The following is a 121,292-nucleotide window of genomic DNA, read 5'->3' as shown; positions in this document are numbered from 1 at the left end:
GGACTTGATTCTGGGTGTTCACCCAAGCCCCAACCATCAGCGTGATTTTTTACTGCACCAATTTATGAAGTTTTGTGGTTTCATAAATACATTGTCAGAAATTCATGATCTTAGACGCTTTTTGGGGGAGGCAAACAAGATCTGGAATTGGCACCAACCTTTTTTAGGGATTTCAAAATGCTCAACAAAACCCAATTCATTCCTAGGAAAAGAAACAGATTTCCACATAAAGAAGCAAAAAAGGGCAAAAAAAAAAAAAAAAAAAAAGCGCAGCTGCGCAATGACTCGGAAGGCACAACCAACATGGCACAAATTTATTTGAAGGTAGGAAAACATGCACCTCACGTACCAGCGTAGAGTTATTGTGGAAAGAGAGACGTCTCTTTCCCCTGAATGGATGCAAATTGGTAGCATTCCAATTGCTTGGTTGCCAAATAAGACAGTTGGGGGAAGTGATGTTAGTGTTGCAGACAAAAAGAGATGGACACTTGTGGTGCTCGACCCACATCCATTAATTGGGTGTACAATTTGGACTTGGCCCAGTCCACATCAAGGTATATTCCGATCCCAATCACAATATTGCTCCTGCAATCTCAGATCTTTGTTGGGGATCCGAATTTCATCGATGTAGAACGCTTGAATCTGAGCAGCAATTTTGACGTGCATATTGCATGTGAAAGAATGATGAAGGGGGCCTGGATTGAATCCAATTCCAAAGCCTATGGCAACCTTTTGATGTGCACTCAGCGACTTTATGTAGCTTACAGCATTTGAGGCTTGCTCCATTTGATCCTTTGCATCTAAACGAGTGATGGGTAGGTGGATTTGCTTACCTTTTTTTTTGTATTTTTAGGACAGATATTTAATGTTCGATGAACAAACAAATATTCAACATTCGAAGAACACTGACGACGTGATTATGTTGTAAACATGGTGTTGCAAATTACATATTCTGAGAGCATGTGTTCCAAGAACATTGTTGTTTAATTGTTTCAAAATAGGACGCAACATGGTATGCTCGTTGCTTGGTGCAACAAGGTTTTTCTGAAGGAAAAGGATGGCAGACAGGGGCTTCTGTTCTTCATGTGATTGAGCAGGATTCCCAAATAATCTTCACTTCCTCTAGAAAAGTTCGAGTAAAGACAATGGCGGAGATGGAGAAACACATAATTGGTGGCTTGACTACTCGTTGCTTCAGTTTCCGAGGTGTTGAAGCATGAAGCCTAATTCTTTTTTGTATGTTCAAAGAACACCTGTGTCATTTACATTAGAAATTTTCCATTTTAAAAAGAAAACTGCCCGTATTCCTGCATCTGGTTTCATGAACAGAAAACTAAAATCTACTGCATCCGCGAACCTAATTAGAAGCATTTCTCTTAAGTTTTAACCACGAAAAATTCTGTGTTCTTGCTTCTTTGTTTCTCGACCTTCTTTGCTTGTTGATTTTTATATCGATGTTAGATCCGGGCTGTTTTCTTTTTGTATCCTACCCTTGTGAATCAATGTCAAAGCATCATATGGTTTTTGCCTGTGAAGTTAGCTCAGATGGGGCCGACCACTGCCACTGCCAGGCCAGTGGGGGGAAAGTTCATGAGATGCAGGAACTTGATATCAGTTAAAGGAAGTGTGTGATTGCCAATTGATTTCTTTTTTATGCATTTAAAACTTCAAAAGTCAGGCATGAGTTATAAGTTAGGTCGCTTAAATACTTTTTTTGAAGTAAATCCATTGATCGATTCAACTACATGTCATTATAAAGAAAAAAGCTTGCTTTTTCATGGAATCTGCAATATAAGGTGCAGCCACTAGCAAGTAGCAACAGTGACCTAGCTAGGGGAGAAGTGAATTGGCTGTCTTCAAGCAGTACTTCTAGTGCTAGATAATTAGGATGCACGTGCCTCTTCGGCCAGAAAGCTGTCTGAGATACTCCAGAAAAGGACTCCTTCACTCTCTGAAATTTTCCATCTAAAGGAGAATATGATTTATGAGAGGCAACTAAAGCATAAATTTGAGCGTCTTTCTCATGGTTAAGAAAAAAAACTGAACTGTTGCTTCTTGGTAGACAGAGGAGGTTTTACCCATGGTCACTCCTCGACCAGAAAAGAACAAAAGAACAAAATGAATGATAATGGATACATCTAAGGGGGCATATTAGCCAGATAAAGTTGCTACAATATGATCTTTAACTAGATAATATGGTACAGTAGACCGTACGTTACGTATAAAGCCACTAAAAATAAATAGCTCATAGACAACACATGGAGGGTGGGTGATGCAGACATGTGCTCAGGCACAATTACCCGTTCTTTTCATTCTGATGTAATGTTTCTGTGGGAGCTAGCCATGGCTGTTTTGCTAGTGCAATGGTGGAAAAAGCATATGATAAAAAAAAGTAGTGACTATATATATATATATATATATATATAACACATATTTTAATGACACCATGTTCTTATTTCAGGAAACATTTTGTAATTATCGATACTGTTATATCTAACAATCAAATGCTTGACATAATCACACTATAGTTTCTGGAACAGAACATAATACCCTTGAGCATGTGTTCCAAGAATACAATATTCTTCTTGTCAAATGCACTCTCAAGGTAACGTAGTTGTCCAGGGTTGCGAGGTAAATTTGTGTGGGCTTGGTACCATATCTTACATCAATTGACAGATTTACTGGCATCCAGACTCATGCTCAGATAAATGCATTAAAATTTAGGCAGCTGAACTTGCTAAAGTAATTTAACCTAAGTTACAGAGATGTTTCCGATAGTACAACCGAATTCAAGGCACCTGCAACAAAGTCCAGTTAAATTTAACATGCTGTGACCTAGCTCGTCCGGATATAGGACCGAGCCAGGAGCTCACCAGGTACGAAACAAGCTACATTTTAATAAGGCAAAGCCCTATCCACCTTACAACTAATATCTCATGCGTTTTTGTAGGTCACATGCAGGTTTTCAAAGAGGAACCAATGTAGAAATTACTGACAATAACAGATAGTAAAGGCTGTACCATGCAGTGCCAACCAATACATCTACTTGGTCGGTTTCATACCTTCAAGATGTCCAGTAAAAAACCTACAGGGCCTATCTGTTATTAAGAACACTGTGTGAGTGTTCCATAAATCTACCCAAAATTAGAGTAGATACATGCAACATGTGAACAAGTGTCAAATGAATCTACCATAATTTTGAGACACTTATGAAATAGTAACACACTGTTCCTAATGCCAAATAGCTTCAAAGGGTTCTCGAGACTTAGCTATGTGGGCTGCCTTATTGTCCCTAGGTTGAAGGAGGTTTAGAGTTTGATACTTGAAGCAAGCAGCTTGGTTTCAAGGCCAAAGCAGTAAAGGAAAGTAGGAAACTTTACTGGTTGAGCAAGGTGGGGAGCCAGCTCAAGACTCAGAGGAGATAGATGCCATGATCACGCTCACAATTTAGGAGTTCCACAGTTAGGCGATGGTGGTCCTTTACTTTCATCAAATCATCAGAATAGCTACTTGAAATAGGAAAAGCACCTAAATGAACTTGTGAGGCAAATCTATCTGTCAAATTGTCAATTGAGCAGTGGGTCACCAAAAGGCATCAACATGAGAGAGGGGAGATCAGAGAGAGATAGAGAAAGAGAGTACCCAATAGACTTCGCATTTGAAACAACGTTAAGACAAAAACAATACACTTTTTGAACTAATCAGGGCCGTATCCACATTGCATCGATAGCTGAAGCATGGTCAAAGCAAAATCGTTATTGTGAAAACAGATGGATTGGAATCCTCTCAAAAGGGATTTCCACCTTAGATAAATGTAGAGGACCAAAAAGTAAAGAAGAAAGTGAAGGTCCTCTCTCTTGCTTCTTTTATTGGATAACATGCAAGGGAAAGTGCTTTTTCTCCATATCCCCTTTAAGATGCCAATGGACCTTATGCTCTTTATGAATTCTTGGAGTTCTCGTTCATAAGGCCTCGGTGTTGCACACACCTAGTGCACATTGGTGTACCAACTGTATAATGGTAGTTATTCCTGAGGGGGTTGGTGTAATAGTCAGGGTAGGGTTGATAGGTGTTCAGTCTCTATTTCAAACTCTCAGATTTATATGCTGCGAAAGGGAGACGCGGATAAGTAAGTTGAAGCATAGCAGGGACATCAATCTGAAGCACTGAAAGCAGGATGGTACATTAGAAGAATGGAGGGAATGGTGAGGCTTTAGATCTCCAATTGAGCGGTATCACTCAACTGTATAATAGTAGATCAAATGTCACAAACATGAAGAATCAGGGAAACAATTGTAGGTAACAATTGCAACTGCATCAGGTTAAACTAATGCAGCCAGGTCTCTGGCCGGAGAGCAGTTGTCCGTTCTCAGAAAAAATAACACGAAAGAACATATAGAGTATAATCTTATTCTTATGTGGCCAATGCTTAAGCTAACTTCAACAAGTTGGTCTACCAAACACGAAACCAGGCTATTATTGGTTCAGTGAAATTTGGTCCCATAAGTATAGAAATCATAAGCAGCTGCAAGGACCAGCGACCTTTGTTTCCTTTATCTTCCTTTTTCCCATTATCCTTTTCCCCTTTCTGAATAATAATAGGAAAAAGGCGCCAGTTCACGCCAGGTTGTGATGGCCATGGACCACTGTTCTCTGCTTTTGATATTTTACCTTGCAGAGGAGTTGGCAAGCGTGAAGCCCAACCCATGTGCTTGGGATAGGAATAGATGATGATACCCAGCTTTATCCACATAGAGAAACTGGCGTCATAACAAGTTGGTTGTATGTGAAACTGAACAGCGATAGTTAAAAGAGCAGAAGGAGAAAAAGAATGTTGCAGGAACTCCAATTAGGGTCTTAAAGCCTTCAAGTTGGAAAGAGATTGAAGTTTGATTCGGCTGAATTTCTTTAACATAATTTACTGGGACTTTGTTCTAGGCACGATTTGGATTCTCTTCTTCCTCAAGTGGGCATCGAGAGGAAACAACAACATCTGGAATGAATCTTTAATCGGTGCAAAATTGTGGAGCTACTAGTAGATATATATGACATGGGGAGGACCATCATCTCTATGATAGCACATGCAAGCACAAAGATCGACCACACCAAGGCAAAGCTCAATCAGCAGAATAGAATTTCTCAAGTTGGCACCCTTCACATTCTGGCCCTCACGTCACGCACCTGCCCACCACCTGTGGTGGTACAGTAATCCAGGTACTTTACTACCTGTGACTTATAATGTCTGAAATACTTTAATAAGCTTAAATACTGTTATTGTTGCTAATAGAGTGTGTCTCACATGAAATATTCAAGTTGGTTTTTATTGATTAAAGAAAGCTTCAAAATCATGTCCTTTTGACTTGTTTACCCATGTAAATAATCGAGCTCATATTACGCGTGCAGTAACCCGCATTGTCCCCATTCGCCTCTTGCTTTAAATGTTATTCCATGGGGAAAGAATCCTTTGGGAAGTGGCCAAACGACTCGAACCACATCTACCCAGGACGAGCAAATGCCCAACCTCAGTTATGGACACGAACATAGAAGATACATATTTAAATGCGAAGAGCGTCAACTAGGATCGTGAATAGGTCGGAGCTGGTATGAAGGTTTTGTCATTTGACAGTACAATTCTGACCTATCCTTCAATATGCTTGTCTACTTCGGATCAGATCCTTCTACAGGTTACTTTTAGCCGCTTTGTACTCTATTTCCTGGAGTGCATACGAGTAATAACCTATTGCCCAGAAATGATGCGACCCTCTCATTCTCCATGATTCTGGGATGCTGGGCTGTATCGGTATTAGTGTCAACAACAGTGCACCCTTTAACTTGAGTACCAATTACTTATAGAGGTATAGAGTCTATGAGAATCAAACTAGATACCTATCACTTGACCAGTTAAGCTATATCCCTTGAGGTTGAGTTCATACTCTCTTTCACTACCTTTGTTCTTTTTTTATGCTTGTAATTGTATTTGAACTTATCTGTTACTGACCACCATTCCGTCGCTCAAGCCTGGATAAACACAGTTTCCGCTTCCATTCTAATCTCAGTTTATATGTGAAGCAGGGTTTGAAGCCCAGTTAAGTGTCTCTGCCAGATCGGCCTCCTAAAGTCCACCATGGAGCTAAAATCACCTGCTTGGGATGCTAGACAAGAATAGATGGGAAAAACTTTTCGAAGTTGGTTGAAGCTAACAATGACGGAAAGGGCTGTCGTTTATCATGCCATTGGCTAAGGGGGTCCGATAACTCAAACAATTCGTGTGATAAGAGGGCCAAGCATCTGGCTCACAGTCACCACGCTTTCTGATTCTACGCTTCTTTGTTACAACTTTTTCTAAGATGAGGGCAGATAACGAGATGAGATGATTATATCCATGATCAGGTGTGCCCTGTTTAGTCCATTCAACAAACTGAAAGTGAAACATGCATTTAGACAATTGGAATCAGCTTGTCGAATTTGCTGAAAAAATAACAAATGTTTGATCGCTTTAGTTAAGGTGTTTGGCTCCCAAGTTGTGGCTAATCCGGCTGCAACTCGATTCGTGTTGCTTACTAGGTTATTCAGGGCAACTTGAAGCCTAATTCCAAGATGAGATTATGAAGAAGCTCATGTACCAAACCATCGAATCTCAATGTTCGTTCTTCCATGGAGTCATGCTTCAGGTTGTAACCGAATTTGACTCTTGGTCTTCAGGAGGGAAAGAAGATCATATATTAAAAAATAAGATTCCCATTTTGAGACTAGCCAATTCAATCTCCGCTCATTTACCGCAGGCTTGTTGCGGCTGAACCTCAGGCCAGCACTTATTCATGTTTTTTATCAATGCCAGGTTTACACCTTTTCCTTTTCTTGTCTGGGGCAAAACATGTATATTTTACAGCAACTTTTCGCTAATAAGATTGGAAGCAGATCTTGACGTCCTGATGAAGTCCTTTCAATCTGAAATGATAAACCCATTCACGCACGATTAAGACCTTTCAATATGAAATGATAAATCCATTCAAAGATCAGAAAATAAACGTCTCACGAAATCATCCATGTTAAAGGCACTCATTAAACTTAACAGTTCTCTCAAAGTCTAGGGTCATAGGCTGCATCAGTCATCGTAGCAGTACAACCCAACTTAAGCACCACACTACACTGCTTAAGATACAAAGGTATAACGGCTACCAAAATCCTTTCCACAGGCCCTAACCAACCAGTTACACTATGCCCACTAAGGCTTGCAGTCATGCATTTGATTTGCAAATGTTTTACAAGTCGTTAAAAGAGTTGACAGTAACTGGCAGAAGTAATCAGTCACCGTTTCAGTTCGGCCGCCATCTCAAACAAGATATCTGGAACAGTTGTGGCAATCCAAGAAACTCCTGGCCACGATAAGCCTTTTAAAGGCCGACCTCAATCAGCTACAAAAGCGGGTTTCCGAAGTCCATTTGAGGGGTCAACAGAATATGATTTCATAAAAAAACATTACTTTTATTCGGTTTAGCGGCAGCCACCTTCAATCACAGAGATTTGCAGCTGTCCGAAAGGCCTATCTCCAAGATGCAAAACATGGTGAGGCAGTAGTAGCACGAGTTAAAACCAAGACTGACTCTTAAACATAGCTTTCCAGATTATGTTACACCCTCAAATAAAAAATTACAGGACCAGATCTACATTTTCAACGGGTAATAATAAAGGTTTGAAGACGATAGTACATTTTGCAAAGTTTTGATGGAACTCAATGCAACCTTCCTGACCAAACTTCTCGCGCTTTTCTTTCAAGTACGATTTAAGAAAAAAATCAAGACAGCAAAGAGACAAAGCTTTTTTCAGTGATTTAATTACACGATATATTCCCAAGGTGCTGTGTCCATGTAGCATTCCACTACATATTTCACTGGCGTCAGAAGCTGATTGCATATTTTGAAAGCTCAGATACATACTATGATGAAGTCAAGTACACATAGGTTCAAGTACTCATTTACCAAATATACCTATGTACATAGTTGCAATAACAGCCCTTCCAAAGATCTGGTGGGTCACCTGGCCAGAGCCTCATTTTGTAGCAGCGAAGATGCAATATTATGTGCAGTCACCTAAAAGAATTGATTAATGGTACAAAAAATAAGGCGTCACCTCTCCAGAATATTAGGGCCCTTGCATGGTGGATTCCTTTCAGGCATTCAGTAATTTGCAACCCTCCTTTCTGACTTAATGGCTTCATAAGACACCATTACCTGCTTAAACTTTGTTTCAGCAGCCTCTGCAAAAAAAACAAACCTTATTGATTCATGTAAGTGACTTAATTGAACATTAAAAATTATACATTGAACATTAATTTCAAAACACCACCAGGTCAGGCATTTGTTCTTTACAGAGAGCATCCATATTAAAACGAAGATATCAGCCACCATTTTACCAAAATTTCTCACTTGAACAGAATCAATTATATTTGATGGTACCTGGTCAGACAAAAGTGTCATCTTAAAATAACATGCAAATCTATGATTTATCACATTAAATGCAGATCTGGAACAAAATGATACATTACACCAAAATTCTCATGTTTCAAGTTTCAACTAACCTTTATCACCCTGATTTTGATCAGGGTGGTACTCCTTTGCTTTCTCTCTAAATGCAGTCTGCAAATAATTACAGAAAGAATCAACCAACAAAGGAAAGCATCAAAGTAACAAAGAAAGTCTTGAAATCAGAAACACACTTTGTTAAAAGTCACTCAAAACGCAAAAAACGTCATCTAAAACCTGAACTACGTCTTCCAAAGTGCTCAATTTTAGTAAAAAAACTTCAACAGCAGCAGCACAACATCAATAAAGTAGCACAACCATAAAGGAAAAGTTCTTGCCCAGAAGTAACATAAGCATCACCGAGGATTTTAAAACAGGGAGAATACCACCAGATAATATTAGAGTAATTTAAAAGATATACCTAAAAAAAAAGAAGGAAAATGGAAAAGAGGGAAAGAAAATGGAACTGACATCTAAAGGGTACTCACCCCTTCATATTCCTATGAAGTATGAACTAAACAGACATGTAGTAGATAGGATCTCATTTTCCCTATCTGTTTGTTTGGTTGTCCAAGTATTAAACCATTAAGCACTTATGACTTATCTTCTCTCGCCAACCCTGACCACATCGACATACATTAACTATCTTTGAGAACTTGAGAGTTGAGACTATCAAAAAGTTACCTGTATAACAATGTCATGGAAAGAATTCTGGTCCTTTGTCTAAGGGATAAAATGTAACATGGAGCATGTGTCAAACAGGATGACAGGAGGAAATCTGTGTCAAATGGGCGCAGGTGTGAGTGCAGGCACAGACTTAAAGCAATTTTTAAGATCTTGTTCTAATTTAAAGAAAGAGCTCTATCTCCTTTTCGTTCAAAGGGAACACCAGGCAAGAACCCTCCTGGAAGCAGTGATAGACCCTCTCAATATACCACCTTGATGCTAAGTTGCACATCAATAGCATTGGCTTGTGCAAGGAGCAGTGACATGGGACTCAAACCAACCACCCTGACAACAACTAGGCTTGAGCCCCTGACAATGACTAGGCTTGACCCACTACACCAATTCCTTTGGATCTAAACATCTGTTCCTTGTCATTGCTGAATCTACATACAAATAAAATAACATGGATGTTCAATGACCCAGAGCCTTGAGAAAATAGCACATTTTTCATTATTGACAGTGTAACCAATTGCAATGTACTATGAAGAGAGAAAAATATAATAGAGAAACAGCTAAAAAACCTTCACCATCTAAAAATACTGATTACAGAAAAATTTTGAGCATGTAGCCACATTAAAAAGAATTCTTGGCTCCAGAAATGCAGTAAGCAATGAAGAAATAGAAAGACTATATACATAAGCTCATTTCATCAAAGAATAACCTTAGAGAACAGAGAACTAAACATTTATTTATAAGCAAAGATAAGCATGGAGCACCTTAATCTCAGCATCTGTGTATGGAGTTGCTCTAAACCTAAGGAGAAAGAAAATCATTATTAGCATCTACTACACCAGTCCAAAACAGCATGCTGTATATCAAATTTATCATCCTCCTGCACTAATTACTTTTTCCATTTTCTGTAATACAAAGCAAATAATTTTATAGCATAACATTTTAAACAAATACAAACTAACATATAGAGTGTCGAGAGAACTTGTTATAAATACATGTAAACTAACATGTACAAAAAAAGAGGTGGAAATTCAAAGAGAGAGAGAACGGTAAATATATTGACAGTGAAAATTGTAAGCAACAATATCGACAAACAATTAATTATCCTGCAAAGTAAAACTAAAATGCTAGTCCTAAGACCATGTTTATGACAGAATTTTACATGTTTATGACTAAAATGCTAATATCTCCTTTGGTAAAGCCCTTTGGAAGGTCTCATGATTGCCCTCAATATGGTAATCTAGACAGGAAGTAAATCTATCAGAACAAGAAAAATGCTCTGGGTTCATTAGAGAAAGAAACAATATAGAGTAGTTTTCCTTGACAAACAAAGACAATTCAGCTATCCTTGACAAATTTTATCCCATTTCGACTATTTTCCCCAACAAGTGTAGCTTTCCTAGCTATGAAGAGTTCTGACACAACATGCTGGTTTAGTTTAACACCCATTCTAGGACGACTTGGAACAGGAACTCCCGATTCTTCCACTTTCGATGTCAGATGACTCCTAGCAAGCTGCAATAATATTTTGTTCGCTTTAGCATGTTGGTCCATTAGTGATAAACTAACAATTTTCAGGAAGAGAAAGGCCAAAAGATGACCTGAGCCAGAATCCACTAACAAACAATGTCCTTCAAAGTTAAGGATTAGTGTTGCAGCTAATGCAGAGGAGATACAAAAAAGAAAAGGTAAGAGATCACTTGGATAATTCACTTGCTACAAGATTCCCTTTAGAAGATCCCTTTATTAATGTTTTTCCATTGAGGACCAGTGAATCAAGGAACTTGAGGTAATGTGAATCTTGGAATAGAGATCAGGTTGCCCCCTGCATGAGTTGCCCAGCAATCTCGGCCATTCACTTGGCTGTCAGTGGACCCAGTGTAGCAATCTACTGCTGAATGAATGGTTGTGATGTCTGGGCGACCTGATCTTTATTATGAATCTTGCATCGGTCACCCCATGCCAAGATCAGCTTTCTGGAAATTTTCATCCTTGATCAGCCACAATCGCACAAAGACTTTATAGTCTAGACAGACTCCTATGCAACTAAACAAATAGAACGTGGTTACAGGAATAAAGTCTGTAACTTGGTAAACGAACTGCATATATGTGATGTAGTTCGGAATATGCATCAGTGAGAACACATGCCTGATTACATTACATATGCAAATATTACACAAAGTTGCCACCACAACCTAGTCCTGGCTGCCATTTCCAGGCCCTGGCACTGAGCACTATGCAATATGTAGAAACTAGAAATTATGCAAATATATATAAGTACTCGATATTCACATGGTTCTCCATTTTACTTGCACCCACAAATGTACACAGACAGAACAACCAGACCATGTAGCAATTACACAGACAACTTGACCAAATTTCAAGAATAAATAAAAATAGTTCAATAACATATGCCACAGTCCTCAGATAAGCTTCAAAGTCAAGCCAAAAGAAAAAGGCCTCACACAGTTAATATCATAATCATACACTGATGCACCATTTGCAGTTCAACAAAGTACAGAGACCAGAATACGACTATGGTTTCATAAGTCACACCCTCAATAACAAATTGTAACCATAAAAAAAATGTAAGAAGAAAATAAAACACAAAGAGAAATGCTTCAATAAAGTACCTGTCAAGGCCCAGAACAGCATAGTGATGTGACATGGGCTGAATTCCACTTCCTGTACGAGCTGCTCCTGAATTAGTTCTTTGGTCCTTATATGATGTCTCTGTCTTCCAATACCAATCATCCTGCTGAAAATGTTGGTACGCACCAGGACCATTTTCTCTCCATTTCTCATAGCTCTTTTGGTACTTAATTCTTTCTTGATTAAAGATACTCTGCATTCGCCTTATTCTTTCCTATGGAATTACCAGAAACAGCCAATATGGGGAACATATTTCAGTTAATTTTCAACAAAACAACGTATTCCATGCTATTTTATGGAGTTGTCTTTTTATATTTTCTCTGAAAATATTATGCATGAATAGAGAAATGTACTGTAAAAACAATCAATGACAATCAAGTCCTTAACCCAATATAGCCTGGAGAAATTTTGCCAGTTTTGACTATTGGAGGTAACTCAATTTGTAAAATGATAGAGAAGGTCACAATATGTCGGCCATATTGAATCTGAGCAAAGTGGCTTGCTTTACTTTATAAATAGAATAAATAAATAAAGGTTATTTAGAATAATTAAGGAATAAGAAAATAACAAGAGACAAAAATCTGGCTTGCCAGTTCACTATCAGCCGTTACAGGCCAATATGGACCCATTGTGACAACACAGGCTCGAGGCACCCCATCATTTGCAACATTATAGCCTTAAGAAATCAGAATATGCATCAGATACGTTCGTCATTGCTGCACAATTCCTATGGTAATCTTGTTTTATCATTTTTACCTTTTCATTTGTACACATAGACATGCATACTATAGTGAACCCACCTAGATTACTCTATAAGGAAAATAATGAAATGTTACTGACCACTCTTTCAATTTCCTCTTGATATTTTTCCTGCATTCGGCGATTGTATCTCTTCCAAACTTCATCTGTAAAACTTGTTCGACCTGAATTGCTAGAAGAACTCCATGATGTATTCGAAGATGGCCTGCTCAGCTTTTCCATTAACAAATGAAAAATCAAATGTCAGCCCTAGAGCTAATGTCTTTGTCAAAATCAAATCATCAGCCCTCCTAACATCTTTATATAGTCCACCAGAGGATTAGAAAACTCTCAGAAGCACAGATTAGAAACTAAGAAACTAATAACTGTATCCCTTTTTCAATAAGGAAAAATTATCATATTATCTTCCATTTACACAAATAATCTACAATACTGGTAATAACACGTTTCTGCTAGGTTCATGGTGTTCCAATGAACAGAAAGAGGAGAAGATAGCCAGTGAAAAGAATTTAAATGCAAAAGCAAAATGACACGTGTATGGCATATGCAGTTAAATATACCACCAAAAGTTTTACATGAAGCTGTGATGATCATACTGCATAACAACCAAAAACAAGAATCGTCCACAATCAAAATTTACAGGAAAACTAGGTATTATCAATTAGACCAAACTTTCAGTTCCAAGTGAACAAAATACAGGAAAATGACATGGCAATCAGCTCAGGTCCAGCCATTAACAGATTACAAATAAACATTTAGGCTTCTTAAGTTCAATAGCAAGACCAGAAGTCAAGATTTAACTTAAATCTTGACTTCTGGTCTTGCTATTGAACTTAAGAAGCCTAAATGTTTATCTGTAATCTGTTAATGGCTGGAGTGTCACAGATATCACGATATTTTCAAAAATATCGCGATATTAACGTCAAAAGACCAGAAAAACGAAAAAAGGGAAAAAATCGCGATATGTTGAAAGAATCGGGAAAAATATTTATCGCATTATTATCACAATTTTTTCGCGATTTTTTCATTTTTTAATTTCTTTAGCATGGATATTATCATGGATTTAACTATAAACTTAAACTAAATTATCTTCACCATTTTTATTATAATTAAAACAATCATTTCATCACTTTTATATAGTTTTATTATGTTTTCCTACTAGCTTCTCATTTATTTCATTCATACCTTTTTTTAAAAAAAAAAAATCTGAGTTTTTCCCCAAAAAAACAATTTTGCCGTTAAAAACCCGAGAAAACTCTTGCCGATAAAAACCTGAGAACGATATTTGTGACACTAGATTTAACCTCATTTGCTAAACGAGTCGAAGAAAAACATGGCTTGAAAGTTGAAAGTTGAAACTACTCATCTATGTCACATGGGTGCGGGTACGGTACGGGTACGGCGATTTTGAAAATTGTCGGTACACGGGTATGGCAAATTTTTAAATTCTCAAAATGATAAAATGAAAAAAAAAAAATTAATAGTCTTATAATCAACAAAAAATCTCAAAATTAAAGAAAAATGGGAGGAAACCTTTCCTGTTAGGTACTGCTAAATTAAAGAAAAATCTCAAAATCTCAAAAATATCAAATCAAAACCCAGCCATACCCCGTACCCATGTGTCGACACAGGTACGTGGGCAAAACTGGAGTACCCTACCCGTATCACATAATTACTCATGTACATGCAAAGTAGGTCTCTCTCATGGCATCTACATCTCTTTCATTTCTTTTGGCTCTTAATGAGAAGCCACTTTGTTTCTCAAGGTTCCACTGCAAGTTGTCAGACAAAGGGAGCCAGACAGAGGTTGTTCAAGTCCCTAAACGGCTAAAACAGACTAGAGACTAGTCGGGACCAGTTGGCCAGACCCAGTATGAGTCCATTGGTTATAGACTTATAGATAAATAAGTATACAAATACAATATTTGTATGGAATAAATACAAAAACATATATACCAACACAAGAAAATACACATGCATATGTATGTACATGTCAAGGATTAGTTAGCTGACTAACAACTAGGTTGAGCAATTGACTGTCTGATCAAATAGTTGCCTGTTTGAAACACCAAGTCAGTCAATAACCGACTAGTCGCACTAGTAATCGACTACTCAGGATTTTGACAAATAAGACTCCACTGTTGAAGTTCACAAGATATGTTATTACTCTTCAAACCATTTCGATATTTTTCTAAGAAAGAAATTGGCTTCTACCTCTTTCAAACTTTAACATTAGAGGTCTGTTTCACCTGTAACGTGCTATTAACCATCAATGCATAAAGATAAGAACAACTAATTAACTGGACACACGTAATTCCAGTGATTTGCCAGCAAATGAAATTAAGAGACAACACATGTTCTGGATGGACATGGTACCTGAGTGTAGAACCAACCAATCGTTCGTCGAAGTTGTGTGACCTGCAGAATGAATCAAAGTTAAGACAAGATCTAACAAAAATGCTTTGAAATAAGCCACCGAAATGGTTAACATCTAATAAACTGTTTTGAAATAAGACGTCTGAAATGGTTCTTGCTTATGCACTAAAATATTTGATCAGCATGGTTCTTTACCAAGACCAAAGCACCAAGCCTGATCACCACGTTGCAAAAGAAAACGAAGATCACCGGATCCAAGATTCAACCAAGCTCGCAAACATCATTGTTCAGTATCTTATTCACGACCCCATATATGCACGCTCCAAACTATGGAAATCTACTTTTGCCATTTTTTCTAGAAGGCGGGGCAACCATTTCGCTGACACGGAATGATGACCTGAAGTCCCATTCCTGACTTATTTTGATGAACATTTGAATTATGATCAACTGTAATCCAGAAGGAGCGAAGGGCGAGTTTCTTCTTTTACGGGAAAAAAGAGGATTATTTCTCTCTTTCAATCAAATGACAAGTAAAATCACAGATTCCTAACTCTATCACAACAAAAAAAATGTATTTGCTCCCGTTGAGCTGAAGACTTGAAATACTTCTCATTTGTGCTCAATGCCAACTCTAAAACGAAAAATAATAATATAAAATGCTAACTTTCTCCTAGTTTTACAATTCCCGTAGATTCGCCCGGGAAACCATTGAGCCTTCATGAAAATCCAAGAATTCTTTTGAACGATTAATATTTCAATTATCCGGCGATTCCCTGAGAAAAATGCACTTTGAAACCCTAATCCCCACCGGGGCTTACGCATATTCACACAAAACAAAAACCAAAAAAACAAAAGATCTCTAAGTCCCACAGCTTCAGTTATGGAAACCCTTGTACCTCCATGAGACCCTAAGAGCTCTTCCCGATGACGATTAACGAATCATTCAGCTACCCGGCAGGGAAACTCGTCTCCTGAAATAAATTCAATTTGAAAAGCCCCAAAGGTCCGCTACTGTTGTAAATTCACCCAGAAAAGAAAGAAAGGAAATGACCATCAAAGAATAATTCCCAAGAGAAGAATTTTCGAGAGCGACCGAGAAAGAGAGAAAGTTAGAGAGAGAGAGGGAGAGAGAGACCGCATAGGTGGTGGCCGTCGCTCCAATGACGCCGAAGATGAGGATCCCCCACAGCCTCATCTTTCTTTCCCTCTCCGCACTGACACCGCTCCATGGCTGATGAGGAGCGGCCTCTCCTGCTCTCTCCCGCGCCGCCATCTCCTCCTCCACGCTCTCATCCGACGACGTCGACGCCATTGTCCCTCTCTCTCTCTCTCGCTCTCTCTCGCTCAAGGAGGGGCGATGACAGAAAGGCAGATGCGCCGCCGCCAGCACGCACTCATTCGGACGAGTAATTCCAAAAATGAAGGCGCAGAAATATAATACAAGCAAAAATTTCTCTAAACTCCATTGTTTTACCTTATTTCCAGTAATAGTCTCGGTTTCTGCTTCCCTGAAAGTTTTGTTCTTATGCGCCGCATATCATAACTACCAATGGGTTAACTAGAGTCTGATTGTCCCTTAGCTTAACAACGCCATCAATCCTCACATAAAACAAATAACTGACTCTCACCATGGAATAATTTTTAAAACTTCACATTTTCAAAAGCTTGAGTGGAACAAATTTTGTTTTAATACAAAAATCAGACTTCCAACATGTTTTTGATATCATATAGACGGGTTCCCAACTCTTTCTGAACGAAATGCTGTTCCTGTTAGAAGTCAAAAGTATAGCATTGTGCAAATTATTCTGTTAATATTTTACGACTATCATCCTTCAGTGCAATAACAAAAGCACAATTTGAGTTTTCTAGTTTTCCAATTAGCCAAAGCAATCGTGAATAAAAAATTCTAAAAGTTTGAGCCCTCTTTTGATGTTCTATTAAAGGTTGATCACGTTTCGATAACTTTTAGTTCTGTTGGCAAGTTGTCAAGGAGATAGAGATAACGCCTGAAGTGGGCCCACTAAAGCAGGCGAAACGATCAAAATATTCAAAGGGAGGATGGTCGAGCCGCTGAGCTCACTACGTTATTTGAATAGTGAAAACTCATGAGCTCGTTCTTGTCGCAGATTCAGGTTGGCTTAATTAGTTATAAAAATTGCTCGTTCTTGCTCGGCTCGTGTTCATCGCGAGCACAGCTTGGTTCACTTAATCGACCCACCATCGAAATCAGTTTGGTTTAAGTAATAGGTTTGGACCTTAGAGATGTCAACATGTTTTCATTCGGGTTTTTCATTTAAATATAAATAAGAAAAAGTCATATCTGAATTTTGAATACTAATTTTCAAAATGTAAGGGCAGTGGATATATCATTCTCGTATAAAACAAAATTTGATCTGAGTTTGAATTTGAATCCAATCAGATATATTTGAATCCGAATTCGACCGGATATCACTTCTTAAATCTAAATCCGATCTGGTTTCCTAATCAAATATTAATTTTTTTTATATCCCAATTTTTTAAAACGATTCAATAGATATTCAATTTAAATCAGATATCCTTGAAAAATGAATTGTTGGTTCAATATAACAAGTGACGGCTAAACTCGGTTGGAATAGTTTTGCCTTTTATGGATGTTTAACAATCGGGTGCTTGGAATTTCCACTTCGAAAGACTTTCATTTTTGGAACCTTTTGACCATAATTCTGAAGAAAGCTAAATATTTTTGTAGATAAGAGCCATGATTTTCATGAAGATTGTCAAATAAAGGCCAGGAGAGAATTTTCATTAATTTCAAAAATATTGGCTATCTTTTTCAATATTACCATCTGAGTTCTTGCTTTTGCTTCTCAGATTAGCAAAAGCTTACTCCAAGCCTTTTTTCATAATTGTCACAAAATATTGGCTCTCTCTAGGAAAATCACGAAAGGTGATCTCTCCTCGGAACTATGGGCGAAGGGCATGAACATGAAAATTTTCCTGAACTTTGTACCAGTTCATTCGGTGTAAGTGGAGAGATCAAATCCACAAGAGCAATGAAATATTTATCGTACAAGAATAATGAGTAAACTTATCTAACACTCGTTTTTACCGTTATTATGGATGAGACTTCTCGAGAGCAATTTCATAGCTGTAGACCCAGCTCGAGCTAGAAACTTTTGGTTAAGGGGCATTAATAGTTTAAATTTTAAAAAAAGTTTATATACAAATAAGTAAAAGTTAAAGAATTTTGAAATGAATTTATAAGTTATAGAGATATCTACCAGTGGCTGCTGTGGGCAATTACTCACACCAACTCATAATATTTGCTTTGTTTACACATGGATACTTCATTAGTTTTTAAGTTTTTACACATAAATGTCCTGTAAATTTGAAATTTAAAATAAAAATGCCCCTTAATAAAAAAAAAATTGGCTCCACCACTGACGTCAACATGTAAACAAAACAAATTTTATGGGCAGCCAATTGCCATGCCCACGGTGCTTACTCGGCTCGCAGTTATAGTTTATACACAATTCATAAAACATATGAACTGACTACATATGAAAACCACATTAACGGATTATGACTTAATAATTATCTTAACTGATAATCACAAGGTATTATTTATGACGTTATTTTCTTAAGAAAAAGTGAATGACAACTTCTTGTTAATTTTGAAATAACAACTTTACATGTTCTACATCGTTAAACTTATAAATCTGTTTACGTAATTTTCATATTCATTTAGTTGACACACACACACACACACACACACACACACACACACACACACACATATATATATATATATATATATATATATATATATATATATATATAGAGAGAGAGAGAGAGAGAGAGAGGCGCCGAGGGAGGGGGGTTTATTTTTCAAGTCATACTTTCTCTTTTTTTCTACGGATTTTTTTCAACATACAAGTATCACATCTGGGCCTGTACAAGTTTCAGTAACTCCGTTTCATATCCACCGTCTGTACAATATCCATTCCGAGAGATACCACTTCCATGCATACAACACCGACAAAAAAGTCGTCAGTATAACAAATACTGGAAAAAAAAAGGGTTACTGTAAGTCACCCAGACCAAGCAGGCGTCACGAATCATCACGACAATCCGTCTCATCAAAGATCTCCTCCTGCACATAACCATGGAAAGAAAAGAGTTAAAAAGAAGACAAGTATGCTTTCTATTTTACGATGTTACATCCGTTCTAGGCAATTACCAACAGTTTGAGTTCACCTGTCCAGGAAATCAAAGGTTCAGACGTGATGCCAAATATTTTTGCAATAACGGGCGCCATTCAAAGTCCGATACGAACTCTGATGGCAACCTGTTACGAGTTTTTTTTGTGCCATCATCTAGATCGACCACCGTGGACACAATACTGTAACGCTAACGCCAACTAATTGACGCACAACATTTAAAAGGACCGCGGTCCTGAATAGCTAATAGAATGGACATTCTAGATGGCTGAATAGCGTATGGAATAGACATAATCCTTCGATAAGCTTTACTGCTCCCATGCAGATGGATTGCATCTGAAGAGCCCAAAGGGTGACAGGTATGGACCAAGAAGTGAGCATCTCACAATGATCTGTCAATCCGCATTCCTAAAGTGATCTCAGATCTTCACCATACATTTTAATTACGAACAGTGACAATAACGAGCATTTTGATGGGCTTCATCACTAGCAGGAGATGGTTTAGGATTAAGACCACTTTAATATTGGTGATTTGACAGACTAGCATATATGCTATCATAGCTATTCCTGTTTCTTCTGCGATAGAAGTCCACTGATTCCAGGAACATGTAAATCTGCAATGAATAAGATCCATAACAAGTACCTGCAGGAGCTCTTCAATGACATCTTCCATTGTAATTATGCCCACAGCTTCTTCTTCTTCGCTGACCTTTGGCAGAGGATTATCTTCAATATGAAGAACATCTGCAAAGACATCTCTCGTCCATTTTTTGCCTCTTGGGGTGCCTCGGTGGGAAAAGGAAGGCAGACTCTTTATCTTTTGCAGCTGTCTTGGGGTTTTGACATTCTTTTCTTGGCTAGGAGCAGCAGTATCACCGTCAATATTCACATGTAGGTCCCTTACTGGATCTACAATGCAAGGGAAGTATCAGAATATTGGAATGGTTCCATAAATTAGAGAAAAACGGGTGCATCAATCAACCAGTATAGCAAACATAAGGAATTAGAAAAATAGCAAACATCTATAAGAGGGAGAAATTTTCCTACCATCAGCTTGTTCACATGATTCGCGTGGTCTTACAACAACAGCCATGTGACTGTGACCTTTCTGAAACTCGTTCAAAATGTCATACAAGGGCATGTTTTCAGGAACCCTGCCACAGCAAAAGCAAGAAAATTAGTTTATGGGCCAGCAAGTCTGCATATGAACATGGGCACACTGTGCAAGGTCTGAACTCTGTTGTTCCCATGTCATCAATAAATCAGATTTATTTCCAGAAAAGAGAACAAAAGAACATTCACTTCATGTGCCTTATCCATCATTCAATGTGCTCTTGAGTCTTTGAGTGTTTCATTACTGACCGGAAAAGTTACCCTAAGAATCCCAAGGACTGATCAAACTATATGGGTACATATTGACAAGTTTACTGGAACCACAAACGACCAGAAGTTACACAATCGATTTGTTTCCAGATCATTTACTAACCCAGTTTTACCTTTCTCATTACTTTTTCATTTACTAGACCAATTTTACCTCTTCCATTAGGTTACCTTTTCATGCTAGACTTGCGTTGGATTAGATAGAGGATGTGTCTGACACATATAAGTATGCCTGCTTCACTGGGCTAGGTTGCAGAAATTACCAGCCCTTCCTGCACATGCTGTTCACATTAGGACACAGCACAAAAGCTCATGACACCTTCAACATACTTGACTTGAGTCTTGTGATCATATCAAAGGTAACCAAGCATAAGCAATCAGTTCATTTGACTTGTTCGGCTCATTTGCCAGCCTTGCTTTAGATAAGAGGCTGCTTGGTGCTTGCAAAAACACAAGAAACTTTTTTCTTTTGAGCCAAAAGAACATACCGAGGAATTTTGCGGATAGTAACGTTCTTAACCGGCACCTCATCTGCTGGATGTATAGATAATAAATTCTTCACCTGCAATTTGATGCATGGCCACAACAAGGTTCTAAACAACCGAAAATTAAATTATGAGACATGCATGAATGGCATACAAGCATGTATGTAGAGGAACGGCATAAGAAGTTACACACATATATAACAACTTGACCAGCTTCAAGAACAGTAGTATACTATGGATAAACAAGCGTAAAATTGTGTAGAGGAATGGCATAAGAAGTTCATACATATATAACAACTTGGCAACTCGACCAGCTTCAAGAACCGTAGTATGGATAAACAAGATATGGGGTAGACAAATTCAGTATGTGCGTTCCTCTTACATTCCTATTATCAAGTCAGCACTCAAGAGTAATAACTAATAAACTTAAGAGAGTACATTCAAAGTCATAAAAAACAAGAGAGAGAGGGGGAGAGAGAGAGAGAGAGAGATGACTAATAGATAGAAATTCATTACAATATCATAAAAGTGCTATTTGACATATTATGCATTACTCATTGAAATAACTAATTTCTTTTTCTTAACTTTGGCCTATTTTAATCCCGTGCATCAGTCTGGTTTTACCATATCAACTTAATTCGTTACTACACAAATGTCACTGGGCACCAAGAGTTTGAGAATTAAACCAACCCGTGACACTAATTTGCATGAACTTTCCTCTACACTCTGCAGACATCTAAACTCACCAACACATAAATCACATCATTCTCACATAAATATATCATAAATTATAATAACTATATTAATTCCATAGTCACAAATACCGTTAATGGGTTTTAAATGGTAAGGTTTTCTTAGGTATTTTTCAGCAAAGCTGAAATTCTCGAAAAAAAATTGGCAATTTTTTTAGAAAAGAAAAAAAATCCTAAAAATCAGGAAAAAGTAAAATAAATGAAAAGGTAATAAGAAAACATAAAAAAGAAACTTGATAAAATGATAAAAATGATGTTTTAGTAATGACAAAAATGAAGATAAATAATTTAACTTAAGTTTTAAACTTTAAAAAATAATGAGAAAAAAAGAAAAAACACGACAGAAAACATGAAAAATTCATGTTGGAGTTTTTTTCAAAAAAGGAAAAAGACGGGCTTTTTTTTGTTTACGTTGTGTTTAACGTTTTTATCGGATCTTTTTCGAAAAAGATGGGTTTTTTGTGACTACTTCACACAATCAACCAGAACATATCACCTATACATCAGGACTAAGATTAACAAACTGAACAAGTCTTACTGATATTTACAAAATGAACAACCTTTTGAACATGAGAGAAGGCAATATCTGAAGAGTTAAATGGCTGCAGAGATTTGTAAGAGAATCTAGTTATAGTAGAACAAACAACTGAAGGAATCCTGAGCCTACCAGAATCAGTCCGATTATATTTGTTGGTTGCTCATAGTATACTGGGACTCTGCTATGCCCTTTGTCCAATATTAACTGCATTAGAGAACTTGAAAACACATGAATCTTTGTCAGACACATTGTTCACAAAAACAATCCAAACAGCTTCATATAAAAGGCACCAATAGATAAAATCAAGAACAGTTTACCTATCGAGTTTCGCATTGATATCAATGGTAAAAGTTTCAGAAATAGGAGTCATAGAATCTTTTGCAGTTTTCTCTGTTAGCTCAAGTGCTCCAGCTATGATTGTTGTCTCATCATGAGTAAGCTCGCCACCTTTCCCTGCCTGCAAACAAATCTTACAACCTTAGTTTCACTGGTTCAGGCAGGGATATCCAACCAGGCAGATCTTCATGTGGCAAATATTCATGTAAAAAATAAGAACACATGAAGAAGGTTCACTGATGAGGATATCCAATGGCTGAAACATGATCTGGAGCACCCAAAGAAGCCTGAATGCATTGACCACCCATATCAACTGCTGAATTACATAACTACAAAGAAAAGCTAGTGCAAAAATGTGAAGAAAAGCAGGTGAACTACCTCATTCCCATGTAAGTTGACAAGTGTCTTCAGCTCAGCTCTACGAAAAAGAGCTACATGTCCCTTACCCAGTAGGTAGTCCAATAGCTGTGCATGGAAAAGTAAGACTTCATGAGAATATTCGATCATATTAAGAAAAAAGGAATGCAACAGGAAAAAGGATAATCAGGTTACATATCAAAAGAAGCAAAAAAATAACAATATCACCTTGCTTATTGGATATGCTACAGGAAAGCAGATCCAAACAAGCAACCGAACCACTGGTGTTACTGCTGCCCCGACGGCTAAACCATACCTTGAGCAGACAGACTGTGGTAATATCTGTCAAAAGAGAAAGGAAAATGATTAAATTTGCATTAGTTAACAAAATTAACCAGCAACAAAATAGTAAACCATCCCTTTAAGAGAAGGAGAGAAAGAGTATTCCTAGATATCTGTTGATCTCACCTCTCCAAACATAAGTATCAAGGTTACTGAAATCAAAATAGCACCCCATGCTGAAACTAGTCCATCCAAAAATATAGGAAGTGCCTGAAATAAAAAAAAATATATAAATATATTAGCGCAGCAGACAGTGATGTAACACTTCATGTCTTAAATCTAGGTTTGTCTTTAAATTTACCTCCATTGCAGCAGCATTGCAGATAAGAAGGGTGCATAGCAACAAATGCTGGTTCTTGACAACAGGCAGTATTTTTTCTGCCAAAGCAAACAAATGATTATTTATTAGCAAGCACAGCCTTCCGGGTAAAAAGGAAAATGTAGAATTAGATGATTTTATCGACATATTTACAATTAATTCTAGTAGTTGGAAAAAGCTTTCATGGCTTCCTGATCAACAATCAACCGATACACATAGCCTTATCTCCAAGACGGCAGTTTAGCGAAACCTCAGTATCAAATATTTTTAAGCGGACATATTTCTAGAAGTTGGTACAGTCAATTCAAAACAACATGAATGTCCAAAATGATCATCGGTTCTTCCTCTATTCTGGAACTCATCATCAGTTAAACTGTGATAATTGTATATGAATTTTCCTGCCCAGTCTACATTGTATGGCATAAATGTATATTCAGTTTTTCTTCAGACCTCATGACTTATAAAACCCTAGCTTATCCACAGTTCCTTCCACATCATTATCCTGTATGAGCACATTGTCCTTTCTTGCATACCTCAAGCGTTATTCCTGGCTTTCAATATCTATCTGCTTCAGCACGAGAACAAATTTATATATAAATGTCTGCCACTCTTCCGCTCATTATATCTGTCCTCATGAAACGGTATGGACTTGAATTAGCACTTCAATAAGATGTACACCATAGGATAAGGTTACCTAACTGGGAAGGCCAGCATATACCTCCCACAGGATGTGACATATCTCATCTTCTAAGCAACAAATCTGCAGAAACAAATTGGTTCACCGCCCACAAACTTCACTCTCTCTATTGATCCCCTCTGCTTCAGGATTCTTTCGCGTTTGACCACACGGTTTTTATTCAGAGAATGTTTTTATAAGAGTTTTCCCACACCTGGAAATGTTCCGCGACCGCTCAGACAGCAAGCAAATAAAGCAGAATTCCATTCTCAGGGAATAAAGAGGCAATAGCACCTGTCTAAAGTTATGCAATCAAAACCCATATACAATCAGAAGGCTGGACCGAATTTCTCAACTGCAACGAGAAATCTACAAACAGATTTATACATGGAAGTACAAAACTTAGAGACATCATGCATTACCAATTCAATGTCATTCGGGAAAGGAACAGAAAAAGCGCATGTTGTAAATTTTCACGCTCTCGCACCAAATAAGCAATGTTAAAGGGAAGACAGAACAGAAAGACAATAAATCGGAGCCTAGTTAGAACGCGTAGGCCCTCCAAACTCCACAAATCCAAGAAACACCAAGCCCATGAAAAGCATCAAATTGCTAAGTAAAGCTTCTCCCGTTTTACCCATTAAGATCGGCATACACATATACTCGAGTTTCCAAACTCCGAAAAATAATTTCAACCATGTCAAGGCAACTAATCGTTGAACAATTCAACTGCAGAGAAAAGCGTCACTAATCGCTTCCCAACTGAAGGAAAACCAAAGCAGGCGTTCAGGACGTCAAGGCAGCGACGTCGCGGGAGAAAGTTTACCGGCATGCTTGCGGTCCTGCGGCGTGCCGGACTTGGAGAGGACCTCCAAATCGACCAGGCTGAGGGACATGAGGCCGAGGGTGAGGCCGGACATGAGGCCGGCGAACAAGACAAGCAGGATGATGATGACGATGTAGAGGAAGAACTCCGTCGAGCAACACTTGTGTTCCACCGCCATTTCCTCCTCACCCCCCACACAGAGAACGGAGAGAGAGAGAGGAGTCTTCTACGAAGGAATTCTTCGTTCTTTTTCACCTTTGAGAGGGAAAAAGAAGCAGAAAAACAAGGAGCAGCGCTGGGCTTGGGAAGGGAAAAGAAAGACAGCCTTGCCTTGAATGCCCCGTTCCAATAATTTCCTTTTTTACCCTTTTCCTTGATGGAATTTCATGGAGCCTCGTACTATTAGATATTTTCACATAGGCCTCTAAACTTGTCCAATTTTAGTGACCCGAGGGTGATCATATGGAACTTGCAAAATCTGCACCCACCCAAAGAACTTCTATAGAGATGATTTTTACCAACGTTTCTGATTGAAACTCTTAACTTGGAACTCACTTTTCCTGACTTGTGACATTATTTCCTTTTCAGAGTTTTCAAACTTAGAGATTACATGTAAATCTTTAGGTGGTGTTCAGATGATACTCAAAAACCGATTTTTAAAAGTAGAAAATGGTTTTGCTTTCAAAAAGCCGTTTCAAGTGAATTTGGGTTCAGCCATGGCAAAGCCCAACAGGTTTTTTAATACCATTTTTTTTTAATGTATTATCCAAATGCTACATGTTTTGTGTAAAGTTAGAAATTCGAATCTTTGGCTAAGGATGACTTCATCCCTGCAAAGTTTAATTGAGAAAACTGAAGAAATCAAAACTCAAGTAGGTAGCAGATACGTACTCGACAGTGCATGGTAGCTTCGCTTGCTTTTCAATTATATATTGGTTTACCTAATGTGCATATTCATTCTTTTTATTTTTTCTTTTTCAAGACGTATAAATCAATTTTTAAGAATAATTCAAAAACTATTTTTTTCACAAAACCAATTTTTTCAAAGCAACTTTTCATCATGGTGTCATCCAAACATGCTCTTTTTGGCGACACCAGTTACTTTTCCTTTCATCACATATCATCTTTAGTAGCTGCTTTTATATATTATATATTCAAAAGGGGCTCATAGTCTCATTTTCAGTTTGCCTACAGCATTAATAGTCGATATGGTAATAGTTGATCGCCAAAAAAGAACAGCGACCATTATACATAAAACTGTTGCAAATCTGCACGCTACGGAAACTACTTGCGTTTAAGAAAGCCAAACGCAATTAATTGCACTCAATCTTCGTTCTTAACAAAGGGAACAGAAAAAAGCATCTACTTTAGAACCAGCCATATAATTCGAATGGCTCGTACAAGCAGAAGCATCTGCTTTATTAACAACCAAGCATAAATACAGAGGTTCGCTGAAGCTAAATTAATGGAAACATGATCACCTAAATGAAATATGCATAACTTTGGGTGCCCTTATGAATTTTTTTTACTGCCGGAGTTGGGGTCAGGTAAATTTTTTGCGGGTCGGAGCGAGTGAAAAGCGGCCAATTGGAAGGACGTTGTCACGTGGAAGAGGGATGGACGGGCCTTCCCTCCACGTCCCAACCCCGCAACGTTGCCGGGATGCCACGCTGGCGCCAGCCTGCTGCCTACGTGTCAACTGGAGCGTGTGTAAATATTGGTAGGGCAGGCTGATCGCGATTTGGCATAAAGATCCTCCGTAGGATCACAATATAACGAAAGTAGCCCTCCATATAACCTTCGTCTCCACAAAGTTGGGTTCGAGTTGACCCGAAGTTTTTGATGGCAGGTTGACCTCTTTCATTATCGGGTTGAGTTCTTAGTCGGTTCGATGTTCATTTATATTTGAAACCCATAATATTTAATATTTCAAAAACTTTTAATAACTTTTTATGAGAGTCATTGGTAATACATAAAAAGTTTATAAAAATGTATAAGATTGCTACTGTAATATATATAGGGCCCTTAATACTCGACTCAGGGTCAGATCAACTCGGCCCTACAAATTTTTTTAATCTATCCAACCTCCATGTCAATAACCAATCCAAACCCAACCCATCACAGACCGGATACCCGACCTGTTGCCCACCCTTACCTGGACCAACTGGCACCATGGATGAGAATCAAATTGGATCACAGACTAGACCCGAATTGAAATCAAACGGGTGTGAGGGGGGAAATCCAAATCGGATGTTGTTTTCAGATCCAGATCTGAAGCTGGGGGGACCTGGTCTGGATTTGGAGGAGGTCCAGCGTGGTATCCTCGCTGAAACGGGGCAAAAAAAGAAAAAAGAAAAAAGAAAAAAGCATTCAGATTGGATATGGACATGGGTTTAGGCTGACTGCTTGAAATATTGATCCAAATTCGAATGGAAGTAAGAACTAAGAAGGGGACGGCTTTAGTGCGAGTCAGGCTTGTCAGGTGGTCTCAGCCTTCTTGGCGTATATTTACCTGCTTTCAATGAATGTAATTCAAATTTGCCTTATTTTGCTTTGTGTTTTTTGCTAGCTTTTTACATGTTTCAAAAACTTTTATTATTTTTACATATTTTTCCCTTCATATTTTTCAAAATTCAAGGCCAAGGTTTTTTTAATTTTTTCTCCACAGAAAGAGGCGGTAATTTGATAATTATAAAGAAAAGATGGACGGCCATTTATTACGCACAAAAGTTGAGCTGTTTTCGTACTTTTTCTTTTATGTTGTTATGGATGAACTCAAATAATATTCATGAGGCTTTTTTACATTTTGTGATGCTAAAAATTATTGTAAATGGTGTTTCACTATTATGGTTGATTTGTCATGACTTTAACTGTGAAGTGCACCATTTATGATGGTTTTTAACATTATAAAATAATAAAAAAAAACTCATCCAGCTAGGGGTATAGATAAATGGGAGCTTCTTGGAGCGCATGTCTAAAACTTTGAATTTAGATGTTGAATCTTAGTGAACTTTAGTTGAATCTTAGTGAACTTTAGTCCAGTTATATAAGGCAACCCCATGGAATCTAAATCACTATTACCAGGTTAATTGAAAATTTATTAATTATATATTTAGTACCTCATAAAAAAAAATGACTCAACCGTGTAAAACAATTCCATTGAACAAGTGGTGAAAGTCTCTGTGGCGATAAAATTAAACTGAAAAATGGAGGCAGCAGGTGTTCCATTTTAAGAGAAGAAAGTCTTGGAACCTTTTTGACGGTTTCATGACAACTTCTTCATAAAAAGTAAACAGTCAAGAATGCCCCTCAAAAGAAAGAAAAACCCGAATTTATTTCCTTATTATGGTGTATTATTACATGTTTTTAAAGAACAGAAAATAATCAATGAGATCTCCAAAAGCAAAGAGAGTAGAAAAAAAAAAGCTCATTGTTTAATAGGATCCACATCTTTAACAAAGTCCTCAACTAAAAATGGTTATATGTAGAATTATACAAATATGAAGGTACACATGCAAAAAGTAGAATTATACAAATATATATATATATAAAGAGAGAGAGAATTCCCCCTACCGGATAGGATACATTGGGCTGTGCGTATGAGTCGTACTTGACTGCCGAATAGTTATCGGATGGTCAAAATTTAAAAATTGATTATTAAAAGGACCATAAATAGCTTTTACAACTACCATAAATCATTGCAATCTGCCACACCATAAACTGTTGCGCCAATTTAGTGATTGTTTTTAAGGTATCTTCAAATTTTAGCCATTCAACAAGATTAAACTGTCATATATACGTATAATCCATCACATTCCCACATGTATTGGAAGTAAGATGGCTTTAGTATGGCTGTCCCCTTTCACCTCTTTGCTAAGTTCTTCCGTTATTCTCCCTCTCTCATCCTCACTCCGTTTGAGACATTCGAATATATCATATGTCGTCGGATGATAAAAATTTTAAATCTGTCTCTAAAAACACCATGAACATTCGGTAAAAGTAATATAAACATCACACATCAAATGTTATCAGATAATTCAAAATTAAAAAATAAAAATTTATCTCTAAAGCATTATAAATAGTTGCTAAATGTTCCTATAGCGACTGTTCCCAGGAACAATATTTTAAATTTTTAGCCATTAAACAACACCCGACTTAATAAATTTGAAAATACAAGAAGGTAAAATGAACGAGAACTTCATCTCTGATCCATGGAACAAATTCGTAAAACGTATCAAGAATTTTGTTGCTTTATTTATGTATTTTGTGGAGTGAGTTTTCAGAGGTCACCGCACAATTTCCTCTTAGGTAATAAACAGGAAAAAAAAAAAAAACATTGCACTCTTTAAAGTAACCTGATTTTAGCATCGCATTTCAGCAACCTAATACGATCAAGCATGAAATATCACATTCCGAATACATTAATTTTTTTTTTATCACGACAATATATAAGACTACGAATCCAGAGCAATTCAATAATTAAATGCACAACGATGATCGGCAATTTGTTACGTCAAAATATGAGAGGTTCCGGTTGAACAGAATGCACGACCACGCAGGCACTCACTCGGGGTTAGATAACGGTCACAATCTTGGTTTTATTCCTTAACAACATCTGCGCGTGCATGTGCATGCATGCATTAATCACCTTTCACATGAAATGCGCTCAACGTTGACGGCACTCCTACGACTTTTTTCATCACTTGTAACTAACCAGCATGCGGCCTGTCAGCCTTAACTTTACACAAGAAGATAATACAAAAATCTTGCCTTGATGGGTCAAGATTTTATGTTATTGACGAAGCCACTAAGTACAGAGCATAATAAGGTGGCGAGGCGGCTCATATTCAAGGAGGGGTATGAGGTTCGAATCCCATGATCATTGTCCGCATCAATATGTTATTTTTTTGAACTACAAATGGTAACAAGTGAAACATTCGAGTTCAATGATGTACCATGTGTCTATTCATACCCGAAGCAAGCCAAAAACCTTAAAGCATAAGGGTAGGTTTTACCTGAACGTGGTTTCTCCTAAATAATACATAAAAAAAAATCTGACTAAACTACACAATGTTGACTCCCTGATCATCAATATGGGGTCGCTCAAGCCATCTGGTGGCCCTCTTGCAGTCCTTTTAGGTAGCCCGTTGCATTCATGTTCCATTCAAACAAAGACTGTTTGCGCATAGGCTCCTTAACTTTATTCCACAAGAACATGTTCGTATTTAATTCATTGCCATCTCAACAAATATGCAAAGAAAGCTCCCCATGATATGCCTTTGTCGGTAGCGCTGCCGACGGAAATTTTGGTAATTGCGTGGAGATTGAAGAACACGAACTTTTAATGGTATTCCATTTTCGTTTACTTTCAATATCTTGATGACTCTAAATACAGGTGGTTTCATACTTACAAGAACAAAGTTGCAAGTTAAATGGAAAGCGGCTCAAGAGTTTTGGCACAGTTGGTAAAGCCTGTCACTGGTGTGAGGATGGTAATTAGTTTACTTTCATATCCCTAAAGGGGTTGCTGCAAATGGGGGCCCAGCTGGTAGGTGTCCAGTATCCATCGAATTCTCAGAGCATCAACTTTCTGTACTGCAAAAGGCCATTGATGAGAAAGTTGAAGTGCAGTTGAGCAGCACTTCGAGATATCGAAAGAAGGCCATGTACCCTACGAAGACGAGGGATTGGATGTGGGCTTCAGCCTGTTACTGAGATGTGGGAAGCCCTGCTTACCAGGAATTAGTTTATTTTCATGAGTGTCAGTTAACTTTCCATGCAAGCTAAACAGGTATAGGCTAGGTTTGCAAGGGTATTCACCTCAGGGTTCATTTTATGCCGTTGGCAACCAAGTCTCTCGGTCCAAGTGCAGTTTGCTTGAATCCTAAACTAAAAAGGAATTTAGATTGAAAGACATCATCCCAGAAGATATGTTTGACTTGCGTATTGATGTGGGGTACATAGAGTGTGTTCCACATAGAGACACAAACGAGGAACACGCTGAACATGTCCGGCATTCTGAGCCCACCTTATCCAGCATCTCATCTCCTTGACCTTAGATTATATACTTGGAGCTTTGGTTTGTGCAAGAAGTGATGCTCATAGGAGTTGTCATGTGTTTTGCTTGCTTCTTAGCTGCCACCGAATTACGCCAGTAATTTTCAGATGTTCTTTATTGAAAATTATTATAGAGGCCTACCTTGTTGCACCAAAAAGAAAAGGAAAAAAAAAAACCTACCCACAAAAAAGTACACAGAAATTCATGCATTTAATGAGCAATAGCGACTTGTTATAGGCTTTAATAATCCCCTTGGTGTGTAAAGGTCAGGAATGAAGCTGGATCATTTGTGACCGGACGCAGCAAGTGGCCCACTTAAAACTTAGGTGAAATTTTCCTAAACAAGAAAAAGATTTTGAAGCGTAAACACGTAGTGCTCAACAGAACCTAGCAAAGCTAAATCTTGCAGGACCAAGAATACCAAAAATATGAAACAGAAAGTTGCTTTTTGCAAAATTTTGGTGGGCATGAACTTTAGATTAGTTGGAAACCTTACCATAAACTAGAAAAGAAACAATACTTGAGGTATTTCTCTTGGTATGAATTTCAGGTTCTCAAGCTGAACGTGGAACTTGACACTGATGCCCAGACCATCCAGCAGTGTCACTTAGGTATAGATGATAAAGAAATGTAGTCTATAGTCTATAGTTCTGCAAGAGATTGCACCACGTTGGTTGGTTTTGAGAAAGGCAATCCTCAAGCTAACAATGAAACCGTGGTTTACAATTCGTTCAAAAGGGTTCAGTTTTGTCAGCTATTATAGGCTTAAACCTTACAGCATCACTAAGAGAACAGTTCCTCCGGTTATGGCCTGGTATAGGCAAATCGACATAGTCAATGCTGCCAAAAATCATTGAAATTCATAGAAAAAAACCTTTCTAGATGAGACCACAATCAGAGCTTGCGCTTTCTCATGCTGATGGCTTCACCCATAATTCAAAATCAGACCACCTAGTTGTTTTATCTGCATCATGTCAGCTGATTAAGCTCTTGCAGCTTTAAGCTTGACAGTGAAAGCCTCAACTGGAGAGCAGGTGATAAGGAGAAAGTATGTGAAGAACATGGGGGTCCAGACACTTGGACGATGTCCCAACCACATCCCCTTTTTTCTAAGATAGAATGAACCATTTGGAAAGTAGAAAACAGTTTCAAACGATAGGTTTCACAGACCATTATAGAGAAATCCAAGAACAAAATAGAATTGTTTAACAATTCCACCAATAATAATTACAAATGACAAGAATTACAGAATTGGGTGTTGGGGGGTGGGGGGGCGCCTCTCCCCTAGCAGCCGTTCATTGCAAGAATTACAAGTACGCTCGAGAATTCCTCTCAATTACACAACACAATTTCGTAGGTTTCTTCATACGTTCCATTCAAGTCAGATAACAAGAACCGCCAAGAATAATTCCGGGATGGAAAAGTGAGCCAGAGAACCAGTGAACTCATAGCCCAACTTGAGAGATTCCTCAAGACAGTTGGCCCACAAGTCTTACCTGCCTGATTAGTATACATTAATGCAAAATCCCTTCTACAAATTCCTCTGGGTTGGTCACCAGACACAAGCAGATTACTTGTGTGGAGGGCTTTGAATGGCTGTAATGTTAATGGAAAAAAACATCTACTGCAGGTACTGGCTTTCTTCCATTTGAGAATTTCCTTCTTTTGCGGGTGGCCTCCATTTGCGGTCAAAGCTTCTTTCTGGTGATGGATGAATTCTAAGCTTATCATCAATAAGCTTTAAAAGCTCTTGCAGCCCAACTCCAAGTATGGCAGATGTTTTCACACATTGAAGCAGAGGAGGCTGGTAATCAGTAGCTTGATGATCAGTAGTAGGTTTACATGGCGCCTCAGGCTCCAGATCACTCTCATCTGTATCTTCTTGAAGATCACATCTTGCTTCATCCTCATCACAATGATTTGTTGACCTCTCTAAGGCTAGGTTGTCCTTATTCTTTTCAGGAGACTCAGAATTCTCTCCAGCTCCACCAGGACCACCACTGTCTTCAAGTTCAGAAGCATCTTCTTTCTTTTCAAGCACATCTATCTGAAGAGATCCTAATATAGTTTGAGTGTATGTTCTATTTATTTTATCAGCATGATAAAAAGCAGTATAAACAAATTCTGTAGGCAGCAGTACAATGATGATTACCTTGTTCCAAACTTCAATCATATTTTGCAGTTTTTCCTCAGAAACCCCAATTTGCTGCAGTACTTGCAGAACTGTTGATCGTTGTTCTTCCAAGTTGAAGGCACTAGAGTCTAACACATGCTGCCAACAATTAAAATGAGAAGTATTACAAAATGAAGACAAACATATTTGTAATTGCCATTTGACCTAAAACTAAAGAACCACCACCAGAGAATACAAGAATGTGACCAGAACATATAAGGACAAATTCAAATCAAAATCTCACACTTTTTACAGATTCATGTGAACTATCATTCTCTTCTACAGAAACAGTTTTCACCTTAATCAAACCCTTGCAAAACTGGCACTAGGCATGATGACACTGAAAGAAAATCACCAGCAACTTTAGATATAACATGAAGCACAATTATCAGCCTCCACCAAGAGATATGAGATCAAACGAGAAAGCACATGAGACTCTGAACAGTAGTAAGCCACTTCCATCCTATTGTACACTGTGCTGTATAAATCTTACTCAGCACTTTAGCCAGTATGCCATTATAATCACTCATCTATAGCTCCCTCCAATTAGAGTCTTAACGAACTATTCTTTCTTCTACAACTATTCCTCCCAATAACAACCAATATTAAACAAGGCACAACTGCACAAGAGCACCCTAAAAGAAACCCTCCAAATTTAGGAATCTAATAAAACATGATCTTCATCCTCCACAGAGAGGTCAACGTTACAAGTGCAGTAATTGTGCAATGATTCAATAAAAACAGCATTAAATAAAAAAATAGACAGTCACATTTGCTAGGTCAACATTAACAACCCACTTATTCTGTACAGATTCAATGAAAAACAGATAGTCATATTTGCTTAAGCTCTAAAGGGAATAATGACAGGAACACAGCTTTCCAATTATTTGATGCCATAAGGAACCCAAAAAAAAAAAATGTTCACTGTTCTGAAGGATAGCCATGACAAGCAAAATAAGGATAGGCTTCTAATGCAAGACAGATATTAGCTGGATAATATTGTAAATACCAACTTAGCAAATATGAAATACAGAAATGTGCTTGTTATCACATGGATCTGATGCACATTAAAAATATGTTAACTGATAACCAAGCATGCATTGGACAACCACAAACAAATTTAACCAACTATACATTATATCCAACTTATATCACCACAGATAAACATGGAAGAGAATAGAAACAAACCAAGTTCTACAAGTTAGGTCATCATTGAAGCAAGCATACCACTAGAAGATCCGCTTCAACAACTTCTTCTAATGTCGCATGAAAAGCTTCAATTAGCTGCATATAATTTGATAAAGACTAAGGCAGGTTCTAGGGGAAGAATGTACCTTAAATAGAAAGTACTACAAGCACAAAAGAAAAGGCCCTTTACCTGAACTGGTAAATCAGAAATAAACCCAACAGTATCACTAAGAAGGACTTTTCTTCTGCATAATAAACCAAAGGTTCCATTAAACTGCAGATTTGATTGTCTAATCTATAAAAAGGTAGTTGAATGAATGTCCTCATGGCTCCTTATTGATCATAATTACCCTGAAGGCAAAATTACGCTTCTCAAATGTGGATCTACAGTTGCAAATAATCTGCACGGTTTAGATGTGCACAAAAAGTCAAACAAGGGCCTCACATTGTGGACAGAGAAACAGGTAGAAAAACTTTGCACAAAATTAATGCAAAAGAATCTACAGTTCAAGGATACCTATCATCCCTATATAGGTCAGTTTCTGATAAGGCACTAACCAGAGTTGATTTTCCCTGTGTAAAGATAACACATGAACAAGACAAGCAAGTGAGGTCATTTGATTAAGATAAAGACCAATAAAGAACCACCTATACATGCAGCATAATTTCAAAAACACTTCATCTATCAACTTACAAAATTTTCATCCATAAAATTTTGCAATTTTTATTGGTCAAGGCAGTGATAAAAAAAAATTCCCTATAGAGAGAGTGAAAAAGTGCACGAAAGCAGCAGTTAGTCCCCAAAATTCTGTAACCAGAACATTGAGGGTCGGAGTAGCAATATGTAACATGACAGAACAAGTAATGGCAAACGTTAACTGTGATGCAAAAGACATCAGGAAAAGAAAAGAAAACTCAGGAAAATAAAAAGGAAACACATTTAGGACAAAGGTTACATTCACTAAACTTAATGGCTAACCACCTTACCTTGTACACGTTTCTCATTCAAGTTATGTCATCTGGCTCTTTCAAATGAGTATGGAATCTGGTAGTTCAAATTCTTTAATGCGTCTCTTTACATTTGCCAGGCTAATATGTGACTAGAATCTTAGTGACTTATTGCATATAAAATGTCCAATTTGATGCTTCCTGACAGAAGATAAACTAATTCTACAAACACATTTAAAGATTTCTCCTTTATAGCCATTTTGGACATATTGATGCCAGTGCACTCAGATCTGTTAGATGAGGTAACAGAAATGTTTGGGAATTATAGATTTTTGCCCCTGGAATGTCCCAAATGGTTGGTTAAGTTCATGTCCAAACCAGTGATTTATTCCTTGTTCCAGTTCTCAGGACTTGTGCATGGCCATGTCTAATAACCGGGACCATGAGCACGTAAGGAATTTTAGCTTCTCATATCATCAAAACTTGGGTAACAAATATAGCTGTCTTTCATGTCCTTTGCGTTACAGCATGAACCCGCTAATTTTTAATTAAAATTCATTTTCTATGTGTTAAAAATTAAAATTATGAATTGAAATCAGTTTTCTAGTCTAAACAGTATTTATTGTACTGAGGCAAGGTTCAGATGACGAAACATATCAGTTTCAACAGCAGCTTGTTAAATTTATTATTTCAAGTTGATTTTATTGTTTGGTTAAGTTTACCTGCATTGGTTCCTGCCTCTGTATAGAGAGCTTTGAACCTTTGGATTAAATATGCACCACATTAACATAATGACCATGTAGTATACAAAATCAAGAGCAAAATTTTCTCCAATAATATCTCAAAATTCTGTGGAACAAGTAGAATCAAGTAGACTCTTTATTCCTCCATATCATCATGCATGTTTGGAGCATGGATTGGTTATATCATCCTCAAGGATCGGTGAATTCTTGGGCTGGATTCTGGAAACATCTATCGTAATTTTTTAACTAACATACCTGGACATTTTCTTTATTTTCTTAAGCAACAATGCAGCAACTGATCATGCACAAATAACTAAAGTAGACATACACAAGTTTAGCAACTAACCAACATCACTATAAATGTGAGTTAGCATGGTGAAACATACAGCATTAGTATACCCAACTACTGCAACTGTAGATAGACCTTGGCCTTGTGAACCACCACGCCTTTTGCGTGCAGCACGTTGCAAAGCCCTTGTGCGACGCACTTCTTCAATCTGAGACAAAAGATGATTCCTTCGCTCAAGGATTCTGCAATTATACCATATAAAATTGGATTAGCTTACAATCAATACAAAAGAAACCAAAAGCATCTGCACTGGAAGGCAAAGCTGCATCACCAAGCATGAGAAGCTGGGAAGATGGTCCATGGTTAGAGATTTCTTCAAGATCAAAACTAGAAGAGTAATGTAGCAAGCTTAAACCCTGACAAACAGAAATTTTATACTTTTCAAGAATTAGGTACACATCTACATAAATTTCCAATATGGAATAGAACAAATTTAACCCTATATAAATTGTTAAGCATTTACTTGATTATGAGTTCTCTATAAAATTAGTCAACTTCTTTCATATGTCCTCTTCTTAATTTATCATCAAAATATCGAATATGTAAATGTTTTACACATTAACGCGATAATACATCAAATCAGAATTTTTCTTTCACAAATTAGCAGGCAATTGACACCATTCATATTTTCAATTACGCCATCCAGGATGTTGGACTTTTTTCAATAAACTATTTACAATTTTTTATCTACATTTGTTGCATTTCTTTAAAGGAAAAAAAATTATATATATATTTAGGTAAACCTTCCTCTTCAAGCTTCTGTGCTACCAACTATGTTATGTTTAGACACACATATTGAAGATCTACAGTTCTACACACAAACTTAATTACCTATGGCATCCTTCAAAAACTTATCACTTCAGTGTCATTATTCCAATTGTTGATGGTAAAGGTCATTCTGAATAACCATGATGGTAAAGATCATTCTGAATAACCATGACTGATTCTTGAATTATGATCTGACGTTTTCTCTTTCCACAGGTTATTAAGATTTACTTGAAAATATAAATAATTTCAGGTGACATATCTCTTCTGCCTGAAGGTTGACAATTTTAATGCCTACATATGGCAATGCCAATCAGCAAGGTTAAGATGCAAGTTCTTATTTCCTTCCAAAGAGGAAAATAGAAAAACATATAATCACCAGGACAAGAAAGTGAAGTCTCTTAGTTCATATGAATTACTGATACTTATTTTCTACTACAGAATACTTTGTAAGCAAACAAAGCACAGGTATACTATGTGCAGAGAAGCCAAAACTTTTCTGTGGAAATCGATAGTAGAAAAACATAACATACACTACATGCAATTAAGAAAAGCAAGAGGGTTATAATATAGACTATAGTCCTCCCAGTCAGAATACAATTTGAATAGAAAGAAATGTGTAAACACCTCCTACGCTGAAGCTGCAGCTCTGTCTCACCAGCACCACTGATGAAGCCACGTCCACCACTTGCCCTCCTGTGAAGATGGTAGCCAAATCAACATGTTGGTTAGTAGAAGCAGGTCAAACAAAAAATTCTTACCATTAACATACATTAAGCATATGAAACCAAATACACAATAAATATTAAAAAAAATAGTCAACGAAAGTCCAAATCAAGGGAAAATCATCAAACAAGTACAGGAAACAGAATAGGAATGCGAGCAATTTTTTTTTAAAAAAAACAAGCCGAAGAAAATTTGTATCATGGACCTTTATATATGTACATTATATGCACACACGTGTGTGTGTGTGCCTGTGTAGATAGACAGAGAAGCTCTTTTATTACTAGCCATCTGAAAAGCAACTCAACAATAACATAATGGAAGTGGCTACAGTTTTCACATTAAAGAAAACAGTTTCTTTAGGGAGAGAGAGAAAGACAGCAGGAAACGTTAGTGTTGTCTTCCCATTTATCGTTTTCCCACCTGCTTTATTACCTAATAGTTATTTTTCCTGTAGTCATTTCTTAATCTTTTTGGTATTAACAATGCAAACTTTATGGCTGATCGACCTGCTGTTTGCATCAATTCTTCCATTTTCATGACATAGGTTCATTGTTGACTCATGTAACAACTAAGATGAGATATATCTTCATGGCAAGACCTTTAATGTATCATACCTTATGCGGAGATTGGGGAAAAATAAATACTTGGATTGTTAACATTTTGGAGAGTTTTGCTGTTAAATTTACTGCTTACTCCAAAATTTGATTCAACTGGAACAACTTACTTCTAAATACACATACTCTGGAAGTATGTTGCAATTTCATACTCACCCACGAGCACTAACAACCTCAGCTTCACCATCTGCTCCAAATGTTAAACGCCCTCCAGGACCCCTTACACGAACAAGCCTGGTTCTCTTGTACATTAGTGCTGCCAACTCTGACTGGCATTCAATGCAAGACTTAAAAAAGTAAGAACCAAAAAGATGACTATTTTGAACATCTACATAAAAAAACAGGCTTCCAGTTATGTAGTTCCTTGTCCAAAAAAAGAAAAGTTAAGAAAGACCATAGTCAAGAACAAATCGTTCATGAGAATTAAGAAGAGCACCTGAAGTTTTGCTTCTTTTGTCTGAGCATGAGCATTGAATATCTCTATTATAAGGCCCACACGATCCAAAACAGGCCTCCCCCATTCCCGCTGCCATATTTGCAGAGTAGAACAAGTATAAAGGTTTTGCAAAAACTTAAAAAAAATTACACTGAAGCATTCAACTTAATTGTCCCATTTTCTTGGATCAGGAAAAAAAAGGAACAGGACTTGCCTCCAAATTACGCTGCTGAACACCAGAAAGAATTGAGTTGACAAAAATTGCATCTAAATCTCCCTGTCAGAGTTATAACATTGATAGTTGATAAACGATAATTTCATTAATTGTAACATAGCAAACTGTACATTAGACAGCAAAAGCAACATAAAAGGTGGACCACCTGGCACCATGATTCAGACGATCACAAACAGCTTAATACATAGTATGGGTTGCAGAGTGGAGAGCGAGAAAAGGAAAGCGATCACTTTTGTAACATAGCAAACTGTACATTAGACAGCAAAAGCAACGTAAAAGGTAGACCACCTGGCACCATGATTCAGACGATCACAAACAGCTTAATACATAGTATGGGTTGCAAAGTGGAGAGCGAGAAAAGGAAAACGATCACTAACCAAAAGAAAATAAAGATGCCATTACACGTATTTTCAAACATCAGGTGTAGATGCAAACCAGTTGGAACTGTGAGCATGTTGACATATTCAAGCAAGTGAAAAATTAACACATCATTCAAGCAAACTGCTATTTAATAAAAATATGGAACTAGGTTCAGAAACCCCCTAATTGTTAAACTGAAACAAGAAGATGCAACCAAGTAGCATAATCGGAAAGAGGCATGAAAATGCCACACAGGTGCACAGAAAATATAAACAGATAAACTGAGGCCAAAGGGTACAGCCATTCACAATGAACGGATCAGAGGATGAGGAATAAACAACCAGATTTTAACATGACCCAGTCGATACATACAAGATAAACGGCACACCCATTGTTGAACACAATGACAGACAATATCTCATGAAGAAATATGGTAAACATTTCCCCTTTGTCAGATGATCAAAAGACTTAACCATCAGGCATGCTTATGTTGAAGTCAACCAACGCCGCTGAGCAAGGTTAGATAAACGAGATTATACCGCTAAAAAATTGAACCATCAGGTGAGATAAACGAAATTATACCACCAAAAGATTGAACCATGAGGCTCATAAACATGGCAAATCGACGAATAGAAACCATCAGACAATGCCAAGGAATAGAAGAAGTAACTTGCCTCCGAGTCAAGAGCATTGACGTGATATTTCACAGTTTCAACAGTGCCAGGTCCGAAATATGTATCTGAAGCAGCAGTAGCACCACGATTATCAGACACAAGTAAAACGATCACGACCCAACTCCTCACCAAAGAAAAGCAACAAACAAAGATAGACAGGAAGGCAACCATCAGTGCTCGTCACCCACAACAGAGAAAGACCATTCTCCAACTCCTTACAAAAGATAGAAAAAGGGAAAGAAACAAAACCCTTCAAACGTCACCCACAATTGGAAAGATTAATTCCCACCCTCCAGCAACGAAAGAAATAAATGAAACAAGAAAAATGATCAATGTTTATCACACGTTATATCAAAGAGCATTCCCCAACTTCTCAACGAAGAATGAAAGAAGGAAGAACCACCAACGCTGTCATCCAGACATGAAAGATCGTTTCACGCTTCCTCAGCAGAGTAAGACAGTAAGAAAGAACGGAAGCAAGAAAACCATTTTTCATCCAAAAGCTAAAAGGACCATTCACCAGCTACCCACAAAAAATAAACAAACAACGAAGAAACGGAAGAAAGAGAGCCGTCGAAAGCAGTATAGAACCTGCGTGTGCCTTGAGTGATCTAGCAGCAGGGTTCTGAACAACGAGATGAGGGGGCGCCTGCTTCTCGCCAAACTCGACAGAAAAGACGCCATCTCTCTGTTCTTCAAGGGAATTGGCGAGGTTTAACGCTTCATCTAGCTTGGCCTTGAATAGGGTGTCCGGCCTCAGACGAGGTTGAACCACAAAGAGCTTTGGCGGCCTCGTGGGATCCTTATGTACCGAATACCCTTCTTCGTCCTTGGAGGAGATGTGCCAGACACGGGAAGAATGGACGGCCCTGACATATGGGTCACTCGAGAATCTGCAATTTATGGCGTTTTTGATAAGCTTGGTTATGGTTTGCAATCCAAAGCTTGATCTGAACATTTGCTCTCTCTGCCAGGGGCTGCCGAAATCGAACTGTAACGGCTGTAAGGTTAACAATCCCGTAGAAAGAGAGGGAGAGGGAGGGAGAGCGGCAGACTAAGCATGGTGGCGATCATTGAGACGGCAGACTAACGTCACCCAGAAGGCCGAGATGAAATTTTCTTATTACCTATAAATTTAACAGCAAAAAGGTAATCATAGAAGACCGAGAGGATAGCCGCCACAACGAAATAGCCTGCGAGGAGATTGCCACAGACCTATAAAAAAGAAGCGAAAATTAGTCAATGCGTACAATGCATGTCAAATTTAATTTTCATATATTTTAGTATCCAAAGTTTCTGATAGTTTACATCATCACATTGTTTCTTTTCCGAAACTAGAGAGGGTACGATGAATCACTACTAGTCGTGAGTTCGAACTTATGAATCTATGATTAATATGATATTTAACGACCTCTAAATCTCAAAACTTTACAATGCTAAAAAGCAATTGTAGCATGATCATGTCTACCACCTGAAAAAGGGTTTCTTCATTATGAAGGGAAAACTTCTATCTCTACCGATTATAAGTCAAAGAGGTCGTTGATGTGTTTGAGCTGGAGGATGGAGGAGGTAAAAAATTTAACACTCCAGTTATCCGCATCGACTCATGAATTTGCCGATGAGAAAAAGCAAAATCCGAGTGAATGGCCCTGGCTAACACCTCGAAATCTTGTCCTCATGATTGCAATGAAGATATTTTTACGTTAACAAATAATTTGCTACCATCCGGATATTTGGAAAGGCCTGTATCGTTGCGAGGGGCCATTTGATACGCATCGACTGCATGTATATGCACTCGATAATGATATGCTGCATTCAAAATCTTTCTTGTTGATATTTTTATATATGCAGAAAAATGAATATTCAATCCAGTTTAGCCTTATAGTGGTGTTACACCTCAGCCTGGATCTGACCTGTTAGAAGGTGAAGTTCGAATAAACTTGTTGATATGGGAAGCACGGCCCAATTGTAACCTAGATCACCATCCCGACTTGGTTTCCAACTTTAACTAGAATAAGTTCTACATCCAACTTGAGAAGATCTGACAAGCACCCAACGCAGATGGAGTTTTGGTGATCAGTGTAGATGCCCGGCTTACATGCTTTATAGTCCCTCAGTTCTGGACTTGGACACAGAAAGTCCAATCTAAATCCAATTTATTGGCAGCACAAGGTACAAAAAAAGTTGAACGGGTAGACGCCCTGTGGACGACTAAAAGAAGAGACTAGTTCTTATTCATATGAAACGCCAACAGAATTATGGATTTCGTTACTAGTATGCAGGCTATAGGGTTGAAGAGAAATGGCCAGAGACAATTAGAACAGAGTATCATAAACTTGCCAGCCTCAAACACATGGCATCCAAATTCAATGGCTTTTTCGCCCAGGCTGACGAAAATGCTGAGCTCGAAGGAAAGTTTAAAAACTTTCTCGCCAAGAAGTCTTGAGCTGGAGGAGTCGGATCCACACCTTCTCTTCCTCCACCCGATTTTGAAGGCAAAATTCGACTTTCTGCTTCTCACCAGCGAATGGGGCAGGGCATGAAACCCAATGCAGAGAAACTGCGGCATTTTCTCGTCTTCTGAAACAAACGTGGCCTAAGGAGAAAAAGAAATCTCTCCCATGATGTGGGTGTTACCATCATCAAAGTAGTTGAGTCTATCCACTGAGGGAGAAGTTACCGCATGATTAGTATGACTCGCAGAGTATACTTATGGAAGATGCACAGACATGATTAAGGTGGTTCGTGATTATTTTTGTTCTCCTATATATTGGATGATTGGATACTTGCTCTTACGAAAATGAAACAAAGAGAACATTTTCCCTGTAAACAAAGGAATAGCCGGTGAGAACAGGAGGCCTCAGCATGGAGAAAGAAAAGCTCACCATGCAAGTCTTCCTGCTTCGCGTGGTGATCTGAAAATCCAAGACCATGATCCACATGGTCAATCCAATCCCTTGCGGTGGTGCTCATTGCCACAAAGAGAGAGGGAGAGAGAGGACACCATTTGCAAGGCTCATGATGCTTGCTTCACTTAATCAGTTTCAGCTACTACCCAAATCCGCAAGTACGCTAACAAAGATAATAGGAGTAGAGGAGCTCATTGTTAGAACACATTACAACCATGACGCAGATGCCGTGTATCATATCATACAATTACCAAGTTATGATGCACCATTAAGAGTTTCCTTGCATAAAATAATTCAGATCTTCGTCTGTCCACTATCCACAACCGGTACTATAAATTCAAATACTAAGCTTGATTCAATCCACTTCGTTGAGGTTCAATAATTACAGGTCGAATTTGATGGGCCACTACCTTTGTCATTGCAAGACTTCTGAGCATCAGAATCTGCTGCACCTAGTTCAAATCCCATCGCCTGAACCGGCGGCCTCTCGTTGAATTTCAAGAGATAAACAGTCTCATAAACAGGTCGGAGCTCCAAAATAAAGTGAGCATCTAGATATGCATCACAAAGATAGCACCAGACAGAAAGGTCACTGCAAAAAAAATATGAACAGATCATGTTACAGTAAGGCCAATGAAATAAAACAAACGGCATTTTTCGTACCTGTAACTAAGTGCAAGACAGTGACTCGTATTCTGAAAATGCTCAACCATGTGTTTGTTCACGAACCGACTACAGAAGACACCCTTGCAACCAAGGCACAACCAATTCTCAGACGGATTCTCACACCTGAAATAAGATTGACCCTATGACAACTCCTACTAACAACAAAGAAGTAAATCATAACGCCATTCACATAACAGAAGAGAAGGAAGAGAAAACAGGAGTAGATGTCGAACCTTATGGGTGTAACAGGAAACCTAAACAAACATAGAATATATACAAATCATCTGCAGTTATACAACCAATAGTTGACCCTGGTAACCGTCGCAGTTATAGAAAAATAGCTAATATCTGATAAGCATGCTGCATATGAATACAGTTCTGTCATTATTCGTGCAAACAATAAGGAAACTAATTACGTCTCTACATCAAGCCAACTCTGGAGATACAGAAATCCAAACTCTTGATCTGGAAAAAGAAGTTGCATTCCCTTTCCAATGTCGTACGATGAGATATTTCTCCGTACTTCAATCTAATCCAAGGTAAGATGTTGATGTTCCCCGTCCATCCAATAAGTTAAGAACAAGCTCCGTAAGGAAACTAAAAATTCTCGCATGGGTCGGGAAATAGCCTAACAGACAACCTCCGGTACATTTTCCCCTTATTTTGGCCGCCTCTATAGCATTTAGCAACAGGAACGAGAAACGTTCTTCCAACAGGGTTTATACCTTATTATCTGTTAGCACACATAAAAAGAAAATCGAGAGGACGGCTGATTTCTGGTATCTACTCCTGCTATCTACTCTAAAGGGAAAAGTATCGAAAAGAATGGGCAAAGAAAAAAGCAAAAAGCAAACGAAGAGTCGGAGAACGGAGGATACCTGGAGCAAGAAGACTGAGGGGGAGGGATGTGAAGAAGATCGGAGGACAAAGTGTTGAGGTGTTCGCAGAATCTGCGGGCCTCCACCCAACCAGCGTCGCCTCCGTATTCCTTGTTGTTTCCCTGAAATCAAAAGATTTAAGGGAGATTGATAAAAAAGAAGTTGTGGGTATCCTCAATTTTGAAGAAAAACGAAGAAAATTGATAAATAACCCGATACCCACCAGCATTGCGAAGTGTGAACACGAAGAGCCCTCTGCCATTGCCGATCGATGAAAACCCCAAATGGGCAACGGGAATGGTCGTGGAAGGGTAGGAGATTTACGCAGTTGAAGGGAATTTCATGGCTCGTATGTTTGCCGGAGATTGCCCCGTTAAGGATTCTCAGATCGTAGTTCCAATGACGCGTTCGATTTTTAGCTGCATATTATCCACGTCCTGATATAATGATTTTCACTTTCCACCTTGTAGAAGAAGCAATGCGTTCTGATTATTAACTTGCTCACGATTTTGAGTTAACCTAACCAGCTAACAAGCATTTGTGGGTCCAAATTTGCTGGTTTATTGAATTAAGTTTCAGAATCCCAATACTTCTCTGAGTTCAGGAGACACGGTCTGAGAAGCAAAGACACCACTTCTAAAATATGGTTGCTGCGTTTCATTCTATATCACCTTGGATACAAAACTTAAGAAATGTAGTACACATTTTCATCATATAGGTGGTTAGGGTCAAGCTCTGTAACTTAGCTTTTGGTGTATACAGGGTAGGTAAATGCATCGGGTGTACCCGATGACCAATCCGATGTGAAATTCATAGTAAACTGGGATCCGATACTTGATCCAACTTGTTTACATATGAAGGTCAGACCTTATACTTGCCGAATCCAAATTTGGTTTCATAAAAATGGTATCCGAATCTAAGTATACGTCTGAATCCAATTACATAGGCTTCAAGTTTAATCGAATATGGTAATGGGTTAGACCTGACCTTCGATCATTTTCAACTTAAGTATCTCAAGTCGATCCCTTTTTATCTAAGCAAACGAAATTCTTGCTCACAACCTTTTTCTCAATAATCGGGATATAAATAAGACATTACTTTTAAAATGAGGAGAAAATATACACCCTGAAGTTATTTGTACTCTTGATTCCTTGCAGCCAAGGAGATCACAATAAAACAAAGCTCAAGAATTACTGCTCCAAAAAAGTAATTTGAGTATCAAGGGAACATAACACGTGCAACTCACTAGCAACACCAAGAATCAAAACTCTTAGCCGCTAGCGGCGTATCTTCCCATCCCCCATCTTATACAAAAGCTTAAAACCAGTACTGAAGAAAAAGTCCCCAATTTTCCTTAGTTGATCTTCCTGCAGTTCTTCCTGATCTCACCATTGGAGCCAGTGAGAGGCTTAATATCTCCCATCTTGATCATGGCAGCGACAAAGTCTGCTTTGAAGGTTTTTGCATCCTGGCTGTAGGCTTTGACTTGAGCATCTGTGGAGCCGCCATTGAAGAGCTGCTGATCAGAATGGAGAAGGCCTCTCTGGTTGATAAGGTTCTTGAAGTAGTGGTTGTCGAAGGAAGTAGGGGTCTTCATGTCAAGGGGTGCTAAATTGTTATCTCCGGAGCCAGAAGTCCGGGGGCAATTGGCTTGCCATGTAGTTGCATAGAAAGTGTCTATATTTGTCTCGTTGTATATTCGGCTTCTAAAGCTGGTGCAACGTGCTTGACCGATGGTGTGCCCCCCTGCTTCGAAAGATTATGTTAAGAGAGAGTTTGGACTATAAACTGCTGAAGTCCATGCAATCCAAGCCTAGTTCATAGAGCTCATTTTCAGGGCTAGAGGAACTGGATTGAGTTTCATTAGAGAGAGTTTGAACCATGGACGACCCAAGTTCAAGTAATGCAAACTTAGTTCATAGAGCTAATTTTTAGGGCTAGAGCAACTGGATTGAGTTTCATTAGAGGGACCTTAAGTCCATGAGTGCAAATAGTTTTATACCTGATAATGCAACCAAGTCCTTAACAGAGAGTCCTTGAGCTTGGAAGCTGGAAATAAGCCTGCTAAGATTGAAAGTAGGTGCAGGGATGCTACTATTTGCAGCAGCCTGGCTCGCCGTCCTCGCATCTCTTCGACCAAGTTTCACATCCCAATTAGGTCCTCCAAACTAGTTCAATGTAGAAGTGAAACTCATGAGCTGGGCCTAAATTTCAGTTTACGCATTCCCATTAATTATATCCAGCAACTTGTTAGCCACGGAAGGAGAAAACTTACAGCCACAACAGAGTCCCTTGCAGCAATGGCCAGAACATCAGCACAAGACACAACTCCAGGACAGGCCTGCTCGACTGCAGTCTTGATGGCATCGATCACTTCAAATCCTCTAGCAGAATTCCTGTTAGCTGCTGCATTCTTCTCTCCTATGAAGTTTGGAGTGTCATCCAATAGAATGGATGCATCACATCCCTAATTCAATGGTGAAAAATTTCAGACACCAATACTTACCAACCGGAAAATTTGAAGATAAAGAAATGCATGTGTGTGTGTATATGTATGTATAGTGTTCATTACATATGGAACAGTATACTGCATACATTTACAAAGCAATCATGAAAGAACAGACGCAGAACTGATGCACCCATTCGCGCTTCCTTGGCCACAGCTGACCAAACCTGCGCTTGGATGGTCTTGAACACACTAGGACATGACTTGCAATAGAAACCAGTAGTCAGCTGTGCAGAGGAACTCCCGATAAGGAGCCCCAGAAACAGAGGGAACACGACAAACAATGTAGAAGCTGATGCCATGATTCTTGAAGGTTGAGAAGATGACTCAAGGTTTGTTGTTATTGACAATGGGAAGACAGTAAAGAGATTTATAGTGTAAAGATCTGAAAGGGGATGAGAGAAGGATTGTGGTTGGTGGTATTGGGAGGGTCCCATTAGAGGAGAACTAAGCCTGCCATTGATGTCTGTTTTTGATACCTCTTCCCCTTATTGTCATGTATATATGGACCCAGTAGGTGAGAGACAAGCTCATGGCAAGCCATTCCAAATTTACCAAAGCTACTAGAAGGAGCAGTAGGTTTTTGAAAAGTGTTGCATCTAGAACATTGCATGTTTTTCAAGGATTTGAACATTCACTTTGTGATTTCAGGTGGGACCAAGTAAAATAGCTCAGCAATTGCTTTAATGGACCGGTTACTGTAATGGTCTTGGAAGATTTTAAAGAAGAGAGGAGAAAAATGAATGGCAGAGTTTGTGTAGATTCAGATGCAAGTTGGTTCATCTCAAGCTGTCCGTATGCTTTAGCCAAGAGCAAATTAAAGTGGCCAATAAACGAAAAAGATACTGGGAATCGGCAACCGAAGCATGAGTTAGTTGAATGTTTTAAAAAATATCTCATTAGCATAGATCACCATAGTGAGTGGTGTAAAGTGGGAAGTATATTGAAAGTGCATGTTTCCTGCACACACACACACACACACATATATATATATATATGACAAACATTCAAAGTCCAAAAGCAAGGTAGGCAAGAGGTTGCACCTACCATCATCTTGTGGTTGTCAAACTTGGATGTGATGTAATTAGTTTATGATTGATGACTGATATAAAAGTCTAAAGGAAATCGATTAGAGAGAGTGGCAGTGGCAATTTTTTCCCCTTTTCGAGAGGAAAAGTGCGAACCATATTTGAACGAGTAACCACGTCAGCTGTGTTATTGTGGTTACTATTATTTTCATTGTTTTCTACTACTACTACTACTACTATTAATAATAATAATATAAAGTATTTTCTGATAACTGATATTCTTACAGTTCACCATGAAATGGGGATTTTGTTAGGTGCTAATGAATCGGATTTGGGTACTTCTTTCATATATAACCGTTTGCTTGAACTTAAATGTCTTGAAATTGGATTCAGGTTCGACAATGAAAAAACTAAACCATATCCAAGTTTTTACTATTTTATTGGATTCAGGTATTTATGAAAATCAAATTCGAACCCCATATCATATTTTTTTAAATAGATCGAATTCAATCACTTGACTTTGGACTCGAGTCATATAATCTAAACCGTTGATACCCAAGTTTTGGTGCAAGGTAGAGAGGCGAATGGCTTGCTGCCCCTGTATGGGCGAACCTGTTCTTCCCAATTTAGACTGCAAAGAGCTCATCAAACGTGCATACAAGCAGAGTTTGGTTCGTTGGTCATAATCTATTAGGCATCTTTGTGTGGAACTACAGTGCTTTGTCCTTCGTAACTGCATTCAATCAATACAACTCTCCGCAGTGACTGTCCTTTGACAAACTGGACATTTATAGAGGTAAGTGTGGTCGGAAGGAGGGGATGTCTGATCTTAAGAAAATGAGCTTACGAACATGGTGATTTGAAGTACAAGCTCTAGTGTATAAAGCGTAAGGCATGCCTAAAAGAATTAATGTTAGTTTATCATTCCTAAACCAGATAAATATTTTGATCTCCATATTTCAAAATTCTATTAATCCTCTAAAGTTATGTTTGATAATCTTGGATCAGAGATATGAGGCTGGCCCCTAATTAGGTGAAAGCTACTGCGGAAGCAAGTGGTGAATTTCAAAATTGCCTTATTGAGATCAGTGTTACATTATGCGAAAGAGTCGGTTGAACTATCGATATGGGCTTTTAAGATCCCCACAGATTTGTTGTAGTCTTGGATTTCAGATCCGAGTCTATCAAACATCACCTAAGAGGCTAGAGCACTGGTACTTTTGGATAGTGAGAGACCGAGATGGCCGTATAGGAGCGAACACATGCACGGTATGGCCACGAGGACAAAATGGAAAGATGACTTTTTATTTTCAGATTTTGTCCTTACCCGGGGTTATTCTTTATTACTTTTTTTTTTCAGAAATGACTGGGGTCTTTTTCTGTAAACTAGGACACCCGAACACATCACATGTGTTTGGGCCCAAACATATAACTAGATTGGTGTTGTTTTTTGGTGGTTGTAGAGTCTTTAGATTTGTCACCACCATGATTGACACAACGATCCGGGCGGGTGTTGGTAGGCTGCCAATTCCTGTTTCAAATCTTTGATGTGTCAACTCTCTGTGCTGCAACAAGAGAGAGTCATTGATGTACAAGCTGAAACACAGTAGAAGCGGCACTGTGAAATACTGAAAGTACATTTTATATCTTAGTGGGATGAAGGGTTGGGTAGAGTCTTTGGCTTTCCTCTAGATGGTAGGATGAAATACCCCTCCTACTTACACACAAATAAAATACTTTACGGTTTGAAAATAATCAAACAAACAAAGCACAAATGTAAACGTCTGAGTACCAGACGAGTCCAAGAAACATGATATGATATTTGTTTGGCCCTGGAAAGCACACTTCCCAAATAACCAAAGTTTGATTTTCTCCGTAAAATCAGGTTGTAAATTTGGTCAGATTCAGTATCAAAATCTTACATCGAATTTAAACTCGGTTACAAACCGGACAATTCATACTTTGTGGCCACATTCAGATCCAGATCGGATTTCATAGAGATGAAATAATTTAATTAACCACTACGGATCTCCAACATCCGTGCATTCATCAGGCAATAAACAAATGCAAAAGTGAATTAAATTACTGAAAATGCACCTAACCAAATAATTAATTGAAGGAAAGCCACTTTTCCTGCATCAAAAAGCTCAAAGCTTGAAGCATTCATCTGTAGCAACCCCAGATACCAGCTTTCCTCGCCATTAATGGAGTCAAACGCCCTCTGAGACAAAAGTTCCACAGTGTTTCTATCCCCTTGGTTTTTAGCTGGCAGCAAACTACCTGCTCGGAGAGTATCTCGACACTGTGCTTGAGGTTTTTGTCAGATCTAGGGTTTTGAAAATCATGCAACAGGGAGAATAGGTTTAAAAGGAATCCCAAGAAAGCGTGTAAGCAAAAGCATGTACTTCTAAGGATTGAAAGAAAGTAATAATATAAAAATGGATGGTAATATTCCTGGGCTTAAGATCCAAGGATTAAGGACAAAGTCACTAATTTTAAGGGCTGTTTGGATACGTTTGTGGACTTGTAGATCTTGGGGAATTTTGCAGAGATCAATGGCCTCTGTTCTCTGTGCATTTGAGCATGAAAATGAGAACAGGAGTGAGGATGTGAAGAAATTGGAATTATGTCCCTCTCTCCCAAGCCCATGTGCAGAGAATATTAAACAAGTAAAAATAAGTCCACATCGAAAGCATTGGGATTAACAACTGATACTGAGGAGGACAAGAGAAGAGCAACTGCCTTTGATCCAGAAGCGCTCCTCTTGTGCTTCAATTAAAAATATTAGCGGCCAACTGATGATTGTCTTCATGACAAGTTTAAATCCAGACATTCTCACGTGCAGACTCTCGCATTTACCACAGCCTATAATATATTTATATATATATCCTATCTTAATATGTCAAACTTGATGAAAATTGTCTGGGTCATTGATTTTAAAAAGATCATATAGTAGAAATTAAGTTGAAAAGGTAAAGCTTAGTTACATTTTTAAGAAATTGGAATAGCCTTTAAAGGAGGCAAGAAATCTCAGGAAACTCATCATTGAAGAGTATTTGATTTTCTTGAAAATATAACTGGATTTTCATTTTTTCAACTTAATCTTCATTAAACCAGAAGCTCAAATAATTCCCATCAAATCTGGTTCATTATGGTCTGATAGCTACTCACCCAGACACAAACACGCACCCATGTATATAATGGTTTCCATATAGTTCGTCTTGTCATTTTTTTTGTATATATATATACATATAGGATCAAAAGTACCACGTTTGATTCAATATTCTACTAGTAATATTTTAACCTATATGGTTAATTTGTCAATACCAATGTTGTCCTGTTTGGCCTAAACATGGACTTGAGGGCCAAGAGTTGGACACTTCAGATGCATTTCTGATGCAATTAATGGGCGAAAAGATGAGCATGTGCCAATGGCTGTGCAAATACAGCTAACTAAATAGTTACTTAAATATCCTATATATAACACGAATATCAAATGTCCTTGGCGATATAGGCTGCCCCTAGAAAGACTTAGCAAGAACCATAAACACAGCTTATATAATATATTTGTGGTCTCCATCCTACTGTTTTCTTAAATATGTTTGTCCAGTCGATCTGCCAGCATTTCTTATATATATATATATATATATATATATAAAAGAGAGAGAGAGAGAGAGAGAGACTTTTTATGGATATAACGGTGTAAATGATTTCTGTACAATATGCTAGCAAGATGTCCGAACTAAAAAATTAGAATTTCATATAGAAATTGCAGATTAAATTTATAGGAGTTTAAAAATCAACAGCCTTAGCATTATGGGTCTATAAAACCTAATCTGCATATTTTTCAAACATGAACTTTTTGTTCTTACAGTTTTTGATATTTTGGGACTCTGTATGCGGTCAATTAGATTAATCAAAACACAACTTAACACTCTAGCCGCCAAGATTGGCCATCACAAACGTGATGAATGTATACACACATATATATATGAGCATTTCTCCCGTGACGTTTTTTATACTTGGTGGTGTATACTTTTTCGGCTTGTGTTTCGTGGAGAATGACAATGGCAAGTAGTTGCTTGAGCAAAAGAAGAATTCCGGTCATCACACACAATGTGTATGATGTACCTGCAGCATGACTGCAGAAAGAAAGGAAAGTTCTGACTCGATAATTCTTGTAGCCAAAATGAATCAACTGCAGATGCGAAGCATTTGCTGCTATATTTGGTTGGTATGGCAGTCCATTCAAGATCAAGGTAGGGTCCATTGTGGTCAAAATCGGTAGGTGATTTTTTTTTTTCCAAAATAATACAGAAAATCCTGCCGTATCGGCTGTCTGTCTTATCTTTTATTAAAAGATAGTGGTTTTAAAAATGGTCAGAAAAATGAAAAATATCAACACTGCATTGTTTAAACTCTCCGAAAATAAATTAATGGGATCGTGCTTTGATTGAAATTTTCGTTTCTAAAGCCCATTGTCTAGATATAGTATTCCTTCGATATAGTCATGGAGAAAATTATAACCTAAAGTCTGATAATACATCGGCTTTAAATATGCTTTTGGATAGGTAATTAAGATCCAAGTCGATTGTAAATCCCCATTGTAGGGCCTACTCTGGATATCTGTTTCGCGCAAGATCCTCACCAGAATCGGACTAAGACTCTTTGTCTGACATCGAGTGTGCCAACTCCCCCTTTGACAATTCATAAAATATGTTGATTGTATAAATATAAAAACTGTATACATTAACTGATTATGAAATGCTCAATCAGTTTATTGGCAATTTATAAAGTTTAGTCTTAAAAAACAAATTGACAAGTTGTAAGTTAACTTTGAAAGAAGTAAATTAAACTACCAACCAAGTTGATCGACCAACATATGAATCGGTTCATATAATGTTCATATTGATTCAAAGTACATAATTCAGAAACTGTATATACATATGCACATGCACATGCTCACCATCAATTATCGCTTAGGAGCCATGCATGGATGATACAGATAGGCCAGCATAATGGAATCACTAACAAGCCAGAGGCCCAGAACTTAGCATGACCATGAATAAATAAGGCGTCCATGTCGATGCAAACAAGGGGTTGGTTACACAAGTACACAACCCCACAAGCTTTCCCCTTTCCCCATTTAGCTTAAACAAATCATCCATGGAATAAAAAAGACAAGATATTATCTGCTACTTTAAATGATTTTGTGATCATGTGATTTGATTTGCCTCCTACTCAACCTTTTTGGATCCGTTCCCATCCATTTGAGATCAAGCCAACGGCATGAACCCAGAGCTCGGTTTACTAGGTCTGGACATGGCTCAGTCAGCTAAGTGAGTTCCTGCTGAGTTGTGCAGCTTTTGACCTCTTGCCTGCTTTCACACATGCCAACCATATATAAAATAACAAATAAACAAGTCTCAAGAATGAGTAAAGTAATGTCCAGGCAACCAACCCCTTACAGCCTTTCTTCTTCTTCGTCACACTGTTCCCTTCTTCTGCTTCACCTCTTTATCCTGTCCTCCCTTCTACTGTTCTTCTTCATCAGCAGTTAGAAGGAAACGTCAGGGAAGATCTATCTCCTCCACTTCACAAAAGAAGCTGCAATCTTCTCATCATGCGTCTTCCCTTTCAAGAAGCAGACCAGGCAAGGGATGATCTCTTGAGTTAATTTTTCCCTTTCAGAGAAAGCCCATTTGCTTACTTGCCTTTCTGTTTATTGTTCTTTCGTGTCAAAGGAAGAAGACCTCCCATCTTGTGCTTTCTAGCTAATTATTTGGATGTAAAAGAGAAAACTCAGATTTGTATCACCTTTTTAACAAAAGAACAAAAACATCATCAGCTGGAATGATTATTGGTAACCACATCTGGAAAGATGGCAGTTCTTCTTCCTTTGATAACTACCGACACCATCATCAAGTGATTGTTGTTGCTATTGGTTATGAATTTTCTAGTTTCTGTTAAAACTTAAATATAGTTGCCTGCGCTTACTTGAAGAAATTGGAACCTGTAGATCTTCCCCTACAGTTATCTTCCTCCTCTCTTTCTTGCTGCCCCTGCCGTCACCGCAACCTCCATCACTGCGACGTTGCCATTATCAGAATCAGAAGGGAACTGCGTTATTCCCTTATGATATTGCCGTCTTAACCACCACCATCATTGCCATCTTCTTCAAAATCATCGTCACCCTCATCCTTTTCCGGCCAGAACTGCTATTGTTAATACCTGATCCTCTATCCCAACGGAAGCATAAATCCTTCATATTTCTTCCCAGTATTATGTTCATCAAAATCATGACTACTGCATCCACTAACCCTTATATTATGTTAGAATCCTGAACATCATTTCCGTCTTATAATCTTCCTCTCCTGTCATTTCATTTGTCATCATCTCTACTAAGAGGAGAAAAGGAAGGCCTCCTTTTAGCTTTTCTTTTCTTCATGTTTCTCGCTGCATCACTACAGCATCCATGGAGCTAGAGACTGCACTGCACCGTGCACCATCCGATAATGCTCTCCCTTTCTATATTCAACCTTCTTTGCCTAACAACGGATCAGCCAACACCATCCTCGTATCTCCTCTACCACGTTTAACTCTGCCGTTCGACTACCTCACTAATGGTGCCGACGGCGGCGGCGGCGGCGGCGGCGGCAGCGGCGGCAGCAGCAGTAGTGGATCCAGTTGCATGGAGCAGCTGCTGATCCATTGCGCCACGGCTCTTGAAACACATGACTCAACTTCAGCTCAGCAAATCCTCTGGGTCTTGAACAACATTGCTTCACCAGATGGTGACTCCACGCAGCGCCTCACTTCAGCATTCCTGCGAGCACTCATCACTCGTGCTGCTCAAAGTGGTGGAGCCGCTCCTCCTTGCTTCCTTCAGCACTTTCCCTGCCGCACCGAGCCGCCGACCCGTCGCCTCAGCGTGATCGAGCTTGCTGGATTCCTCGATCTCACTCCTTGGAACCGGTTTGGGTTCTCTGCTGCCAATGCAGCCATAGCCGAAGCTGTGGAGAGCTTCTCAGTTGTTCGGATTATTGATCTCAGCCTTTCACATTGCATGCAATGGCCTACTTTAATCGACTCCCTCTCAAACAGGCCGGAAGGTGCACCCTTTATACGGCTGCAAGTCTTCTCCGGTACAATTTCCAGCCACTTGCCGGAAATTGACATGACCTACGAAGAGCTTGGCATTAGGCTCACCAACTTCGCACGGTCGCGGAATGTGGGGTTGGAGTTCACACTCATTTCCGTTGATGGAATCCCATCCTTGATGAAAGAGTTGCAGAATCAAAGGCTAGAAATAATGAACCAAAGGCTTGATACCATGTTGGAAGAGGCACTTGTTGTCAATTGCCAGATGTTGTTGCATTATATTCCAGACGAAACACTGGATGCCAATTCGAGCTCTGGCTTTCATATCAGTTCTCCTGCTTCTGCTTCTAGTTCTCTTCGATTTGAACTTCTGAAAGAGATCAGAAGCATGGAACCCACCATTGTAACCCTTGTTGACGAAGATGCTGATCTGACATCTACCAATTTGGTGGCAAGGCTTAAATCAGCTTTCAATTACCTGTGGATTCCCTTTGATGCAGTGGAGACATTCCTTCCCAGAGAAAACAAGCAAAGGATCCTATATGAATCAGATATCTGCCATAAGATTGAGAACATTATTGCGTTTGAAGGAGAGAGGAGAATAGAAAGATTAGAGTCCAAGGCAAGATGGGTCCAACGGATGGAAAGAGTTTCTTTTAGAAATATTGGCTTCAGTGACGACACAGTTGCAGAGATGAAGAGCTTGTTGGAGGAGCATGCTGCTGGATGGGGGTTGAAGAAGGAGGATGATGATTTGGTGTTGACATGGAAGGGACACAATGTGGTGTTTGCTACCGCTTGGGTGCCCACATAAGTAAGAACAGATAGAAAATGGAAGACTGTAAATTACTGTTTTCTTTGTTTTTCCTTAGTTGTTTCTAACTCTTGTTTCTTTTTATTCTTCTCCCTTTTTATTTGTATGTGCTGATTTAGAAACATGGTAACGATTGTTCTTACTGCGAAACATGACAACGATTGTAGCTCAAAATATAGTTTTGATTTATGGTCATTTCCTTGAAAATTGTAGTCTAAAGTCGAATTATACTATTTTACTTTTGATCTCCACAAGCTAATAGCTGTCTGAGCCATTTATTTCTAAAGACTTTAACGTTGGCACGCATCATGATGTCAAATTGGATCAGAGTCTGTCGTTGGTGAAGAGAAATGAGAGCTTCGAGTACTGCTGAGGAGTTTCCAGAAGGCCACGTATATTTATTTGTAAAAAGGCAGTTTCAGTCTTCATTTTTAAGGCGAACCTGTCATCCATATCATCACGCAGAACGGATCGATCGGGTAATAAATTCCGCAAAGATTGTGCTTTTCTCGTTTAGAAATCAAAAATTTTAATATTGTCCACATAATCTTAACTGCCCAAATGTGATTCCAATTGTCCTACGAATCTACGTTTGCATCGATTTTTTTCCAAACACTTATATATATACTTTGAATAGTTAGAGGTCATTCATCTGATTTACATGAAAGGTTGAGAGAAAAACATAAACATAAAAAAAAGAATGAGAACTAATATTTGATGATGAAAATGGCCATCATTTTTTTTCTTTATTTTTCCATCATAATTGATCTAACGGCACTGGTTCCATAACTTGGTGACTCTAAAAAGTTAGAGTTACTAATCCAATTTGTTATATGTGTGTGTCATTTATCGTTATCTGATTAAGAGGGTTTCCCTAATTCAATTGTCATTGGAAGTCGGTGGAAGAAACCATATGTCAAAAAAACATGATTAGATTTTGTTGGGATTATAGCACATTATCCACCGGCCATCTAGCTGGTTTTCTTATCTCTCCATAACAAATGGATGCTAAATGAGAGATGGTTAAGTGTACTAGGTGCATTGTATAGAGCCTCAAGTGTATGATGGGAGATGATTATGTGTACCAAGGTGCATTACAAAGCCTCATGTGTATGACATATGGTCAGTTGACCCACTTTCACAATGTTTCTGACCTATACATGAGTACGAGTCATGCACATATGACTATGTACCTTTACATCATCGACAAGCACAGAAGGATTTCTTCATCCAAACACAGACTCAAAAATCCACAAATCTCATACATCATATTTTATTAGCTTCTAAAATTAACAGTCTTACTGTTTTTACCTTCCATCGATCTAGAATACATCAAATTTACAGCATTATTTCTTTACATACTTTCTAACGTTCTCCATTCGAGGGTTAGATTTTTGAAACAACATTACTAAGAAACGCCAGACAGCTGATAGTTGGACAGTCACCTCACGTCCGCGCGCACACGCACATATAAATATAAATAAATAAATAAATAAATAAATAAATAAATATATATATATATATATATATATGGTGATTGACAGCTTCCAGCTTTACATCAACGTCAATTCGGCGTTGGAAAGAAGTGCAAGCAACGCACTCATTCAATGACAAATGCACACATCCATGGGAAAGGTACTGGGAATGGTCTGGTTCACGGGCCGCTTTTTTTCTCTTCTGGAAAAAATTGCCATGCTTTTGTGCATGTAAGAATGAACCAAAATGAAAAATATTAGTGCCCTCATGTATAACGGTCGTGTTTCAATTGGAACAAGCGGTAGAGGTGGAACAACTTGAACAAGCCTTAGCAGCTAAACAAACCGGAGCTAGCAGATTAGATCTTGTTTGTCAAACAAATCCAATCTGATCCCCAACCATAATTTTTGAAAATTACTGAGCGTAAGTAAATTGACTCATCTTCAAACTTGGGAGAAATTAGAAAGGAGAGAAATTTTAGCTTCTTGGATATAATTCAATTGGTTTGATAAAAAAAAAGGAAAACGGAGAAACAAAGAACGGAAGCATCAACTTCGTCGAGAACTTGCATGATAGAAGGATCTTGTGAGGGTTGAGGATATCGAACAAGTTTAGCAAGACTACAAAGCTACGCTTTCTCTCGTTAAAAGATTACAAGAGCAGTAGGAAGCCAGACCGTCGCTCAAATATATATATTGTTGACGGTTCAAGACAGCGGCGGAGCCAGATGGTGGCTGTGTCCACATCAGCCTCACAAAGTATGCCTATTTTTACATTAATATTTTGATATATTTGATTGTTTACATATACATAAAGTGCCCCTAAAAGCACTAAATTATTGAATTAGTACTCATCTAGCTAAAATTTTTTGCTCCAGTAGTGGTTGATCAAAAACGTAAATAATCGACAATGATGTATATATATTGGATCCCCTGTAACATTATCACACTGGCATGAGCAACGGTGACGATCCTAGTAAGCGTCAGTAATTCATACTTATGTTTGCGCCAGAGCTTCCTACATATTTTGCTGTAGAGCACTTCTTTGATGCTACTGGAATTATGGGACGTAGGCAGAGCAACTAATCAATCTAAAGTTAGTTGGGTCGATGCATGGATGAAAGTGCTAAAAGCTTCGATTCAATATCAGTCTCTCCTTGTTGTTATGAATAATTGATGAAAGGCGCGCAAATGGAGAATAACCTGCAGTACTAGTGATTCAAAGACAATATTTTTTGGGTGAGCAGAAGAGACACACTGCTCGATTGAAAGCCGAAAGCTTCATCCACCCACCTGTTTTAGTGTCTTGGGGTGCTCTCTCACTTCAATGTTGGCTCCATTTTGCAGTACAAAAAGTTGACCTATCAGCTCACACCCCCGCCTATTGTGCCAACCTAGGAAAATGATTTAAAGGCAGTAATTTGAATTTTTATAGAAAGCGATGGATATGAATGGAAAGTTCCAAAAATGCCAAATGAGAAGCTCATATAGTTATAGATGAAAATCCGACAATAATTGAGAAAATCTCTTTGCAATTGGGCCTGTCGTTTTGTCGTAAAAAAAAAATAGCTAACTACTAAATGTAGCCAAATTAAGAACATGAGCTCCCAAGAGAAACACACAAATAAAGCAAGGGAAATTCTAATCACGGAATGTAGAGATATGCATGGCCATACATAATAATTGACACAATTATGCAACACACTAAGTTTGAAATATATACGCCACTGTCACGTTCATGATATATAGCGCACCACTCTGTGTCATTATCTGAATACACAAAAAGCCTGATATAAATATATATATATATATATAATAGAGTGACCCAACCATTTAATCAGCAGAATGGTTGAGAAAAAAGCAAAAAAGAAAGGTGTACAAGAATACTAAATGACAAAATGTTTTATCACTTTTTTTCTCTCTTTTGCTTTTATTTTAGTTGTCATCATGTTGGACCAGACGGCTTGAATAAATGGTTAGTTGACTTTAGAAAGCCAAAGTCATCATTCTCAAGCTTCTTTCTCTAAAAATGGATAGTTGGAAGAAAATTAAGAAGAAAAAAGTCATTAATTTGACTAAAACTCTCAAGCTCCTTTTCTTTTTCTTAGTTACCTGTGTTGAAATAATGAACGGCTAAAATGTAAAATGATTGCACATAAACACACGCACTCACACACATATACATAAAGTGTTTTATGTATATAAGACATTGTATATTCATCACTATTATATCTCAAATTGTCTGACACCTAATTATTATACAATTTTTTTTAGTATTCAATGACTAAGATTAATAGTGATGAAGCGGTGCTGATAATAAACGCGGGATTGGAGATTTTTGGAAGAGTTGAAATCTGCCGATCTCAAATCCGATGGAGGGCCAAATTTCTCGCACGGATCTGATGAAAGACAGAGAGGTAGGCTCAGTCCTGTTATCCTGCCATCGTGTGCCCCGTAAGGGTTTTGTTGCTTTTTGGTTGACAAGACCCATCGCTCTTAACAAAACCTATCAAAACCTTATTGAACATTTGAACGATTAAATATAAATACAGACACTAAAAATACCACACAACGAAACGAGCAACTGTTTATGATGTAACAATAGTTATACTGTTTTTAACGATGGTTTATGCGTGGTTTTAACTGGATATTGATTTCAACAAATATATATATATAGTATTGAATGCTGCCGGATGACAAAATATTTAACAATTATTACTAAAAACATCGTGGAAGCACTAGAAATGGTTTATGTTATAACGACAATATGGTGTTTTTAGCATTACTTATGATGCATTTTGCTATGGTTTAAAACATTTAGCCATTTGATAACATTCAAAAGTCGGTATATATATATATATATATATAATGTTATCAGATGCAAGATAGCCGGTAGATGCTTAGTTTGTCACAAACAGTGGCTGATGCTCTAGCTAGGTTTCGTACCCTCCCATGGTTGAGTCTAAATCTATAGGATACAGCATACAATGATCTATTCAATCCCAGGGCCGATTTAAGAGTGCCAAGTGTCATAATTAATCCATTTTTAATGTATTTTAAAAAATATTTATGTTATTTATCTATTTTAAAATATTTTTTTAATGTTTCTAGCCAAATGACAATTGATTAATAATTTCGATTTCCCATGCCTCATAAACTAAAAAAAAAAAGGAAACTATCTGACTATGTTTTAATTCCCCTGGAGCACCTTAAACACCTAGGCCGCACTGACATGTGAACAGAGCAGCATAGTGTTTCTTCTTTATTTCCTTTAGTTCTTGACAAAAATGCATGTATGGTCAACAAGATCATCGTAAAAGTATGACTCCGGTCGTATCCTGTTCCCTTCAAAAGGAATCAGAAACCAGAAATGCAATAAAAGCTCAGCCATCCTGGTCTGCGTTTTCGTTGTAAATAGCTCTGTTGGTCCAAGCACAACACTGACGTGCAAATGAGTAATGATGTGAAATCTTTAATGGGAGTTAAAGCCTGCCCACAATTCGAACCCCATAAACGCATAAAGAATGCAAGAGGTTATTTTGGGCGATTCTGTTTCAGAGGCAAAGGAACCATGAACTCAGAAACCAAGGTCTGTCGAGCAGTCATGAGGAGACGTGCTCTACGCCAATTTATCAAATCCCTGCACCGTAAAGTGGCGGTTCAAGTTCCACCATCCCTTCCCCTCCATTAATTACTCTCCTGCGGAGTTCCACCACCTTCTCCATTAATTTCTCTTCTTTGAAGTTTGAATACATAACACTAAAGAATGCATGATGATATATGCTTGTCTCTTCTTTTCTCCCTTGTTCTGTCTCCCATTTCTTGTTTTGTCAGGAGGCTTCTCAGGTGGGTGCTGCAGGATTTTGGTCAGTGTCGATCTCTTCTGTTTGTGCCATGAGCCAGCCCATGAGGTCTGTTTAAGGCGGTGAAGGTGGTAGAGGTATATATACATAGATGAGTTTTACGGTTTTTTAGGGTATCTGCATTTGTTGGTGATAGTTGTTTCTGAGCCATGAGGGCTTCCCGTCTGTGGGGCGTCCTGATTTTGGCGTTAGGAGCGTCTTCTCTGTTCCTCGCATTCACCAACACGAACAGAAGCTACCGTTCCCAAGGTTCTCTCTCTCTCTCTCTCTCTCTCTCTCTCTCTCTCTCTCTCGCTCTGTATGTGTGTGTGTGTGTGTGTACGTGTGTGTGTGTGAGAGAGAGAGAGAGAGAGAAGAGAGCTTCAGCATGGGATAGTGCACTTCTGCAATATGCTTCAACATTTGTAAAGTAGTGCCAACCGGGTGGAAAAGTAGAAGCTCCCATCGCTCTTGTCTTTTCTTGATTACCTAGTTGTTGATAGTAGAATAACATATGAGAATATTTTGTTTGTTTTTCTGAGATTGATTCTGCTACTGAAGCATCGAAATTGGTTTCTGTTGCCTTGGGATGTTTTTTTCTGTCATTAAACTCCCCACATTCTCGTTATTGAGATCTATATTAGATCTATGGTTTTGTCTTCTTCTCCAACCTGAGGTCCAGATTACACTTCTTTTGGATCATGATGTCATTTTGGGGGCATTTATTTCTTTCGAGACGCGTGTTTGTGATCGTTCACAGGCATAGGCGTTTTATTTCCTACTCTGCAACGATGCACTTGCTCATTTTCACACGCCCCAAAGGTCTGGGGTTCACTAACCCCCAAAATTGAAAAATCCTAAACTACAAGAGTCAACGAGTGATTCTGCATAATGCACGCTGCATGTGCTTTATGCTTGATTGGACAACTTATTCTGCTAAAACGAGTCTTTTTTCATTTTTTTAGTTCATTATTTATTCTGAAATGCTCAGGCATCATGGATCTGGAAAATTTCAACGGTGGTAATCTTATTGAGCTTTAAGCAGTTAATGTTTAGTGGTGATTATGATGTTCATCTTGGGCCATATAAAGTTCTTCTTGTACTGATTATTACTGCATATTGCTGCATTATTACAACTAGCTGCATAACTATTCTTTTCTGGATTATTTATATGACAGTATAATTTTGAGCATAAAGAAACTTTCATTGGTCAGAAATATTTCCGTACAGCAAATGTTTAATGTGCTTTGACAAGCAAAGATGACAAGAATTACACACGATTGCAGCTCCTAGTTTTGAAAGTTTAGCTGAGTTTAATTCTTAATGTTTGTAAGATTCTATAATCAATTTTAAAGGTTTTGTGCTGGCTTTGGTCAACGTTTGGTATTCATACAAATCCAACTCTTTAATGATGCTTTTTAATGCTAAGCAGCAAAAACGATTCTTAGTTAATATCTTTTTCTGTGCTGAACGTGCTTGGAAGAGCATGAAAAACAATTCAGAAAGCATTTTTTTCTTTCAGATACTGAAAATGATCAGTGAAACTACTAAGCTAGAATTTAGCCGACACTCATCCAATTCTTTATGGATACTAATCTCTCCAATGCGGATAACATCCAAGCAACATAGGCTTTCTGTTTCATGTGCCTCCAAATCATGATTAGTATGCTTGTAGATCTGATCTCTATGGTCTTTATCAGCCAAGGCTTTCAATGAATTAGGGGAAGTTTTGTTGGAATGCCATTAATCTCAAGTGTTTCTGACATCTTCTTCTTCACATATTGAAACGTTTTGCAGCAAGTTAAGGCATGTAAATTTTTTAGTACTGTGTAATGCTTGTGTAAGTGATATTTATGTTCCAACACTTTCATCTGAATGCACGTGTTACACATGAGTATTTGACTGTGATTTAAGGCTGCCAACATCCATTTTTTAGACTGCCAATAATTTTGTGTTACAGCACATGTTCTCTTTGGCGGTCACTTCCCTTTATGCTACCTGTCCAATAATAGCTAGATTACTTGGAAAGCCTGTGAAATTAATTCACTGTTAATTATTTGCAGTTGCCTTTGATTCTATAATTTTGCATCTCCCCTTTCCTACAGTCATCGTGGCCCCACTATTAGTTTCTGCCGACAACCTCTCCTATTATTGAATCCTTTTATTTCTCCCTGGATCTGTTACCATCTCCACTGCACCCCATTACGGAACTTTGAGATAGGCATCCAGACTGGTGCAATTTTGAGTCACAAGTCAGGAATTGAATGCAACAGAAAGTTATCTGTGACAGTCTAGCAGCACATCTAATTATACTCTTCCATTTCTGAAGGATCAGTGTTCAAACTATTGTTCTTGAAAAGCAGAATATATGACCTGAATGGTATGACTCATCCAATTTGTATGCAATTTCTCATTTTAGCACTTGGATTGGTTCATGTGGTCCATTTCATGTCGAGTTGATGTTAAATTTACTTAGTGGAATATAGGAATTGGATCTACTCTCTGTTTTTGACTCCTAAACGGATGGTTGGGGACTTTTCTTGAAGATTACTGCACCTTTGTATGACCACGTTTGCCATTAATCTTACTTATTGAATGGAATGTAGGAGCAGGATCCTCGAACTATGTTACAGAAGTGATTTTATCAACAAAGAACCGAAAGCTGAAGGTAAGATGTGTAGTTATTTATTGCAGTCTCGGTCTAGAAAAATATCCTGATATTAAGAACTTTGGTTTTTTCTGAAAAGTTCTCCAGAACTCAGCATGTCTGCTACCTGAGAAGTTTATATTGCTCTTTTATTAATCTCCAGTCGATATTAGACTCTAGATCATCTTGATCACGCCCAGACTAGTGTACTTTATGGTTAAATTACCATGATGACTAATGACTTCCACGTCGCTTCTCCTTGTTCAGGAGGATCTCAGTATGATAAGCATGGAAGATTATCACCCAATAGATCCTGTTCCAACTTCTAAAGCAACTGTAAAATCCGGTCCAATCGAGCATGGAACGCCACTGATCCCATACATTCCACAACCAGCACCACCCCGCGGCCAACCAACCCATCCAGGACCTCCATAGCTGCTTGCTGTGTGGGCAGGTCGTTGTTCAGGTGACTAGCAAGATTTAGAAACTGAGACCCCTGGACTGTTCATTGCCGTGTAGCCTTCTCTCAAGTATGAAACCACTGAAGAATCTTCTGACGCTTACTACTAGCGCGTTGTATTCTGAGTAGTGTAAATACGTTTGCTTTTGTATCTTAGTTAAACTGTCTGGTTCATGTGTTTGTAAATAAGCACACACATAGAGATTGCAGTCATGCCCATCTCAGTATGTGCTCGTTTCATGTAGACCTTGCGCGGTTGACTCGAACTCTGTTGGATCCCCTCTTAAGTTCAATTCCGATAACTTGGCTTCACATTTTCCTGTAAAAATTTTTGAAGGGACGTTAATAAGAAAGCTAGAAACGTAACTTCGTATGTATATATATATATGAAACTGTTTCTTCTGTAAAGCCATAAATATACCAGATCTTCAAAATAATAGTGTTGCATTATAAGATTGTTGCTGCCATTTGTTGTCAAAATATGATTCTGCTTCAAACTCGATTTTGCGCTCGGTAGTGCATTAAAAGTAGCAACTTCTCTGAGAACAGAGAAAAGAAGACTTTGATTGGTATTCTTGTCCTTTACCAATTTAAATTTTGAACGATGGTGGAAAATGGCCGATTATTTCGCTCATTTTGAGGTGAAGGACGGGCAGATGGGATGAGACATGGTTTCGAGACAGTAATTTAGAACGAGTATTGAGCTCTCCATGTTTTTGAAACCTTATGAATATTTGAGCATGACGCCCTTAAAACTTTAAAAAGAAACTTTAGAAAGAGAATTGATTTCTAAATATTTCTCTTCCATTACTTACTTTGGACCTTTGTCTGTACATTTTTTCTGCGTTTTCCCTCCTTTCGGGTGAATAGGGGACGGTCATATTTCATTAGAGTTGAAGTTTCCATCCAATTTTTTTTCTTTTTAAGAGAGGGTCTGCTTTTAGTGCACCTAGTGTTGTCGCTGCTATTTGAGTATTGATTACCCTTTTTTTCCAACACCCAAAATGAAGACTAACAACCTACCAGTCTTTTCCCCAAGCCGTTGCGCCAACTCCTTTTTGAATTGAGTTTTCACTTCTTACTATATTAAATTTTTAAGTATGAGACTAAGGCCACTTTAATTAGAAAAAAAATACAACCAAAGAGTTCTCATAAAAGCGATTCCTCGTCCGGATGAATGATGGTCACTCAATGGCCCAATTCCTTCTTTGTCTTACAAAGCAAGAAAAGTGCTTCTCTCATTTTGACTTGAAAGACAAGAAGGAGAATTGGATTCGCCGGTAAAAGAATCAACAAAGTGCAAAATTCCGGTCAATCATATCGTCAATCACGCTATCTCTCATATATATATATATATATATATATATATATATATATATATATATATATATATATATATATATATATATATATATATATATATAGAGAGAGAGAGAGAGAGAGAGAGAGAGAGAGAGAGAGAGTGCATGACATGCCACGAATACCTTAAAGAGCCTGTTCATTTTTCTGCACTTCTCAGCTATATAGATGTGTTCAACATTGATTTGTTTTGCAGAAACAAATTAGTCAATCTGTTTGTCGTTGAATTTATAAGATTGGATGACAGAATACCCAATTGCCCAAATTGTGTAGCGTTTCAAAGGCTTGAAAATCACCAGATGGATTAGAATAATGCAATGTTTCACCTTCTGTGGTTACGTGAATTAGATCAATCCGAATCCAAAGTACTTATATGCTCCTAAGTCCACATCTTTGCACTGCTGATTTGGTTTTGTATTGACTAATGCTCTCAGTCTAAGTAATGTAGTTTCCTGAGACTGAACAGAAACTTGCTTGAGCATGCCCCATCTTTCACCCCAAGAGAAAAGTGAAACTAAAGTGATCATTTGGTAGTAATGGGCACTTAGTGAGTGTCTTCTGAATTTGCTTCGAAGATCGAGGTAGATTCATGCAAGACTAGTTTTAGGATTTCATGAATATGACATCCTATATAAGATGGGATAGAGTGGGCGTCCGGCTTTAAATCCATGGATAACCACGGATCTGAGATCCACGGTGAAACAAACGCACCTTAAGTGCAGACTCATTTGAATCCAACAAGCAAGATCTAGTAAAGCCCAAACCTGAATCTTGGCACATCCAATCCAGAGTAAGATCCATGACAGCCCAAAGTGTTGGGGGTACAGCTAAAACCTGTAAAAATCATATCTAAAAATGAAAAGTAGTGCCCTAAAAGTTTCATTCATGTTTAAGTAAGGGTTATGATGAGAAGAAGGCACATTTTCCTTTAAAAAAAGTCTTGTGTAAGCATGAAGCTACCATCTATATTCTTATAAATGATGAAGCACACTATCTGTCATGATGGTTGTGGTGTGTTACTCAAAGGGAGAAGAGGGAAAGGTAGTCATTTTCATCAAGAGATTGCAGAGGTTCAACCTCTACACCTGCTTGGCTACTTCTCATTAATAATAATCTTCTTGTGCCTCTCCATTAGTGGGCTAAGGGTCCCAGTTGAGTTGCAAGCTCTCATTCATTAATTTCCGCTGCCATTTGCAAGTTATTTTAAATTGATGGGAAGCAGTGGCAGAGTAACCATATCTGTTTTTCGGATATTCATATACTCAGATTCAAATATAAATGAAGAAAAGTCATATCTGAATTCAAAAAATCTGATTTTTCAGTCAGAATCTGACTTTTACAATGATATCTGCATCCAAATTGGATCGAATCTTCAAAATGCAAGGGTATTAGATATAGGGTATTTATTTAAAACTTAATCCGGTCTGAATCCGAATCCGATCATATACTTATTATATCTGAATCAGAATATGATCAAATGTCATTTCTTAAATCCAAATCTGATCTGATTTTTTAAAAGCTAGATGTGTTAGGAGCAACTTGTTGAGACAAAGTACTCTTTGAACTGGAATTGGGACACTTTCTCTAATTCATTGCTTTAAGCAAGATCCTCTACAGTTGATGAAGACCAGATATCCATATCGTTGCCATTGGTTATATATACATTTTCACGAGCTTCCACACTATAATATAAGTTTTAGTTTTACGTTGGTATCGAGGGACCAAAGAAATGCATTTACTTTTGCTTTTAGCAACAGGTGGACAGGTGTTGATGTTAATCAATCGCTTATGGAGCAATCAAGGTGGAAGAAGTGAAATGTTGGTCTATCAAGTCACCTCACCTTGCTTCATGGAAAGAATACATTAACTTTTTTTTAATGAGTTTTCCATTATTCAATATAATACTCAATGGCTTGTTTTGTAGTCCATCATTGTTATAATGTCCTTGTAGCCAATAATGACATTTAAAATAACTGTATTTTTTTTTAAATAAAAAAGAAATTCGTATTGTTCTTTTAAAGAAAAAAGAAATTCTTGACAAAACCCTCCTACCGGATCCACCTCATTTGCAACTCTGATGTCAACAAGAGCACCACCCACCTGAATTGGGCGTTGAAACTTCATACTTTTAAGTTGAAAAAGAGTCGAAAGTTCGTTGCATGGGTCGCATCGCATGTCACAATGTAGGAAATTTATGTCCAATCCCAGCTACCTAGGAGAAAATGACAAAAATAAAACTGGATATTGATAAAAATCTAATCAATCTATTGTATGAGTTTGGGATAAAATCTAACCCAGTGAAAAAAATTAGATTTTTTTACTCTAATAGTCTAATTGCATGGGACCCAATATGGTTTTACATTGATTGCACGACCTATTAACCTTTTATGATTTTTCACTTTTTAAAATTATATACCGATGCAAGCTGCTGGGAGGAGGCCCCCCTTACTTTATGAATCACTTGTATATATATATATATATATTTCATAATCATAATTCCTCTCCAAACTGGAATGGAATGAAAATTCCAGGTTTTAGTTTTCCAATTCTGGAAATAAAGTACTCTGTTTGTTTAATAATTCTAATTTATTAAAAAATAAGCATTTTGATTCTAAAATTCAATGATTCTAAGTATATCAAACGACCCCTCAATAAAATTTTCCTCTTCTTGTTAGGCATGGGTTCGGACTTAAAGTTCCTTTTGAATGTTGTTTCCAGACTTTTTGTTAAATTGGGAAAAAAATTATGTTTATTTTCTGAAAATAATGGGAATTAATGGGATGGACAGAAAAATTTTGAGAAATCTATAAATTACCTCAAGGAAACTAAAGATTTTTAAAAAAATATGTTTAATAATATACAACAAAAAATTAAGAAGCTTAATATTTTTAAATGGGTGATGATGAATGGTTTGAGACGCCGTTAGCCATTAAGTTTGGCACCTTTCCAGCGGTTTGCTTATGGTGAAACCCATCGTGACAGCTAGAAAGCGAAGAAAAACCATCAAAAGTAACACGAGGAAATCAACGAACGTAAAGTAAATTAATGATCTAAGCATTAATTAGTGAGACAAAGAGTAATAATATCCCCGTGGATTATGGTCAAAACATATATATTCAGCCGACATTCATAACAGACTGCCCATTACTAAAATGAAAAGATCCACCACTTTTACGTCCTATATATATATACACATATATAATAATTCTTGAACATGAGACGATATAATCTATGCCAACTTCGAAATTTAACCGCAACTCTGATATCAAATATGATCATTTACAGCTTAGTTCAACTTGCTGCTAAAGCAACTAGAAAACATCCCGTAATGTGTGGTAATAAGAACCAAATATGTAGCCCTCAAATTTTATTAAAATCTTGTTTGAAGTTTTACTTCAGAGGCATTAAGAATTAAGATGTTGCATCACACAATTGAGAGAAGCTTCTCTCCTTTATTGAGAATATTAAAAAATGTGAAAACAATAGCGTTTTGCTTGATTTTTCATTTCCAAGAAGGTCAACTATACATACTTTTTTTAAAATGCCACCTTTCCGTTATTGCTGCACTTTCTTGTAAATGATGAGCTATAGGATAAGGAGTTCATAGGGGTCAAAAGCAGGGGCTATACATGACCTAAGTGGAGCTCGAGCTCATTCAGTTCGTCTCGACTCATATCTTGTTCCGCTTGAGCTCAGCTCAAGTTTGAGTTCAACTGTACAAGGTCAGCTTGAGCTCGACTCAATATACAGTGCCGCAACGCGAGCTCAACTCATTTACCAACCTCGCATTTAACGGGATGTCTTTCACTCGTTTCACGTTTGAAAATCACGAAAAGAAAAGTTAACTTAGATTAAAGAAGCTTACTCGAGTTTCAGCGAGTAGACTTCTCGTCTTATAAAATTGAGTGTTCAGTTACGATCGAGTTGTTAACCGAGTGAGTGAGTGAGTTCGAGTCGAGCTCAAGTTGGAATGACAACCCAAGTCAAAAGCGAAGATGGTATCGTTTGAGACAGGAAGTGGCACAATCAATTTGGTGGATTTTCGGTGAGCTGCCCATGACGACGGGTAGGGCCCATGGCATCCTATAAAGTTGGAAGTTTGGGGCCTAAAGCAAAGAGGCGATTATGAGTTTTTAATAGGGAAGAACCTCCCATTGAAAGCAAGGCAAAATTATAGAAAAATGCTTGGGGGGGATGCTTACCCTAAAAATAATCTCAAATAAGCACCTTTTTTTGTTCATGGATGTTTTTCTTTGGTATCTGATGGGATGAACATCGCAACCTCAGAAGCCTTTGAGCAGTTGGGTTGCTTGGCCTCTTATTTCCTTCTCAAAGGTAATCATCCTCCCTCTTCTTCTTCTGTAATTGCTTTTTTTTCATTGTTAGAATAACCATGTTCATGTATCTTATTTCTTGGGCATATTAATCTGTTAAGAGTTGTTGATTCTTTTTAAGTCTAAAGCAGTTTGACACATCCCATTAATTCATCTCGAGCACTTGAATTATATCTTTAAATATGAAATATTTTTAAGATTTGGATGCTTTTGGGTGTGCAGGCACATGTGCACATGCGCCTGCATGTTTTAGTTATTCCTCTTGATTCTTGTTTTTTTTTTTTGGAAAATTACATGATATTTTAATGGTGTGGCATTTTATATTTTTCCTTTTTACACCGAGAAATATACCTACTCGAGTTGAAAGACTTGGTCGCCCACCTAAGAACAAAAAAGTAATACCTCGCCTCAAGGTCTTATACTTGCTCCGGCTTGTGCAGAGAGCTGACACCTAAAAGACTTCGATTGGTTCTGAATATCTATATCTAAATCGACGCCTAACTCCAGTACTAATAAAACGCGTCCAGTGCTGCGGTTGAATAAGTTAAATCATAAAAAAATAAGAGGGGAAAGCCTGAGAGATGTAGCGGGTGGAAGTTAGTGGTTAGTAGCGGAGTTAGAAATTTTTGGTTGAGGGGACACCAGTATATAAATAGATAAATATTTGAAGGTACTTGAAGAAAAATTGTGGGGCTGGTGCATTCAACTACTACACCAGCCATAATGTAGCTCTGTTGCTGGGTAGTGCGACTTCCATGTCCAAGATTCTCATCTTTAGATAAAAAAGAGGTTCAAGGGAAGATGTCATGCACTGTTGGAGCATAGATTTTCACCAAATCTGAACATAGAAGATGAACACCCTACTTGCTTTATTTTATTTGATTTTTGTGTTTTTCAAGTTTAAATATATGGCCTAAGCATGTCTTATTACGATAATTAGGTGGAGTCTACCTATATATATATATATATATATATATATATATATATATATATATATATATATATATATATATATATATATATATATATATACACACATATATATCCAGTTAGTTCGACTTTTCTACTTGTTATACTGATCGTAGAACATATTAGTTGAGTTGATAAGCCATAAAATCAAGCCGGTAGTTAAGAAAAAAAAAATAAAGGAAAGGAAAATATACTTATTACTTCAAAATAATTGCAACCCCTTGGAAATATAAATCGTGTTTTCTATTGTTTTTTGTAATTAGATTTTAGGTGATGACCTTACATATTGTTTAAGGTAAGCCTAAATAAACTTGTGGCCGCATTCTTATGCAGACCATATGATACGATACAGGGTCGATATGGTCTATATCTTTTGCTCAATTTTATTTTTTTATTAATTCAAATATTTTACTTGTTTTCTTAAAATATAAAAAAGAGAAAATTTTCCGAAATTTTTAACAAGGTTTTGCATTCAAAAGTATTGGATTCAGCATTTTTTTATTTTTTTTATTTTCTGCAAAAAAAAGGAAAAAAAAACGTTGGCCTAATTGGGGTTAGTTACGAGCAGAGAACATGCGCTGTGAGTGAGTCACTCGAACGAGTCTATAAGGTGTACGGACACTGGAGGGCTAAAACGTCAATATTTTAATGACACATTAAGTCAAGCAATAAAATACAGAAAAAAATTAATCTGTTATTATGTGGCTTCTTTCTAGAGCCTGTTCTTCCTTGTCTTCTTGTATTAAGAATTTTTTATTTTAATGTCCGTGCTAAGTTATGGGTTATTTGCATATAAGGACGTAAATTAGTAAGATATATCCAATTACCAATCCAACCTCTAATATCCAACTGGGCCCCAATACAGATCTGACCCGATTATATAAGCATTAGGTCTCGTACCCGTTGGGTTCAAGTAAATGAAGTCCGCATTTAATCACTTGAAGTTAATGAAGTTGAATTCGATAGACATTATTACATTAGATCCGACCAACCCCCAGTCAATGTGAAAATTAATTCACATTGCTATTAAAATTCGACAAAAAACATCATTGCTAATAAAGTTGTATAACATACATGCAATTCTCGAATAATTTAAACCATCCTGTGAAGTCCATAACCATGGAAGGTTATTTAAATGTTTTGGTTCGGGTCCGACCCATTTGGATTCTTATTAAAATACTATCAAATCTGAAGCTGGATCCAACATTGGATAGTTTATAGTTTTTCCACAGAACCTACGCTCCAGGAATTTTTAATCAGCATGTCGTGGGACGTTCTTGTGGTCAAGTAATTTTTTTTTACAATTCCGGTGGCCGTGACATTATTCTCCCATAACCAAATTTATCGCCGATAAAATAAAGGGGAAATTGAAAAGTAGCTGAAACCAACTTTATGGGCAAGGTACTTTTTCTTTAAAATAACTTATCGGACCAACTTTGCGTTTAAGATTAATCAGGTTAAAGCCAAATTGGCCACTAGGGTTCGGGGCAGGTCGGAATTGGTGAGTGTTATCACATGGAGAGCACATCACAAGTCCAAATTACATGCATTTTTTTTTCTTTTAAGATGATGAGTTAAAGTTGGCTTTATATATTGTGCTCTTTAGTGAATTCTAGCGACGTAGGGGTTTAGATGAGCATTAAATTTTCATGGAGGGAGAGACCCGTGACCCGGTCCTAACTTTATTCTGAACCGGATATACAATAAAGTTTTATTTTGAAAAAAACAGAACGTGGGTCTGCTTGCAAAATTAAATCACAAATTTTACTTTTTAACTACGTTTGGCTCAGATTGAGTTTTTTTATTTCTGTTTAATAAAAAATGAAAAAGCTGTTTCTCTTTTGTTTTTTCAAAATTCAATCCTTTTTAGGTGAGTAGGATGGAGTTATCTTAAGAGAGTGGAAGTTTTCCATTTTCCTCCTTATTTAAATCTATGTTCGCACTAAATAGTGAGATTTTCTCGTTGGTTCAACTTGCATGCAATATTCGATAAATAAACATAACATCACATAAGTGGTGAAGCTTTTATAGTGGATTTTATAAATAAAATCTTAGTCATTTTTAGTTTACTAAAATGCCCATGTTGTCGTTTGAATAAAAGCTAATTTTTTAGTTTCAATGAAGAAAACATAATTACGTTTTTTTATATATCTAATATTTGTGATAAAAAATCAGTATTTTAAAGGGAGAGAAAAAAAAAAAAGATAACTTGGTAGCCGGTAAAAGTAAAAGCTTACTTACTATGTGCAGGTGACATGAGTGTGCAAATGCCGTACGTTTGTCCCTTTCAGCCATGTCGGTTGGTGGCAATTTTTTTATATCTGAAATTGATGCATTGGCTCTAAACGTTGGTTTTTTCGCTAGTGCACAAAAGAAAACATAGTGATTTTTATTTAAAAATTTACAAAATAAAATGTATCGCAAATCTAATCTAGACGTTTAATCGGTCGTTACTATCTCATCTACAACATAATTTTCTGGACATAGGTGATGATATAATTGAACTAATTAGCTTAAGCTAATTTCGAGTCGAACTCGACTTAGCCAGTGCTCAGCCCATTGTGGTCGTAGGTACCAGAAAACAGATCTAGACCTTGAGGGATGAACGAAAGAAGGCACTCTGGTGAAAGTTAGGCGTGGTTGTTGTTTTAATATTGAAACTTTATGGTTGTTTTTCTTATTTACACACAAATGCTTCTTAAAAAGTTAAAATTATATAAATAATGCTCCTTAAAAATAATTTTTTATCTTGATCCTGTCTGTAAACTAAAATCTAGTCACAAATGCATTAAATCCAACCCAAAACAAGTCAATTTTTATTAAATTTCATTGATCTAGTTCTATGCGAATCGAATTCAAATTCGAAATTGGATTCAGACTTAAAAAAATAAATAAATAAATTTCAGTCTGACTAAAATAACAAGTGATATTTATATAGAGTCGAGTCTTTTATTGGATCTCAGCTGAATATTCAATAACAATTGGATTCTAATGGAGCGGCTAAGAAGATACGTATTCAAATCGCTGACCGAGACTTCTCATCCAGCCACCCTGTTTGAAGTCGTTGCTTATACGTTCCAAACACCGGATTTGGTGGAAGGAAGGGAGAGAGCGCAGCACAGCACATGGAGTCGCACGGGCGACCGTAAAAAAACAATCCTCGCTTGCAAACGGTGGAATGTTTTCACGTGCACGAGACGCTCCTCCCTGCCAGGTCAACTCCGGTCACGTCCCCCCTGGGTTTCGAGCTTTTATCTTTCAACCCGACCCGGTAGCTTTCTTTTCAAGCTTTCGCCGATTGACCATACCGCCCCTACGCGTTCCGAGAGGCAGCCGCCGCAGTCCCGCTTCTTTTCGAGAAGCTTTCGGGGACCTTCTCGTCTTTTAGATTTGGAGCAAATTTCGGAGCCTTCGGAGATCTGTCTTCAGGGAAGATGACAGACTTCGTCATCGGGCCAAGGGGCGCTCCCGGTCAAGGACGGATTTGACCTCCGTCCCCTTTGCTTGTCATTTTCTGGAGGGACTTTGGGAACGTTGTTGCTTCCGCTTGAAGGAGGCCGGACCGGGTCTTCGTGAGTTATGGATATGGTAGTTCAGCTCGGATCAGGCCTAGTTTTTTAGTTATTAATAATATATATTCGATTTAGATACGAAATTTAATAAATATGCATAAATATACATGATCGCATTTAGTTTTAAATAAATATCATATGCCCAACGTCTTTACATTTAAAAAATTGGCTACATACTGTTCAAATATGAATGCAAAAATTGAGAACATATGGGGTTCTAATTATGAAATTGGATCTCGAATTCGTAATTCATGTGAGCATATGAAAGATTGGATTTTATTAAAAGTACACCGATCTGTTGACATCTCTACTAGTCATCGTTGAAGACCTAGTCGTTGGTTCGGTTGGCTGGTACACCAGCCAATTAAACCTGACCATATATGGCATAAAATTCCGAGGCAAGTGTTCCCAGTTCAAAGTCATGACTTATAACCTTCTTCTCCATGCAGATGACCTATGTATCTCTCTCTCTCTCTCTCTTGTGATTTTGAAACATGAGAATTGATTATACACATATAGTTCATTTTATCGATACACTTATATTGCAAAACTAACAACTCAATACCAATTAGGAGTCTTCCCGTGCTCATCGAGCTTGCGTGGGGAACTATACATATATATATATATATATATATATATTGGTGAGGCAAATATTTGGTTTTCTCTACAAGCGCGTTGCCTGTTGAGAATGAATTAATAAATCAAAGATCCATTCATTACAGCATAGAGACAAGCAAGTAGTCCATGTTTTGATATAAATGAGCGCATAATTAAGGCACTTTAAATGATAATAATAAATAAAGGTTTTGAATGCACGGTGGTCCTTTTGAAATTTTCATTTAGAGGGACAAACTGAGAGATCGCCAGCCTTGATTATAAGATGGTCAATATCATATAAAAAAAAACAGTTTTCCCCATGAAGAGCGACTCAGGAAACCGATTCACTATCCCGACTCGTTGCTTGAAGAGGAAGGCACCGAAGGACGGCCAGGTCGGGGGTTTTTTCGTTAATCGTAAGCAACAAAGAGGGACCCGGATGTCATTCTCCACTTTTCTTGCCCTTGCGGGGAACGTTTTCTTTTCCTTTCCCGGCTCGCTTTACAGGTCGCCGGTTCGAATCCGAACATGCCAAAATTACAAAGGGAGAGGGAAAAGGCATTTCCTTTTTCGTTTATTATTTAAAATTAATTATTTATCTGCTTTCTCCTTTTTTCAATTTTTCTATTTCCGAAAAAGGAGCAGGCTGAGGCCCTCTCTCAGTCTCTAGTCTAGCCTCTGCTGGAGAGACCTCTCTCACTCCCGCAGCGAAGGAGAAGTGCGCGCCTTCCGCACGTTAAGCTTCTCCAGTGCACATCCTCCCTTCTTCTGCTTCTTCTCCTTTCTTTCTTTTTCTTGATCTTCGCCCTCTACTATCTCATTCCTCTTCTCCTTTTCCGAAATTTGCAGAGTTGGTTTTTTTTTTTTTTTTTTTCTCTCCCTTTTCTTCGGTCTGCAATGGAGCTTGCTGGCTAGGGTTTTTCGATCTTCAAGCCCTAGATCGAAGAATTCTAGGGCCATGATTTGCTGATAATGGTGGCTGCGATCTCCGCCACCACGACCTCCACCGCGCGCCAGAAGACCCGCCCGACCGACGACTCGCAGCGGCCGCCACTTGCTCCCTCCGAGCGCGACAATGGCGTCGCGCGGAGGCCCAAGGGCCGCGAGATCAACTCCCGCTATCTCTCCTCTCTCACTCCGACCACGTCCTCGTCGTCGTCGTCCACCCCCCGCCGCTGCGCCTCGCCCTCTCGGCCTGTCACGCCTTCTCCGGATCGCGCCTGTGGGACGACCACCAAGAGAGCGCAGTCGGCCGAGCGTCGCCGACCCTCTACTGCCTCACGCCCGTCTACTCCCGTACCGGCAGCCGTCGACAATGTGAAGCGGGCGCCGGAGGTCCTCTGGCCGTCCACGCGGAGCTTGTCAGTGTCGTTTCAGGGGGAGTCGTTTTCGCTTCCGATCGGCCGCCGGGAGCGGACGTCGACGGCAGCCAGGGCCTCGTCGCCTGCCGTTTCTGGCACGCTAAGAAAGAGCGGCACGACGCCAGAGAGGAGGCGCAGCGTGAAGGGCGGGGAGCTGGCGGAGAATTCGAAGCCGGCTGAGAATTCCAGGATTAGGGTTGAGCAGCAGCACCGTTGGCCGGGGGTCTCCTCGGGGAGGAGCGTGCTGACGAGGAGCCTCGACTTCACGGAGAGGATTGGCCGGGATCCGCTGGCGAGGGTTTTGCAGCAGTCAGTGGACGAGAGCTCGGTGGTGAGGCGGGCGTCGTTCGACGGCAGGGTGAACTCCGACTCTGGCACGGCGGACACCTCGGATAACTCTGCCCTTTTGGATCTCGCTTCCGATACAGAGAGCGTCTCTTCCAGCAGCAACTCGGCCGGCCGGGAGCCCGGGGGGACCGTCCGCCGAGCAGTCTGCACGCCAGCGAGGTTCTTACAGGAGGGTGCGGGTGGGCGGCTGGGGCGGTCACATGGTTTGGGCTCGTCTCTGTTGGAGATCAATGCACCGAAGCCTAGGCTTACCCCTGCGAGGAAATCCACCGACAGTCCGTCGTCTTCTCCCCGGACGGTCTCCACGACGAGGTCTGCTTCTTCCCCAATTAGAGGGTCCAGCCGCCCCTCTTCTCCGAGCAAGTACGGGATCTCGTCTTGTCCGCCATCGAGAGGAATGCCGAGTCCCTTGCGGAATCGGGCGTCGTCGACCCCAGCCTTGTCATCGATGAGTTCTTCAATCAACAGTCGCTCAACTGATTCGTTCTCATCCGTCCTTAGCTTGGTCGATGTTCGGAAGGTGAAGAAGGGTGTAAACCTTATTGAGGACGCTCATTTGTTGAGGTTGCTCTACAACAGGCACCTGCAGTGGAGGTTTGTCAACGCAAGAGCAGATGTTGCGCTTGCCACACGGACATCGAAGGCTAAGGTACGGCGACATGCTTTTATCGTTACTATTTCTTCGTATGCGACGGTGATCCTTGTTGCACCTGGAATTATAGTGGCCTAAGATTGTTGAATTGCCGTATGGGAAAAAGTTAAGATGGTATCCCCTTCTATCTATCTGGTTACTAAGTAGTTGATTTAATTTGAAAATCGAGTGAAATTCTGACAGTAGGATTCCATTTTTGGTACGATAGCTCTTCATAAGTTTCTCTTTCCATTTTCTTTTCGGACAATCTGACAGACGTCTTATTTTTTGTCACTTCTTATGCTGCATCAGAGAATATTACATAATGCATGGATAACAACATCCAAATTGCGGGAATCTGTCACGTTTAGAAGGATCAAGCTACAGCAACTGAGGCAACATGCTAAACTAACTGCAGTACTCCAGGGACAAGTGAGTCTTCAAGAAAGATCATCTGATTTTTATTTGGGATAGATAAAATGTTCATCATGCATTTTTTTTTTCTTTTAAATGTTGGCGGCTCTTTATTGTGGCGTCCTTGAGTTTTAAAACAATTTTGCTTAGCAAAATATGCACACATTTGACTATTAAAGAGGCGCACGTCAAAGTAAATGAAATGTTGTAGCTTTCTGCCTGAACTGAAGTGATCTTGTTCTTGTAGAGGAAGGGATCTTATTTTTACTCTTATTTCTAGTAAGTGCAGTTTACTGTACAGAAGAATGATCATTCTCCTACTTAAATAATATTCTAACCATTCACATTTCATCTGGGAGACGGGCATTTCAAAATATCTCAATTATTCTCTTGGGCTCATTATCATTTTCTTACACAAGCAAGTTCCATCTTATGTCAAGTAAGAGAAGCTGCTTAACCTGCAAAGTTAGCTATCCGAACCAAAGGATGTGTTTAGGCACTTACCCTTTTCTAGTTTTCTGTCATGGATAATTCTTCATCTTTGTCTTTTTGCACACTGTTGGCAATTTGCAAGTATATGCAGAACCGCTTTCTTAGCATTCCACTGTAGAAGCTTTCATGGAAGAACAGTCTCTTAATGTGAAGTTTGTTGGTTTGATGTTTCTGGAATAGCACAAGAGAAAAGTCCTGCGTAATCAATATCTTATTGTCTGTTCTTGTTAAGGTAGTTGAAATTTCACAACCGTTGTCATGTTTGTGGACTGGTGCACACTTAATTATAGCGCATACTTTATAAAAGCAAAATAAAATAGATCCTTCCTAGGATAGCCAAGTCGGAAATATTCTGGTCCGGTTTGTTTTTATGGTGGCACTCTCAGGCATGGTATTGAATACATCGGTGCCTTCTGCCTGTTTGTGTACTTTAATTGTTTTCTTGTTACAGGTTGATAATTGTAGGTTCTGCCTAGGCTCTAGGCTGAACTCATCACCTAGGCTGCAGTTGGTGCTTTTAACAACTTAGGTAGGAACCAATCAGATTGGTTTTCTTGCTTTCTTCTACTTCTGAGTTTTTTTTTTCTTTTTTTTTTTAAATTCCATCTAATATCCACAATTATTGTAGGTTGCGGATTTGCTTTTCTTTGAAAAATACATAGTCCACGAATTTTTCTGTAACCTGCTGAATACATATGCCTGATGTAGCCAACCAAAAGTTAGAGTTGCACAATGTGGTTTTCATTTTTCAAGTTCTCTATATAGTATGCCCTTTGATGATTCAAAGCCCTTTTCATTCTTTGGATTGTAGAATAGTCACAAAAAAAAACCCTCTTTTTTGAAAAAGACCCAATAAAAATGTTTAAAAAAATGAAAGCAAAATAAACCTGTCTTTTTCAAAATAAATCTGTCTTTTTCCCCCTTTTCTTGACAAAAACTCCAAAATGAATTTTTCCCGTTTTTATTGTATTTTTTTTCTCATTATTTGTACATTATTTTTGCTTTAAAGTTTAAAACTTTAGTTAAGTTATTTATCTTCCTTCCCATCATTACTAAAACATCATTTTTATCATTTTATCGAGTCAATTTCATGTTTTTTTTTGTTAGTTTCATTTATTTATGATTTTTCCTTTTCTAAAAAAATTGCCGGTTTTTTCTGAGGTTTTCAACTTTACCAAAAAATACCCGAGAAAAACGTTGCTTTCTAATGTCCGTTAACGATATTTGTGATTATGGATTGTAGTGCTGTGTAACTCATATACACTTGGCCATGAATGTATGTCTGGCATTCTTTAAATTTTAAACATGCCAACTGCGCACATGAATTTTATACACCATCTCTATGCATATGTTTTAAATTTGTGGTTTTCTTGGTATGCATGTATTCGTTTGCCAGTCATTGGATTGAGAACATACTTAATGATTAATTGATTGCTCTGTAGTCTGTACTGATGTATGCTATCTACCATTGTTACGGATATCACATCCTTTTCGAAAAAGATCCACTATTAGTGTTAAAAATGCTTAAAACGAAAAAAATTTGGAAAGGTGCATTTTTTTTAAGAAATGCTAAGATAAATTTAACGTGCTTTTTTTCTGCTTTTTTTGTGTTATTTTTATATATATATTTTTTGTTTCAGTGTTTAAAACTCTAGTTAATTGTTTAAGATTCATTTCTATCATTACTAGAGTATCATTGTTATCATTTTATCTAGTTAGTTTTTATGTTTTCCTATTAGTTTCTGATTTATTTTATTTTTACCTATTTTTTAGGATTTTTCTTTTTTAACAAAATTGCCAAAATTTTCCCATGAAAAACAACTTTTCTGTTTAAATCCCGAAAATTATTTGTGACAATGCTGGCTACATTTTCTCTCTTCCATGTTTCCTCACATAAGATATAGGTCTATCTAGATGCCAAATAAAATATAGGTCTATCCACTGGTACCTGCAATTCATAGTTATACATGATAGTTACTTTTGATTCCGGGTCTCCTGCATACTGTCAATCAGTCAGGACAGTAATTCATGGAGGATCCTTACCTGTTATGAGCTTATTTAGGATGTGTAGTTCTTTTTTCTTCCTTTCTCCCCCCATGATGAAGTGATAGGAAAGAGAAGTTTTGATTGTCTAAACAATTTATGGGGCTTATCGTCATGTAAAATAAATCTTTAGTTGTTTATGCGAGTTTCTTCTGCCTTTTCATGTATTATTTTGCTTGATTGCCATCGTGGCCATTATTTTGTCAATGTAAGAAATCTTATGACAGTGCTCATGGATTGTTCAAGGGATGCTCTAGAAGACTTGAATATTGTTGTTCACTATAGCAATTGGAGTTGGTCTAAAATTCTCTCTTTAGGAGAATAATAGGATCCTCTGTGCTTCCTCATATTGTTTTGTTTATCTGTACTTCAATTTCTAGAATGTATCTTAGCCAATGTGTTTGTTTTCAATATGTTTGAAAACAATATCTTACGCTTACTCGATCATGATCCTTTGTGGAACATATTTGACGTATAATTTCTCATTATCTGGCTCTTGTCAGTGATCATTTTGGCACCGTTGAAACCTTATCCCAAAATGGAATCGACAATTCCAGAGCAGGGTAAAAGTGAGCTTGACTTCTTTCTTGCTTGGTTTACCTAAGTTTAAACGTATGGACATCCCTAATCTAAAATTGCTCTCTTATGGTCTTAGTTCATTTTGAAAAATGGTTGAGAGATTACCCACTATGCTTGGATGATTGATAATCTCGATAACCCTTCTGAATGAACACCTGTCTTTCCATAGAAAGGGCCAATGGAAGAAGGTCCTTGCAGTGCCTTCTTGTTCTGATCAACAAAAATTATTTTCCAAACAACTAACAGTTAAACATAATGTTTCCTTCGTCTTATGGAACATGCATTAGCAATATGTCATTCCCATAAGTGATCCCCCACGCAGCCTTCAAAGAGCTGCTATGTGAGGATCTCGGGATCAGATATAGAATGTTTCTTTTGATTTCCCATGAGCCACTTATTTCCCTGAAACTAGAGATGAAAGTGATTTTCCACCTTTCTTTCCCCATTGAGGGTGTTACACCATTGAGATGCTCCAAATAAACGATACACATAGGACATGCTAGCACTATATTCTTTATGTATTGTGCGCCAGGAAATGGTCCCTCTTATCAGATGGCTTCACAAGGTCAATAACCGATTAAAAGTATAGCCATAATTAGCTGTACAAGCAAAGAATAAGACTTAACTCCCGATAACACAAGTTAATAAATGGTTTGCAGATCTTTTGTGGTTTTTTCATCTGCAAATGGTTTCTGTTAAAAATTAACACTTATTGTTCGATTGATGCAGATGGCCTTGCTCGAAGAGTGGTCTGTTCTGGATAGAGACCACTCTTGCTCCCTATCTGGTGCTATTGAAGCACTGAAAGCAAGCACTCTCCGCCTTCCAGTTGTTGGTGCTGCAAAGGTTTGTCCTTCACTGCAGCTTATGGGCTTCATTATGCAACTACTGATAATATCAGAAGTTTTTTCTGAGTTTCCCCCACTACCTATGTCTTACAGGCAGATATCCAAGATGTTAAGGAAGCTGTTGGTTCAGCTGTTGATGTGATGCAAACCATGGGATCTTCCATTTGTCATTTGCTCTCTAAGGTAAAGTGCTAAATTCATCAGTTCAAAATTCACCTCTAGGGATCAATCTTATAGTTTCTTCAAGAGGCCTTCTGATGTTTATTTCTTTGTTCTTAAGCATGCAGCACATAAACTGCAAAACTCATTTTAGTTCTATAACAACATATGTGATGTTTGACAATATCACTTGCTTAGAGATCCTTTTTTTTAATTTCATTTTATTAAAATGACTAAGAATAATTGCTGAATTGCCTTGTGTGAAGCTTGTGTACCTTAAGTAGGATGACTGTAGATCGAATAAGGATCTTTGATGGGATTCTTGGCTCGGTTGGGATGATGGTGAGTGGTTGGCGAACTGGTCATTTGCACATCCTTAGTTCATCAATGAACTCTCATACTTAATGATGGAGGGCATACATGGCACATAAGAGATCTCCCTGTTCTTTGTCTAGTGGTAGGTGAGCACAACAGAAGCGTGATGGGGATTTTGCAACTTTCGTAAAATTTATTATCAGCTTGTGTAGGATGTGGAGTGTTGTAAGGGCCAATATGAAGCATTCATGTAAGACAGTAGGAGAATCCCTTCTTTCTCTTTCATGATTACTGTTGATGTATGCTTCATTAGGACAAGTAGCATTTTTGGATAATTTTTCCACCCTAAACATGATTAAGATGGAATATAAGTTCTTCACAGCAATGAGATCGGCCTTGTTATCCAATAACTGTTCAAAAAGTTAAAGAGAGAGTGGCAAGCTCACAAGCTCACTGAACGTGAGTGGTGACAGGCAAGAGTAAAATAGACGTACATTGTGTACAAATCCAGACTGTCAGTCTGTTCGTATGGTCAATTTCTGGAGCTTTTAGGTTTGCAGGTGCTGGCGCCACCCTTATGATGGTTCTAGAGAATAGTTACTGGAGTTTCTTATAGGTATGAATCTTGAAGTCACAGGCAGAACTCATGAAGAGTCCCGGTTGAATGTTAGCCTGATTCCAAATTTCATTTTACATTTTCGCAGCATCATTTGTATTGTTATTTCTTAAAAAAAAAAAAGAATGTACTCACTCTCTCTCTTTCACAGACTACACAAACACACACACACACACCCATATATAGCATATTCACCGTGCCACATGGCACTTATTTTTTGCTTCACCTTTGAAGATTTTTAAATGACTCTTCCTGATTGCTATTTTCTCATACTGCTTCCCCTTTAACTTGTAGCTGCTATCTTAAGTCACAATACTTTTACCAATCGTGAAAGGTATGAATCATGCATTTCAACCGTTTCTCACCACTGACCACTTCCCAATTCTGATTCCCCTAGCGTTTCCCATTTAACGTGTACCTTCGTTCTGCTCTATTACAACGTATAGCTACATTCTGACATTCCAACGACATTTCACTTCACATTTAACTTCTTTGATCACGATGCTGTTTCTTTTATGCTCGAGGCTTATCACCATCGCCGCTGTCTTTCAGGTAGAAGGGATGAATACCTTGGTATCTGAATTAGCTGATGTGGCTTCACAAGGCCAATCGTTGCTTGATGAATGTAGAGACCTTTTTTCATCAGTAGCTACTCTTCAAGTGAGTATTTTTTCTCTAGGTTCCTGATTTGACAGTATTTCCCGCGATACTTACGTATCTTCATGAACTAGGTGGAAGAGTGTAGCGTAAGGACGCATCTGTTACAACTAAAACGAGTTCACGGAGCCTCACACAACATGAGCTGAGATTTTTTTGTTTTTTGGTGACCTTTCTCTGAAAGCTAACATCAACCGTAAAGCTTCTTTTGATCCAAGAACATAGTGGAATGGGGGAGGACATTCGATTTCTTTGGAGTAAGGAGATGATGCTGTTCTTTGCTTGGATTTGGTGTGTCCGATTGCTTGCAACTCCTCCCTAGGGTTTCTAACTCACGGCGGTCCATGGATTCCTGTATCATTTCTTTTCTCAATTTTCTTCTTTTTTTTTTTCCTTCTTTTGGTGTATACACATACTTTGTAAGAAAATTCGATGTAAATATGTTCTCCTTGGGTTTATAATAGTGTTCGGCCATCTCATGATCTCTTCATTCGAGCTCCAGAAAGCCGGCAGTTTGCCTCTCAACGAACGTATGCCCATCAAACAGCCTGATATGTTTAATATTAGAAATGGAGTTTTGGAAAGAATCTCAGCAGTTTAATCATGGGGAATGAACTTTACGCTCGCTTCCATAAACAAAGTTGTCAATGGACAATATAGCCCAAGGGTGCTAGAATGGAATTGTCCTGTGATGGGGGCCCTAATTGCAGAATCTTTTTCTTAAAGATGCAACACGAAAGTTATAATTTCTTAATGGACACTTTTCTTTTTCCTTTCGTTTTGCATCGATAACAGTTCAAGGCTGTACTGCTAATGTTAAAATAAATAAAAATTAAACAAAATAGTGTTACACATCAAAGTTCCCTAAATTGTATATGCATCTGTGGTAGGGGCAAAGCTCCAAATGTGACGAATCGAGGCTGAAACCCCTTGATAGCTGTATTGTCGTCAATGGCAGTATTCAACTTTTTCAGTGGCAGCTGATCTCCCTTCAAATATTAGTTAAGCTGTTTGTTGGGGATGGCGAAGTTTTCCTTTGGCGTCCCAAACATGCCCAACCAATAGAGAAAGAGAAACAATGGCTGCAGATTGTGAATTTATCACCGTGAGATTCATACGCATTGGCAATCACTTCACGTATGAAACTATAGACCAGATTCCATTTAGAGGATCTAAATCGGTCCATCTAACCAGGTGGGCAGCATCCAATTGGAAAATATTTTCTGCCGGTAACATGAAAGTAGGAACGGAAATGGTTTTAAAGAGCTTAAAATTACTGCAGCACCATAACCAGTGCTGATGACAACAAACTGTAGTTCACTTTTCAACTTAAGCTTTTGAAGGCGAGTGCTTTCGAAACTGAAATATCCATAGAAGTTTTAGGACGCCCCTGATCTTCAAATTTTAGTCCAAGTGAAGACAAATTCCCTAAAAAACAATAACATAGTAAAATCATATCTTACTATTGCGAAAAATTTGAAAGTATAATGTCATAAATTTCGATTGGTACTTGTAACTGAACTATTATTTGTGCAGCTCTGGGCTGCTGACGTACCAAATTACCTTTCCAATAGATTGATGTGATATAAACTGTTGGTTTCAGAGAACCCAATTCGTCTTGTTTCTCCTAATCACCGTAAGCCCGTAGGCTTTCTAAACAATCTTTTGAAATATTTGAAGCTTCAAAATTGATGTGTTACTGTGAAAAATCGATCCAGCAATCGGGTTATAAGCGAAGAGACTTAAGTCAACCCATTTGAAGAGTTTGAATTTATGAAGAATTAATTAGAAATGCCTTGTCCAGACGTGGCAATTGACAAAGCGAAACAAACAAGAAGAAAAACAGGGAGAGAGAGCAGTCTTTGCCATCAGGGCATTGTATCTACAACTTACAAACTGTTTTTCCTTCAAGAATCGGAAAAATTGACAAGAAAGGGAAGGCCCGAATTGGCTTTACGTTGCAAATGTACCCTTTTATACAAAAAAGAAGTTCAAACAAAGAATGCTTTATCCAACTGCATCGTAGACGCCAGCAGAAATGGTCCGTGATATCTTTCTTAACTAAGGCGATACAGATTTCACCATGAGGTTTCATCATTTCTCATAATACTCGTTACGACTTTAAGCTGTTGTTCATGACTGCTTTCCAAAAACTTCAGAAGACAATCAATTTCCTATAGTGTAAGGAAGCGACAGAGTTGGATGTTAGCAATGGCAAGAAGAAAATCTCGCTTTTGCCTACCGGTGCTGTGCTTTGGATCACGGAATGTTGGCGCCAACTCAAGAACAAAAAGACATCGATCGCATATTGGCTATATAAATAAAGATGAAGCCACAGAAAGCCTGAAAGCGACGTCAGATCCATGGGCCTCAATCAATGCCACCAACAGTGCACCAGTTCCCTTTCCATCACAAGTGGTTGAATGCTCCAAAAAGAAGTCATGTCTTCTCTGACAATAAAATCTTGCGTTTTGTTATGTCCACACAGTGTCGAATATTGCGTCTTTACATTATCATAATGTACCCTCCCACTTGCTTGCACCTTTAACTTTCATCATACTTGGTGCTAAGAGAAGTGTCTATCAAGAGCTTTTAACCACTGTTTCTTCTCTCTCCCCGTCTCCCTCTCTCTCTCTCTCTCTCTCTCTGTAACATCTGTTTAGAGAAGCTTGATGAGCTACAACTACTTTTGAAAGCTGCATCTGCTGGAATGGTAGTCTACACAAATGGATTAAGCTTTGAACCCAAAATTATTAGCTCTGCATAATTGTATATGCTGTAACAGTGGCCTAGGCAGATGTACAAGTTTGGTAGATTAACCAATTATGAAGGCTTGTTGAAAAAGAAAGATGAATTTCTTTCATGCAAATAGCGGACGCTGCCTTCGTTTGCTTGTGTCATGGATTTGTTTATGATTTCTTCTTCCTTATCTGTATTACACAAAAAATCGAGTGATTGAAGTCCTCCAATGTACAAGTCTCACAACTTAGAGATCGCAACAGTTTGCTTTTGCATGGTGCGAGCCACGTTAGTCACTTCCTTTCTCATTCTACTTTTTCAAAAGGTTTCCGCGTTAAAGTTTTCCACTCTTGTCCTTTTTTGAGTACAAGTTAATCCAGAGCCAAAAAAGGACAAGGAATCTATATATATATATATATATATATATACATTCTTTTTACAACAGTATATTGGCCTTTGAAAATCTTACATACAAGAAAATTAACGCACACTGTGGGAAAAAGTAATATTGCATCCATCAAGGAATTCTTGCATTTTGCATTGGCTTCCCGCATGCCCTCCTTTAGTTTCATGTTGTACACCAACCTTATTCCACGAAATCTTGCAGCATTTATTTTTGAATCAGAATTTTCCTTCTCGTGGGGGACGTTTGATTTCATTATTTTGAAGAACAAGGCACGTGGTTTTTGGACCAAGTACAAAGTTGATGGAGTCTCACCCTCTCCATGATGTAGACAGGAAAGGAAGATGCGATCTTATTAAAGCAGACCTCTCTTTTTCTTCCCGCTTCTGGCAAATGAACACAAACCCCAACTAAGAACCATGACGCATAAAATCGTTTTCATGAAAGAAAATTATGCTCAAAATCTGTGGCAAGATGCTCATTTCATGAGACAGTGCATCCTAAAGTTGCTGTACTATTGAAACCATAAGAAGAGCATTTCTTCTTTACAAACATGGACCTAACTTGGAGAGAGAGAGAGAGAGAGAGAGAGAGAGAGAGAGAGAGAATCTTCAAAGTGTGGTCAGAGAAACAATAACCAGGAAGGAGAAGAACGTTGAATCTGGAATAAGCAGAAATACATGGGAGTGCGCTTAGACTTAAAAATTTGCAGGATCATCTTCAAGCCCATTTCAGTTTTCTAGGCTTCTTCTTCTTATGTAAATGAGATGGACACAAGGATTTCGTCCCTCTATGGTTCTGGTGCGATAGTTTTAAGTACAGAAGGTGTTACCATCCTGCTCCATGAATTTCACCTTCTCCTTCATGGCTGCATTTGAATAACATCACATTCTCCCTCTCCTGCTTCTGCTGCCAGTACAGAAACGCTTTGTGTTAGTTTCTACCAATTAATTCAAACGAATGAATCTAGCCGATTGAACAGAAGGATACCAGGTGTTCATCCTCTGTTCATTAATCTTGTGGCAGCTCGAGCTAAACAAACTGAGATTGAGCTACCTCATTTACGAAGTACTGTTAATAACGATGAAGATCTGGTTCCTGAACCCACTGAATCGAGATCAACGTGGTTTTCATTTCCCAAAAATAAAATCTGAACTTAAAAACCATTCTGCAAAACGAAAACTGCAACATGTAATCTGTATGCCGTAAAGAACTTAGTAAAGCATTTATTGAAGCATATGTTCCTGTTGGTTTCATGCAGTCTTGAGCAGCCATTTATACGAAGGTTAGACAAGTGCAGCAAGATCTGTCGCTCTGGAAATGCCTTCTCTGTTGTTGGCAAAAATAAAAGGAAATTAAGAACCTAGATTGGAAAGAAGCCTCTTCTTGCACACCATGATGAGTGCGATTCGCAGTTTTAGCAAATTCCTCATGAGCTGAACCACCAGCGCTTCATCCTGTTTTCCTTTTTGAACCACTGAGGCAATTAAAATCGATCTGAATCGGCTGACTTGGATAAAATCGATGGGAAAGTAGGTTGCGTTCGGCCTAAAAAAATGTATACAGTAATGGTCTTCGTCAACTCGTAGCCGGTTCAGCTGATTCGTTAAATTTGTTGATTCCCTGAAACACCAGCCTCGCCAATTCAATTCAATTTCCAATTTTCACAACAATGCTTAAAACTCGTTGGAAGAGCACGACGCCTGATTTCATGGGGAAAAAGAAGAATTTCTAAGTGTGCATAATCAAAGGAGACAAACAGAAATGCACCCACTTCAAAATTCGACAGATCAAATTTTGGCTTCTTCAGTTTTTTACAATAAAGATCATGCGGGATCAAGCACTGTTTTCTTTTCTCATGTTCCCATGAAGTTGCCAGTTGGTTATTTACACATCTGGACAGGTAGTCTTGTCAAAAACACAGAATCAGTGTGAGAACAAATGAGGGAACCCCATTTCCCTGCGTTCTTCCATTTACTCAACTCGGGAAAGGCTACATCCAGTGGCTGTCAAGGTATGGGAGAGCATTAATGGAGACTTTATATTTGTGCAGATCTGGAATCAACTCTTGAAGAGGCCCTCTGCTTTCCTGAAGAATGGTGCAAGAGCCTGTACTTGTGAGCTAGAGCCAGCTATATCATTTGGGTAGTCGGCAGAACTAGTAGTTGCAATCCACACAAATCCGTACCAGAAAGATTCAAAAGATCCAATTCAACATTGTTCATTACTGGTGACTGCACTGTGGCACCAAGTGAAATGAATGTTGGTGGAGCATTGGAAAGAAAAAAAAGGCTCAGTTAAAGAGCTCAGTTGATGAATGAAATTGGCAAGAAATTACGAAACTTATAGAAATCTAATCCATGCACCTTATACGATTGGTATCCCTAAGTGAATCTGTTTACTGAGCTTCCTATAGTGTACATCAGAGATTTTCCTTTTTTTCATTGAACTGGCGAAATTGTTTGATCTGCGTAGTTCTCATTTATTTTGGACTAATTTTGGAGCAACTCTCTTTTCTCTTCCATGATTTTGGCAACATTGCATGTACGACGGTGTCGAAACCAGCATTTCACACACTCTGCCAGAGACGAAACCTCACAAAGTTCAAAACTTCAGGCGATATCTGTACTTCGATCTCCAGCAGTCCCACCAAAAAATAAAAAAGCTCCAGTTTTTGGGTTCCAATTTTTGTTGGGAAGGACATGCATGATGCATCTTCACATATTCATTGGGTTGTGAAATTCATCTCTGGTGGTTTGCCTACATACTAGAGCTGCTGTAGTGTCCTGGTTTGCTCCCACATCGAGGCTCTTGATCTAGCATATCTCAATCCATCTCCTAACATGTCCTAACAGTTTCAGTTTCAGCCGCAACATAGTAGCTAAGAAGTAGGACAACCAACAATTAACACTCTATCTTATAAGTCCTCAAAGAATCTTTACCATCTTAGATATGAATCTAATACTAAACTTTTCAAACTAAGGCATCTATTATATTATTTTAAGATTTTGCTCCTTTCTCTCTCGTCAATAATTCAATATATATCATCAGATATTCTTTTTCTGATGTGAAGATTTGCTCAAGAGACTTACCGGTTTATGCATCAACTTTTGGGGACAGCCGGTACGAGCTAGAGTTGCTCGTCTTTGGCTATGAACAAGCTCCGTCTTAGGTGAACTTTAGTACGAACTCTTCAAGGGCAAAGGAAGGAGGAAAAAACTAAAAATCACCGCCATTATTGCTTCCTTTCCCACTGTTCGTTACAGTTTTAGTAAACCTTTTGTAAACACTGATGGCTATTGAATTTGGTCCACCTGCTGCTCATAGATTCTGTAAGTACAGGAACAAACACCATAAGCCTTTCATGGATCCCACCCAATAAACTAGTTTACGCTAGAGTTTAGTCCTCGGCTCTTGAATTTCAACATTTCAAAAGTCCAAACTGCAAAATTTTAACATTTTTCTTTCACAAGAATTATGAATCTAGTTAGAGTGCATATCTGGAGTTTCCTTCCAGGTTAAGGGGTCGATCTACCACCTAGTTAAAAGGCCAACCTGTCATTGAATCCCATGTCTTTTTAAGGTTTACTTTTAGAGTATAAGGCTTGCTTTCTTCTGTGCCTCGCAATGCTGCCCTCACCTTACAACTTGCTCTACTGTTTATGTGGCTAAGTTTCTCTGTCTTTGTCTTGATGCAGCTGCAAATACAAGTTCAAGTCGATCACGGGTCGCCGATAAGGGGCCACCCCACATGTCGACGGCATCAGACGCATGTAAACTTTGGATTATGAGATCAGGATTTGTATGTGTGAGAGAGAAAAAAAAAAGCTGGTTGTATTTTCGGAGATAGCAGAGGGCTGTCGCTGAAGTCCTGCCGTTTACACGATATATATAATATTTATATTGCTTCTGGAATCAAAAGGCTTGTGATTCTCACATGATACGGCCCATTTCCAAGAATCTTTAATGGGCCTCCCCTCCATGTGATGGCCACGTTGAACGGCTGCTAGTTACAATCTATGAGCTTCATCTTCCTTATAATTCATTCATTCTAATGGTTCCCCCACCCAGCAGACGTGGGTTTTTTAGTAACTGGAGTGACAGGGAGAGAGAGGTTTGGGGCAAGATTTCGGGGGAGCTAACATCTAAATAAATGGAGAAAGAACCAAGATCCTCAAATTATACATAAATAATGGAAGGTTCGATTGAACAGATTATATATACATATATATAAAACAAATGGATGAAGAGAAGGGTGAATTGAATAGGTGCCAAAATCCATCAACCCGGAACAGGTCGTGCGTGTGGACGGTATTCGAGGCCTTATATTTATGGGCCTAGACGAATACGTAGAGAGGAGAACGTAAAGACGTTGACGTGTAGGGCTAAGCCCCAGGGACAGCGACGGCGGGTTCGCAGGGGGTGGTGGGGGCCGCCGAAGTTGCACAGCGGCGCCGCCTGGAAGGCCTGCAACACCCTGCAGCCCGGGCGTGGGAAAGCGCACCCGGACTCGCCACCCGATGGCCGGACAAATGTCGGAGAACTGGCATCCCGGCGTTTATTTCCCGGCAGAGCTGGCCGCCCCGCTGGAATCTGCAGAGTGCGACTTCCACTGCCTTTGGAAGTGGAAATGACGCGGCAACCCGTTCTCTCTCTCCCTGATAGGGGTACCGGCTTTTGAGGGACTTGGACCATTGTAATGTTGACTATCATCGTCGGCGAACCAAGGCACGGTGGAAGTCACACACTCAACTCCACTACCTTCCTTCTTTTTCTTCTTCTTAATTCTTATCCAAATAATTTTTAGTCACCGGGTCGGATATGGATGTAGTTATCCCGTTGTGTCTTAAGAAATCTAAACCAAAACTTGTGGATTTAGATAATGGATATTCAGGGGCGAAACCAAGATTTTCTTCAGGGACGGGCCGATAGTCCAACCTCTGAATCTGGGTAGGACCAAATTAAATTTAAATCCATAAAATACATTGTGTAATTAAAAAATATTATTATTTTTTAATTGGCCAGAGTGGGGCCATAGCGGCCCCCCTTTAGATATTATTCCAAACCTGGATATGGCTTAAGTTTCGATATTTGCGTGTAAATGAGTTTGATCGTTGTTGGCTTTGGAAATGAGATTAGAGATCGCAATCAAATAAGTCCAATCAGTAAGTGAACCCTAGTTACTCTCTTTTATTGGACTTACGAAACAGATTTTGGTAATCCGACCCATTGGCATCCCCAACTTCTTTTCAAGTGGTTTTCTGTAATTTTCCCTTGTTTATAAGGCTTCTCCACGAAATATCGCTTCTTAATTTAGAGACTTGGGCATATAATTTTTTGGCCTATAAATGGGCGCAGCAAAATCGCAAAGTTGGCACTTGATTCCAGCTCTTTAATTTCACACTTTTTTTTTTTCATATTGTAGAACAAAAAGATGAGCCTCTCACTTTCACTTTCTTAGGGTATGTTTTTTTCACGAGATCGAGAATGATCTAAGATCACTAAGATTTCAAATTCATGGATTGAAGGTTGGACCCATTATTTTTTTGTTTATATATCAGGCGGATTTAAAATTCAAAAGATTGATGAATGCTTCTGCTACATTAAGATTGAGTTAAGATTGACCGAAAGTTTAGCAAACCTTCAGTGCCGTTTAGGCTAAATAAGGCTTGAAAAAATCAGCCCGTGACAATTGAAACCCTCAGTTTAAACACGCATCTAAGTTTTCCATATTTCGAGACTATCAAACCCTACCCTGTTATCTTCTTCTGCTTCATTGTTCCTTTTAGCTGTTGTTACTAGCGCTCACCATAGTCTATATTTCTAACTCTTCCACTTTTTCAAGTGGGTATTATCAGTGGCAAGTTGCGGGACTATTGAGACGTAAAGGTTATGTCAACTTGGACATGGTTATTAATTAGTGAAAGAGTTCCATTGACAGCCCCAGCTTATGTCTTTTACTGCGACAACAGCAAGCTTTTCAATCATAAAAGGGCTCATCTTTATCCTTTCATACATGTAGCGACAATTTTATCTGTATTCTTTTGGGTCAGTGAATTGCTTTCAGTTTCTCGTCATTCAAGGGACAGTATTATCTTCAAAAGTGTCATTATTTCTCGAAATAATAACACATTGACTTGTGTAACTTTTTTTTTCCCAACAATCTTAATGTTTTCACCTTTGTACTTTATTATTTATTCGCATTGTTATTGTGCATTTGCTTCTTATGACAGGTGTAGGCATGCGGTGGGCAATTGCCCACATAGGCCTACAAAAAGAGTGTCTTTAAATGCCTCTTAAAATTTTAAAATAATATAATTAAGGTCCTTTAGCCAAAATTTTCAAGCTCGGCCACTGAAGGCAAAACTCCACTTAATCATTGGGCGTCTATTGGGTGCTATTCTTTCTACCAAACAAATTACAGGAAATGATGTCGAGCGGCACAGCTAGGTGCGCGCATGTGGGGGCAGAAGCCCACTTACTTACTTTCAGTCATATGAAATGCTCTTTTAATGTTTTTATAATTGTTCCTTAGCTGAATTTTTTTGGCTCTACTGGTGACGGTGTTTGCACCAGTGAACCTTCCTCATGGGTGATCTTTTTAAAGTAACCAAGTGTAAGCTTTTGAAACTGAATCTTGTTTTTGCTTAGAGAGATGAACCCATGTCTTCATATGGACTGTATATTTTGAAAATTCTAGACTCACGTCATTTTGTTTACTGTGTATTAATACCCACCCTTGGGCTAAAAATTTCTAAGTTATTTAATAGGTTATATCTCGTTGTTTTTGTCATACTAGCAGCTCCAAGAGGCGTAAATAGCATGTCGGACTGCTTGGTTGATGAAAGTCTGATCATTAGTTTGATTCATGAGGGCGCTACTCTCTTGAACTGTAAACTGTGGATGTACGACACCATGGCTTAACATAAATACAATCAAACACATCTAAACGAAGAAGCAAATCATTGGAATTGGTAAATGATTGGAGACAAGTGGACCATATGCCACTTATCTAACACAGATGGTGCCCGCAATTTCCCTCTTAATTAATAAAATATTACTTTAAGTACTAGCACTAGCCAATCCCGATCTCTATTTGGTGCCAAAACATGAGTTTTAAAAAAATGGATGGCAAACGCTAATTGGAAACCCAATTCGCAATCAGATAAGACCTTGATTAAGATAATCGAATGCACCTACCATCACCCCCTTTAAAAAGAAAGAAGGTGGTTAATAATAAACGGCAAAGTTGGAAAGGAAAAAGAGAAAGGCAGATGGAATGGCTCCTGCTACAGTTTGTTTAATAATATTATTAAGATAATAATTAAGGGAGCGGAGGGCATACGCTAGAAACGAAGACGCAAGATGCTCGCCAATTTGACATTCCCACAGGTTGCATACACATCATCGCTCAAATTTAAAAAGTTGTTAAATCTGTCTCCCTCGTTTGATAAAGAAAAGAAGGCAGTGGTGGTGGACTGCAACCTGAAAGCAGAGGCAGCTTCACTGTCACAAAAAGATAGCGGTGGTTGCTTATATATATGAACACGAAGAATCCTTTTAAGATTAAACTAAGTCCATATAACAAGTTTTTTCATAAATAAGCATTGGAATACACAACAATATATTGTAACGATGCATCATAGTATCTGCAAAGCCTATCCTACCGAATATGTCTATGGGCATTAAATATTGATTGAGAGGGGAATTAAACATTGACATTCCATTGTTAAAACAACTTCGGTAATTGGATCTCCCTTTTTTTCTCATTGGGAGAAGGATAGCTTGTTTTCTAGGAATGGTGGATGTGGGTTGCGATTTCACCAATTTTTTATGGAGAGAGAGAGAGAGAGAGAGAGAGAGTTTAATTGCATTTAGGCAACCAAGAAGGTTGGAAATCGGCCCTTCCCGTCCTTTGCTTACATTAGTGGTGGTAGAGTGGAATCCGCGTCAGCTGAACTGGTGACGGTACATAGCCTCCGCTTCTTTGAACAGTTAGAACTGAAGCCCCATTTTTATTGTGCTATCCAAAACTGACGAGTGACGACCCCGAAGATACGGACACCGGATAGGCCCAGTAACCAGAAAGATCAAAGAAGAGGGGTCGATACAAAAGAAAAAAAAAAGTAAACAACTTCCCGGAAAAGACTGCCGAAAGAAGGGCTCGTGAAGGAATAGAGGACAAGAATGCAGGTGCAGTAATGAAATTTCTCCACCAGCCACGCCCCCTCATAGGGGCGCGAGCAAGGAGGAAAAGAAGGTGCTGAATGCGGCGGAGCGCAGAAACCACTTCCACCATCCAATCGCCGAGGACCACGGTCCTCTCTCCCTGAGAGAGAGAGAGACGGGAGATGGGACCCACTACTCCCCCCTGGAGAGGAGGAACCGCCGAGATCGACGCCGACACGCCGCACACTTTGCCCTCCTCGGTCCCACCAAAACACATTCGACCTTCTTCCCCTCCCCGCGCCCTCTCCCTCTCTCAACCTCTTCACTTTCTGGCTTTTCGTTCTCTCAGGCAGACGTCTCCTCACCAGGCATCAAGACTCGTCTTCATTTCTTCAAACAATGTCGGCTCGTACTCTTCTTGGCTTTCCTTGTTCCTCAGGGGTCGCCCTCTCTCGCCCCTCGGGATCTCACGCAGCCGCGTGGTGAGCACAGAGCGAACTACATCCCCCTCTGGATCTCCTCTTCTGGTTTCCTCAACACCTACTTCGTTTTCAAAACTCTTCTTTCGTCTATTTTTATTTATTTCGACGAAGAAGACGCTCCTTCCAATTTTACTTCTGCAATATTAATCCACCACGAGGAGATGATGCAACACTCATGATTCTCCAATCTCGGGTTTTCCGGAGGAGGCCTCTAACGTTTATTCAAGAAAAGAAATGGGCTGAACTACCCCAAAAAAAAACAAGGGCTTCTCTACAAGAAGAACGAACTCTCTCGGTATTCGCTACAAAATTACAAACAAAGCGAAATCGACAAGAAAAAACAGCAGAAAGACAAGAGAATAGTAGAAGTGGACGCATGATCGCCTCGTCAAGATGGTTATACAAAAATAACTATCAAGTCCCAAAATTACAGAGATTAGATGGGGAAAATTAGAAACCCCACAGAAGGGATGAACTAAGAAGGCTCCCCACGCATGAGAGAGCCGACGATTTAAATTAATTATTCTCTTGTAAAAGCCTCCAGATAACAGAAAGGGAGAAAGGAGAAAAATCCGGCGGATTCATCTCTTCGGCAACCGGAGATCCTCTGCCGGACAGACATTTCCCGCGCACTCTAGACCAAAAAAAACTCGCCGGAGTTCCGATGAGAGATAAGCTCCAGCAGATCACGCAAAGGAGAGACAAAAAAGGAGAAGAAAGAAGAGAGACCGTCGGCAGCATTACACAAAGAGATTGAGAATTTTCCTGCCGGGGACGAGCAGCTGGTTGTCGCTCTCCTGGCTCGTGACGGATCCCTCGGAATTCAGGGAGGGACTCAGAGCCCGCCGCTTCTCCGCCCGCATGTTCGACGGATAATAAGAATTTAAGCACAGATCGAGCCCTTCGCTTCGTCTCCAGAGATGCTCCTCCTCCTCCGCGACTCTAACTGGAGCGTTTCGACGCATGCTGGGCGAGATGGAGGCCTCCGAGACGTCATCGACCGCAGAACTCCGGAGATTCACGGGAAAACCTAGCGGAATCTCCGGCAACGGTTTGACTGCTCCGCCGCGCAGCACCGCCTCCACAGCCGCCTGACAGAGATGCCAATTCCCGCTCCACAGAAGCCCCACCGCTCCGTTCACCGGATTCACCGTGCGGCCAGCCGCCTCATAGAGGAGAGACTGGAACAACGCTGCAAGTATCAACCGAACCACAGCACCCAGCCGGAACCGTCACAAAAAGAACCGAAAAGCCTAGACTCCCCCTAACAAAAAGCATAAAAAAACGACAAGACGAAAGCAGAAAAAGGCCTCTCTTTTCTCTCAAGTCGTCGGCGTTTCAGCCTACCTGGCCTCTGGGTCTCCGGCACGTTGGAGATGAAGGACATAAGTCCGGCCCGGCCGAAAAACTTCGCGACGAAGACGGTAGCATGGCCCTGCGCCTCGGGCGTCTCAATCCACTGAAGGCACGGCCGGAGGATGCAGGTATCACTGCACCCCTTCCGCAGAACTCGGCAACCGTTGCAGCTCATAGTTCGACGCTCCCGCGTGCTCCTCGTCGGAGAACGATCATAAGCCGAACTCAAAGAGTCAAAACCCCCCGCTCCTCCCTCCCCTATAACTGGAAAAAGAACCCACAGGAGCTTGCTTGGCAGCCAAGAAAGACCGGAGGGGGGGAACGAGTGTTGCACCGAGCGAGCGTCCTCTCCCTTTAACAAGAAGAAGAAGGGAATGAAGGTGGAGGGAGTGGGGTTTGTGGTTTAACCATGGTTAGTAGAAAAGGCTAACCGTGGTTAAAGTTCCGAACTCCTGGGGTGCGGCTCCGGGTCTCCGCGGCTCTGCCTTTTTCCCCACCGTCGGATTCCATTCCGAGCGTGACGAGGATATTCCTCTACGGTATGAGCGTATAATATACGAAATACTGTCCCCTTCGAATACGTACGCCGATGGCCCCCCCCCCCCTTTTTAATTTTCCCTTTTCCAGAATATCGGATGGCTGTCGTGCAAGTTGCGCTTTCCCTCGCGCCCTCCTTCTTTATTATATTTTTCTTTTTGGGGTCCTTTTCCGTCTCCCCCGTTTTGAAAATCGACGCATTTTCGAAGGCCCACCTTCACCGTGTTTTCAGGGTTCGAACCCGGTCTTGCACGTCCCGAGTCAAGTTCAGATGATGCGGTCGTCCACCACCGAGAGAGTCAATCGAATCATTTACTTTGTCATGTTGGGCTCCACAAAGTTATTTGAAGACTTCGGGGGCTGACCCTGACTAGGACCACTCCACTCCACGTAGTGGGTTCGAACTAATCTTCTTCTTCCAGCTGGTCAGATTCTTCGCCAAGCAAGATTGCAAATGCGTGACCGGATCAAAAAGTCCCTTGTTTGAATGGCACCTTCAAAAAGTCCCTTGTTTTGTGAAGATCAGGTAATGAGCTCTGGTATGCTGAAGTATGCAGTTCTTTGTTAGGCTCCATGCCATCGACGTAAAGCTAAAAAAGTTAGGAATATGTTGTCTCGACGACACCAAAATGAGACGCAACCTTTGCATTTGCACGCGACCCGCGTGAAAGTTGAGCCAACTTAAATAGCTCGGATTCGAATCTGCTAAAGATGCAAGGATATAGTCTCCCGCCTATATGCGAATGCGATGCCTTCAATTTCTAATTTCGATTATAAACATTCTTTTTGGATCTATGCTTTCAAATGAGCCAAGAAATGAAATACTAGTTCAAACACGTCCCCACTTCTCGTCTGCCCTCCAGTTTGCAGTTGTTCAACAGAGAAGCACCCGTTCTTAGTCCACACCTTCATTAAAATTGAATCTCGACATGCCCAAAATCTTGAGACCGTGGTTTACAAGACGTTACTATAGACACTCAAGAGATAACTAAAATTGCCTAAGATTCTGATTTTTTTAGTTTAGTTGATGCATTTAATGCCAGGTTTTCTTATAGTTTATGGCATTTATTTTTTGGCCAGTGCATTTGAATGATGTCCTTCTTCAGGTAACTTGAAGTTGGCTTTATATGCCAGAACTTGGAACCATATGATAGAGCCCAATCAAACTTTGCCTTTTCTCGGTCGAAGCGAGAGCAGAAATACAAATGCGGATCTAGGCCGTTTAATTTAGAGGGCGTTTGATGGCCACAAGACACATATAACGAAACACACATCTCTTTAATTTTTTTTTTATATATATCAAATACTGTCCATATTACAGGATGGACATGATAGATAGTTGAACAGGAAGTATAAGTTATCCTTTATTCTATACTGTTCCGAGCTAACCTTGAGAACAACGTGGAACAGAACAGCCTCCCGCCTCGAGCTGCTCTCGCCTTCAGGCATGTGTCTCACATTAGGGTAGACAGTAAAGAAGAAACACTCATTGATTACATTTTTAAAGCACGAAATGTTAACAAGCACATTTTGGTATGATAACATGAAACTTAATTCGATTGATCTTTAAGATAGCTTTTGTATGGAAGGAGAATATACCCCAAAGAGGTCGAAACTTCTCGTTCTTTTCTTTCGCCTCCAATGTGTAGGACTGTATCAATACCTGGTCGGGAATGACCCTAACAATCCGGCACACTCACAAATTGGGCTCGGACCTCTAGTTTGAGGGATTCCAATATGCCTCATAACAAATTAAGTTATGACCCTAAAAAGGAGTAGAAACAAGGACAACCAATCATGTAACAATTAACATCTTTTTATAAGCCCTTAAGAAACCTCATAATCCTATATACATACTAAACTTTTCAAAATAGAGCATTACAATACACATCCCTTGAAGCACATGCATGCAAGTACATGGGACCAGGGGCCGAGAGAGGGGGGGTCACCTAGGCCATGGCCCCACCCTGGCCAATGAAAAAAAAAAATTTATATTGAAAAAAATAATTTTTTTTAATTGCGCCATGTAATTTTTGGATTTGAATTCATTTGGCTCTACCCGGATTCAGAAGTTGGACTGTGAGCCCGCCCCTCAAAAAAATCCTGGTTCCGCCCGTGCATTGGACTTCAAGTTTAAGTGTTAAACGGGCTTTGCTATCATACTAATGAATTTGTGTGCAGTTTCCCGTGTTCAAGTTGACATCGGGATCCGGCAAAAATCCAGCTTAATTACCTTTAAACTTTGGATCTGATGCTGGTTATATGTAAAGCACGGTACCAGAAGGTAGCGGCTTGAGTTCGAGTACGAATCTCAATTCAATTACAAATCATTTCATTAAGTTGGATTAGATATGCTTTGAATTCGACAAAGATGGTCGGATCTACATTTGGTAACAAGAAACATAGCTTAAATTTGAGGAAGACACTGGACATAGTTATCTAAATTTGGTCAGTTGAATTTGATAAAAGCTAGAGACAATCTAAACCCGAAGTGCGTTAACACAAAAATATGTTGTCCGTAACATAAAATTGGGAGTTAAAAAGGACCATTTTGAAACTTGAGCATGATAAATGTTTTTACTTGCGATAAAGATATTATGAAGAACGTTAGTTTTGGAAGAGCTCATTTGATATATCGCCACAAGAAAAATACGACTTTTTTGGGAAGAGCTCATTTGCGTATTTTTTATTTTTTTTTGACTTCCGAAAAAATCTGTCGACATGCATGTAAGGGCAACTAAGCCATTATTTTTTTTTTGTGAGAATTTGTGTATATTTATTAGACCTCATTTAAAAGGCATTAAGCCATTTTCTTCTTCTTTTTTTTTAACAACATATACAAATTTTCTGGGATTATATATATATATATATATATATATATATATTATATGTACATTGTGGTGTCTTTGTTTTCCAAAAGTACCATATTTGTATACATATACCCATACCAATATCAGTATCCACATGACTTAGGGTTTGTCAGGCTCAAAGCAATCACATTTATGTGCAAGATGTGAAAAAATTAAAATTAAAAGGAATTTAAGTAAATCTTCAAGGAGGTTGGTGCAATAGACTAGGCAAGAGGTGGTTGGCAGTAGGTTTTGTTTTGAATCCCTAAAGTGACAATTCCCACTTTTAGAAAATTTCACTTGTTTTATATAAAAAGGTTTTCAAAAATGATATTTCAGCCCCATGAAAATTTTCTGACTCCGCTAAGAACTCTCTTCCATCTGAGTTGACATTCACGATTTTTAATGCATGACAGTGATCTTAAATTTATATTTATGGTGCTGAAAACCACGGTTTGCTAGAACCACAAGTTTGAAATCAAAGATAATTGAAATTTGAATGCCTCCCTCGCCTCAACTCAGTCTAATGAGCACAAGCTGGCTTGGAAAGGCTGGTTTAAGGGCTTTGTTTACTTTGGTTTGCAAGTCAATCAAATTAATAATAATGTCATAAAAAATCTAATTGAACCATAGAACAATGTCTAGATTCATCGGCGAATCTAACCGCGCCATGCGTCACCTATAGTTTGTATTTTTAACTATTTTTGTAGATATTTTATTATTTCTATTTATTTGTTTTAGAATAACATAATGGTAGTGTTTTGCTGATTCACAACCAATTGGGACATCAAGATCCAACATAAATAATGTGTAATTATGCACAACAAAAAAACAACTTGCATCTCTGCCTATGACAAAAGCTACAAAAATTAATAAAGAGAAAGGGGACGGTGAGCACCTTGCTCTTTCGTTTGATGTCGACGCCATGTCTTCGTCGCTTGTATGCAAGTTGCAGAAGAAAGAAAAAAAGATGATAAGGTCGCACCTAGCTTAGATAACAAATCAGCAGTCAACTTTTAAATATTAGCAAATACGTACTAATTTTTTAAGAAATTTAGGAAGACTGAAAACATTTATTTTTATCGTGAAATGATAAAAATACATATAATAGAGATTGACAACTCCTTTTTTTGGCTAATGAATCATATGTTTGTGTTTAAGAAAGGTAGTTTTATTAATTTACATAAAATTTAATGGTTTTCATCCCTAACCTGAGTCTTTCAAAATTTTTACCAAAAAGTTGAGCAAGCAGATCATCTATTGTTAAACTTCAAAAGTGGAGTAGTAATTTGTTATTCATTCAAAAGTTAACAGTATATATATATATATATATATATATATATATATATATATATATATATATATATATATATATATATATATATATATATATATATATATAAAGTAAGGAAAGATTCTCCACTATTCAACGCAAAAACACAAAAAAAAAAAAGAGGATGAAAGCTGTGGGCACAACAGTGATTGATACACCTACCGCTCACCGCGCTGCATTTTTCTATGTGCTTCTAAGTAATCACACACAGAGGAGCATTAAAGAAAGATAGAGCACCAAACAAGTTAGATTTTAATATCCCAACAATGGTCAACCCATTTCTCTTTCACTGAGAACATCTTCAAATTTAAAGACACGAATATAAAAGCAAATATAAAACTTAGGTATCATTCATGCGATTGTACTGTATCGTCGCTTCACGCCTCGTAAACATGTTGAGAAACAGTTCAGAAATTTTTTCAAACCAAATAGTTAGATCTAAAATGTGATTCAAGTACTCGGATTGGAGATCTCCCTTATGTTTTGACAAATTTATAGACTCCAAAAACATCGAACAAAGCCAGCGTTGTCCTTCTATTTAATAAATGCATCCACTTGCTGTTGATTATCGTTCGTTCGAATCTGTTCGAACCTATAATCCTTTAAGTCTTTTAAGATGGGGACGTTCAATTTTTTGCCAAGTAACGCACGCGATTCACATCACCTCCATCATATTCAAACTCATGCATGCTCCTCGAGTGTCTCTTGATTTGTATCAGAAGCCATTTTGCAGGACCTTCTTTCTCTTTCTACATCCATGTATGTGCTTTAAGCAACGGATGGGCGCATCACAGGCCGGTGGATTGGTCCATTATTAAACATGGTTTTCATACGTGGAATCCTCCCAATCTACCAGTACCTTGGCCTGAAGTAGAAGATTCGCCACAGGAAACTGGCGGTGCCACCGATGAGCAAATCAAGCTTCTTTTTCTTACCGATGCAAAAGTTAATTCTTGAGTGTTTTTTTTCTCACGTAATTTTAAGGTGATTAAATGTTTATTTTGCATTTAGTGTCTGTTTTTTTCACCCAACTTTTCAAACAAGGTGAAAAATTTTCACCATCCGACTTCTTTCCTGTGATTTATCGAGAACAGCATCCACCTTTGAGCGCGGGTGGTAGGGGACCTTTATCAAAATGCAGGTGGGCATGCGTCTCGATCAACCAAGCCTTTGCCTGCTTCCTAATGGCAAATGGCGATGGTGATGAAAACAAGCGGCGATATCAACCCATGAAGAATAAATTCTATCTGTTTTTTTTTCTAAAAGGTAGAGAACCGTGTGGTCCATCGCCTTAAGAATGGAAAGCGACTAATCCTCCATACTTACGTCATAAGCATGTCCGATCGGCTTAGTCTAGCCATTCTGCAAGAACCAGGAGATATCTGCAGATTCTTTGAAAGCAAAGTCCACGCATCCTTTCTTCTTCAATGCATGAAGAAGTCGGGAAAGAGTTGCAGAGAGGTTGCCCTCCATAGTTAGGACCACTCTCATGAGGAAGAGAAAACAGACTACTTCCATAATGCCTTCGCCATCAAAGTTGGGGAATTTCCATAAATCGATCCCAAGTATCGGGAACTTGTCCTTCAACTGGACATGTTGAGTAGATAAACTAGCTGGTAGTTGGAAGAATTGTTGTCTGGGGGTACCAGTAAAAAATCATGGGCTTGAGTTATTGGGTAGCCCCATGGTAGAAGCTAAGGACCATACAAGCCCCCCTTTCCAAACACAAACCAATGTGCTCATTTGCAATAGACAAGTTTGAGATGGCATTTAAGTGTGAAAAGTTTATAGGGGCAATGTGGATGACACCTCAAAATCAGGTTTTGGAGTGTTTGGGTGCTAGTAAAACTGAGTTCGAGGAAAACTCAATTTTAACAACAACTAGTTTTGTCAAAAGGAGTGAAACTCAATTTTAACAACACCCCAAGTATGAATGGAGGCAGGGGTGAACATGGTTTGAGCAATTGCTCGTACTGACCAATAAAAATGCTTATTTTTTTTATATTGATATCTTAGACCAATTTTTTTCAGTTCATATTGGTGCCTCTTAAAAATTTAAAATATATAACCAATGAGCCTTAGACAGAATTTTTTGGTTTCATCACTGCCCCTGAGGTTATTTATATAAAAGAAAAACCTTGGTATGTGTCACTTAAAAACAAATATACCAAGTTCCCAAAACTCAATAAAAAAACATAGTTGCTGTCATTGAAACCATGGGATATGCACCATAAAGAAACATAGTTTCATGAAGCCAAGTTTTTATAAAATGAAGGTGTTCACCAATTGCCCCCTAAAGAAATATCCCATTGAAAACAAGGCTGCTGTCATTGAAACCATGGGATATCCACCATAAAAAATGCGTGGTTCTTATTTCTTAAACTTTGGTTTTGCAAATATCTAGACCATCGAAATTTTCTTATACCAAACTCCAGACAAGACTGGTGTGTGGCATAAAAGGCCATGATGTCAGCCTTGTAAAGAGAACATAACAAGGTTTCACATCCTCAAACACTGGAGGAGCAGATGAGTCCAAGGGCATCATTCGCCAGGCAGCTACCATCTTGGACCGTCTCCTTTCCGGCAGCTCCTTTTATCATATCTCACGACCACCATGGCAGGCCCCCACGTGTCTAACAGGTGAAGAAACTACGTTGGCGCAGAAAAGCAATTGGTGATGACCAAGACTTTGGATAGATACCCTTTTATCAGTCTCTGTCGTGCCCTTCTATTGGCGATATGGCACAGATGTTCCAGTTCCCTGCTAGAAAAGGAAGCTTGGAATCATCAGAATGAGAAATGAATGGGGTCTTCAGGAGGAAGCAGCACTTTGTTTCTTTCTTTTTCCCTTATTCAAGGGAATCTCTCACCATCATCGGACCCATTAATGGTTAAAAAACAACCTTGAGGTCCCCATTGCCCACCTAGGAGTGCAACCAATTTCAACCTGCAGCAGAAATATAAATTGGTGGCATTAAAATTGTAGCTTCATGACATTCACCAGGACCCATGATAGATTTGTTTTAGTTTAACCTGTAGCTTGTTAAAAAGGAATTGTAAGCGCGACTGAGTATGGAACTTGAAATGAACAGTATCTTACAGATCGAATTTATATGAACATCCAATTTCTGAAGATAAGTTCCCAAAAAGTCTATGTTAGTACTGGTCTCCCGCGTGGTAAGGGGAAACAAACAACCAGCAACCTGAGAATAGTTATACGTAGTTGGAGTCAAGTCCTACATTTCTTGCTCACAAACACGCGCGCGTGGTGACCACATATAGACGCATTTGTGACATGAACAATCTAGATATCAAGGTAGTCAGAAGTTTATTCTGCAGATTGAAGTTAATTTAAGCTCAAACAAGAAACGCTGAAAGGAGAAAATAGAAAAGGAATTAATACCCAATTGCTGAAATAAACATTTGGGTATCAACTGTTCTGTTGCTATGATTCCTGACCTGTTGTGACCATTTTTCTAACAAAATTTAATTGGCTAAGCATCGACCTAACTAGAATAAATTTGACAGGCACTATATAACACCTCTCTTCGCGCCATCAGTTTTTCCCTCTGGAGCAGCAACACAAAAATTTTCTTATGACGTCAATGCACGTAATAGGATCTGTTGTAAAAATCCAATCAATAATACACGGAGAGGGTGCGATGGTGCTGTAATGATTGACGTTGTACCCCCAAAGCCCAGAGCCAAAGGTCCAACTCTATACTGAGAACCTGATGAAAGAAACACGTTAAGTAGAAAAAAAATTAAGAATAACTGCAGTAGCATACTCAGGAAAGAAGCAATTAGCGAAGTAAAAACAGGTAAAAGACCAATTCTATGATCAGAACCAGATGGAGACATTGAACTAGAAAAAACTAAAAATAACTCTACCGTCATAATAAGGATGGACCATTATTCAAAAATTTCTTTCTCACTTCTCAGGAATAAATCAAAGCTTGCCTTCCTCAGAAAAACATCGGATATCCAAAAAGCTTCAAACATATAAAAACTAATAAAGAATATTTTGAAATTATAATTTCTTACCAATTTTCTTCACAAATTATCGATAAAATTCAACATTGTTATTAAAATGTTAATAATCCAAAAAAAAGTAACGTAGATTAAAAATGAAATTTCAAAATGATTATATGGACATTTTCGTTTTTCCCGTTTCAGTTTTTTTGGCATTTTTATTTCGATACTTTTGAAAATATTTCTGACAATGGTGACTTAGAAATAAAAGAAAAAAAGGAAAGCGAAAATCCTAGAACATACCCGCTGCCCAAGTTTCGCCTTGATTAAATCCTTCATCTTTTCAACAGCATAAATAGAGCAAGCGCGTATTTCGACTTCTGGTTCAGAACCTGCACTTATTTCAGAATTAGAGTCAATTGCTTTAGCCAAAGACAAGTCATAGTTCAGCACCCCATATTGACGAAGAATAGCCGGAACTATGTAGTCCGCAAATATCGTAAGAGAGCTGATATCACCAAATGCACCATATCCTTCCCCTTTAAATGCACCCCACAGGTCCGCCACAAATATTTGTGCCCTCTTGTAGAGGAAAACCTGGTGACCTTTGTATACCGAGTGATCTCTGAAGCCTATAATGGTAAAAGATTCAGAATAGCGGATCGAAAATTACAGTTTTGGAAGGAGAAACAGCTCAAACAAGTTGACATTGACAATATAGATGGAAAAAATGCATGTAAAATAACCATCTCAAGGAACAATTAAGAGGTTCAACTTAGGAACTAAAACAATTAGTTTACCAACTTGTTCACATATCTCTGGCAGAATGTCGTAGACTCCACTTCAGCAAAACTGACATCATAGTTGTTCATGCACGAGTAAAGAGCACGAAATGCCACTTACAGGCAAATGGTAAAAAAGCGTATTCAGGCCATCTAGATCAAGTTACAGAAAATGGAACACTGGATGGCCAAGACAGAAACGCATCGTATTCTTCATTTGAACATGATCTGTTAAAGATAACTATATAAGCATGAATGCTTAGTTGCCCCTCCACTCAAACCCAAATTTGATTTTTAACTGAAGAAAATGAGAAAAAGACTGAAAGTTAACACTTATCGGGAAATATACGTTCGATTTCAGCGAGACACAGGGGTTATGATACGAACAGGCAAAGGGGTTAAATTCAGTTTGACTTGCAGGCATTACTCGATCTAATTAAATTGTGTTCAAACTAGATGAAGACTTGGACGAGGAGATACCAGTGAGTGGGCTTGAGTAGCTTAACGCCTTAAACAAAACAATTGCCCAGATTTACAAGGCAGGCTATCATAGCCGGGTATCTGTCAGATCCAGAAGCTCTCACATTTGCATCCGCATCTTGAATGGTACAACCAATTACTTAGTTTTCATTTTCCTTGCACTACCAATCTTTTTTTAGACAAATACAGTGGTTTCCATTAGTAAGTACTCTGACAACTTACCGGCACAGGAATCCAAAACACAAGGCTGAAATCTAAACAAAAATTAACACCTGATGTTATAGGCTATCTGATAGAGAGGTTTAATGCTGCCGAGAGGGAAGAAATATGTTGCAATCAAAACTCAAAAGCATGGTGATCATGCATCCTAGGCAATGTAGTGGAACCGCACTTAACACCTCCACAGGGCAGGTGCCTGACCAGTTAGCAGTAAAGGACATAGACTTACATGTTACAACACATATAATATTAAGGATTTCAAGACCTTCTCAACAAGTTGCTTACGAAAGCCAGCATTCGAGCACCACTTAGCAGTTGTAGAACTATTGAGGAGTATTGTCTCCAATAGGTAGAAGTTACTTGGAATACAAAATCAAGGACCCTCGGATTATATCTAGTCATGCATATGCAATAATTTATGACCTCTTTAATAGCACTACAAATGCATGCTGAGGTTGAATATAAAAATAGAACGATTCAACCAATATCTCTGTGTATAATGAGACAAAGAAATGGACACACACCTGAAAAGGGCTGTGAAATAAGAACAAGGGTGAGTACAGGTTTTCCACTATGTTCAACAAGGTCAACTGCCTTGCTATGGATCTATATCTATATCTATACTACAAAATGAAACAACGAAATGGTAACACACCTGGGAAGTGGCGTGCAATAAGATCAACCAGGGTGACAGCAGATTTTCCACTACGTTCCACAAGGTTAACTGCCTTGCCATCAAAGCTTCTCTCCAATTCTAGCCCTACCTGCATTTAAAGGAATTAATGTTGATAGCCCTTCACACATGCAGTATGCAGATATCTAATATTAACAACTAAGTCTTGCATAATAAAGCAAAATTACTGACAAATCAGGGGCAATTCAATAGAATGCACTTTAGTTTCTGCTCTAAACCCAAAAGTAAAGAAAGTATGGGGTCAGACTGGATCTAGATTTAAAGCATTACCTATTCTAACCTAAATAGAAAAGGATTCAGCTGGAAATGCAGATAAATGAAATAAAATGCTCTTTTGGTTTGAGATCTAAAGTAAAGAATGTATAGGGGTCAGACTGGATGTAGAGCTAAAGCATTACTTATTCTAATGTAAACAGAATATGATGTAGCTGGAAATGCACATAACTGAGTAAGATATGACTAGCTAAAGCCATATGAATCTAAACCTATCTGAATCCAGATTCAATCTAACACTTCATCTAAGGAAGATGAACCTAGTGAAGATTCAGTCTAATAATTCAACTTCATGTAAGGAAGATGAACCTAGTGAAGATTCAGTCTAATAAGTCAGCATCACCTAAGGAAAATGGTGCCACAACAAAATGATGCAAATTGTTTACTCGATCAAACGAAGGAAAACAGAAAGATGGAAGTCTAAACAGCACATCTGCAGAAATTTTTCTCATATCCTGGAAATTGGAATGTGTATAATAAGAAAAAGAGATCTCCTTTTCTGGAATAAGTTTTGGGCTAAACCTCATGCAGCAGGCGGACACGTTCATCCTCCAAAGGAAGTGGGCGTGGCCATTTAAGTATCGCACGGAGCTCCTGACCTGAAAGTATACTTCATTTAATATTTCCACTGTCTTCTAACAAATACAAGATATGAGCTTATGTAAATCTGACAGTGAAGAGCATTGAAGAACAATTACATTTTACTAAACAAGAAAATCTGGATCCATATCATGCATAGTGTCCATGATGGAGTTTTCTTACCAGTATAACTTTGCAATCGGTCCGCATCAAAAGCAGATTTATCATTTTCAAGTGCACTTTTCAACCCTGAAGCTAAATGAGAGTAATCTAGTTCTTCATCTGTCATGCAAATGACGAAATGGTTATAAACCATGCAAGCAGAGGGGGCAGGATTCAGGCTACTACCTGCTTAAGTGTCAAAGGCAGAGTATCTACAGACAAAAGCACACGGAAAGAGCTGAGATGTAAACTTGAAAAAAGAGAAAAGAAAAAACGTCGAGGTGATATTGGTGTTCAAATAAGACATGCACCATAAGGTGATGGTGATACCAACCACTGCTGCAAAGCACCAGGAAGTTTAAAAATGGATTTATAAATGACAAGCACAGGAAGGAGGAAGCAGAAATGGTTATGAATTGTAGAAGGGAAAGCATGTGCAGACAAAAGACACATATTGTAGGAACTCAGATGAAAACTTATAATTTACAACATTGAGGTCAGATTGGCATTCAAACAAGATGCACACTGTATTATTGCAACATGATGGTGCTACCAAGTACCAACTAATGCTGCAAAGCACCATACAGCACATAAACCAGGAAGTTCAGAAATGGTGATAAATCACACAAGCACAGAAAGCAGAAACCAGTAATAAAATGCTGATCACTTAGACAAGTGTAGAAAGGCAGAGTAGATGCAAATAAAAGACACATGGTAAGAGCTTGGATGAAGGATAATAGAAATAACATAAAATGAAAATAAAAGAAATACAAAAGTAACAATACGAAAAGGTTCTATGTACAGGTATATATCAGATTACACACACACATATATATATTAGTTTATCAGTTATAAATCACACAAGCACAGAAAGCAGGAAGCAGAAATGGTTAGCTCTTGCGTAAGTGTAGAAATGAGAGCATATGAAGACAAAAGACACATATAGTAGGAACTCAGATGAAAATTATAATTTACAACATTGAGGTTATATTGGTGTTCAAATAAGACATGCACTCTATTATTGCAACATGATGTTGCTACCAACTAATGCTGAAAGTCACCATAGAGCACATAAATCAGAAAGTTTGGAAATGCTTATAAATCACACATGCATAGAAAGCATGAATCAGTGTTGAAATGGTTATCACTTGCATAAGTGTAGTAAGGCAGACTAGATGTAGACAAAAGACACATGCTGAGAAATCAGATGAAAACTTATCAACAAAAGTCAAGGCGACATTGGTGTTCAAACAAGACATGCAGCAAGTGATTGCAACATGATGGTGCTACCAAATAACAACCAAGGCTGCAAAGCATCATAGACCACACAAATCGGAAAGTTTAGGCTTTAGAGCTATCCTTTGATAGACTCCAAATGAAGCATGTACAAAATGCCGTGTCAGGAAAAAATAGCAGGAATCTTCCATCTTACAAACATTCTAGTTTATAATCTTTCAGATGATTGTGTTTGTGTAGACGGTAACTGAAAATTTTATAAGACGGAAGCTTCCTGCCATTTTTGTGTGGACTGGCAGCTATAAATTTTATATATTCATTCGCCCTTTGAGCTAGCGCTCCATAGTTACCATTATTTGTGTATTCTGCAGCCCAAGACCAGCCAAGGATGAAGACAGCTGTAGGTCACCACCTTAGAAACCTCAATCTATCTCCAATGACATCCTATAAAAGTGGCAGGAACCTTCATTCTTATAGATGTTCAAGTTTATAAGATGTGGATGATTCCTGCCAAATCTCGTACAATGGCATTTTTGACTCACCGTGTACCAAAAAGAAACTTGTTCTTTTCCAATTTATTCATTTGCATAAAAAGGATAATCAGGTTCCTAGAGAAAGAGTAACAACAATATTGAGAATAGGCAACCAAAAAGATTATACAGGGTTATTTCTCTTAAGACCATAATGTCCACTTGCTGATTTCAGTTTGACCATGGCTGCACACTGAAATCCCAGAGAGCTACAAGAATCTTGAAAAATGTTTTCCCTCTTAATAAAATGGGAACTTCTGTTGCAGACAATCCTATTTAATCATTTGTTCCCAATATAAAAGAAAAAAAATACCTGAATGAACCAAACTTGTTTATGTAATAGTTAATACATTAACATCATTCAAGCCATCAGATGTGCTTCGCATGTTTGCACCCTTCTATGCCACAGATAAGTTGTGGTTGTACCCAGTAAATTAAATTATCTAATGATTCTAAACAAAATGAAATCATCACTTTGGAGTACTTATGCAGTCTAAAATTTGGATAATTGAAAAAACAGCCAATGTCAGGTATGATGGAACAGCGTTGGCTTCTAAGGTTCACTATGAAAGCTTGCAAAGCCTGACATATATAGACAGAAAATAGCACACCCACGAAGGCATGAATCTAATTTCAATTGCTACTTTATACTTACACCCACAATAAGAAGAAGGAAAAAGTTGATTGTTGAGGTAACTTATTCAATATCAAAAATTGATGAATGGGTAATACATCATGATAAAAGTGTGTGAATGACAAATAAACGTTTGAGCACATGCTAACAAACAAAAAAATCAAACAGAAGACAAATTACAATGCAGTTTCCAAGTAAAACACATTAAGATTTTAAGCATCCAATTTCCCGATAAATGAGGCAGTGACAATTGCAATGACATGATCCGTATCATACTTCTGAAAACAATTCACCAATGCATCATGGTCTGGTCAGTCAAATGCTACTGAACACCCTAGGAAGAGCCATTTCTCAAAAGATGAAACATAACCCATAAAAAAAAAAACTACATAATTAATATGGCAAATAAAGGAAATTTTAATTTAGTAAAACTTAACAAGGAAAAGAGATGAAAAAAGCGTATCACAAAGTAAAGGATACCTGGCCAAAAACAAAAGTTGAGAGCGTCCAACACAAGAAGATATTGAACAGTAAGTGGCCCATTATCAAAATAATGAATCCCTTCGAAATCCCAATTAACTTGTGGAAGTGAGCCTTCTAATTTATCTACTAGTTTCTCGAGTGCTGCACAAGGAAACAAGGAAATACTGTAAGAACCTTGACAAGGAAACTAAAAAATCAATCGCATGTGTAAGCGATTTTTACGAAGTGATTGTCTCCCAAAATGCCATAGGTGAGAATAAACAATGTGCGTGCACCAATAAACCAAAGGCAGAAGAGAAAAGAGAAGTACAAAACCAGGTGCATTTCTTGAAGCTTTGGCAAGAGGAAAGGGCGTATATCTGGATAACCCAAGCCAATGGACGCGACTAGATGAGCAATCTTGTGAATTATCCTCCACTCTTCCATACCCCCCCTTCCTCCGCCTGACGGAATCGAGGGAAACCAAAACTCAATGTGATACTCGCAGGAACTAGTTAACTTTAATAATCTAACCAGACAGTCATGAACAAGGCTTCAATTGCCCAGCCATCCCAAAGCATAACTACTAAATCCCTGTTATTCGCTTCAATCAAGACAGTTCACACTAAAGTTCCCATACAGAATTACATTCGTCAACAACTAATCCTCCACACCGAAAGAACCCGAACCTCCAACAGCTACAATCACCACGCACCTCAAGACACTAAAACCACACAAGGACCCCCCTCGCATTCCACCCATCACTACCACAAACCCAAAATGGGAAGTCTCTCTCCATCAAACCTAAGCAGAGAACCGCTGGATCTTCCAACCAACATGGAAAGAAAAGGATCAAAGGAAAGAAAAAGAAAATGGCCAAAAAAATGGAGGAGAAAACATACCTGAAGAGTCAACCGTCACATGTGTAGAACGCGCAGCGACCCAAGCAGCCGACTTCTTCACCTGTTCCATAGCGGACGGGGGAGAGCCGCAGAGACAAGAGGAGAGAGAGAGAAACCCTAACCAATCGAGAGGATTCAGGCGGCCAATGAGGTCAAGAGGAACGGGAGGACGAGGGCGGAAGGGCAGCGTTTTAAACGTTGGTATAGAACGTAACGGTTCTCGGAAGTTTCCCGCTTAAAGTGGGGCCGCTCAAACTGCGATTGCCAATGCCATTGCCCAATCCCCATGGGCGACTCCTCCCCGGACAGACGGGGGATTGTGGATGTTCCCTCCAGCCTTTCCATTTCGGCCATACCTTCCCCAATAATAACAAACGTACCACGCCGACGATTGGTGAGCCACCATTAATTACGCCTTTAAAAAAGAAAATAAGTTTTACTAAGTAAATAAATGTTTTGCCTGTTAAACATCTGCCCGTAGATAATATGTGCATAGAATAAGAATATTTTTCTTAACATTTTCGGTAATGATAGATATGGGCTCGAGAACTGCCCTTTACTTAAAAAAAAATGAATATATGTATAAAATTATATATATTTAAAAAGTAAAAAAAAAAAATTATTGGGCTCAAACTCTAGAGCCCGCCCTAGGAGTAGGACTGGATTTTCATGCCTCTTTTCCCTTTTAGTCCGCTTTTTGTTTAGAAAGACAAATTATGTCAGTCCGACAAATAAGAAAACAATTGCTTCAACCTGAGTTCGGATCCGGGTCCTGCTTCCGAACCACTCGAACAGGAGGGACACCGGTAGGTGCCGACGATCGATCCGCTTTGACGCCAGAAGGGAAGCAGATGGAGGGCGGCAACGAGTGCGGGCGGCGGGAGGCGGAAGGGGCCTGATTGTGGCGGTTCGGCACCCGGCTCTCACGGCGACCCGCGTTATTTGATGGCTGAGAGGCCCCTCGGCCTCATCCTCCGCCGCCTCGCTCGTCCCTCCCTCACCCTCATCCTCGCCGCCGCCGCTGCCACAGCAGCAGCCCTCGCTCGCTTTCCGCCCCTCGCCGGGTGATCTGCTCTCAAGCCCGGCTTGTCCTCCACCAGCTTGCGCACCTCCTAGGCTATCCCCGCCGGAAAACCTGGCGCAGAAGATCGGGAAAGCCGTCCGGAGGCCCGGCGCCACCTCCAAAGCCAGGGTTCACGCTGACGTTAACGTCGTTCGCCCGAAGGAGTACTGGGACTACGAGAACCTTACCGTCCAGTGGGGGTGACTCTCTCTCTCTCTATCTGTTTCTTTCCTTCTTTTTTTCAGCGATTTCGCGCTCTTTTTAATCGGATTATCAGCAGATCATCAATTGGTGGAGAAAGTGGGCTCAAATAGTTTCAATATAGGGTTTCTTGGCGTGCTTTTGGAGGATTCTGGTTATGGCGTTCCTGTTTTACTTGTTTTGGTAGTTGGCTCCCTGGTCATGTAAAATTTGTGTTTATTGATTTTTTTTTTTTTGTTGGTATTGAAACATGTCCAACACGAGATTTTATGGGGACAATTGAGAATATCTGTTTGGTTTTTTTCACGTATATGTGTTTTCTTTAATATTTTTTATTTGCAGTGAGGATGAATCGACGATAACAAGGTTCTTTTGTTATTTTAATTCAATTGAGCATGGACTTGTTTAATGCAGAGATCAGGATGAGTACGAGGTGGTGCGGAAGGTAGGAAGAGGTAAATACAGCGAGGTTTTCGAAGGTGTTCGTTGTAGGAACAATGAGCGGTGCGTCATTAAAATTCTTAAGCCTGTGAAGAAAAAAAAGGTAATAACTGACGTTTCTCTGCGGGTTTGTTGCGTAGTTTCAAGAAAGATTGCCGTCTTGTTTGTAATTTTTGTCACTAACGGGATTTGCTGATGAAGTTACATCGCTTGGGCTTCATTGACTCTGTTGGCTGAACTATATCCTTATGTATTTTAATCGTAACGCAAGGTCCTTAAGGTTATATACGTATTGAAATTTATGGTTATTTAATTGCTTGGATTCTTTTACCTTCAAAATATGGGTGCATCGCATGGCATAGTTCATTAACTGAATTAGCTTCCAAATGACTTGGGATCGTTTTGTATCTTTTCTTTGCTTAATGCACGTCTGCCTTCTTTATCTGTGTGAAACCCGAGTGCAGCATGTGTATGAAATGTTTATGGTCATGAGTGAATCTTTTATTGAAGGAGCATAATTGGGATAGGTTTACCTTGCAAAAGATAGATTTACCTTGCAAAGACTTGGATTTAATCGGCTAGAATTTAACCATCTTCCTTCTTGAATGGCCATTCTGTGTTGTGTTTCCTTCATCTGTGTCTACCGTAAAGCATGTTAAATACTCTTGTAGTTGTCATTTATTAACTGTTTTCTCATGTTTATCTGATTAATTTGTGGATGTAGATAAAGAGGGAGATAAAGATCTTACAGAACCTGTGTGGTGGGCCAAACATCGTGAAATTGCTTGATATTGTTAGAGACCAGCAGTCGAAGACTCCCAGTCTAATATTTGAACATGTTAACAACACTGACTTTAAAGTTCTTTATCCAACATTGTCCGATGTTGATATTCGATATTACATTTATGAGCTGTTGAAGGTGAGTCTGTTCCCCTCAGAGTAAACTTCTCCTGTCATCAGGAAAGCATTTATTGAGAATTGATTTTTGTTCGTATATTTCACATGTTCTGTCAAGTAGGTGGTGCTGTCTATCATTCTAGCCATGTGCCACTACGTGCTTATGAATGCTTTGATAGTTCTCAGACTATAGAAGCTCATCACAAAATAAGATATTTGAATTCATTGATTTTTTTGGGTATGCTACACGATGAATTATATGAAAGTATTATCATGCAACGATGGAACCATTTTTTCAACTGTTATGTCCTTTCTTTTTCTGTTTTGTTTTCCATGCTTTAACTTACACATTCCTTTCTTTTCCAACTTCCACAGTAACTATTATGGATGTATCATTTGTGTTTGTTTTCTCATCTTCTTTATGTACAATTCGTGTTTGTTTGTTCTTCTTCTTTCTTTTTGAAAGTGAGGAGAAAACCAGCAGTTGAACAAGTAGTTTCTTAAACCATAGATTCATGAGAATATTTGTGACCAATGTCATGTAAAAACCATCAAGAAGTAAGTGATTAAATAACCAATTTTTGGGTTATGCAAAACAAATGAACTTAATAGGTTTATAGAAAGTGAAGGAAGTGTGAAGACTTCAAATTGCATTTCTATGAAAGACAAAGAAACATATGGTTGGGAGCTGGTTTGGGGATTTTTTTTGGGTCTTTATGTTATCCAAATCTGGTCTATTTACATCCCTATTTGTCACAGTGCTTTTCCTTTGTAGTAGATATTACAGGCATCTTTTACTTGTAAGCAGTGTTGTATCGTGCAATGTGTCATGTGACATATCTATGAAGTATGAAGGAAAATTATACACCCCCTAGTTTCGAGGGTGTAACTATACCATATCAGGGTTAAATTACAATACACCCCCGTATCATATGTTTCGGTATGTTACAGAGTGTAACTTGCATTACACCTTTAAAACACAAGAGTGTAAAAAAGGTTGTTCTTTGGATTTGAAGTTACATAAATTTCTTGAGAAGTTAATATGAATATTATGTTTAAATTTAAATGAAAAACACTCGTACACATTTAAAGTAGAAAAGAAAAAGGCTGATTTCATGCAATTAAAATAGAGCTTTCATGGTTTTTCTTATAACTGTGTATTTCTGTTCTAAAAATAAAAAATAAAATTCAAATTTTGCAACGATAAATTGCTTAAATACTTCAAGAAGTAAGCCATAGATAATGAAGACTTGGTTATTTTGATACCCGTTTAAGTATTTAGAGTAATGTAAGTGGTTGATTTTGATTATGTCTATTGAAAGCGTGTTTATATGTTGTGGTGAACATATTTTTTTTTATGCATATGCAATTCCTTTTTTCATTGAATGTTTTTTCCCTAATATTTTCTTATCATTTTGTATTTTTTATGATTCTTTAATTTTTTATTTTTAGTAAAAAATTAAGTTTATGATTTTTACGTTATGGTACATTGCATTATGTATCTAACTTTGAACCCAACTGATATAAGATTACATTACGCACTTTACAACATGGCTTGTAATTTCTACATTGAAAAAAATATGTTGTTGATGATTTCTCATCCCAAGAGGGCACCAATTTCTGCTTAGAAGATTGTCATTTGGAATTATTGGTGATCTCCATGTAGGCGCTAGACTACTGTCATGCACAAGGCATCATGCATCGAGACGTGAAACCACATAATGTCATGATTGACCATCAGCAGCGGAAGCTTCGGCTAATTGATTGGGGTCTTGCTGAGTTTTATCATCCAGGAAAAGAATACAATGTTCGAGTTGCTTCAAGGTGGTGACACTTTTTATTGCTTGTTTGGAAATGTTTTTTTACTTTCATCTTCAGTCCATTCTCTGCTTTTTACTATATCGGTTATTCTTTTTCAATGCAAGGTTCTCCATGCTTTTGCTGCTTCAAAAATGCTTTGTTATTTAAATGTGCATTTTTATTTAAATGATTTCAAATCAATGGTTATGAGCAATGTTATAAAAGACATAGCGTATCGCGTACCAGTCAGGAGCCGTATTGTAACATATGGCAAATGTAGCGTAGCGTATTGTAAAATTATTTTTTTTAATTGAAAAAATATTAAAACATCAGAAAAAATAAAGAAAAATAATTAAAAATCCGAAAAAATAAACAAAAAATCAGAAATCAAGAAAAATGTTTTCAAATATCAAAAAGATCATCATACATAAGGAACATTCATGTGTATCGACAACACATTTAAAAATAAGAAATCAGAGATTCAAAATAACATAATAAGCATCCATCACAATTTTAAACTTGAAAATTTTTTAGAATCTTAGGACTTAGAGTCTTAGGACTTGGAGTCGTAGGACTTCGATTACATCACAATTTCATAAGTTCAAAACATATAGTTATCATCTTTCATGATTCAACGATAATATCTCCCCAAATCGATGAATCGTCGGTTATTTTTTGGTGAAAATGAGCAAAATCTCTCTCTCCCACGTCTCTTGGAGTCTTTAAAAATTAAAGAATTTTGTGTTTTTTCCCATATCGTACGATACGGTGGTGTATCGCTCGTATCGTATGATACAGTGCCTGTATCATACGATATGGGCGCTACACTTACGATACACGAGTGTATCGTGTATCGTAAGCGTATTGTATAATATATGTTTTTTTAGACCTATACGATCCATATCGTACGATACGAATAACATTGGTTATGAGTAAAACTTGCCTAGTTCATTTACCTTCTGAAACCAAACATTGTGAGGGAAAACCAGTGCTATAGGAAGCAATTGTATTCCTACATGTCGGACTGTTTTCTTTTATCCTTAAAATTGTTCTGTCTTCTTGAATCTTGACTTTCTTTATTTTCTTTTGAATCCAGTACTCGGCTATCTTTTCCAACCTTCCTTCTTGAAAAAGGGAAAACTTATGTTTTGCTTTCCTCTTCCAACTAAGTTTGTGGAATTTAGGGTACGAGTGTTTCATTTTCCTTATGTGCCATTGAAGAGGGTCACGTTTTATAATTGACATGATCATATTTCATTAGGATACTGTTATGAAGTTGCAGTGGCTACAGTTATTACAATATGGAACTGCCTGATTATTTTGGGTCTGGGCACATGACTTACATTGGACACATAGTTTTATGTGCTTATATGACATTGTAAATGCATAGTAAATATACGCCACATAAAATTTGGCGCTTTTGCAATGTTATTGCTGCTGTTTTGTTACAGTGCCATGTTAATCCACATATGGATGTAGAACCAGATACAGCAGTATGTGGATCCTATCCTGCACGCAAACATCTTGGTCTTAGCTGGATGCTGTCAGGATTGACTGAGTATTGTTTTGGGCCAAGTTAGTGTGTAAACAAAAAAAATCAACTGATAGAGTTTTTTTTTTGGAAAGTTTGTGCTTATTTACTTTTATTTTGTTCATTTTCTTGATGCTTTGATGTTCTTATTAAGTTTTTTGAAATGCCATTGACATAACGATCCAGATACTATAAAGGCCCTGAACTTCTCGTAGATTTGCAAGATTACGATTATTCCTTGGATATGTGGAGCCTTGGTTGTATGTTTGCTGGGATGGTAAGAAATCAAGATAGTCTTGCTGATTGTACGTGGTCGTCGCTTTTGCTTATCATCTAAACATGATTCATTTGTAGATATTTCAAAAGGATCCTTTCTTCTATGGTCATGATAATTACGATCAGCTGGTTAAAATAGCCAGAGTGAGTATTATACTTTCTACAGTACTTATGTTACTTTGATGTAGTTTTTCTTAGAACTGGTATATTGCTCCCTGCAAACTTTTTCTTAATTAGATTGGTTAGATAACTGGTTCCTGTTTCCACCGCTATGACTAAATGAGCTTTTGTTGTAATGCCAAACGTACATAGATTGCCAAAATTCCAATCCTTTACAATGCACATTAAGTTGATACTATGACCATAGTCATGAACTATGGCACATTAAGTTATGATAGGTGAACATACGTGCTGATGAACACACTTCATGGATCATATTCATGCATTTGCTTTAGCAGAAAGTGTGAAATCTTTCACTCTACCTCGTTAGCTGCATGTTATTAGGGACAACATGGGGGACATCTTATGACTCCTGATGAGATTTATTACATGGTATGGTGGTGGCACATAGGAGTCCTTAGCCTTTGAATCAAATTTCTTTTTATTTGGTCCTTTCCGATAAAATTTCCCTTATCATCTTCTTATCCATAGATTGATTTAGCCTTGTTGATGTCTGCCAATTTCTGGGTGGTGTCGAGAACTCAAGCGCCCAAGGCATTCATAGTGGTCTTTCAGAAGTTGGCACACACTTGTAAGTTACACAATCATATGTGATTTTTTGCCCCATTCAACATGCTCCATCTTGTTGGACAGAGAAAGTGATGGTGCTGGAATTGCAAAGTTGATTGTTGTATCCTTTGTGGCTTTTCTGGTTTTTTACATCCTTTGACCTACCTGGAACATCTTTTAGCGATATCCTTGCAAAAAATTGTACACTGTCTTGATACTTTTCCCATGAAAGTCTTAAATCTATATGAATGAAGGGAATCGGTGCATCTGTTCATGTAGTAATTTGTTTCTTCTATCCTTTTCAGGTTCTTGGAACAGATGAGTTAAATGCTTATCTTAGCAAGTACCGCTTGGAACTTGACCCCCACTTTGAGGCACTCATTGGAAGGTTTGTAGAGTTTGTGCTCAACACATTTATCATTATAGAGAAAATAGGTTTTCTAATGATTGGTTTTGATGGGATTTTCAATTTCAATCCCATATGATTAAGGGTATCTAGATATGAATTCTGAACGGGAGCTACAATGTATACTAAGATCTTGCTCATATTTATCTGTGGGAGCTACAATGTCTACTAAAATCTTGCTCATATTTATCTGATCAGACATTCAGGTTGTGGTTTTGTATATTTATTGCCTTTGCAGCATTTGAATCAAGGTAAAACCAGATGCCCTAGGCGGGTGAAATGCAGGTTAACCCTTTCCCATTATGATAGGATCCAGAATTGGAATCAAGCTATAGATTAAATCTTGTTTGGATTTCACATTTAGATATGAAGCAACCAAGGTATGGCCTGTGCTATGATCTGTGATCGTCAATGCATGAAATAAGCTACTGTTGCTCATATTGTGTATCCTAGTTGAGAATGGCTGGTTGAGAATGTAAATAATTTGAGGCAGCTAAGGGATTGCTGTTGGAGTTATATGAGTTGATCACCGGTTGTAAAATCTAGTTTTCGGAATTGGTATTTCCTGACTGGCGCTTGCTGAAGTTTTTGGTGCTGGTCCACTATACATGATTATGCAAGTTCTTATCACGCTGTATCATTTGAAATTTTTGCTGCAGGCATGCAAGGAAGCCATGGACAAAATTTATCAACCCTGCTAATCAACATTTGGCTGTTCCTGAGGTGAAGCTTTTGTTACTTTGATATGCACTCACCTTTTCCGTTTTGCTGTTTTTGACCTTTGGGTGGTTTAGGCTATAGATTTTATGGACAAGTTGCTACGATATGATCACCAGGAACGGCCAACGGCGAGAGAAGCAATGGTATGGATCTATTCCTTATTAGCTTTTTCTCCTATTTTTGGTTCATTGCCTTATGGTCCTGTGTACTTTTTGTAGGCTCATCCTTATTTTAATCCAGTCCGAAATGCGGAAGCCAGCAGAACTTGCAGCTAATAGGTACAAATGGTGAAAGCCTGTAGGTACCGCTGGAGGAACAAGATTTCTCTCCTCCCCCACCCCCTCTCTCT

At 38.4% G+C, this 121,292-nt stretch overlaps 11 protein-coding genes across 18 annotated transcripts in view; 4 read left to right on the top strand and 7 right to left on the bottom strand.

Moving 5' to 3' along the window:
- Positions 1-7,808: 7,808 nt before the first annotated feature.
- On the bottom strand, positions 7,809-16,389 carry LOC116250638 (uncharacterized). 5 transcript variants are annotated; one of them, XR_004171457.2, is made up of 8 exons: positions 16,123-16,389; positions 14,988-15,029; positions 12,693-12,824; positions 11,834-12,066; positions 9,965-10,001; positions 8,579-8,636; positions 8,347-8,456; positions 7,809-8,257 (listed from the first exon to the last, which is right to left on the bottom strand). XR_004171457.2 is itself a non-coding variant. In XM_031624422.2 (7 exons), exons 1-7 carry the CDS (start codon positions 16,297-16,299, stop codon positions 8,178-8,180), a joined length of 759 nt encoding a protein of 252 aa, XP_031480282.1. In that variant the 5' UTR covers positions 16,300-16,389; the 3' UTR covers positions 7,809-8,177. The 5 variants fall into 5 exon arrangements, 1 of the variants encoding a protein (XP_031480282.1); XM_031624422.2 differs by lacking the exon at positions 8,347-8,456; XR_007572880.1 differs by lacking the exon at positions 8,347-8,456 and having other exon boundaries at positions 8,204-8,257; positions 9,965-11,176.
- A 2,529-nt stretch (positions 16,390-18,918) lies between these two features.
- LOC116251359 (DUF21 domain-containing protein At2g14520-like) lies at positions 18,919-25,487 on the bottom strand. 2 transcript variants are annotated; one of them, XM_031625574.2, is made up of 11 exons: positions 25,198-25,487; positions 23,678-23,754; positions 23,503-23,586; positions 23,263-23,376; positions 23,056-23,142; positions 22,659-22,798; positions 22,471-22,558; positions 21,055-21,128; positions 20,234-20,340; positions 19,830-20,095; positions 18,919-19,119 (listed from the first exon to the last, which is right to left on the bottom strand). In XM_031625574.2, exons 1-11 carry the CDS (start codon positions 25,373-25,375, stop codon positions 19,078-19,080), a joined length of 1,257 nt encoding a protein of 418 aa, XP_031481434.1. In that variant the 5' UTR covers positions 25,376-25,487; the 3' UTR covers positions 18,919-19,077. The 2 variants fall into 2 exon arrangements, with proteins under 2 accessions (XP_031481434.1, XP_049933040.1); XM_050077083.1 differs by lacking the exons at positions 18,919-19,119; positions 19,830-20,095; positions 20,234-20,340 and adding an exon at positions 20,347-20,838.
- A 6,955-nt stretch (positions 25,488-32,442) lies between these two features.
- Positions 32,443-41,668, bottom strand: LOC116250686 (GTP-binding protein At3g49725, chloroplastic). The gene is made up of 13 exons (XM_050076941.1): positions 41,058-41,668; positions 40,463-40,531; positions 39,412-39,470; positions 39,198-39,287; positions 38,918-39,030; positions 38,049-38,117; positions 36,694-36,838; positions 35,134-35,189; positions 34,967-35,017; positions 34,807-34,861; positions 34,656-34,712; positions 33,408-33,527; positions 32,443-33,302 (listed from the first exon to the last, which is right to left on the bottom strand). Exons 1-13 carry the CDS (start codon positions 41,422-41,424, stop codon positions 32,877-32,879), a joined length of 1,677 nt encoding a protein of 558 aa, XP_049932898.1. The 5' UTR covers positions 41,425-41,668; the 3' UTR covers positions 32,443-32,876.
- Positions 41,669-43,707: 2,039 nt separating this feature from the next.
- Positions 43,708-45,497, bottom strand: LOC116251000 (uncharacterized). The gene is made up of 4 exons (XM_031625049.2): positions 45,143-45,497; positions 44,920-45,041; positions 44,039-44,164; positions 43,708-43,967 (listed from the first exon to the last, which is right to left on the bottom strand). Exons 1-4 carry the CDS (start codon positions 45,179-45,181, stop codon positions 43,751-43,753), a joined length of 504 nt encoding a protein of 167 aa, XP_031480909.1. The 5' UTR covers positions 45,182-45,497; the 3' UTR covers positions 43,708-43,750.
- Positions 45,498-46,059: 562 nt separating this feature from the next.
- On the bottom strand, positions 46,060-47,746 carry LOC116250771 (peroxidase P7-like). The gene is made up of 4 exons (XM_031624696.2): positions 47,515-47,746; positions 47,195-47,386; positions 46,922-47,087; positions 46,060-46,665 (listed from the first exon to the last, which is right to left on the bottom strand). The coding sequence occupies exons 1-4, from the start codon at positions 47,725-47,727 to the stop codon at positions 46,274-46,276; spliced, it is 963 nt and encodes a 320-aa protein (XP_031480556.1). The 5' UTR covers positions 47,728-47,746; the 3' UTR covers positions 46,060-46,273.
- A 6,174-nt stretch (positions 47,747-53,920) lies between these two features.
- Positions 53,921-56,524, top strand: LOC116251022 (scarecrow-like protein 32). Its single transcript, XM_031625076.1, has one exon. It carries the CDS (start codon positions 54,929-54,931, stop codon positions 56,366-56,368), a length of 1,440 nt encoding a protein of 479 aa, XP_031480936.1. The 5' UTR covers positions 53,921-54,928; the 3' UTR covers positions 56,369-56,524.
- A 4,725-nt stretch (positions 56,525-61,249) lies between these two features.
- On the top strand, positions 61,250-65,104 carry LOC116249979 (uncharacterized). 2 transcript variants are annotated; one of them, XM_031623294.2, is made up of 3 exons: positions 61,250-61,955; positions 64,298-64,353; positions 64,600-65,104. In XM_031623294.2, exons 1-3 carry the CDS (start codon positions 61,856-61,858, stop codon positions 64,765-64,767), a joined length of 324 nt encoding a protein of 107 aa, XP_031479154.1. In that variant the 5' UTR covers positions 61,250-61,855; the 3' UTR covers positions 64,768-65,104. The 2 variants fall into 2 exon arrangements, with proteins under 2 accessions (XP_031479154.1, XP_031479153.1); XM_031623293.2 differs by having other exon boundaries at positions 61,262-61,955; positions 64,292-64,353.
- Positions 65,105-76,285: 11,181 nt separating this feature from the next.
- Positions 76,286-84,565, top strand: LOC116250662 (QWRF motif-containing protein 2-like). Its single transcript, XM_031624469.2, has 6 exons — positions 76,286-77,981; positions 78,276-78,395; positions 82,221-82,337; positions 82,433-82,522; positions 83,982-84,089; positions 84,161-84,565. The coding sequence occupies exons 1-6, from the start codon at positions 76,596-76,598 to the stop codon at positions 84,233-84,235; spliced, it is 1,896 nt and encodes a 631-aa protein (XP_031480329.1). The 5' UTR covers positions 76,286-76,595; the 3' UTR covers positions 84,236-84,565.
- Positions 84,566-96,350: 11,785 nt separating this feature from the next.
- On the bottom strand, positions 96,351-97,583 carry LOC116251668 (LOB domain-containing protein 38-like). Its single transcript, XM_031626055.2, has 2 exons — positions 97,227-97,583; positions 96,351-97,071 (listed from the first exon to the last, which is right to left on the bottom strand). Exons 1-2 carry the CDS (start codon positions 97,408-97,410, stop codon positions 96,620-96,622), a joined length of 636 nt encoding a protein of 211 aa, XP_031481915.1. The 5' UTR covers positions 97,411-97,583; the 3' UTR covers positions 96,351-96,619.
- A 6,728-nt stretch (positions 97,584-104,311) lies between these two features.
- Positions 104,312-113,197, bottom strand: LOC116251610 (uncharacterized). Of its 2 annotated transcripts, XR_004171714.2 has the most exons (8): positions 112,880-113,197; positions 111,996-112,139; positions 109,137-109,235; positions 108,897-108,973; positions 108,063-108,171; positions 106,230-106,558; positions 105,497-105,685; positions 104,312-104,901 (listed from the first exon to the last, which is right to left on the bottom strand). XR_004171714.2 is itself a non-coding variant. In XM_031625977.2 (7 exons), exons 1-7 carry the CDS (start codon positions 112,947-112,949, stop codon positions 105,593-105,595), a joined length of 921 nt encoding a protein of 306 aa, XP_031481837.1. In that variant the 5' UTR covers positions 112,950-113,196; the 3' UTR covers positions 105,260-105,592. The 2 variants fall into 2 exon arrangements, 1 of the variants encoding a protein (XP_031481837.1); XM_031625977.2 differs by lacking the exon at positions 104,312-104,901 and having other exon boundaries at positions 105,260-105,685; positions 112,880-113,196.
- A 628-nt stretch (positions 113,198-113,825) lies between these two features.
- The window catches only part of LOC116250076 (casein kinase II subunit alpha-like), a gene marked incomplete at its 5' end in the record, with an annotated part of 7,784 nt that continues 317 nt past the window's right edge, over positions 113,826-121,292 (top strand). The window contains 10 exons of the mRNA XM_050076803.1: positions 113,826-114,142; positions 114,558-114,687; positions 115,309-115,503; positions 117,148-117,305; positions 118,999-119,089; positions 119,167-119,232; positions 120,123-120,205; positions 120,883-120,946; positions 121,018-121,086; positions 121,162-121,292. The exon at positions 121,162-121,292 is cut by the window's right edge and continues 317 nt beyond it. Coding sequence (XP_049932760.1) covers positions 113,826-114,142; positions 114,558-114,687; positions 115,309-115,503; positions 117,148-117,305; positions 118,999-119,089; positions 119,167-119,232; positions 120,123-120,205; positions 120,883-120,946; positions 121,018-121,086; positions 121,162-121,218 — 1,230 coding nt within the window. The remainder of the gene's footprint in view (positions 114,143-114,557; positions 114,688-115,308; positions 115,504-117,147; positions 117,306-118,998; positions 119,090-119,166; positions 119,233-120,122; positions 120,206-120,882; positions 120,947-121,017; positions 121,087-121,161) is intronic.

Source organism: Nymphaea colorata, chromosome 3 (assembly GCF_008831285.2).
Source record: "Nymphaea colorata isolate Beijing-Zhang1983 chromosome 3, ASM883128v2, whole genome shotgun sequence".
In the NCBI taxonomy this organism is placed as follows: Eukaryota; Viridiplantae; Streptophyta; class Magnoliopsida; order Nymphaeales; family Nymphaeaceae; genus Nymphaea; species Nymphaea colorata.
This window is presented reverse-complemented; position numbering and strand designations above follow the sequence as displayed.

Bases quoted from the DNA above. Each gene is read 5' to 3' on its own strand.
- LOC116250638 (XM_031624422.2), bottom strand. From the start codon at position 16,299: ATGGCGTCGACGTCGTCGGATGAGAGCGTGGAGGAGGAGATGGCGGCG. The intron at 12,825-14,987 runs GTACCATGTCCA...TTAATGGAAAAG, and splicing joins TTGGTTGGTTCTACACTCAG to CTGAGCAGGCCATCTTCGAA. The intron at 10,002-11,833 runs GTACTTTATTGA...CTTTCTCCTTAG, and splicing joins GCTGTTCTGGGCCTTGACAG to GTTTAGAGCAACTCCATACA.
- LOC116250662 (XM_031624469.2), top strand. From the start codon at position 76,596: ATGGTGGCTGCGATCTCCGCCACCACGACCTCCACCGCGCGCCAGAAG. The intron at 77,982-78,275 runs GTACGGCGACAT...ATGCTGCATCAG, and splicing joins CACGGACATCGAAGGCTAAG to AGAATATTACATAATGCATG. The intron at 82,338-82,432 runs GTTTGTCCTTCA...TATGTCTTACAG, and splicing joins CAGTTGTTGGTGCTGCAAAG to GCAGATATCCAAGATGTTAA.
- LOC116251610 (XM_031625977.2), bottom strand. From the start codon at position 112,949: ATGGAACAGGTGAAGAAGTCGGCTGCTTGGGTCGCTGCGCGTTCTACA. The intron at 112,140-112,879 runs GTATGTTTTCTC...TTCCTTGTGCAG, and splicing joins TGTGACGGTTGACTCTTCAG to CACTCGAGAAACTAGTAGAT. The intron at 106,559-108,062 runs GTGTGTTACCAT...TTACCATTATAG, and splicing joins TATTGCACGCCACTTCCCAG to GCTTCAGAGATCACTCGGTA.
- LOC116250686 (XM_050076941.1), bottom strand. From the start codon at position 41,424: ATGTTCAGATCAAGCTTTGGATTGCAAACCATAACCAAGCTTATCAAA. The intron at 39,031-39,197 runs GTGCTCTTCTTA...ATTGAATGCCAG, and splicing joins CAAAAGAAGCAAAACTTCAG to TCAGAGTTGGCAGCACTAAT. The intron at 35,190-36,693 runs GTATGTTTCACC...ATCTTTACACAG, and splicing joins TAGTTGGGTATACTAATGCT to GGAAAATCAACTCTGGTTAG.
- LOC116251668 (XM_031626055.2), bottom strand. From the start codon at position 97,410: ATGAGCTGCAACGGTTGCCGAGTTCTGCGGAAGGGGTGCAGTGATACC. The intron at 97,072-97,226 runs GTAGGCTGAAAC...TGATACTTGCAG, and splicing joins GCCGGAGACCCAGAGGCCAG to CGTTGTTCCAGTCTCTCCTC.
- LOC116250771 (XM_031624696.2), bottom strand. From the start codon at position 47,727: ATGGCATCAGCTTCTACATTGTTTGTCGTGTTCCCTCTGTTTCTGGGG. The intron at 47,088-47,194 runs GTAAGTTTTCTC...ACATTGAACTAG, and splicing joins CAAGGGACTCTGTTGTGGCT to TTTGGAGGACCTAATTGGGA. The intron at 46,666-46,921 runs GTATAAAACTAT...CTTTCGAAGCAG, and splicing joins GGACTTGGTTGCATTATCAG to GGGGGCACACCATCGGTCAA.
- LOC116251359 (XM_031625574.2), bottom strand. From the start codon at position 25,375: ATGGCGGTGGAACACAAGTGTTGCTCGACGGAGTTCTTCCTCTACATC. The intron at 23,587-23,677 runs GTAAATTTAAAG...TTTTTATTTCAG, and splicing joins GCAATGCTGCTGCAATGGAG to GCACTTCCTATATTTTTGGA. The intron at 21,129-22,470 runs GTAGGCTCAGGA...ATCAAATTGCAG, and splicing joins ATATAATCGGACTGATTCTG to GTGAAGAATTTATTATCTAT.
- LOC116251022 (XM_031625076.1), top strand. From the start codon at position 54,929: ATGGAGCTAGAGACTGCACTGCACCGTGCACCATCCGATAATGCTCTC.
- LOC116251000 (XM_031625049.2), bottom strand. From the start codon at position 45,181: ATGGCAGAGGGCTCTTCGTGTTCACACTTCGCAATGCTG. The intron at 45,042-45,142 runs GTGGGTATCGGG...TTTTGATTTCAG, and splicing joins GTTCACACTTCGCAATGCTG to GGAAACAACAAGGAATACGG. The intron at 43,968-44,038 runs GTACGAAAAATG...TTTTTTTTGCAG, and splicing joins TGTCTTGCACTTAGTTACAG to TGACCTTTCTGTCTGGTGCT.
- LOC116249979 (XM_031623293.2), top strand. From the start codon at position 61,856: ATGAGGGCTTCCCGTCTGTGGGGCGTCCTGATTTTGGCGTTAGGAGCG. The intron at 61,956-64,291 runs GTTCTCTCTCTC...AATGGAATGTAG, and splicing joins CAGAAGCTACCGTTCCCAAG to GAGCAGGATCCTCGAACTAT. The intron at 64,354-64,599 runs GTAAGATGTGTA...CTCCTTGTTCAG, and splicing joins CAAAGAACCGAAAGCTGAAG to GAGGATCTCAGTATGATAAG.